Here is a 135,445-nt window from a genome sequence, read left to right as displayed (position 1 = left end):
GTATTACTGGCTTTCATATAAAGTGAATATACCACTTGATGCTGTTTTAATGCTGTTTACATATATAATAATCGCTTTTACTGCAAATTCAGATTTAAACATTTTTTGGCCTCTTAAAAATGACCTAAATATGGGGTATAAAAAATCTGTAATAGATTAGAAACAAATTTGGGCTATATATTGCACATCAGGGGGGGTGGGGGGTAAAGCATAGCATATGTTAAATAAGTAAACTAATCTTTGCCATATTTTTTTTTTATGTGTTTGTGCACATTGAATTTTAATGAGAAGAGAAATCACCAGTGCAACAGCACAAACATAAAAAAAATACACCAATGGTTAGTTTATGTATTTAATATATGCTATGCTTTACCCCCCACCCCCTGATGTACAAATATATAGCCCAAATTTGTTTCTAAGCTATTACAGATTTGTAATGACCCCACATATAGGTCATTTTTAAGAGGTCAAAAAGTGCTTAAATCTGAATTTGTGGTAGAAGCAATTATTATATTTATAAAGAGGATAAAAAGGGCATGGAGTGGTATATCCACTTTATTTGAAAGCCAGTAATACTGTTTGCACCAATTTTACTGGGAAAAGAAGCCAATAATTTTTAGTTTTTAACTAACCTATAATATAAAGTTACAAACCAACCTATAATTTTTAATTTTTTCAACTAGAAATTACAGGTTGGTTTAGAAACTAAGCTTGTTAGATTTGGTAATATTAGAATAACTCACCAATGTGATAGCTGCCTTCCTGAGAATCAACGTTTTTAACAACATAAAATTTTTCTTTTCATTCCTTATTAAGCTTGGCCTATGCAAGATAGGCCTAGAACACCAAAAACCCTTTAAATCCTAAGGAATATGCATAAGATTACTTACAGGTCACTGAAAAGCTAAGATTATTTCCACTAGGCCTATTAACAATTTCCTTTTCTTTAGACTAAACAATTTCATATTTCTAAATTTTTTGCCATTGAAGCGTTCGATTCGCAATTCTGGGTGCGTTTCTTTACTTGTCCGATTATTAATCTGATTAATCCAAGCGTTTCTTTAGACACATATGACGTCAGAGGTTAGTCGGATTATCCCCACAAACGCTCAAGATTACTTGTCCGTGGGCTGGCACTTTATAACCCCCAAATAAAAAGATTATTTGAGGATTGTGACGTCAATGCTATATATTTTTTTAAATGGATAAACATGTGAAATCGTTAAGTCTAGAGAAAAGACAAGGAAACTGTAAATATAGAAATAATCTTAGTTTTTCAGTGACCTGTAAGTAATATTATGCATATTCCTTAGTATCTAAAGGGTTTTTGGTGTTCTAGGCCTGTCTTGCATAGGCTAAGCTTCATAAGGAGTCAGAAGAAAAGTTTTTTTGTTATTAAAAGGTTGATTCTTAGGGAGGCAGCTATCACATTGGTGAGTTAGTCAAATGTTATTATATCAAACAGGCCTAGTTTGTAAACCATCCTATAATTTTTAGTTGAAGAAAATTTAGAATGATTAGGCCAATACCTATAGCCTTTTATATAGTCTATATTTGTTGAGATTGCTATTTAAACTGGATTTTTAAGATAAAGTAGGGGTAAAATTTTACTTTAGCTACTTTTGGCTATCTTTGAAAGAGGTTAGGCTAGGAAAATGAAACTTTCAGGGATGTGTCTACAGGCTAAAGTATGTCCCAGGAAGGTATTTTGAAGTACCTACTTCTACTTCTTTTCCCTCTAAAGGGTCCTGAAATTTTTGGGTGCCTTATTTTTTGGTTATCAGTTTCTTTTTCCCTGGCCTTAGTTCTTAAATATTCTGGCCTTAGACAACTCCTGTTGATTGAGCAGAACTTTAAGCCATAACACTGTTTTTTTTCTAATTCTAGAAATAATCTTTTATGCCACCTCATTATAGGTTAAATATATGGCTTATATTATTTATTCCCCATGAATTTTTGTTTTATTTGATTTCATTGATGTCAGTTGCTTTCTGTTAAAAATACATATATTTTTTTAAATCAAGCTTCTTCTTTTGTGAAAAAATTTGAACTGTTTCTTTTTATATATTGTATAAAATGTAAAGGAATACCTGGCCCTTCATTTCACAATTCAACTGAAAGTATTTGAGGCATCTTACATCAAAATTCATTTGACACATTTAATGGTTTTTTTTAGATGACATAGGTCACCATTAAGGTTTTGCATTTACTTTGCTAAAAATTGTCTTAAAAAGTGCCAAGTTTAGAGAGTTATGTTAATATTTTTCTTGCTGATGAGTATAATTGTTTTTAAAATTCCTTCTGTTTAAAGCATTTTAGAGAGATTCTGAGCCAACCATGGGTATATTGTTGTTACAAATGATTTTTCTCAAATGGTCTTGTGGAAAACAAGTAGAACATATAATTTCACTTTTTTATTATTTCAAGACCAGAATATCACAAAACTAAGCATTAATATTGCTGATTGTACCTTAAGTAAATACAATCCCTGATGGAGTTTTGTTGATACGTGTTTAAAAATTTATTTGTCTTAATGAAATACATATTGTTTGTGGGACAGCAATGAGCAACTATGACTTGAGTTGTTTTTTTTTTCAATATTTTCTTTTTTCCAAATAATTTTTGTTCTCTGGTGACATTTGTGTTCCTTCCTAAGTGGCTGGCACTCTAGGTTGAGAATCCTTTATCCAAAGGGCACAGGTTTAATTTCTGGCATTAGCAGTTTATTTGGTTTGGGATGAAGGTCAGTGATGTAACTCTGTAAGTTCAGCCAGAATTGGCCCAAACTTAACAGGTTACCTAGAGAAATCTGGGGTCAGTAAGCAGGAAGGACATGCAAAAGCATAGGATGACTGGCCCCTAGCTTCCTATTGCACTTCCTGTCTAAAGGATTACCTGGTCCTTTACTAGGCTTCTGAGTTAGCCATAGGAGCTTTCTTTTAAACCCATTAAATATAAGTACAAAGGAAGAAATGCCAGTAAGGTGGTCCTTCCTTTTCAATGAATTTTTGATGTACAGACAACAGTGTAGGTCATAAGAATTGGCTGGTGAATGTTTTGCAAGGTTTAAAAATTTAGGGCAATTGCTCAGGTTGAAAACTGAGCACAAAAGTAAAATTTTGTGAATGGTTTTTCTTTGTGAATGTTATATTTATGTCATGTCCAGAATTTTAAAGTTAATCTTCATTGTTTTGTTTTAATTTCCATGGCTCTAGGACTTTAGTGTATAAAAACCTACTTATGTCCATCCATTTTCTTTTAAACAGAGAGGAGTTCTATGTTTCCTAGCTTCAATAAATTTATATGCAATTTTGAGACCAGGGTTACAAAGTAGGTCAAAACTTGCAAGTGGAACTATGATATGACTAATTAATTTGTAAGATATGTATATCAATTTAAAGATTTAAAAAATTATGTAGAAAACAAACAAGACAAATAAATAAAACTATCCCTTTACAACCATTTAATTAAGTGTAACAAATGTAGATCATCCCTAAGATTGAAATGAACAAAGCTTCAATTATGAATCTGTTTTCTTTAAACAGACTGAAGGGGCAAACCTCCAAGCTATGACAAATTCAATCTCACTTTTGATCTCTTTCCTTTTCAATAGGAACTTTCTTTGTATTTTTTTCAACCAAGTAAAAACAGTAGGGACATGATCAGGTATAAGTGACCTTCCACTAAGCCTACATACCCAGGGGAAAAATGTGCAGCTACACTAATAATTGGTAATTTTTTTGTTGTTCATATGTTTGATTTACAAATAAAGTGAACATACTCCTTGATGCCTTTTTATGTTTTTTACATACATAATAAGTGCTTCAAGTACAAGTTTTTGAGCTCTTGAAAATGACCAAAGTATACTCAAATAGTTTTTGGGTATAAAAAAGCTTAAAACATTGGTCTCAAACTTACTGTTTCATTATTAATCCATTTTTACATGTTGTATAATCTATGAGCACTGATTTTCCACAATTAAGTTGGATTAATAAATTTTACAATATTATGCTGTATTGCTTCTTCTTTGATGCCAAATTTTCAATTAAGGTATGTGTTTTTGGTCATTTTTGACAAAATAATGTATGTTTTTCACTGCCAAAATTTGTTAGGTTAAGTAAGGTCAAAAAGTGCTTAAACTTGAACTAGCAAAATAAGCAATTATTATATTTGTAAAGAACATACAAAAAGGCATCAAGTGGTATATTCACTTTATTTGTAAATCAAAATATGAACAACAAGAAATTCACCCCTAACATGCCTAATTTGCAAATATATAGCCCAAATTATATATTTCCAATGTTTTCTGCCACCTTTTACTTGTTTTTCCAGTTCTTATTTTGCCACAGTTGCCTCAATTAACAGGTACTAGGGTTGAGGGATAGATTGGCAAAATCAATAGAAAATATGTAATTTCAGCTTCCATATTAGAAGGGTTGCGGCTAAAGTAGAGCAGGGCTGCATGTAGAAAGCTATAATTATTATGTAAATTACAAAGAATCATCTTTTTTTAACAGGTTTTCTTTTATAGGTCTACAGGTCCTGCTCTTGGCTTATACCACATCAAGCATTATATAACCAGAGAAGAATAAGTAGCAAAAAGCTATATATACATAAGCACATGTTATTTAACAATGACTTCTCTAGTGCTTAACTCTGACCCCTTAGTAATATTAACAAGAAATGAGGGTAAAACTGGTGCAAACAGTATTACTGGCTTTCATATAAAGTGAATGTACCACTTGATGCCTTTTTTATGCTCTTTACAAATATAATAATTGCTTCTACTGCAAATTCAGATTTAAGCACTTTTTCACCTCTTGACCTCTTCAAAATGACCTATAAATGGGGTCATTACAAATCTGTAATAGTTTAGAAACAAATTTGGGCTATATATTTGCACATCGGGGGTGGGGGTATAGCATAGCATATATTATATATGTTAACTAACCATTGCTGTTTTTTTTTAATGTGTTTATGCACATCAAATTTTAATGAGAAGAGAAATCACCAGTGCAACAGCACACACATAAAAAAAAATTCCAGCAATGGTTAGTTTACATATTTAATATATGCTATGATTTACCCCCACCCTCTGATGTGCAAATATATAGCCCAAATTTGTTTCTAAACTATTACAGATTTGTAATGATCCCATATATAGTTCATTTTTAAGAGGTCAAAAAGTGCTTAAATCTGAATTTGCAGTAAAAGCAATTATTATATTTGTAAACAGCATTAAAAAAGGCATCAAGTGGTATATTCACTCTATATGAAAGCCAGTAATACTGTTTGTACCAGTTTTACCCAATGGTAAAACTGGTACAAACATATATAGGTAACAGAAAAAGTGAAATTTAGTGTAAATGACAATGAGGAACTGGATACTGGCTCAAGGTGGCCAAAAACAGGGCTATATAATTGGAGTTTTTTAGTGAAAACACACTTCCCTGGCTAATTTAAGACTTTGAATTAATTAGCCTACCAAAATGTTCCTATCCTATGCAATTGAAATAGTTTTCCCTTCTCAGAGCATTAAGACAATTTATCACAATAAAAAATATCCAAAGCATCTTGAATGGAATGACTTAAAAAGGCAAATGACAACCACAATTTGAAATCTTACAATTAAACTTCTGGCCACACAAATTGTATTAGGCTAACCAGCTCTGAAATAATTGCTGAAGGTGTACTTGCCTGTAAAATTAGAAACAGGCCCGAAGTCCCAGCCTCTTCCTTGTCAGAACTTCACATAGCATTAAAGCAATAATTACACGTGACCAATGTTGTTATTCCCGCAATTAATCTTGCCGTTTTCAGTGACACGTGGCCAGACAAGTATTTGTTGCTATCTTTTAGGGGTTAAACCTCGATTAGTAAAAATCCCATTGGACAAGTAAAGAAACGCACCCTCTGTGTTGACTTTCTAGGTCAACTTTTTACTAAAGGCCTTTTTTCGCGTCAACCAAAGAGACTGTTTGAGCTCAACCACTCGGTGTGGTTGAGCTCAGCCGCTGTTTTTGCGTGAAACAGTGACAAACCAGGTTGTCATGAAAAGTGATTTTGCGTGAAACAATTGACTGGTTGAACTCTAATTTAACCAGAACTGTCATTGTTTTTAACCGTAGGGTTCTACCATTCATAATTGTTGGTTGACCTTTTCAGGCGTAGATTTCGAAAAGAAGGATTCGTAGGCTATAAATAAGTCTATATAAAATAAGGATTATAAGCTGACAAATAGAATTCTAGCCACGCAAAAGTAAGGTTTAATTTTGTTTTTTTCGTATTAGGGCTATTTGGATAAATGTTGGGTTATATCCTGCAATTTGATTCACATAGGCCTTAAGACAGGAAGTCAAGAGTTTGAATATGCTTTTGAAAACTTATGTAGATACTTGGAAATCTTTGTTTCATCCTTTTGATGCCCTAGGCTTGACCTTAGCTTGGTAATTTGGCTTCAGAGATAAAACCTTGATGAAGCAAGACCCTAGTGGTTATAAAGCATTGTTAATCCAATTACTATTCTTACTAGATGCTTCAAGATGTGTTGCATCTTTGTCAGAACTCTTTACATTTCAGCCTTACCCTATAGGGCCATGGATAAATTTTCAGGTCAAACTCTAATTTGGCTACTGTTTGCTATCTTAGAAATGGGTTAAGTCAGGAAAATAGAACTTCCAGTAATGAATCCAAAGCAAAAAATGTGTAAAATTCTAGTTTAGCTAATTTTCATTATCTTGGAAAGGGAATAGGTTACAAGAATGAAACTCAGTAATTAATCCAGGGTCAAAAACACTCTGGGAAGGTACTGCCAGGCTTCTATGTCAACCCTTTTCTGATTTCTAAGTCTTAGATAATTGCTTACTCAAAAGGTCTATACCTATACTATTGAAATTTTGACAAAACAAGATTTACCTTAATTTTTAATTATCAGTTTCTTTTACTCTGGCTTTAGCTCTTAAAATGCAATTCCTTTTATTTGAGTAGCATTTTAAGCCATATCAATATTTTTTTTTTCAAAATTTAGGAAATGTCTGCATATCTTTAAAACCTTATAAAGTGGATTGAGGAAAGCTGTGAAACACAAGTCTTAGAAGTATCTTATATCAAAATACACCTGATACAGTTTAATTTTTTAGAGATGACACAGAATAGCATTAAAGCTGAGTATTTGCTTTGCAAGAAATGTGTCCCTTCTGTTGTAAAGCATTTTGGATAGACACTAATCTAACCATGGGCGTATTGCTGTTACAAATGGTTTTGCTTAAAATGGTTTGGAAAACAAATAGCAAATGTAAATTTGCTTTTTTATCATTATTTAAGACTACAATATCACAAAGCTATGCAATCACATTGCTTGTTGTATCTTAAGTAAATACAATCCCTGATGGAGTTTTGTTGATACCTGTCTTAAAATTAATTTGTCTAAATAAAATATATTGTTTATGGGACAGTAGAGAAAATGGCAACAACCATGAATTGAGTTTTTTTCAATATTTCTTTTTTCAAATAATAGTTCTCTGATCACATTTGTGTTCCTTGCTAAGTTGTTGGCACTCTGGTTTGGGAATCCTTTGTCCAAGGGGTACAGGTTTAATTCCTGGCATTGCTAGTGTATTTGGTTTTTACCAGCTAAGTATTCACCATGCTAGTTTGCATCTTAAGTAAAGCAATCCCTACTGGAGCTTTGTCGACACCTGCCTTACAATAACTTGTCTAAGTAAAATACAATGTGTATTGAAGATTAGTGAAAATGGCTGTAAATCCATCTTGTTTTTTTTCAATATTATTTTTTTTTAATAGTTGTTCTACTCTGGTCGTAATAATGTTCTTGGCTAAGTGGAAAGCACTCTTAGTAAGAAATCCTTTGTCCATGGGGTACAGGTTTGATTCCTAGTATTGCCTGTTTATTTGTTTTAAATGGGGGTCAGTGATGTTAGACAGATCTAAACCAGCTCTAAATAGGCAAATGGAGAAATATGCAAAAGGTAAGCAGGGAGGGTGTACAAAAGCACAAGATTTCTGGCCCCCAGCCCTTAATTGCAATTCTTGGCCAAAGGGTCACAAAGTGGAAATTAGCACTGCCAGTTTAGACCTTGATGTGTCAGTGCTGCCATACTTACTTACTTGCATATTGGTGTTGAGTTTGCCCACATTTTATCTTCATTACTATCTAAAATCATTTAGACATTCAGCAAACTGTCTCAAAGCACAATTAGTATTGAATAGTTTTTGGGCCTTACTGACTTTCCCTTTATAGCAAAGGTTTATTGTTGTGTATAATGTAGATATTTTAAAGTAATCAATCATTAAGAATTCCCTTTTAGTTTTATCAAGTTTTTGAGTAATAAACCTTTTTAATTACCTTAAAATATTTATTCAGGTCCTTTACTATTGGCTGCCCTTTATATTACAATAATGATTGAAATATATTGTGGGAACTAAAAATTTGGATAATCCAACCTATTTTACCATCTTAAGGTTATTTACAAAGGTGTATGAAATATTTAAGTACTGACTTAGCTACAGAAAACTTCTAGATATAATACTTACTTTGACCAGTTTTACAGCTCTTACTTTGACCATATCTATGGAAGCACTAATGAGAGAGTGGGTCATTTGATACATTTGTAGGATTGAGTGAGATGAGAAATGAAGTGTAGGTTTGATGAGAGATGGCTGGTGAATGTGATGAGGGATGAATGTTTTGCAAGATTTTAAAATTTTGGACAATTTCTCATGTTGACAGTAGAGTGCAGAAGTAAAATTTTGTAATTTTTTTTTCTTTGTTTCTGTTATGTTAGACAATGTTGAATATTCTAAAGTGAAGTTTCTTTTTTGTTTGGAATTGTGATGGCCCTAGGGCTTTAGTGCAATACAAATTACTAATGTTTATTCACTTTCTTTAAACAAACACAAGGTCTATGTCTCCTAGCTTTAACAAAGTCAAATGTAATTTTAAGACCAGGGATTTCAAAGTAGGTCAAATGAACTTCTGGTAAAAATGAGCAATTTATGAAACATCTAGATTAAAAAAAAAGTCTTTTAGACAACAAAGAAGACAATTGAATAAAGAAAAGTACCTTATATCATAATTGTTGTGCACCCTTAAGATAGAAATGAACAAAGCTTCAATTAAGATTCTGTTTTGTTTAAACAGACAGAAGGGACAAAGCTCCAAGCTTTGACAAATACAATCTCACTTTGTGGCTCCTATCTTTTCAAAGGGGACTTTCTTTGGATGTTTTCTATCCAACTAAAACTGAAAAGGACAGCATGATATACAAGTGACCTTCCAATTACCCTACATAGCAAGAGAAAATCATTAAGTTAGGCTATGCTTTATCTCAATCCCCCTCCCAATGTGCAGAAATATGGCTCAAATTTCATATTTTCAACGCATTTAACCTCCTGTCACCTGTTTTTCTAGTTATTGTTTGTCACATTTGTTTAATTTACAGCTACATGGGATGAAGTTAGAGAGACAGATAGACAAAACAAATGGAAAATAGGAAATTTCAGCAATACATTTTTATATTGGGAGGATTGAGGGGTAAAGTAGAGCAAAGTTGAATGTAAAATGTGTTACCAGCTATTATTCTAAAAATTATGAAACATGAATTTTTTTTTATTATGTTTCTTTCTCTTCAGGTCCTTCTCTAGGGCTTTACCAAATCAAACATTCTATGCCCAGAAAAATTAGCAACAAGGTATAGTCTATATACAAAGGCTTATGTTATTTAACTATGAATATGGAATTTATATGGCAATCAGGAACTGGATACAGGCTAAAGCAAGTAAAAAAGAAAGAAAAAACTTCCCTAGTTAGCTCAGGAGACTTTTAATAGATTACTCTTCAGATAATTGCCTATGATACATAATTTAAATATGTGCCCCTGTACAGTAGGGCGTTAAAACAATCTATCACAATGTAGGATACAGTATATTTAGATATGATGCTGATTTACAAATTCCAGGATTCTTTGTTGTAGTTTTCATAATTTTGTTGATAAAGTTTTATATATTCATCATATTTTATTTTATGTCATTAACATTAGCCAAACTAAACTTCTCAATAGAACTTGAATGTGGTGGCTATAATGCACAAGTACTGCAAAAATCTTACAACACATTATGTGTTATGGTAACTGTTCAGTGAGAAAAAAACTATTTTCCTAGTTTAGCTTAATTTGTTATATTTTTGTGCTTATCAGAAATATTTTGTTAATTTTAGGCAGCTGTCCCCCCTCAAAAAATTCTTAAACATTTGCTGGTTTATACTTAACTAGTATTCTACTGAAAACAAAAATTAATATATATTTTGTATTGAAGAAATATAAAGCCCTTTGGATTTTTTTTTTATTAAGATTAAGCAGTTTGCTATTTTCTTTTGTTAGGCTAAGCCTGTGATAGTGCTTTATTGTGAAGAGTCAAAATTTGTAGGGATTGCAAAGGCTAGCCTGAACAATATGTTATTACAAATTATTAGGTTAAACTTCTGTTTGGTAAAATTCTAGTTTAGATAAATTTGTATTATCTTGAAAAAGGTTTAGGTTAGGAAAATGAAACTTTTAGGGATGGGTCTAGAGACTAAACTATATCATGGGAAAGTATTTTGGAGCATCTAACTCTACTCTTTCTCTCTCTTAAAAATGTTTGCCTTAAATTACCTTAAATCACATTGTCTAATGAAATAAGGATTAAATCCTGTAGAATTGCTGGTTAGTGATGATGACAGTTGGAAATCTCAATATTTGGTCCACACCCTTAAAAATGCTTGTGTTATAAAAGTGAAACCCTTGCAAAATAAATCTTCTACTTAAATGACAAGAAAAAAGCATTTTTGGTGTCATAACTTTGCTCAATTTCAATTTATGAAGTTTTCAAGATTTGGAAACTTTCAGGATAAACATTTCCCTATATTTAAATACAAAACACTGATATGGCTTAAAATTCTACTCAAATAACAAGAATTGCATTTTCAGAGCTAAAACCAGAGAAACAGAAACTGCTTGCTGAAAATTAAGGTAAGATGTTGTTTTACCAAAATTTTAATAGTTACAGACCAGTCCAGTATGCAAAATTCCCAGATTTAAAAACAGATGAGGGTTATCACATAAGCTTAGCAATAGCTTCTCAGAGTATGTTTTTAGCTATGGATTAATCACTGAAAGTTTCATTCACCTAACATAACCCCATTCAAAGATAGCAAAAAGTAGCTAAACTGGAATTTGACTGGAAATTTAATCTATAGCCTGGTAGGCTAGTAGAATTCCAAATCAAAACAAAAAGAAGTCAAACTAGAATTTTATCCTCTGTTTAGGGTAGCTCAACAAAGCTAAAGTCTTATCATTTAGGACTTTTTTATAGATAATTTTGCTTTTACAGTATGAATACAACATTTTCCAATATATTACCTGAACAATTTAACCAAAGATTCCACTAATTCAGACCCTTCCTATCTCTTCAAATATACCAGAGTATGATAGATCATTTTTCAATTCTCTCTGACCTCAAACTAATGTGAAATATGTCAAATCCGGAGGAAATTAAGCCAGTGCTAAATCATTTAATTATAATAGAATGACACTCTTAACCCAGTTCCAGTTCCAAAAATTGTAGGGAGGTATATGGACTAACAACAAGTCCTTTCACCTCTTTGACTTCTTCTTCAGAAAAACTAGCTACTGGAAGCGCTATTCTGCTCCAGTCTGCGAACAATGGATATATACGATTATGAACAATAATAAACTGTTATTGATTGTGGGAAGTGCGAGTACCTGAGCTACCTGTCCCCAGCAGTTTAAGGCACTAGGCCGGCCGGTACCAATACGGCTCTTCCTACTCATTCCCGCTCTCTTCTGCACAATCAAAAACTATGGATAAATTACGTCCCATTAAAAATTGACTTCTTCAAGCTTTAATCCTTATTAAACAATATTTCTCTTCTTTAAGGTATCAATTGCTGCCTTAAATATCTTACGATCAATTTCCCATGGCAGGTTAGAATCCAGGATAGCTGTATAAGTATTTGGAATCTTAGCCAAGGAGCAGAAACGCTTAAGAGCAACAGTCTCCTCACTCTGAGCCTGGCAATCAAATAAAATATGCTGGATTGTTTCCTCTGTTGAAAAGCAGATTCGGCATAAAGGGGAATGATGTAGCTTCCAATTAAATAACAAGCTATTTAGAAGTAGGGCACCTGATTTCAGTCGGTAATATAGCACTGTATTTAATCTAGTATGAAATGGAGATAACATTAATGTACTGTGATTAACTTTGGATCTTTGCCTGATAATATCTCGTGAATTGAGGTCAGAGGAAGGACTAGGAGATAACATGGAAGCCTTTGCTGCTAGAGAATCAGCCATATCATTATATTTTATACCTTTATGACTAGGAACATGTTGAAAATAAACTTCATTTTCCTTGATCTTAAGATTAAGAAGCTGTCTTCTAATATTATATAAATCTTTGTCATTAGCAATTCTATTAATATTTTGGATCAGTAGTAATGCTGATTTAGAGTCAGAGAGACAGAGTATATTTTCAGATTCAATGTTATAATTTATAAGAGCATCCAAGGCCAGGCGGATGGCACATAATTCAGCAGACAGGATAGAAGATCCCAATGGGAGAGGAGAATAAATATTCAAATTCAGGGATGGGATACATGCTCCTGCTCCAGCTCTTTCCCTCTAGACGGATCCATCAGTATATATTTTTCTATAGTTGGGGTAAGCCTTTGAGATGTGTTCAGCCAAAATAGTCTGGATCTCATAATTAGGAATCAAATCTTTACTAATAGAGATAAGTTCTACTTGACAGCTTGGAGGACTCATTTCCCATGGGGGGGGACTCATGGAAAAAGATTTCCATGAAGGGGGTGCAGGATTTCTTAGAATTTTTTTAAAGAACAATGAAAAAATAAGTATGAAAAGTTTCTTCAACTTAGAGAGAGAGAGAGGGAGAGAGAGAGAGAGATAGAGAGAGAGAGAGAGAGAGAGAGAGAGAGAGAGAGAGTGAGAGAGAGAGAAAGAGAGACAGAGAGAGAGAGATCGGTAAGACTTCTGCTTATTTGTCCCACCAAGTTTCATCCAGACCCCTCCAATCTAAGCATTTTCCATGATTTTAGGTTCCCCCACCCCAAACTTCCTCCCAATGTCACCAGATCCGTTCAGGATTTAAAATAAGAGCTTTGAGACACAATATCCTTCTAAATATCAAACTTCATTAAGATCTGATCACCCATTTGTAAGTTACAAATACATCTTTCTAATTTTTTCAAATTAATATAACATAATAACCTTACCCAATTGTAGAAACGAATCATAATTTTGAGTGAGAAGCCCCTTAAAAGTTCAAAGTCTTATCTGTATTACTCCTGTCAAAAGCCCTTTAAAGATAAGAGTTTCAAACAGTGGATGGGTTTAAATACCTTCATTCCAGTCTTAACTATACCATAAAAGGTGATAATTGTTTTTCAATGCAGGTGAAGTAATTATGAGTAATTTTGGAATATAGTAGCTTAAAAAACAGTGAAAAGTTGAATTTTTCTAAGGTAAGCAAGGATTTACACTTTTAATAGTAATATAGGATCAAATTTGACCAAAATATAAGCTGTAATGCACAAAAAACTGCGTTATATAGAGGAGGGGGAAGGGGTATAGTTAGGGATCTCAAAAAAACTTCCCGGGATATACTTTAGCCTGTAGACACATCCCTGAAAGTTTCAATTCTCTAGCCCAACAACTTTCCAAGATAGCAAAAAGTCAATGGATTAGAATTTTACCGATTAGCCTACTGAAATTTTTCTATCCTAGGCTCCCTAGAAGCTCTCCTGGAGTTATTAAAACAGGATAAAATTCCTTATTCTAACGTTAGACTAGGGAATGTTATAAAAAGTGATGTTGTAAAAGCTTCTATTATGTTGGAGCATGACCCCAAGTTTGCCTGTATTTTAGCGCTTGATGTTGAAGTTGAACGTGACGCTCAAGAATATGCAGATGCTGAGGGAGTCAGAATCTTTAAAGAAGATACTGTTTATCGCTTATTTGATTCTTTTAAAAAACACATACAGAATCATCAAAAGAAGAAGAGAGAAGAATTTAAAAATATTGCTGTTTTTCCGTGCATGTTGAGTATCCTCCCGCAACACATTTATCGTAAGAGTAATCCCATTATTGTGGGTGTCCGGGTTGATGCTGGTGTTGTCAAAATAGGCACTCCTCTGTGTGTCAAGTCAAAAGACAGCTTTATTCAAATAGGAATAGTAGCTGATATACAAAAAAATGAAAAAACTATTCCAATTGGAAAAAAAGGAGATGAAATATGTCTCAAAATTGAGAACGTGAGTGACGATGCACCTAAAATGATGGGTCATCATTTTGACGCAGATGACATTATTATGTCATCAATTAGTCGGCAATCCATTGATGCCTGTAAAGAACATTTTAGGTCGGAACTTAAAAATGAAGACTGGAAATTAATTATAAAATTAAAAAAAATATTCGGGATTCTCTGAACCTCATAATGCGTATTAAAATTCGTTTAGGAGATGACTTAACGAAGCTAACTTGCGGTTAATGAAGGAATTGAAAGAATTATTTCTCAACGATTCTCTGAACTTCCTGATGCCTATTCATCAGAGAAATTTAAGGTTGCATTTTTAGAGAGACGCTCACGTACTTTAGAAAGACAATTTGTTTACCACTTGTTTGAGGCTTTTACAAGATATAAAGAACAGCTAAAACAATAGGACGTGAGAAAATTCAAAATAGTTCGGTTTTTTCTTGCCTACGTCGTATTTTTCCGCAACGGTTTTTACAATTTAAACTTTTTGGATATAACTGATATCATTACGACAAATATCAGTATGCATAGAATATTTAGAGATGACCTAACAAAAGGAGAACTGTTAAAAGAACTGTTTAAGATTCTCTGAAACCCCCGATTTGTATTGAAATAGGTTTAAGATATTAACAAAGCCTGAATGGCGGTTAAGAATTAAAAGGATTGTTTGGGATTCTCTGAATTCTCTGAATATTTTGCCGTTGAATTGGGCAACTTTAGACCTGTTACTCTTAAAGTCGCAAGCTTTTTCAAGCAGGTAATACGTATTTTATGTTAGGCTCCTTGGAAAGTCCTTCGTTGTCGATTTTTTCCCAGTTTAACAAATATATCAGGGTTTTCCGTCTTGTTAACCCTGATAAGAGGCTAAAAATTATATTAGAAGGTTTTGTTAAGTATATAAGGCTCTCGAAAAAAGATTTGAGATTCATTTTCTCAGTCATAGCTTTTTAGTGTGTCTAGAGCTGCCTTTAGTATCTTCATCCCAGAAGGGTTGTAAAAAACTTTTTTAAATATCCAAAACTTGTAATGAATTGCATAAAAGCACCATGTCAGTTTAAATTGAAAATAACATCTTTTCCTAATTTTTAATTGGAAACAGAAATGAAAATTATGTCTATTCTTGGAAAAAATAGTCTTACTTCTTTTTTTTTCAGTTACTCTGCTCCTTTATTGTCGCGTTTGATTACGGTTTTTCACTTATTTATTATTTGGGAAGTTATCATTTTTCTGGCAAGGGACAAAGGTTTATAACTTCAAATTGCATCATATACAAGTTTTTATTTTATAGAAAATTATATAGATTCTTTATACAACTTTTATCCTTTTTTTGTTTTGGAAAGGGGGCTCAGCCGTCCAAGGTGGACTGGTAGAGCCGATTGCTGTCCCTTAGAGTCCTCCAAACTGAGTGCCAATATTCGTTTATAAAAACTATTTAGCGCTTTCGAGACCCGACGCTGTTATTTTGGAGTGAAGGAGATTTGAAATATTTGAAATGGTGTTTAATGTTTATGGGTGGCTCTGACGGTGCTCCCCTTGTTTTCTGAAACTTGTAGCTAATGCTCTAGGTTCCTCTAGACCTGACATTTTAAACGTGCGGAAGTTACCGATGGTAGTACTTCAATCCATTATCGAGCACAAAGACGCTGTAGAAAGATTTTTGAGCCAAAGCAATGCCTTGCAGGTGAGGTTACAAAAACACAAGAAAAGCCGGTTGTCCCAGAATTTGTTAACCCAAAGGTCTTGAAATCAATCGCTTTGCATCTGATTCTTAACCATTTTCGGGGAGTATTACAGGCTTCATAAGTTTCATTTCTAGATTCATTCGTCCTACTCAATTCTTTAAGAAAATTGTATAGATTCTTCATACAAGTTAAACCATTTTTTCGGGGGGAAGGGGGCTCAAACCCCAAGGTAGACTGGTTGAGCCGTTTGTTGTCCCCTCTTTTCTTTAAATTTCGTTAATAAATTGACAAGTTGAGATAATGTGACTGAAATGTCAAAAATTTTGTAGTGATTTTTTCTAAATGACTCTTGACCAAAAATAATTGAGGTTGCATTTATTATGTTTTTTTTTTCAGTGCAATACAAATAATTCACTTGATCACCATTGCTTTTATTTTTTCTTGCTTTGATAAAGCCTTGCTTCGAGATTCTGACGTAAGAATTTCAACTGTTTATTAAATTAAATATGTTGTCAAGGTGACTAGACAGCATTTTGAGAAAGGCTGTGAGCAATGTACGAGGCAAGTCCAGTGAGCAAGAACGAGCTTTTTCAAATCTTTCTAATGATTGTATTTTAAAAATTCATAGCCCTTTGGCCTTGTGGGTCACAAGGAGTGTAATTCTCAAATTGTTGTATAGTTAATTTTAAATCATTTATTTCTTTTGGTTTGGAAGAGGGGAGCTGGGTTATTGTTTTGAAACTTGATTTTACAGGTAGAAGCCCTGTTTATTTTTGGTACCAGTATAACCTGTAAATAATTATTTCTGTAGAAATCACATAGCAACTAAAGCATCGTTTCCATGCACTTTATTATCGATGATCGATTTCAAATTATTATCGATGAGAGGAGTTGATATCCCCCCCCCCATTCCATGTGCTCACGCAAATAGTGAGTGTATTTTTTTTTTCTTTCATTCTAGGAACCAGAAAAAATGAAAGACGAAGATCTCTTCAAATATCTCCCTGAGCTCAAGAAGTCAAATGGGGCTTGCAAACGGCTAAAATGTATTCCAGGTCAGCTGAAGCTAGATGTCTCTTCCTGTCCTACTGAACCAAAATACTGTTTGACATCTAAACTTGCAAAGATTGAGCCATACCCAGGTAAGCTACAAACGTTATAGTACTTAGTTTTTCAGTAACGTCTGAATTAATCGCGTTTAACATAAAAGTTGTCTTGGACTGCCTTCGAAATTTTAAATTTTAATTAAAAATTTTCTTTTAGTATTTCATTTTTTAGTTTAATGAAGAGATAGAGATTTGCTCGTCGCTAACACTTTTTGCTGGTTTAGATTTTCTTTTTTTTTCAATTTAGACCAAAAGTATGGATAGACACCTTGTAAGCGTCATTATGTATAATATATATATATATATATATATATATATATATATATATATATATATATATATATATATATATTGTTTTTTTACACCCAAAGCTAGGGTTTTTGCTTGTAGGTTTAGGAGATTTGAGTCCTATGCATGCCCGGAAAGGTTCGAATACTTCAAAAAAAAAAAAAAAAAAAAAAAAAAAAAAAAAAAAAAAAAAAAAAATCGGAGTCCTTATTGATCACCTTTAGTACAAGCTTTGCTGCAGAAATTATCGAAAATTATTTTTGGTTCAATAGTATTTGAAATCCTAAAAAACGGAATTTTGATGTATCAATAGATACATCAAAAGAATCGGTTTGTTATGTTGATTCCAAACATACAAGATTCAGTAAGTTTGGTGTTACCTATTAAAAGCCACTAGCTTGAGAAAATTTGCTGGATTTTAGAAAAAGGGGGAAAACACGCTCTAAAAGTCAAGGAATCATAGCGTCAGATTGAGTGTATCTGATAACCCTTTGTAGGAATTTCAAGCTCTCATCTGCAAAAATGCGGAATTTTGTATTTTTTTCCAGAAGAAAGATCACGAAAGCGTCTTCATTTTCCCCCCTCCGAACCTTATTTTTCCTTAAAGTTTTAAGATAGCCATTATGTTAAAAGCATAGTTCAAAAATCCAGTAACTATGCCTTTGAGGATTACTTGACTGCCACAGCCCGTGGGGAAAGGTCTGTCATAGAATTTGCCCGGTGTTTACGTATAGTATTTCTTGTTGGGAAGTATACTGATATTTCTTGGGGAGGAGGTGAAGTTTTCTGCCGGGGGGATTTTCCAAGTGGAGAACTTCTCATGGGGAGGAAAGTTTCCAGGGGTGATCTTTCCAGGGGAAATTCCTATAGGAATAGAATTTCCACCGGCGAAATTCTCTACTGGGGAGTTCTCCACGGGATAAATTCTCCAGAGGGAATTTTCTACGGGAGTAACGTTCTAGTAAGGGTAGGGCTGGTATTTGTGGGATAACTCTTCCATGGAATAAGGAGTTTCTGACATGATTTTAAAAACAATAAGCTGTTAAAATCCTTTTCAAATAAAAGTGCGCTTAGAAAAATTTTTCACCCGAAATAGTCTATAAGAAATTTTCTTGAGGTAATTTTCTGTTAGAATGGAATTGTTTGAGGGAAAATTTTCTTGTGTGTGTGTGGGGGGGGGGGAGGGGGATGTATTCTACATGGGAAGAACTGGGATGTATTTTACTTGGGAAGAATTTATATGGAATTATTTTCCATGGAGGAAGATTTCTCCAAGAAATTGCTTTGCATATGAAGGATTGTCTTCTCGTCAATACCTCGCTCTTTGCGTTAAGTTTTATTCTTTATCCCATTTCTTTAAGATTAATGTTTAATTAGATTAATAAGCTTTTTTAAAAGTTGAAAAAAAAAAACGCTTTAGCTTCGATAGGGAGGTATTGAGAAAGGGACAAGCCCCTTATATACGTAATAATTTCTGTTCGTTTTTGATTTTTTATGTTGTTCCTCACTTTCAGTTGGAAAACGTATCTTTTTTTTATTTAATGTACTTTCAGAACGAGGTAAAGCGATTTGCGAGGTAAAGCGATTTGCGATGAAAATCCCAGCATCAGATTCAGCATTTTAGAAAACTCTACTTTTGAGGTTTCAAGCCCTAATATGCAAAAATGTGGTTTTTTTTAAGAAAGTTCACGATTTTTTTTTTATATTTTTCCCCAGAGGTGATCGTATCGGACTATTAATTCTAGGAGATCGGGAGATGGCTCATTTGATAGAAAATCAAAAGTTCTACTGTCCTTTTTATGTAACCAAAAGTATTGGAGAGCAGAACTCCCTTCCCTCGCCTGTTTTCCCCCAAATGTCACCCCCCAAAGTTTGGAAAATCTAGCGTTGCTACAATGTTCCCCATGTAATTATTAGTACATTCTTGTCACATTGTAGAGATTAAATAAACAGGAAATTGAAGAGCAGCATAAAAAATCTAAAGTGACCATCTTCTTTTTTACGCTAAATTTTATTGTGCTTTATAAATATTCGCTCTTCCAACTCAACTGCCGTCGTGTCTAAGCATTTGTTCTTAAAGCAGTGGGACAAAAATCCCAACTTTAGTGTATAGAACGGGGGCTTAAATGGGGACAGCACCCCTCATAAACGAAACAATTTCTGTCCCTATCAAAATTTGAAAAAAAATATCTATTTTTTGTTAAATTTCTATTTGGTTTAATCATATGCTCAAAGTTGCCTTAAATGCGATGAAGGCTACCACCTTCTCAAAAATGTATTTTTATACAGAACTTTATCTTCCGCATAACAATACTTCAAGATCCTAAGCCCATTATCCGTATTCATTTTTCAAAATATAGTGTAATTGTTCAAAATAGACTACGCTTATTATAGACTACGTGTTGTCACGCTTATTTGGAAAAATAGAAAATTTTCACGCATGGAAACGATTACGTTAAATTGCTTAAAGAGTAAATAACTGTAATTGCAAAAATGTTTGTATAAATTTTTGACAAGGATTACAACAATTCAAAGACCTTTAAAACCAAAAGTTTGAAGCTTAGTAGAAATAGTTGTCATAAATCAGACTTGACTTAATTATCATATATCTTGGAAAAGGTTATAGTATGAAAAGACAATAAACTGCGTAAAGAGTGAAAAGCGTTTATTTGCAAAAACATTTTTAAGTATTTTAACGAGGGATTACAACGATTCAAAACCTTAAAAAAGGAAATGAAAAGTTTGAAGCTTAGTAGAAATTGTTGCTAATAATCGGACTTGCTAGAAATCCAGAGAACATCCTGAACAAAATAAATTTACAACGGGTTAAAATCATCAACCTGGACTATCAGACTTGACCCAGAAAATGAAAATTTACAATTGTAAAAAATGATGATTCGTTGGAAGAAAAGGAAGTTTTTCCCACCACCTGAACAATTAACAAATTTACATCCTGAACTGTCATTTAAAACTAGACCAATGAGGGTAGCCAAAGCAAAGGGGTTTGGCAAATTGCCCGAAGCAGTGAAAATTCCAAATGAAGAAAGAAAAATGGGGTTAGAAGATAAGCGATTGTGGAGTCAAAACTTACAAAAATTGAAATTGATAGTTATAATAATTGGTTTTGGGATTTTGGTATGGATAAGGTCATCAGTGCTTACCATGTCTTCGTTTAAAAAATAAAGTTTTTGCGATATGTACTTCATAATGACAAAAGACAAGCCGGGGCAAAAATCGAAATTCAACATTTTATAAAAGCTCCAAGCGATGAGATAGCTATAAATGATGACATTATAACTTATAAGAACGTTAGCCAAGAACCTGATACTGCATCAGCCTCTGTGAAAAAACAAAGGTTCGGCGTTATGTTTTTTATAATGACAAAAGACAAGCCTGGGCAAAAGTCGAAGTTCAACATTTTATAAAAGCTCCGAGCGATGAAATAGCTATAAATGATGACATTGTAGTTTATAAGGACGTTAGCCAAGAACCTGATGCTGCATCAGCCTCTGTTATAAAATAAAGGTTCGGCGTCATGTTTCTTATAATGACAAAAGGCATGATAAGGCAAAAACTAAAGGTCTAATAACAAAGGCTTGTTAAAAGGGAGTATATATAGTCGATGTTCTTTCTTTTTAAATCATGAGGAGTCAAATATAGGATTTGTATTCTTCTGGAACTCGTTTTGATTCTCACTGTTGCTTCTCTAATCGCAGGTTTCATTTACAATCCTTTGTATTCGTTGTGTTACTGGTTGTCAAATGGCTTCTTGCCGTTGATCTCGCCTGCACTTCATTTTTGGGCATTACCTCAGACTTCTTTATGCCTTTTACTTTAGGTGTTTGATTTTTTTCAAAATCACGTTCTCCAATGCCTGTGCCTTCCGAAATACTTAAAGTTTGCATAACCATGTTTTATTCTTTTGTTGAAGCAATAAGGAGGCAAATGGGCAATTTGAGTTGAATTAGGAAATTCTGCCATGAATATAATTTCTCTTTCCTGCCTAAAACTTTCCTTATTCAATCATTACTTTTTGAAATATCTAACCCCCGCATTAGCATGTTTATCTGTTTTTTTTACTAAAGTTTTCTAAAGTTTTTTACTGTTTTAAAAAGAAGAATTGAGAGAAAGAGTCAGACTTTAGCGTAAAGAGCTGGGCGTTGATGAGGAAGCAGCCTCTTTCATATACGAAGTAATTTCTGGTCGTTTTAAGTTTTAATGTCGCTCCTTACTTTCAGTTAAAAAAAACTTGTTTTTTTTTATTTAATATCTAGAAGTGTGTTTGCATTTGTCCAAACATCTGCAAAAATGAAACAAAATCACTATATTAAGCATAGATTATAGCAAAGAACTAATGAGAGTTGACTAACTGTATGGTTGGTTATGTTAATGTTATAAAGAAAAGTTTAATACGTGCACTCTTCAAAATTAAACAGGCTATTATATGAATCAATAAAACTCGAAATAAAACTCTTCCGATATCTTTCCGGTTTAGCGGGGATGAGAGTCCGTTTGGGGACTTTTTGGGATTTTATACGGGACGGTCTGTTGCGGGCGGGAAGGTAGAGTTCGGGTATGATGGAACGTAATCGAGAAACAGACAGGATCTTGGTGCCAAAATGAAGGCATGTGAGGTTCCTTCTTTTGGAAAGAGTTCCTTTTTTCGAAAATTCAGAGAATCCCAAACAATCCTTTTAATTCTTAACCGCCATTCAGGCTTTGTTAATATCTTAAACCTATTTCAATACAAATCGGGGGTTTCAGAGAATCTTAAACAGTTCTTTTAACAGTTCTCCTTTTGTTAGGTCATCTCTAAATATTCTATGCATACTGATATTTGTCGTAATGATATCAGTTATATCCAAAAAGTTTAAATTGTAAAAACCGTTGCGGAAAAATACGACGTAGGCAAGAAAAAACCGAACTATTTTGAATTTTCTCACGTCCTATTGTTTTAGCTGTTCTTTATATCTTGTAAAAGCCTCAAACAAGTGGTAAACAAATTGTCTTTCTAAAGTACGTGAGCGTCTCTCTAAAAATGCAACCTTAAATTTCTCTGATGAATAGGCATCAGGAAGTTCAGAGAATCGTTGAGAAATAATTCTTTCAATTCCTTCATTAACCGCAAGTTAGCTTCGTTAAGTCATCTCCTAAACGAATTTTAATACGCATTATGAGGTTCAGAGAATCCCGAATATTTTTTTTAATTTTATAATTAATTTCCAGTCTTCATTTTTAAGTTCCGACCTAAAATGTTCTTTACAGGCATCAATGGATTGCCGACTAATTGATGACATAATAATGTCATCTGCGTCAAAATGATGACCCATCATTTTAGGTGCATCGTCACTCACGTTCTCAATTTTGAGACATATTTCATCTCCTTTTTTTCCAATTGGAATAGTTTTTTCATTTTTTTGTATATCAGCTACTATTCCTATTTGAATAAAGCTGTCTTTTGACTTGACACACAGAGGAGTGCCTATTTTGACAACACCAGCATCAACCCGGACACCCACAATAATGGGATTACTCTTACGATAAATGTGTTGCGGGAGGATACTCAACATGCACGGAAAAACAGCAATATTTTTAAATTCTTCTCTCTTCTTCTTTTGATGATTCTGTATGTGTTTTTTAAAAGAATCAAATAAGCGATAAACAGTATCTTCTTTAAAGATTCTGACTCCCTCAGCATCTGCATATTCTTGAGCGTCACGTTCAACTTCAACATCAAGCGCTAAAATACAGGCAAACTTGGGGTCATGCTCCAACATAATAGAAGCTTTTACAACATCACTTTTTATAACATTCCCTAGTCTAACGTTAGAATAAGGAATTTTATCCTGTTTTAATAACTCCAGGAGAGCTTCTAGGGAGCCTAACAAAGATCCTTGGACATAAACTCCATGCTTCTCGCACTGAATACAGCCCAGTATCTCTTTTTCTTGCGATAAATCTTTTAAGATTTCAATTTCGTTTTGACAACGTGCCACTAAAAAACTTGAACCAGATATGGCAGATTTCAATCCTTTTGCAACGATTTTGACTCCTTGACAACCTTTGATATTTTTTGGCTCTGCATATTCAGTTTTGATTCGTAGTTCTCTATTTGGCTTTGGCAGAAGTAGGGCTCTAATTTGAGTTACAATAGGTCTACCTTTAGAACCAGGTAGAACAATTGTATCTCCAATTTTGAGAGAACCATTTTTCAAAATGACATCAATAGTTATGCCATGTCCAATAGTTTGTTTTACTTCTAACACTGTAGCCTCAAGTTCCTCCGAAAACGTTATTTTTTCAGGTTGGATTTCCTGATTATACTTTACTACAGTTGCTATTAAGTTGGCAATTCCATCACCAGTAATTGCACTGGTCGGTACGATCCATGAGTATTCCTTTGGATCGGAATACTCATAGTACATTTTTGTATTGAGGCCCTGCTCTGATAACTGCAATTTGGCACTACTTAACCGCTGTTCAAATTCAACTTTTGTATGGTCTTTCTGCATTTTTAGCAAATCCCAAAAGTCTTTTTGTGGATTTGACTGCCACTCAAATAGTCGATCGATTTTATTCAACGCAACTATGAATGGAGTACCTCTGTCTTGCAAGAGTTTTATTGATTCAACAGTTTGAGGTTCAACTCCATGCATAATGTCAACAACTAATATTGCAAGGTCACACAATGACGAGCCTCTCGACCTCATCAATCTGAAATGTTCATGTCCCGGCGTGTCCATAATAAGGAGCCCAGGTATCTTTATTTTAAAAGGCTGAGAACCTTTCGGAGGCCTGACAATTTTAGTTAGCTCACGCAGTACGTCAATAGGCACATTAGTTGCTCCAATCTGTTGGGTGATGCCGCCTGCCTCTGATTTTTGAACGTTAGTACAACGCAGCTTATCTAAAAGCTTTGTTTTGCCAGTATCTACATGGCCTAGAACACATATTACTGGTGCACGAAGATGGTCTAAACTTCTATTTTCGAGTCTCAATTTAATTTTTTCAATATCATTGGGTTCTTCTGGTTCACTGTCAGAGGAAAGGTCCTTTTGGGGAACTCTTTTAAGATGTGCACATCCCTCTTCACATCTGCCATTAATTTGAGGCTTTTCAACCTCTTTAACTAATACAGAGACAATTGGCTCTTCACATTCTCTGTCCAGAAGCTCCTCCCAGTTGTGTGCTATTTTTTCCATTAGTAAGGGCTCTGGAGTAGAGCCACTGACTTTTGCTTCTTCTGTCACCCCTTCTGGTTTAGCTTCAGCAAAAGGGGTAACTTCTACTTTTTCTTTTTTAGGCCTGACTCTTGTTCCAGGTCGAGCTTTTGTTTCAGACCTTGGAAATTGAAAACCATTTTCTTTCCATACTGCGATGCTGGCTGTTTGTCTTTCTTTTTTATTTTTTTGCTTTGCCGTTAGAATTAATCCTTTGGCTTTCCGTTCTAGGCGTTTTTTTTTTTCTCGTTCCTTTTTTTTAAATTTTTGAAATTCATTTTTTTCTTTTTCCTCTTGTTCTTTTTTTTCTATCTCTTTTTGTATTTTTAGTTTTTCTTCCTCTTTTTTTATGAATGCCTCCTCTTCTTCTTTTATTTTCCGAAGGGCATTTATAAGTTTGTTTGGCTTTTTGTGTTTATATGCTTCTCCACCTGTAATTTCTTTTACTGCACTTTTCTTCTTTTTCTTTTTCTTTGCTGCTGTAGTATCACCACCAGCTCCAGCCACTTCTTTGGCTCCCACTTCCACTTCAATTGTGTTGATTGGATCTTGAAAAACTACTTGATTTTCAGAAGTTTTAACGTCAAAAAAAATTTCAGTAGCCTTGGTGATTTCTTCAGTACTTTCCTTCTTTTTCTTTTTTCTTTTTTTTGCTGTTGTAGTATCTTCACCAGCTCCAGCCACTTTGTCATTGGTGATTTTTTTCTTTTCAGGTGATGCGCACACACAGCCTCCAGCTATCTTTTCTGTTGCAGCTAGATGTGAATTAGATCGCATCGCTGCATTAGATGGTTCACTTGAATCTTGAAAAACTACTTGATTTTCAGCGTCAAAAAGATTTTCACTAACCTTGGTGAATTCTTCAGCACGTGATATGCTTACATAGGTCTTAGTGCCTTTTTCAGTAAGAATGGCATCGTCAGATATAGAATCTGAAAGCCCAGTTCTAGATTCTGAATGCTCTCTAACAGCCCACACAATTGACACTGCAGCAAAGGATACTCCAACGGCTGATACTCCAACGGTGACCCATTTTATTAATGTCATTTTGACTTTTACATATTATAACTAATTACTACACCATGTGGGTTCTGACATATATAGTAAAGATGACGTCACACTTATGACACTTCTATGATGCTCAAACAATGACGTAATTTACAAGTATAAAAGGCTGCATTCATGTTGCAACCTCAATGCCGTCATATTAGAAATCCCACATAACATTACAATGACGTCAAGTAAAGAGAAAAGTGGAAAAAAATGTCCAATTTCATCTTTTTTATTTTACCAAGGTACTTTGTCGTGGGGTAAAATCACAATCCAAAGCTGATTCACGAATGGCAATTTAATATTTTAATTGATCTTAGCATTAAAGGTTATAGCAAAAACAAATGGACGGAAATTTCGAAAGATATTTCAAAAACCATAAAAAAAGGCGTTGGATTGACATGAAAATTCACCATTGGACTTGTCATTGTCGAAAACTTCAAGCTGAAAAATTACAGTAGCCTAATTGTTTTTAACTGTTTTTTATTTAATTTCTAATCGTTCTTCAAACAATCCCAGGAAATCCACGCCCTCAGTGAAAAATCTTTCCCATGGAAATTTCCTCCGATATAAAAATCTGCCATCAGGAATTGCTGCAAATTACTCCCTGAAAATTTCTTGCTTACGATTCAGCCTGAGAAATAATCTAATCCCTACTTAATATCTGATCCTGTTTAAGGTCATTGGGGAATTCCCCCTATGTGGAATATATTTTCTGGACCTAACCCATACCCCATACCCACCCTAACAGAAAGTTTCTCCCGTAGAAAATTGCAAGATGGAGAATATCTTCTGGTGACAATTCCTTCATGGAGAACTATTCCTGTGCGAAATCCCCACATAAAACCCCCCAGAGAATTCCAACTCCGCTGAAAATATACGCCGGACAGTTCCCCTTAAGCATGTAATATAGGGTCGGAAACGAAAAGATAAGACAAATATGGCAAATTTGAGAAAAAACTCTGGTTAATTCCCCCGTGTAAAATTCCCCCTGGAGTGTTCGCACTCTTAAACTTCCACTTCAACGGGAAATTTTCCCTGTAGAATATCCGTCCCCAGACCCCCCCCACACGAAAAATGTAGGTATACTTCCCTATAGGAAACATGGGCAACTTCAATAACTCGAAGCCCTTCTTCAGGTGGTTCTGGGGGTCATGTAATCTAAATCAAACAGTTCGTGGTAACGAACAGTTGTAAGGAGCGACCCAGCTCAATAGTAAATGAAACTCTAAACAAGACCTAAGAGCTCATATGGCACTAGTGACGAGGCCTGAAGAGCCAAGAGCTCATATGGTATGAGCTCTGGCAAATTTCAAAGAATCAATAGATTGCTTTAAAAGGAAAATCAGAGGCTTAAAGCCGGTCGGGACTTAAAATACGAGCTTCACGCTTGGAAGATTATTCGACTCTATTTTTGTTCATTTTCAGATTAATGGAGCTCTTTACTTTTCTTCGGAAAACTTATCTTGTGGAAGAAATTTTAAATTTATTTCTGTAGAAAAAGTTTCAAAGTTCTTTAAACTGAAAGTAAGAAGCGATATTAAAACTTAAAACGAACAGAAATTATTCCGTATAAGTCCGCATATATCGATTTCTCAACGCCTATCTCTCTACGCTTAAGTTTTACTCTTTCTCACAACTCTGCTTTTTTTTTAAATAAAAAACTTTAGCGTAAGCAGTGGGGCGTTGATGAGGGGATAGACCCTTTCATATACGGAATAATTTCTGTTCGTTTTTAGTTTTAATGTCGCTCCTTACTTTCAGTTAAAACAGTTTTTTTTTATTTAATTTTTTGAACATAATTGATTTGATATAAGTTTTAGTTTTGGCTCACCGTACATTAATAACTAAAACAAAATTTGCATATTAGTTTTACTTTTTTTTTTTAGCAAAATTATTTTCTCAAAAAAAATTTCGGACAATTTTGAGAAAAAAAGGGTGAGGGAGTGGAACTAATTGCTCTCCAAATTTTGTTGTAACTTAAAAAGGACAATAGAACTTTTAATTTTATTCACAAACGCTTTTATGAGTGAACTAGCGCGCCACAGCAACACCTAGTTGGTGGGGGCGCTTCGCGCCCCCCCCCCCCCCGTGCGCGTAAGTCGTTACGCGCCATTGTAGTTGTGTCCCTGTATCCCATCTGCAAATATAAATATATATATATATATATATATATATATATATATATATATATATATATATATATATATATATATATATATATATACATATATATCTCTTCTATATATATAAAAATAAGTTGTCTGTGGATCAGGTGCATATGACGTCTGAATTATTTCACACTAATACAAAAGAAGAAAAAAAAACTAAAAAAGCTAAAAAACTAAAAAAAACTAAAAAAAGGTAAAAAACTAAAAACTAAAAAAAAAACTGAAAAAACTAAAAAAAGGCAAAAACTACAAAAAAAACTAAAAACTAATAAAAAAAAACTAAAAAAGCTAAAAAACTGAAAAAACTAAAAAAACTAAAAAAAGGTAAAAAACTAAAAAAAAAACTAAAAACTAAAAAAGAAAAAAACTAAAAAAAAGGAAAAAACTGAAAAATAAAAGATAAAAAGGAAAAAACTGAAAAATAAAAGATAAAAAGAAAGCTAAAAAATATGAATAAAAATAAAAAAAAATAAAAAAGATAAAAACTACAAAAAAACTAAAAAGAAAAAACGAAAAAAAATAAAAAAGCTAAAAAAAGGCAAAAACCAATAAAAAAACTAAAAAGAAAAAAGTAAAAAAAACTAAAAAATTATTTCATCATATAATATGACGTCTGAATTATTTCATCATATACCAATTCGAAAACGAATGTATTCAAGCCGATGTAGCTGAGTTGATAAGGCGTTATGTTCCAGGTTCTAGGTTCAAGAGGTTCCAGGTTCGAACTTTGGCTTTAGCATTAATATAAAAGAAGCAAAAATCTAAAGAAGGTAAAAACTACAAAAAAAAAACTAAAAAGAAAAAAAAGAAAAAAATCTAAAAAAGCTTAAAAACTAAAAAAACTAAAAAAAAGGTAAAAAACTAAAAAAAAACTAAAAAAAGGAAAAACCATAAAATAAACTAAAAACTAATAAAAAAAACTGAAAAAAGCTAAAAAACTAAAAAGAACTAAAAAAGGTAAAAACTAAAATAACTAAAAAAGAAAAAAACTAAAAAAAGGAAAAAAACTGAAAAATAAAGGAGAAAAAGAAAACTAAAAAAATATGAATAAAAATAAAAAAAAATAAAAAGATAAAAACTTCAAAAAAAACTAAAAAGAAAAAAGAAAAAAACTAAAAAACCTAAAAAAAGGTAAAAACCAATAAAAAAAACTAAAAAGAAAAAAAGGGAAAAAATTAAAAATTTATTTCATCATATACCAATTCAAAAACGAATGTATACCGGGATGACGACCGGGACACAGGGAATATAAATGACGACCGGGACGCAGGGACACAACTACAACGTTGACGCCGGGGGCACAGGGGGGATATATAAATGACGACGGGGACACATGCAATGTTCGATTAGCAATCACCATCAACAAAGCTCAAGGGCAATCATTAGAATCATGAGGTATAATTCTGAATATGGATTGTTTTTCCCATGGACAATTATATGTTGCATGTTCAAGAGTCGGTATGCAATGGCACTCGACTTGCCGTAAAAAAAAACAATGGAAAACCTAATAGAGGCCACAATCCTGACAGGGCCTTTTGAGGGTGAGGCTGTTCTTATTCCTCGCATTCCCATGATTCCAACGGATCTGCCTTTTCAATTTAAAAGATTGCAATTCCCAATTCGATTAGCATTTGCAATCACCATTAACAAAGCTCAAGGTCAATCATTAAAAAAATTACCAATAATACTTTTAAGAAATATCAACCCACCAAAGCTTTGCAATGGCACGCGACTTGCCGTAAAAAAAAACAATGGAAAACCTAATAGAGGCCACAATCTTGACAGGGCCTTATGAGGGTGAGGCTGTTCTTATTCCTCGCATTCCCATGATTCCAACGGATCTGCTTTTTCAATTTAAAAGATTGCAACACAGACAATGGGACAGCGAAGACTGTTGTATATTCACAAGTTTTACGTAGTTAATTTGTATTGTATCTATCTATCTATCTATCTATATAAAAACGAGTTGTGTGTATGCATGTTTGTTTGTTTGTAAAAAGAGCGTTTGCATATGACGTCATTATTAGTACATACGGCTTTGTATATGGACAGACAATGGGAAAGCCAAGAATGTTGTATATTCGCAATTTTTACGTAGTTTGAAACACATATATAAATCTATCTATATTCACAGGTGGGACACAGGGACACAACTACAATGGCGCGTAACTAATATGGCGCGTAACGACTTACGCGCGCGGGGGGGCTTGGGGGGGCGCGAAGCGCCACCCCAACAGCTAGTATATATATATATATATATATATATATATATATATATATATATATATATATATATATATATATATATATGTTTTTAACTACATAAACTTGCGAATATACAATATTCTTCGCTGTCCCATTGTCTGTACATATAAATAGACTGTCAGGTTTACCGACTCTTGAACATGCAACATATAATTGTCCGTGGGAAAAAAATCTGTATTCAGATCTATACCTCATTATTCTAATGATTGCCCTTGACCTTTGTTGATGGTGATTGCTAATCAAACATTCCCTGTGTCCCCATCGTCATTTATATATCCCCCCTGTGCCCCCCGGCCTCCCCATTGTAGTTGTGTCCCTGTGTCCCAGTCGTCGTTTATATTCCCTTTGTCACGGTCGTTATTTGTGTCCCGGTGTCCCAGTCTGTAATATCTCTTTGAGTATCCCGGTCCTCATTTATATTCCCGGTCGTCATTTGTGTCCCAGTCTGTAATTTCGTCAGTCATATTCCCTGTGTCCCGGTGTCCCGGTCGTCATTTGTATCCCAGTGTCCCGATCTGTATATACGTTCGTTTTTGAATTGGTATATGATGAAATTTTTTTTTTCCTTTTTTTTCTTTTAGTTTTTTTTTGGGGTCTACCTTTTTTTAGTTTTTTTTCTTTTTTCTTTTTCTTTTTTTTGTAGTTTTTACCTTTTTTAGTTTATTTTTATTTTTATTTTTTATAGATTTCTTTTTCTCCTTTATTTTTCAGTTTTTTTTCCTTTTTTTAGTTTTTTTTCTTTTTCAGTTTTTAGTTTTCTTAGTTTTTTTAGTTTTTATATTAGTTTTTAGTTGTTTTTTTGTTTTGTTTTTCTTTTTTGTTTTTTTTGTAGTTTTTACCTTTTTTTAGTTTTTTTTTAGTTTTTTTTCTTTTTTAGTTTTTAGTTTTTTTACCTTTTTTTTAGTTTTTTTAGTTTTTTAGCTTTTTTGGTTTTTTTAGTATTTTCTTTTTAGTTTTTTTTTGTTGTTTTTACCTTTTTTAGTTTTTTTCTTCTTTTGTATTAATGCTAAAGCCAAGGTTCGAACCTGGAACCTCAAAACGTATGTTTCATAATAACCAATAATATACGTAAACAATGGGCAAGTTCATGACTTGCAGCCCTTCCCCAGAGGATAGTGTAGCCTTTCCCCAGATCCGATCACGAGTAGGTTATCGGATCTTAATGAAATTTGATATTTAGAAGGAATTTATGTCTCAGAGCTCTTATTTCAAATCCCGACCAGGTCTTTTGACATTGGCGTGGGGGGGGGAAATCTTGGAAAACACTTGGAGTGGAGGAATCGGGATGAAGCTTGGTGGATAGAATAAGCAAATGTCCTTGATACGTGATTGACGGAACCGTACTGAATTCGCTCTCTTTGGGGGAATTGGGGGGAGGGTTCCGTGATTTGGCGAGTTTGATGCTTCTGGACGTGTTAGGACGATGAAAATTGGTAGGCGTGACAGGGAGCTGTACAAATTGACTTGATAAAGTCGTTTTTCCAGATTCGACCATCTGGGGGGCTAAAGGGAGAGGAAAAATTAGAAAAAATTAGGTATTTATAACATACGAGTGGGTGATCGGATCTTAATGAATTTTGATATCTAGAAGGACATCGTGACTCAGAGCTTTATTTTAAATCCTGACCGGTATTAAACCTCTTATTTTCCTTTTAAATAAATCTATTGATTCATAGAATTTTTTTAGAGCTCATAGGATATGATCTCTTGGCTCTTAGCTCTTCTTGCCTCGTCACAAGTGCCATATAAGCTCTTAGCTCTGTTCAGAGCTAAGAGCTGAGAGCACAATTGATTGTTAGAAAACTTGTGCTCGACTGGCAATGGCTGACAAGCCAGCAAAAAATTAGTTGGAACTACTCCCGGATTTAACTAAAGAAAATGCTTATAAAATGCCTACTCACCAAGCCTTCCTGATATTATACAGACAAAGGCGGAAACACACTTTTTAAGGCGAAAATACAAAAACTTAAACAAAGTACGACACGAATATTTGAAGTATTTTTCCTTAGAACCAAAAGTAAAAGATCGACAAGCCCAATTCCAATAATTGGGGAACTTGCTTCTCGCTTATTCGGTTTGTCTACTGAAGAAGATTTAAATATACAAAGAGATGATGTTAAAGGATTAAATACAGCCAAGAATACCACACTACATGTACAAAAAATACAAGCAAGTATAGGAAACTATCAATAAGATAAAATTGAGGCCAAATCCAAGAAAATCTCAAGAACAGTAAACACAATGAATTATTTAAAAAATGAGGTCGACAGTAATCTCTGATTCTGGTTTAGCAACAGTCTCACTTGACATAATTTGAGTTTGCGTTATTTGAATTAACAGGAGGATCCCTTTCCTACAACTTAGTAGACCCCTCAGACCTAAAAAACATCCTTAACGAAATAAAAACCCATTTAACATTTGGTCTCCATTTGCCAGTAGAACCAGAAGTTGGTAACCTATTCTTACATTATACCAAACTAAAGGTACATATCACCGAAATTAATGAACAATTTTTTGCAGTAGTTACAATCCCATTAGTTAATCAACAGTCCATATATGATCTATACAAGATATCTACTTTTCCCATTAGCATAAAAGAGACCAACTCCTTCATGGGCATTATGCCAGAAGCAGAATATATGCTAATTGATCAAGACAGAAGAAAATATGCAATGATCATGTGACTCATATATTTTATAACAATGCTTTTATAATTGTGTACTATTATTACTATTTTGTGTTATAACAATATGATTCAGCCTGGAAATTTTTATTATAGAAATTGGCATACTCTGGCATTGGCCAACAGTGCGTCATGGTGAAAATTGAGAAACACCTATTATGAATTATCAACCACCAAAAATTGCCCAAATCACAAATCTGATTGAGCCTAGCAGCTATCACCCAAAGTAAGACTCCTTAAATAAGCTCCAGATACTGCCCTACAATCATCTTCACCCTTTTACCTGAACCATGTAGACCTGAGAAGACACAATATTCAGCTGAGAAGGTACACCCACCACACACTCCCGAAGACACCACAACGTATAGCCTGCACCAACTGGAAACCAGACTTTAGCAACGTCACAAACATAGATAAAGATTTGGAAGAAAACAACTTAATCCTAATTTTATAACTTGTGTATCAACTGCCAAGTAAGGTCTTAAGAATTACCTTAGCTCTTGCCTCATAAAACAATCAACCAATGCTTTAAGAACAATACAAATGCAGGAGAGAGCAGGAACGGAACAGAAGAGCCGTAGTACCAGCTGTACTATTGTACTTAAATTGCTGAGGGATAGGTGTCCCGGGTCCTGCACTTCCCATTTTGTTAGAAAGCATAAAATTAAAACAAACATCAACAATTGCTTAAGTCTAAAGCATTAAATAGGCTTTGATGTGAAAGACTGAAAAATAACATTATCCTTAGACATCAGCTCAATTAGTGAAATGGGCAAAGATACAAAAATTGTGAATAGGTGTGAATCTAACATTATAAAAATAAGTGATGAACAATACACAAAAATGCCAATATTAAATTGAAATTAAGTAAATGTGTCAGTGTGATCTTTATTATATAATTTTAATGTATTCGTATGCTTTAATGTTAGAATACCTGGGATCAATCAAAAATTAAATACAATAGATGAAAATTCAAATAAAAACAAAGAATTGAAATCAGGCATTCACGTGTAAACCTAGTTGATGTCAAGTGATGTATCAATGTAATTATAGGGTCAATACAAGGTGTAGGAATATATAAATCAAGATCTTCTTTAAATAATCATTTTAAGGTGAAGGAGTTAAAATAAAAATATTTAATTGACATTAAAGAAATTTGAGAAATATAAAATTTAAGGAACGGGAATGATCTGATTGACGAGGGCGTCAATCTACAGTAGGAAAGAGGATATGTGACATACAAACCAACAACCCCCCCCCCTACAAAACTCAGAACCAAATACCTCATTTGTTCCCTTTAGAAAGTTTTAAAATAAGAATCTTTTAAACGTCTAAAGGTTTTAAAATTAAAATTCTTCATTCCATAGGATTCATGCTTTTGGCACAAGTTTTACAGCAAGCAAAAAATAATACTTTATGAAGTATCAAATTAGATTTTTTTTTAATGTAACTTTTGAATAAGGCAATTAGAAACCAAATTTCTCTTACTGGTTTGGTGAAAAACTAGAGGTGAAAATCCTAGTTATAAAAGTAAATTTTTTGTGAGGAGGTTAGACAATATGTTGGGTAATGAAAAGAACAGTTGTATTGTGACATTTTTTAGGTCAATCTACCCAGTTCTCAATTTGGAAATCCAGATTGATTCTGGATATAAAAGCAGCACTGGAAGCCAGGTAATTATTAAGTATAGTTCTGTTGTTGATGTATAACACACAGCTAGCAACTATTGAAGTCACTTTTATCTGAAGTTGTATGTGCTATGAAAATAAAAATTATTGTCAAATAATTGTCTTTGTCTATGAGTCAAAGTATCTGGTACAGTTCCTCCTGTCTATTGGATTGTTCCCAAGGGAATCTGCACAACTCAGGAGACCTGAAGATCACAGTAATGATTCTGTCTCCAAGGTTATAGGGAGTTAATTATAGAGCTCTCTTAGTCTATATCCCTTAGCTACCCTGCACCCGTGTTAGATTTGAATGTCCCATACCTCAGGTTGATATTAAGCCAACAAGACCAAGAAAAGTTCCAGTTACCTTGTAGTAATAAAACTCCAACAATTCTCCTTTAAATAAACTCCCTGCAACGCCTTCTTCCAAAGAACCCCCCCTCCCCATAACAGGAAGGGCTACTCTTTGCTGCCGGACCAGCAAGAGTACTCAACCAATGAACTCTACAAGAAAACAAACAAGTTGAAGTCAAAATTTCAAAATGATCAAAAAAAGGCTACAACATATCTTTTTGTATAGTAAAATTTTTTGTACAAGAAAATTTAGGTATAAAAAAAATACATTTATTAAAACTCAATTTAACCAAGACATCTCAACATCACAATACCCAAGTGACAAACTATGAACTATTAGCTATCTTCAGTATCTTTCAGCGTATCAGGATTACTTTATTCACAGTTGCACTACTTCCCAGAGGTGTTTTTTTCATAATCAGATAGTATGTTGAAGATTAGGAAGATTGCTATCATGGTTAGACACTACTTAATTCCACCAGGGTATCAAGAAAGATATAATACTCCAATGAAAAATGTGTTAGCTTTAGCATGTTTTAGCATATAAAAGTTGCATATCTGTCCAGCAAGATTACTTGTCCAAGGTGGCTAAAAATGCCTTTAGATTATTTTTCTGCTTAGTTTGCTCATGTTCTTAATTCTCTCTTGTTCACTATTCATTTAATAGATTCATCCTCTCTGACAATGTGCATAATAACATGCTAATAGTTTTCAACCAATGACAAACTAATAGGTCTACATCTTTTGGTTAATTAAATGAATTAGTTGGTTAGTTTGTTATTATGATTATTAGAGTTTCAGTATATTGTAATGTATCATCTAAACTGATTAAATGGATAGAAAGAAATGCATAGAAGAAAAAATTGTGAGAAAAGCTTAAAATACATTTTCTAGGAAAGTTTGTGGCATTGAAAAGGATAGGATAGGAGCGAATGGAGATAACAAATTTTTAAGGTGATGATGGGTCATTGAGATTGGAGAGAAATAAGAAGTGAGAGTGAAAATAATTATTGTGTGAATTTGATTGTTTAGTTCAGAAAGATGGATAAAAGAAGACAAAAAAAAAGGGAAGAAATTAAAGAAAATATGGAGAATGACAGAAATTTATTGAAACTATTTTCTAACAAAAAAAAACTAATGTTAAACAAAAGTGAATATAAAAAGGTTGCTGCTTTAGAAGGAAACTTGCAGTGCGTGATCTCTCTGCCAAGTAGCACTCCCTTCTGAAGACAAGAAGTACTTGGAAAGTATTTTTCTAAGATTTCTGGATTGTCCTGAATCATTATTACTTGATGTACAACCTATCTCCTAGAATGAGACATTTCAAATAGAATCTGCAGGCTCTGCTACAGTATTTTAGGTAACAAGTAGAGTAATCATATTATTGTGAAGACAAAGTGCACATTCAATAATTGTCACCAAATTCTCAGGTTGCACAATTATTTCTGATCTAAACTGAACATTTGCACAAAAATACCAAGAGTGTTCTCAATTAACCTACAAACTCAGGAAACTATAATTATATATTTTTGGAGTTCAGTAGGGTTTTTACCAGGAGCAAGCCTCAATATATAGTCTTTGAGCAGAAAGGCTTTATACCTTAGGAAAAAATGAGGAAACAGAGTGTTGGTTCCAGGGAGTTTTTTGGGTGTAGGAAGCTGTATACCTCCACTATTAGGGTACTTCCCCAATTTAGACAAAGAGAAGACACCACCTTCACTCTCAGATCCATAGGCACCCACATCATAAAGCAAAAATTTGTAGTTTGCATCACATGTTTCAAGTAAAATAATGCTAAAATAGTCCTTATAGTTATAAAACTGTGAACCAGAATTGTAAGGGCATTGAAGTCCATGTACTTACCATCTATAGCACCTATGCAATCTGGCCTTTTCCATTGGGTAAATATCTGTGTTGCAGTAGCTTTTAAGTCTTCCTTAGACAGATCAGCTTTAAATTGGGAGAGAGAATGTCAAAAATGGCCTGTACAGTCTCTGTCAAAATTTCTGACACAGTAGAAATTCCAACTCTAAACTCATGGTGTTAAGTTGTCATGCTGCTTCCTGTAGCTAAATAGCTTTATTTCAGGGCTAGGCGAGCCTCAAGGGATATGGCTTGTCTATGATTTGTGTTTTTCTGTGTTATTTTTGTCTGCACTTTACTTAGCAAATCATAAAATAATCAAACAGTTCGTGGGAACGAACTGTAGTAAGGAGCGAACCGGTTCAATAGTAAATGAAACTCTAAAAAACGGAATTTTGATGCTAAAAGATACATCAAAAGAATTGAATTTTCATGCTGATTCTAAATATATAAGTTTCATCAAATTTAATCTTTGTCATCAAAAGTTACGAGCCTGAGAAAGTTTGCCTTATTTTGGAAAATAGGGGGAAAAACCCTTAAAAGTCAACGAATCTTAACGAAAATCACACCATCGCATTCAACGTATCAGAGAATCCTATAGCAAAAAAATCAAGCTCCTATCTATAAAAATGTGGAATTTCGTATTTTTTGCCAGAAGACAGATCACGGGTGCGTGTTTTTTTTTTCCAGGGGTCATCGTATCAACCAAATGGCCCTAGAATCTCGCAAGAGGGCTCATTCTAACGGAAATGAAAAGTTCTAGTGTCCTTTTTAAGCGACCAAAAAATTGGAGGGCACCTAGGCCCCCTCCCACGCTCATGTTTTCCCAAAGTCAACAGATCCAAATTTTGAGATAGTCATTTTGCTCCGCATAGTCGAAAACCATATTAACTATGTCTTTGGCATGACTCACTCCCCCAGAGTCCCTGGGGGAGGGGCTGCAAGTTACAAACTTTGTCCAGTGTTTACATACAGTAATTGTTATTGGGATGTGTAAAGACGTTTTCAGGGTATTTTTTTTTGGTTTGGGGTGGGGTTGAGGGGAGGGGGCTATGTGGGAGGATCTTCTCTTGGAGGAATGTGTCATGGGGGAGGAGAAATTCAATGAAAAGGGTGCGGGATTTTCTAGCATTACTAAAAAAAAACAATGAAAAAAAAACACGAAAAAGTTTTTCAGCTGAAAGTAAGGAGAAGCATTAAAACTTAAAACGAACAGAGATTATTACCCATATGAGGGGTTCTAAAAATACTTTAGCATAAAGAGCGAGGTATTTAGGAGGAGATAAATACCTTGCTCTTTATGCTAAAGTATTTTTAGTAATTTCAACTATTTATTCCATGGCCTTTCTGATTCAGTGGTCATTCTTAAAAAAATAGGACAAAACTTAAGATTTAGTGTAAAAGGCAAGGTATTAACGAGGGGACAAACCCCCTCATATACATAATAAAAAATATAAGACTATAAAAGTTTGTTACGTAAGTTAATTCTGAAGTCACGTATATTTTTTACTAATAAAAACGTTCGTTAAACATTAAAAGTTCTAGTTGCCTTTTTAAGTAACCAAAAAATTGGAGGGCAACTAGGCCTTCTTACCCACCCCTTATTTCTCAAAACTAGTTTTTTAAACTGGAAGTAAGGAGCGATATTAAAACTTAAAACAAACAGAAATTACTCCGTATATGAAATGAGTTGTCCCCTCCGCAATCCCTTGCTCTTTACGCTAAAGTTTGATTCTTTGCCACAATTCTACTTTTTCAAACAATTAAAAACTTTAGCGGAAAGAGCAAGGGATTGTGGAGGGGACAACCAATTTCATATACGGAGTAATTTCTTTTCGTTTTAAGTTTTAATATCGCTCATTACTTTCAGTTTAAAAAAATGGTTTTTTTTATTTAAATTCTAGAAAAGCGTGTATAGTTCATGAGTTTTTCATCATCGTCTGTCAGGAGAAGCTCATTGAGCAAGTTTAACTGCCCTAGTTTCACTCTTTTATTTTTTTTATAGCATCGGACGTACTCACTTCTTCCTTTGCTTTCGTTTTTTACCCCGTGTTCGATTACTTGTCCAATGGGATTTTTACTAATCGGGGTTTAACCCCTAAAAGATAGCAACAAATATTTGTCCGGCCACGTGTCACTTAAAACGGTCCCCGTGTTTGTTTACTTGTCCAATGGGATTTTTACTAATCGAGGTTTAACCCCTTTAAGATAGCAATAAATACTTGTCTGGCCACGTGTCACTTAAAATGGCAAGGAGTGTGTCCGAAAGCTCAAGTATGCAGAATAAATTTCGCATCCCTCTGTAATTCTTCGAAGAATTCTCAGTCTGGACTAGAATGTCATCTATAATTATCGCAGGGTTATGACGTCAAAAAACCCTACGAAAGATTCTACGAAATTGCAGCATTTATCTAAGGTTTTTCAGAAGAAACTAAAGAAAGATAGTGGCGATCCAAAGCATAAGAAAGACCAGAGTATAAGGAAGAAAGATCTGATTCCAGAGAGATTTCAAATTCCAGAAATGTGGGATAAAAAAAAAAACTTCCAATGAAATTAAATATTGTTAAATTGGAAAGACTTAAAGAATATATTTTGCAAGAAGAGGAAAGTGACCAATAATGGAGCCATCAGGGGCTCCAGTCAAAATCCCCTATGGCTACCAAAATATGCAAGGACTAACAACAGTGCCTGTGATTAACCAGTACGGGCAAATGTTTATACCAATCCAACCTTCTAATATCCCTAATAACATGTGCTTGCCTACTGTATCATCCTATGTACCAATGGTACCCACGCTAAATAGATAGAGCCCACTACTTGATCAGGAGTACCCACCCTTACAAAGAAGCAGAGAAGCATATAGTGAACAGGAAATAGACATGTTTGATTGTGTTAACCCTTATGTTGTAGAAGGTGTGAACACTGAAATGGACAACAAATTAGCTACAAAAAGAAGAGCTACAGATACTGGGTGTCAACAACCTCAATCGAAAAAGTATAATGTAGTTAATAAGGATGGACTCTCATCCCAGGTTCCAAAAGATGGAAAGAAAGGGATAAATATGGAGCCAAACCAGAGACAGTGGGTGTCAACAAAATTAAATATTAATAAAGAATTTGATATACCAGAACAAGAACTTTTCAAGATTGGAATGGTCATTGAAGTAAAGGAGGAAGAGGAATCAAAAAGATTCCCAGAAGATTTCAGACTTTCAAAATGCATGAAAGAATTATTAAAAGAAAACAAGTTTGAGTTTGAAGTTTTTGCACAAAGAAGGAAAATGGTTATTTTTGTAAAAAATGAGGTGGCAGCTGAGAAAATTTTGAAGCAAAGTCAAATGTGTGGTTTGGCAATAGAAGCCAAAAGAAGAGGTGAGACAGTAAGAGGGATAATCAAGGGAATATCCCTTGATGTTTCAGAGGATGATGTTTTAGATAGTTTAGATAGCCCAATTACAATAATTGGGGCCAAAAGGCAAAAAAGATTTAGCAGAGAGACTTGAAAAATGGAAGACAGTCTAGCAATATTGATAACATTTGAAAATAATTTCCTTCCTCCAGTGGTCTGGATGGGGGGGGGGAGGAGGCGGATTGTTCATGAATATAAGAGACAATTGCTACAATGTCATAAGTGCCAAAGATATGGACATGTAAAGAAATATTGCCCAGCAAAAGAAGAAATTTGCCTACGATGTGCTGGAAAGCATGCATCTGGACTGTGTCAAATGAAGAACAACAATCTACAAAATAAAACATCACTATACAAATGCATCAATTGTAATGGTAACCATCCATCAACTTCAATGCAATGTATTGTCAGGCAAAGGAATACTGAGATTCTAAAAGTTGCAGAAAGACGTCAAATGAGTTTTAGAAGAGCAGAAATAGTTTATAGGTCATATGCTGAAGTGACTAACAAACAAGCATATAAAGAACAAGCAAAAATCAACGTGCCTTTTAGGGATAATGAAAATAGTCAGATGCAGCAAAGAATAGTGAGTAATACTATAAATAAGATTGTTATTGGTCTAGTGTTGTCACCAGAAATTTTAAGCATAGAGAACCTGCCTATCAGAGAAAAAGTCGATAAACTCTGTAGTTTTATTGAAAGTTTGGGAATCATGCAAATGAAAAGCAGCCATATTTTGAATCAGTGCATAAATAAATGACTGTTAAATCAAACAACAATTATGTCTTGGAATGCAAGATCATTGGTTAAAGTGAATAAGGATCTAGTACTAGACTATTGCATTAAGAATAATATAGACGCTTTTTGCATTCAAGAGACTTATCTGAAACCATATATAAATCCATCATTAAGAGATTATAAAATAGTGAGATTAGATAGATGGAATAAAGAGAGAGGTGGAGTGATTATTGGAATTAATAAGGAAATCAATTATACCCCACTTTATTTGTCAATGCAGGAGGATTACCAAATGGAAGTTGTTGGATGTAAACTATATCTTAAAAATAGAGTAAAGCTGAATATATTCAATATTTATATACCAGACAGTAACCTACTCTTAAGTGATCGTGGTCTAGAAAAAATTACAGATACAGTGCCTGGAGGGGAGAAAGTATTGATTATAGGAGATTTAAATGCACACAACGGTCTTTGGTGTGGATATGGAAATGATAATAGAAATGGAAAAACAACCTATGAATTTTTAATGAAAAACTCAGATATCTGCCTGCTTACCCCAAAGGATTTACCAACTAGAATTAATAGCAGAACAGGAAGATCAGTGACCATAGGGTCAGCCTCATTAGCATCAAAAGTATCAATAACAAGTGATAAGGAATCTACCCTATATAGTGATCATTTTCCCATTTTGGTAGAGATTTCTCAAGATAATAGTATATACGAAAATTATGAAGAATCTAGTAAAGTTAATTTAAAGAAGATTAATTGGGAAGCTTTTAAGAATAAATTACAAGAGACAGACGTTCAGTCACGAGTGAACTGTTATGAAGATGTCAATGGGAAAATAGAAACATTTCAAAATTCACTCCTAGAAATAGCACAAGAACTGGCTCCAAAAAGTGAAAGAGCTCCTATTCACCGCGAACTGAGTGTTTGGTGGAACAATGAATGTACAATTGCAAAGAAACAGTTATTAGAAGCAAGAAGAAGGTACAGGCAGCTCCCAAACTTTGAAAACTTTCTAATGTGTCAAAGACGATATGCAGCCTTTAGGCGCCAAACATTGGAAGCAAAGAAACATTCGTATCGAGAATTTCTGGAGAAGTTAGATTTTAGACAACCTGCAAGTAGAGTTTTTCAACGGTGAAAAAACTGATTTCAGGGAATAAAGAAGATATCGTAACCCACCCTTGATCGTTAATGGAGAGGAGATAGTGGAAGAACAAGAGAAAGCGAATAAAGCATTAGATTTTGTAGAGTCAGTGATTGGAAGACCAGACGATTTTAATGATGAGGAACAACTTACATTTGCTAAGGTAATTAGACTCTCTAAAATAGAAAATGATATAGATTGTAATAGAAATTTTACAGTAGAGGAGATAAACAAAGTGATTCGAAAGTTACCATTAACAGCACCAGGGTTAGACATGATTTGCCCACAGTATATCAAACATTTAAGTGACAAATGGATAAAGACATTGTTAGAAATCATTAACAAGGCCTGGGAAGATGGAAAATTTCCGAAAAAATGGAAGGATGGGGTAGTGACTATGATTCCTAAACAAGGCAAAGATAATTCAAAAATTGAAAACTTAAGGATGATTACTCTACTACCTGTCTTAGGAAAAGTCTATGAAAGAATGGTTAAGGAGAGGCTTACATGGAAAGTGGAAAAAACTAACACTTTGAAAGATGTTTAATGTGGTTTTAGAAAGAATAGATCTATTACAGAAGTGTTACAAATGTTTGTAAATGACGCAGTATATTGTTTGGAAAATAAGAAAATCTGTTTAGTAGTTTTCTTCTGTGTGAGTAGTGCTTTTGATAGTATGGTTCATCGACATATATTAGAAGGAGTGATTGCAGCAAATGTTAGAGGAAGTTTACTACGATTTTCTTATGATTATCTACAAGAACGAGAAGTGACAGTAAAAGTGGGCAAAGCATACTCGGAAAGAAAGGTACTGAGAAAACGCGGTGTTCCACAAGGCTCCTCATTGGGGCCTGATTATTACAACATAGGTGAATTTGATATACCATTGGATACAGGAGAGGATAGAGCTGCAATTTTCGCTGATGATACTGGAATGTGGATAGTGTGTGATAGTATTGAGGAGGGGCAAAGGGTGGCCCAGGAGAAAATAAAATTAGTGGAAATGTGGGCCAAGGTAAATTGTGAGCAGTTTTCGGTCCATAAAACAAAAGCAATGATAATCACGCGAAGGAAAAAGTATTCGACTCCTCTCCTTTTTCTAAATGGGGAGCAAATTGAAATCGTGAATGAATTCAAATGGCTTGGAATTAAAATTGATAGAAATCTGACGTTTAAAACTCATATAAGACAGTTAAAGAGAGCATGTGCCAAAAGATTAAATATTATGAAAATGTTAAGTCCCCTCCAAAAATATAGTTAAATTGATCAAATTAAGTGACATAACTACAGTGTTTCAAGCAGAAGTAGTTGCAATAGCCAAAGCAGTGAGATACTTAATAGATTCTGCATCTGCAGGTGAAAATTATAGAATTTGCTCGGATTCAAAGAGTGGTTTGGAGGCAATAAAGAATATTTATGTAGAAAATAAAGTAGCTCCCGAAGTGATTTATTGCCATGAAGAATTACAGAAACTACTGGAAAAAGGAGTAACTATCGCATTGGATTGGGTACCTGGACATGCGAACATTAGTGGAAATGAAATGGCCGACACTGCAACAAAACAAGCATCCATAGAAGACGGGCAACCACTTGCAATTGTTACGCCCAGGATGGTTAATCAAATTGGAGAAGTGATAAAGAGCATGTGCCAAAAGATTAAATATTATGAAAATGTTAAGTGGAGCAAATTTTGGCCCAAAACCCGACTTTTTGATGGAATTTTATATAAAATACATAAGAGCAAAATTAGAATACGGAGGAATAATTTATATGGCAGTGTCAAAGTCGTTGTTAGAGCAGCTGGAAACTATTCAATACAACGCTTTAAGGACAGCTTTTGGAGCAAGAAAGACAACTCCACGGAGCTTTCTGGAATCAGAGTGGAATTGAAAAGCTAGGCAACAGGAGAGACATAGCAACATTAAAGGTTTTGCAGAAGACATGGATAGCTGACCAGTCAAGCCCAATTAAATCAAGAATGCTAAAAGAGGGAAGATTGTGGTGTTCATGGAAAAAACATTTCGGTATTGTGAGGGCAAAGGAGATAATGGAAGAGTTTCAAATGGATTGTCAGTTAACATCAATGTTGAGAGTGCCCAATATGTTCATAACCCCTCAGTGGGAATCCATTCCATACCAGTGCAATACTGAATTTGAAAAGTGGGATAATCTAGATTGTGATCAATCATTCAAGATGACAAAAGAGATGCAATATCTTGACACTGTAGATATCTTCACAGATGCATCCAAAGTGGACAATAAAGTGGGGGCTGCTTCCTTAATCCCCTCCAAAAATATAGTTAAATTGATCAAATTAAGTGACATAACTACAGTGTTTCAAGCAGAAGTAGTTGCAATAGCCAAAGCAGTGAGATACTTAATAGATTCTGCATCTGCAGGTGAAAATTATAGAATTTGCTCGGATTCAAAGTGGTTTGGAGGCAATAAAGAATATTTATGTAGAAAATAAAGTAGCTCCCGAAGTGATTTATTGCCATGAAGAATTACAGAAACTACTGGAAAAAGGAGTAACTATCGCATTGGATTGGGTACCTGGACATGCGAACATTAGTGGAAATGAAATGGCCGACACTGCAGCAAAACAAGCATCCATAGAAGACGGGCAACCACTTGCAATTGTTACGCCCAGGATGGTTAATCAAATTGGAGAAGTGATAAAGAAATTGAAAATAAGGACACTCGTGCGTTCTCAACAAATAAATTAATTATACAAAAGAAAGAAAGGCGATTTGAAGAGAAAATATATGGAGCGCTATGTAAATCTAAAGCCAGGGTGATATTTAGACTAAGGTCAGGTCATGCAGGAACTCAGGCATATAGAGCCCGTTTTTATAATGATGATCCGAGATGTACATTTTGTGGAAATGAGGAAACGGTAGAACATCTTTTATTCGATTTTGAAGGAACAGAAGACAGGAGGAAGGATATTAGACAATTTATTAGGGAAAACAGAATTCGACAGAATAGTGACATACTAAGCGGATCAGGCTTGAACAGTGATTGTGCTGATGGACTTAGGTTGATATGCAAGTTTCTAAAGGATATTAATCGGATAAATCTTATATGAACCAAGTGGTATAGTGATCATAGTATAAGAAGCCTCCTGAGTCCTTGCAGGACGAGAGGAGGAATCATCCACTTCAATTCAAAAACTTCCATTGTAAGTGGCTAAGAATATCTCAGATAAAAAAACAATCATTTGTAATCAGCAGCTTTTAGATTATTCTAGTAGGATCCATTATTATTCTGAGAAATTCTAGTAGGATCCAATTTGGTGATATTTTGCTATGTACATTTATTCCATCTTTCATTTAAATTTAATACTCCTTTCACTAACTTCAGCAAATCAACAAAAAATTCTACTTTTTGTTTATAGAACCCCCTCCTCTTTTCCTATTTGATCTAAGGTAAATGAAAAAAACTTTAAAAGCCTTAGTCTTTTTGACTTAGGGTCATAGTCTCAGAATCTCAATCAAACAGAGGGATGGATAAATAGATATTGCAATGTCTGTGTTATCTATAGCTAACACATTTGATCCCAGAAAAGATTTAACAAATCTTATCATTGACACATCAAATTTAGCATGCTGATGAACCTGATATTTGCCTTGTAGTGTCCTTTTTCAAATAATATTTATCAAAAATAAAAAAAGTCTTATTTTTGCTGTTTAAGATGTTTACGATTTTACAGAATGTTATATTTGAGTGTGGATGTGTGCTAGGATTAGCAATGCTTATGACAGCAAAGGTCCTTCCATTTGTGGCATCACAGAGTGTTGAATCCCTGACCCTGAACTCCTGAGTCAACTGTCATATTTGACATATGTGAAAAAATGTATTTAATTTTTTTTTGGCTCCTAAAGGTGTGATTGAAAATAGTCAGAGCTTTGGGGTGTGAATCCCCTTATTTATCCTGTTGGAAGGAGGCTAGTACTGGACTTGCAATTTTTATAGTTTCTTGTTAATCTTATAATCTCAATTTTTGCAATTTTCTTGTTTCTTTACCACTTCAATTGTATTCTATGAACCTTGTTCTTTTTCTTTGTAATATGCCTTTACTGTATTTGGGATATACCTGTAGACTTCTCTTTGATACTCTACAATAGCATCCTTATTTAGATCAGGTTGCATGTAGCTTTTTCTAAATGTTGTCAAGTCTCTTAAGTCACTTATACCTGATGCTTTCCCCACTGTTTTTAGTTGGTAAAAAAAAAGTCCAATGAAAGTTCTCATTGAAAAGAGCCCAAAAGTAAGATTGAATTGGTCAAAGCTTGAAGGTTTGCCCCTTCAGTCTGTTTAAAAAAAAACAGATTCATAATTGAAGCTTTGTTGATTTCAATCTTAAGAGTGACCTACATTTGTGACAATTCATTAAATTGTTATAAAGGGATACTTTTATTTATTTATTTGTCTTGTTTGAATTCTAAATGATTGTTTTTTAATCTTTAAATTGATTTGTACTTATGTTTAATAAGTTTAAAAGAAAGCTTATATGGCCAAGTCAGCAGGCCAGTAAAGGACCAGGTGTTCCTTTAGCCAGGAAGTACAATAGGAAGCTAGGGGCCAGCCATCCTATGCTTTTGCATGCCCTTCCTGCTCCACATTTCTTTAGGTAACCTTTTAAAGTTGGGCCAATTCTAGCCAAGCTGACAGAGTCACATCACTGATCCCTGTCCAAAACCAAATAAACTGGTAATGCCAGGAATTAAACCTGTGCCCTTTGGACAAGGATTCTCAAGCTAGAGAGCCAGCCACTTAGGAAAGAACACAAATGTGACCACAGAACAACAATTGTTTGAAAAAAGAAAATATTGAAAAAACTCAAGTCATAGTTGCTGCCCATAAACAATATGCATTTTATTTAGACAAAGTTAATTTATGACAGGTATCAACAAAACTCCATCAGGAATTGTATTTAATTAAGATACAATAAGCAATATGAAAGCTTAATTTTGTGATATTCTAGTCTTGAAATAATGCAAAATAAGAAAAATTATATTTCCTATTTGTTTTCCAAAAGCTCGTTTGAGACTGCAATATGCCCATGGTGCACTTATAAACTCTCTGAAATGCTTTTAACAGAAAAAATTGTTAAGACAATTGTTCTGATCACCAAGAAAAATATTAACATAACTCTCTAAACTTGGCACTTTTTAAGACTACTATTTAGCAATGCAAATGCAAAACATAAGAATTCAGCTAAAAGGTGGTGAAATATATGACAGATCTTAATGGTCTAAATAATCAATGCCTATAAAAACAACAACTTTCTATTCTGAATTATTTGTGTTTCTGATTCTTAGCAGCAGCTTGGCAAGGGATAATCTCAGTTCTATTAGCCTACTAGATATGGTCTAGATGGTTATGGAGACATTTACATTTTATTTCTCTAGAGGTATATTTAGTATATAAGTGGATATGCACTATGTTACAAATCTAATGATCACCCAATTTGCATGACCACTAGATTCCAAGGGCCAGAGAAAATTTGATCCTTGATTAGGTGGCTCAACTTCCCCTGCTCTTTTTAACAACTCACTTTCTGCTGCTAAAACTCTGTGTGTTGTGTTCTTCCAAAGTGGGGAAAAGGAAGCTAAACTTTTGAAAAGGCAGCCATTACCTTCCCAAGGTTGGTTAATAAAAGCCCTGTTCTGTTCTATATATATATATATATATATATATATATATATATATATATATATATATATATATATATATATATATATATATATATATATATATATATATATATATATATATATATATATATATATACATATATATATATATATATATATATATATATATATATATATATATATATATATATATATATATATATATATATATATATATATATATTTTTGAGGTTCGTTTTATCTTTTGTCTCTTAGGACCCCTCTAACGTCCCACCCACCACATTTTTGTGCATAAAAACATGTAGTATCGACTTCAAATCATGGTTGAAAAGTTAGGAACTGCTTAGGAAATGGTCCTAAATGATTAAACATTGACCATTAAAAATTTCAAAATTACATTATGAATGGGAATCAGTGTTTGCTCCCAACCCTGGAAACCCTTCCCTCCCCCCTGGAAAATTCCCCAAGGTGGAACATCGAGCAACCGCAGACAAAGTACAAAATAAGTACCTCAGAATTTCGATCAGATGTCCTAAGAGGTAACAAAAGGACCAGATATCAAAAACAGTTTTAGGTCAGGGGATGTTTGGTCTCCAACTACTTTCGAATATGAAAAAAAAGGACTAGAAATCTATATTTCTGATCGAATGAGCATAGTACAGAGTTTCTACGACCTTGAGAGGAGGCTGGGACCAGGAAGGGACAGCCACTCTCATATACGGAATAAATTCTGCTCATTTTGGAGTTTGATATTACTCTTTGCTTTCATAATAATAGCGTAAACCAGAAATATTCCCAGATATCAGGAGGGATTATATATCAATTTCCACAAGGGTTCTGCGAGGTAACACCTCCCTACTTTTTGCCCAAAAATTTTTCTGGGGTTTATTGTAATTCTTTATTTATCTGAAGTGATTCGCTTCATAATACAGTAAAGTATTATCAAGGAAGGGCGGTAGGTCTCTGCATAGGGGTTGGGGAGGGAGTAAGACGCCAAAAGGAGGACGTTTCAATGGCCTAATTTTCAAAGCCTCATCAAGGCTTCAGATGAAAATTAAATAAGCTTTTGGCAGTTGCTGCCTAATCCTTCTTGGTTCCCAAGCTCGTATAGTTTCAGCCTACGCCTCTAGCATTGGTGCTGAAGGGGATGGGGGTATTAATATTCTAGTAATGACCAAGTTCCTTTTTAGTGACAAGTAGTGACGAACTTCAAGATATGGATTTCAAGCCATTACGAAAAGAAGTGTTTTGGCCAATTTTGAGCCATAATTTCCGGAAACCGATATATTTTTTCTTTTTTAGTTGGAGTCCTTTGGGCTAACAACTTAACGATATAAGTTTCAAGCTGATATCTAAAAAACTTTTTTGGTCCTGTCAGTCCCCATTAGCGAACGAATCACGAAATAAGTTTTAAACTTATTTTTTGGGAGCTAATATCCACAAGCTAAATTAAGGTTTTCCTTAGCACAGGAACTTTCGGATGTAAATTTCAAGCCGTTCGGAGAAAATATTTTCCTGTCTGTCCTTTTTTGGGCCCCATTTTCGGCGAGTTAATACTATTTTCAAATTTTTGTGCAAAGTAGTCCGCTTAGTTGAAAAGTCAATGATGAGTTTTGAGTGGATGGGGAAAAAGAGTTTCTTGACCCTTTTTCGGAGACCTCGGCCATAACATAAATTTTATTTATACATTAGGACTTCCTAAAGTCGTTCAGCCGATTTTTGGGCTACTCCACCTTAAAAATTGAAGGTTGTTTTAGCCCAAGGAAAGATCCCTGAAAGTTTCATTATGATTGGAAGAAAAAATTTTCCCCCTTCTTGTGAGTGGTCGCACTCAAAACATATGTATTTGTGTTTATTTTAGGATCCTTGGACCCGAGACTTAAGGACATTGGTTTCGCGCTTTTGAAAAATACAGGTTTTTCGCTGTACCTTTGGAGAAAGAAATACTTAGTCGGTTTTTTTTGTGAATTGTGGTCTACTTGGCCAAAGAAATCAGTCAGTAAGACTTTACTTTTTTTTAAACTTTTTTTTTGGGAGCTCATATCCACAAGCTAAATTGAGGTTTTCCTTAGCACAGGAACTTTCGGATGTAAATTTCAAGCCGTTCGGAGAAAATATTTTCCTGCCTGCCCTTTTTTGGGCCCCATTTTCGGCGAGATAGTACTATTTTCAAATTTTTGTGCAAAGTAGTCCGCTTAGTTGAAAAGTCAATGATGAGTTTTGAGTGGATGGGGAAAAAGAGTTTCTTGACCCTGATCCAAGAATTATTTTGCAGGCTCTTGTCTGCATTGTTTCAAGCTGACTTCTGTGTTTCTCTGTGAGCGATGGGTGCCAGACAGGACAGTCGTGCATGGCTACGGTCATTACATAAGTTTTGTAGCACAAAAGAAGGAGTTGTTCTGTCATTCCAAACCTTCGAGATTTGCGAAGGATTTTAGAAGACCAGCTGCTTTTGCTGTGATCTGGTTGATGTGATCTCCGAGCGTAAGACCGTCACTTAATGTGATGCCGAGTATTTTGACTGATTTCTTTGTTTGGAGAGGTGCAGATTCGTCAATGCTATTCTTCTTCAGGAAGTTGACACGCAACACACAGCTTTTCTCGAGACTTAGCTGGGGCTTCACTTATACTTAGCTGGAACTTAAATCAGATACAGCAATATCTGACGACCATATATCAAAATATGGGGTCATTCTTGTCCCCTAACAATATCCAAAACACCCTAAGCAAAGTGGAAGATATTTCTGAACTCATCTTTTCTATTTTTCCAAACTCTTTGAACTGCAAAAAAAAAGAAAAAACCCTATGCCTTCTCTATTTTATCCTTAACATCTTCACTGCACCCACTGATCTTACAAATAATAAGATGAAATAATAAGGTAAGTGAAGATGAAACAAATCATGCAGAATATAATCAATGATAGTTACAGGAATGTCCTAATTACAGCAATAATAGTTGTATTTTCACAACCATGAATAGGGAAGAATCTAGGGGGATCTGGAGACTCACAGCCCACAATCCGCACTCAAGATCACACCTGTTGCAAAATTGCGTCCTCAATACTATAAAAACTTATTATTCTGCAGATTTTAATAGTCTAATACGATTTTTAACATAAAAATGGTTAAAACCACAAATTCACAAGAATAAAATGTACATTTTTGTAATTGTTGTAACTTTTATTACTTTTTTTCCTAGGTAGATTATTGACAATCCAAGATATATATATATATATATATATATATATATATATATATATACATATATATATATATATATATATATATATATATATATATATATATATATATATATATATATATATATATATATATATATATATATATATATATATACATATATATATATATATATATATATATATATATATATATATATATATATATATATATATATATATATATATATATATATATATTATATATATATATGTATATATGTATATATATATATATATATATATATATATATATATATATATATATATATATATATAATATATATATATATATATATATATATATATATATATATATATATATATATATATATATATATATATTATATATATATATATATATATATATATATATATATATATATATATATATATATATATATATATATATATATATATATATATATATATATATATATATATATATATATATATATATATATATATATATATATATATATATATATATATATATATAGGCTATAGCTTAATGTTTTTAAATCAAATGTATTTCTCATATTTTAAGACAGTAGGAGAATTCCTCCTTAGAAGCAGAAAAAGGGACATTCAGGACACAGCACACCTTTGCCAGATCTAAGAGGGTTCAACTGGCAGAAGCCTCTTTCCCTTCCACGTCCAAATTACAAAAGCTCTGTGTTCCTTACTTGTGTCCATCCCCCCACCCAAAAAAAAACAAAAAAAACATAGATACATACCAAAAATTTTAAAGGCAGCTTCTTCAACATTTGGTTCTGAAGGATAGTTAAGACTATAAAAAGATAGTTCAACCATCCTTTGTGAAACTGTTGGCAACAAATTCCTCTGATCCTGTAAAGTTCCTGATAAGTTCTTGCTCCCAGGTGTGGCATTAGAAGTACCTTGCTTGTTTGAAAGGTCTTTCAGCTTCTTCTTTAGCTAGAACAGAGGATAATTCTTTTGATCAGTTGGGTTAAGAAATCTTGCAATTCCTTGCCTTTGTTTTATTAACAATGAATATTCATTTTCATAAACCACACTGGCCTGCCATCACGCTTTACGTTGCTTTAAGTTGTAGTGACAAATCACACAACATGGCAAATTACTGGTATAACTACTAAAAAACAAAGCTTAGTAGTTTTCTGAATTATTTGAGGAGAATTTCAGCTTATAACGAAACGAAAAGGAAAACAAAATAGATAAAAGACAAAAACAACAATGTTAACATCAAAATGAAACAAACACCCAAATTAGAATTATAAAGCTAACAACGCTGAATAGAATGAAAGGTAAAAAAAAATAATCAGAGATAATAAACTCAAATAAAAAAAGGGGGTCTGCCACTCGCCCAAAATCTAATGACTAACAATGATCTCAATTAGTATCTAGACAAGCAACAAAGATTCTTTCAAATAAAACAAAATAAAATAACATCATTTTTATCTGAACAATCTTAATTTTTTTGTAAACTTTTTAATACCAAATTTATTGAAGAGATAGGGTACCCATTCCCAAATAAGGCTCCTCTAATGTGATCAAACTCTACATAACGAAAATGCACTGAACACATACGTATTGCTCTGTCAACTAACGAAGTCCCTGCCACTCGTTTCTGATCAGGAGAATGATTCCACATGTAATTTAAGTACTTTTAACTACGTGTAGGTTTTTGTAAACCTTGAACCCCATCCTGCAGGATTCCAGTGTACCAAGACATCTAGGAAAGGGAAGCAACTATTTATTTCTGATGCTTTAGTAAATTTAAGTTTCATATCAATGGATTTAACCAAACCAAAGAAGGATTCTAAGGAATCTTCCCAATGTTCTCAGATATATAAATATCATCTTTGGAAAGACCCCTTAATATTACCAAAACAAAACTTTGTGATACAGCCAGGTCCAATTGGGGTACCCCTCCATTCACCAACAGAAACTGATAAAATTATGGAAAATCTCGAAAAACACAGGAAGGCAGGGAGTTTCATCACCACGTTTTCTTGACTTCGAGTTTGATCACATCAGAGAAGTCTTATTTGAGAATGGGTACCCAATCTCTTCAACGAATTTGGTAATTGAAAAGGGTATTAAAAAAATTGCAAAAACAGATAAAGATAATTCAGATCAAAAGGATAAATTAATTTACCTTGGTCTTTCTTACATTCACTTGAAAGAATATTAGTTGCTTGTCTAGATTTTAATTGAGGGTTTTTAATTCTTCCAATTGTTTTTTTTACTTTTGTCATTTTATTGACTTTATTGTCATTTTTCTTGTCTAAATCGTTCCTATTTTTGCTCAGAAAATGGTAATGTGATTTTTTGAAACTTTCTATAATATCATAGGCAGCACAATAGCGCTGCCTAAGTAAAGAGCAATGTTAGCATAATGTCTTATTTATTTACTTTTTTTTGGTTTCTTCAGACCAGGGCACTTTGTTTAGATGGAGCTATGATAGAAAATTCGGAAGGAGCTCATTTGTTTGGAAATTAAAAGGCCTAGTACCATTTTTATAGTCAAAAGTGCTTGGAGGGCCACTAGCCCCCTCCCCTTGCTGTTCATTTCCCAAACACATCCAATCCACATTTTAAGATAGCCATTTTCTTCAGTGTAGTTAAAAGATGCTGAATTTATGTCATTGAGGATGATACCCCCCCCCACCACACAGCCCTCAGGACAAGGGTAGTAAGTGGTTTTCGTATAAAGGGTGGTTGTATAAACTTCAGAGGGGACCCCATTGGACTGGTAATCAGAACTTCTAGTGCCCTTTTTAAGAGCCAAATAATCAGAGGGTAGCTACATCAGAAGGGGCTCATTCAATTGGAAATTGTGATGTCTAGTGCCCTTTCTAATAGTGCAAAGTGATTGGAGGTCAACCAGTCTCCCCCTACTGCATCATTTCCCCAAATACATCTAATCCTAATTTTAAGATAGCCATTTTGTTCAGCATATTTGAAAGGTTCAGTAATTACTTCTTTGAAGATGACAGCTCCCCCATAGCCCTCAGGGCATGGGTTGTTTATCTGAACTTTAGAGGAAGCTCATTCGATTGGAACTTTGAAGTTCTAGTTCTCTTTTAAGAATCAATAGAGAAGGAGGGCAACTACCCCCCCCCCTCCATGACACCCTCTTTTCCTAAACACATCCAATCAAACTTGTGAGATAGTCATTTTGTTCAGTATAGTTCAAGGAGCATAAGTGAGTGGAGGGCAACCTGTCCCTCCCTCACAAGCAAATCATTCATCAAAACAAATCCAATCAAAATTTTAATAGAGCTATTTTATTCAGGTAGGTCCAGTAATTATGTCTTTGGGGTGTCAACCTCTCCAAAGTCCTCAATGCAGGGGTTGTAAGTTATTTTTTTTATTATTAATACCAAATATGGTAAGCTTTCAAGCTTGTTGCACTAAACATAATAAAAAGAAGTTATGACAATACTGACAACATAACATAATCATACAAATCTATGAAAATAACACCTACAGCAAACACTGACCCATAATAGTATAAATTATTTAAAAATGATCTACTGTGAAAATGTGTTTCTGCTAGTTTTTTTTTTTAATCTGTTTATGTCATCTATTTGCAGAGTCATCTGCAGAAACAGATCTCTTTAGCATATAGCTGTGTTGTAGTTTATAAGCATCATTTTGATTGGCGAATTTTGGCCCAGCTGTACAATGCAATGGCACTACCCCATTATCTGTATTTAAGTCCTTTTTGGAGGATTTTCCAAAAGGAAGATAAGAAAGATTTGTAGTCTACATATTATAAATATGTAAATTACCTCTTACAGCTTCCACCATGGACAAGTAACTGCATTGTAACAAGTCAGTATGGGATTATTGACCCTATATAACTCCCCAAATATAACTCTAATATTGTTACTCATGCTTGGGTAATTACTTTGAGACAATAGTTTTGTTTTTTGTAGTTAGATATCCATTTGTTCTTTATTTTTCTTGTGTTTGTGTATTCTTTTGTAATGTTTTTTTTTTTTGCTTTTTTATCCTATACTCCACCTGTTTCTTTTGAAGGGAAATAAATATATACATACATACATACATTAGTCATTAATCATGCGATATCCAATTGATTTTAAAGGTAGCCTGTCAAAAGACTATACACTGAGCTTATTAGTGTAAGGGGAGGGAATTGTACATAGTTATGCATTTGATCCTGAAAGGCTATGTAGCCTATACAATGAAAGGTTTTCAAACTGGATAATCTTCTGGTATATGCCAAGTGGATATAGTTTTTATTGCAAGGGATGAAATGGCAGGGCAAATATTAAGGGGCAAAAAGGAGCCTATAAGAGAAGCAGTACAGCCTATGACCCGCCCCTAATGTTTTCACCCAGTCAGATAAAAACCATGGTAAAATTCTAGTTTAGTGAATTCTTGCTATCTTGGAAAGGGGTTAAGTTAGGAAAATGAAACTTCTGGGAATGGGTCTACAGGCTAAAGTATATCCTGGGAAGGTATTTTACAGCGGCCACCTCTACTCCTTCTCCCTCTAGAGGGCCCTGAAATTCGCCTACATGACAGGTCTATACCTATTAAAATTTTGACAAAACAACATTTAACCTTAATTTTCAGTTACCATCTGCTTTTTCTCTGCCTTTAGTTCTGAAAATGCATTTTTTTTTTCAAAATTTAGGAAATGTATTTGCAAATCTTTAAAACCTTATAAATTGGGATTGAGCAAAGTTGTGAAGATGAAAACAATTTTGTTGTACTTCATTCAAGCAGAAGATCTATTTTGTAAGGTTTCACTTTTATAACGCACATATTTTTAAAGGTCATCACAGGTCAGGACCATCTAGAGGGAGAGGGGGTGGAGGTAGGTACTTGAAAATCTCTTCCCAGGACATACTTTAGCCTGTAAACCCATCCCTGAAAGTTTCATTTTCCTAGCCTAACCCCTTTCTGAGATAGCAAGAAGTCACTAAACTGTAATTTTACCAAAACCATAAGCTGGTAATATAGTGGTGCACAGCACAATTATTTTAAGGATTTGTTTTTCAATAGCCAAAAATTGAGCAAAGAAAAACGGGTTTAATTTGAACAAAGCAGTGACAAAAACAAAGTATAAAAACTAAACTTTAACTTAGAGAAAAAAAAAAAACTGAATATTTTGGCGTCACATCTGGGAGCCTTTCTCAATGGAAAAAAAAAATTACAACCAACAACTTAAAACATCTTTAAGACATCACAAACAAAAAAAAAACATGACAACTGAAAAAAAAATATAAACAATAAAACAAATAAGAACAACTCTCATTATAAAACAAAACTCCCAGCACTGATGGTAATAACTTTAGAAAAAAAACAAAGAAAATGTGTATAATGAAACCATGGGTTCCTTTCCTCTGCAACAATTGGTGCATAAATGAGAACCTATTAAAAATGAAAATTGTATTTAGGCCTGCATGAACAAAAAAAAAGAAGGTCACCCAACCCCACATCCAAAAAGAATCTTACAGATTAATGAAACAAAGTTATGAATTATAAATTGAATGGATTTTTTCATTTGCTAGTTTAGTTGCAGTCCATTGACTTCTCACAACATTGACCTTGCTTTAACTTTCATTTGCAAGGTTGTCACTTATTTGCGTGATTTAGTTGTTGTGGTTTTCTTTTTTTGTTTGTGATGTCTTAAAAAAGTCTTAAATTGTTGGTTGTATTTTTTTTTTCTGTTGAGAAAGGCTAATCGACATGGGGCCAAAATATTCAGATTCAGAGTATTTTTATTTTTTTATTAGAAGTGTAGTTTTATATTTTATTTTTGTTCACTGCTTTGTCAATATTAAACCTGTTTTATCTTTGCTCAATTTTTTTGTAAATGGAAAAGTAGTCTTATAAATTATTTATATTTTTCAATAGGACAAATGTACTGATAAAAATGTAGACCTGTGATGTAAAACCAATAAAAGTCAATCAGTCTTAGTCTGTAGAGAAGAAAAATAAAGTGATTTCAATAGTAATATCACTCAAAATTGATAAGCCAGCTGGTAGCCTGGTAGGCTATAAAATCAAATAGGCCTAGCATACAATAGGCCTATATTGGTTGAGCATACATAAATTAAGGAATCTAATAGTAATGCTTTTATTGGGGTGTTTCAATGGTAAATTTATAGCAAACCATATAACTGGCTTTTGTATAAAGTGAATATGCCACTTGTTGCCATTTTTTATTTTTTTTATTAATACCAAGTACAGTAAGCTTTGAAGCTTGTTGCACTAAACATAATAAGTAGAAATTATGACAATACTGACAACATAATACACACATACAAATCAATGAAAATAACAAATACAACAAACACTGACAAATAATACAATGAATTATTTAAAAATGATTTACTTTGAAAATTTGTTTCTGCTAGTTTTTATTTTGAATCTGTTTATGTCATCTGTTAGAAATGTTTTAGGTTGAAGGTCATTCCATGGCTTCCACATCCTGCTATAAAATGAATGCTGGCCTATTTTCCTTTTTGAAAGTAAGGGGTACAATTTATGTGGGTGATCAGGACCATCTTGGGTCCTGTTAGTGTCATTAAATGTGGAGAACTGTGATGTACTTCTCAATGCCTTTGATTATATGGAATGTATTAATAATGTCTGCCCTATCCCCTCAGAATTGAAGACTTGGCAATCCTAGCCTGTGCAGTCTATTTTCATATGGTAAATGTTTCAAATAAGGTACAAGCTTAGTTGCTCTTTACTGTATTTTTTCAACCCTTGCTCTGTCTTTTTTATTCAATGGTTACCATACTGACGAATTGTATTTGAGTATAGGTCAAACTGTTGATTTATAAATGGCAATGAATGAAAGGAGATTAAACTTATGGAAATTCCATCTAAGACATAATAGCTGATAGTTTGCCTTACAAGTTACTTCAGAGACATGCCTGTCAAACCTAAGACTAGAATCAAAATGAATACCAAGGTCACAGACATTTTCAACTGGTAAAATTGAATGTCCAGTAAGATAATATTGGTAACTTTGTTCTACTTTGCCAAAGTAATGGATGACCCTACACTCATTTTCGTTGACAAACATTGAGTTAACATTACACCAATTGTGCACTGCATCCAAACCTTTTTGAAGCAATGAAGCTTCATCTGAATTTGTCAAGGAGCAGTAAAGCTTTACATCATCTGCAAACATTTTAACTGTGGAATGGTGGACAACAAGAGGCAAGTCATTGATGAAAAGGCAGAAAAGTGCTGGACCAAGGCAACTACCTTGTGGAATGCCACTTAAAACCATCTCAGCAGAGGACAAATCATCACCTACAATCACTTTCTGCATCCTGCCTGTTAGATAATCACCAATCCAATTTAATGTTCTGGCACCAAGGTGATATACCTCACACTTTTGAAGTAAAAGCAGAATGTAAATTTTATTGAACAGCTTAGAAAAAATCTATGTAAATGCAATCAAATATTAGACCTTCATCTGCCATCCTATGGAAGTCAGAAATTACTTCCAAAAGCTGCATATTACATGACTGTTTTTTACAGAAACCGTGTTGAGATGGATGCCAAAACAGATTTAATTTGAAATAATTTTGTATTCTCTTGACAATTAGTTTTTCCATAATTCTGGAAAAAATTGAAGTGTTTGATATTGGTCTATAGTTTTTAAATTGTGTTTTTGTGCCACTTTTATACAGAGGTTTAATTATTGATTTTTTTTCATGCCAAAGGGCAAGTACCAGATGCCAGACACAGATTATACAAATATGTCAGTGGTTCAGTGAGTACTATTGCAAGCTCTCAGATCCTATAGTTTCAAAATTCATGAATGTCTTGTGATTTATTTGTGTCAAGATGTTTCAGGACCTCAAAAACTTGTTGATCATCAAAGTCAGAATCATCAAAATCTATTGTGAAATTGGTAGAAAAAACAAGATCAATAGGAGTTTCACTGTGAGGTTGTGTAAAAACAGATGAGAAAAGTTTATTAAAATGTTCAGCTTTTTCGTTATCATTGTCTATATTTGTTTGTGTTTCAGGGTCAGTGAATGAAGTTGAGGATGGGGACTGTGAAGTCTGATTTTTTCTTATATATTTCCAAAACCTTTTTGGGCAACTTTGAGCAGATACAATAATAGAAGATTCAAGTGCCTCACAATTTGACCAAAGAATCCTAGTTGCTCTATTTCCTGCTCTTATATATCTTATCCATGACTCAGTGCTTCTTATTTTAATATGCTCAGGCCACTGATAATTTTTTTTTGCTAATAGCTTGTAGAATTTCTCAAGGAAGACTTTGCCTATTTCTATAGAGCTGACTATAAACTATAGTCAGAATAAACTTTTCTTGACCTATTACCAAAGCTTCATGAATCAGCTCATATAACTAACACATGTATGACAGTTCATATAACTAACTTACCAATAAAGCAAACATACCACTTGATGCTTTTTTATGTTCTTTACAAATATAATAATCACTTCTCCCACAAATTCAAATTTAAGCACTTTTTAAGCTCTTAAAAATGACAAATTTTCAATTAAAGTACAAGTTATCCATTATTTCCAACAAAATAATACAGCATTTTCTCTGTGCTGTTTTTGACAAAATAATAGTATATTTTCTCAGTGAAATAAAGAAAATGCCACAACATTGGTAAAATTAATTCATCCAAATTAATATTGGAAATTCAGTGCTTGAAGATTAGGCCTATATAACATTAACAAAATGGATTTATAATGAAACAGTAAGTTTGAGATCAGTGTTTTAAAGTTTGAGACACATGTTTTTATCCTTTCTTATACCCCATATTTAGGTCATTTTTAAGAGCTTAAAAAGTGCTTAAATCTGAATTTGAGGTAGAAGCAATTATTATATTCATAAATCACATAAAAAAAGGCATCTAGTGGTATATTCACCTTATACAAAAGCCAGTTATATGGTTTGTTATAATTTTACCATTTCATTTTGGGTAACATGCCACCTCAAAGTTTTGGATCTTGTGATAGCCTAGCAATTTTTGAAAACTGATTTCTTCCCTGGACTGACCAATAAGAAACACTAGCCTATTTAACACAGACTAACTGCAAAACTATTTAAACAATTTTTATACAAACATTACCTCGGAAAGCTCGTTTGAGTGTATGCCTTGCTTGTTTATATTTCACTGCCAATAGTGCCAATGAATTTTATTGTCGAAATAACTAAAAGTATTTTTCTTAAAACAAATTTAAGATCATGTATTTACTTACTGTCAAATTTTGCTTTAAGTTTTTATTTTAATCATGAAGTTTCAGTAAATATTATACTTGTATCTTATTTATTTCTTCAGTTCTTTTACTTATACGTTGATTTCATTACTTTAAGGAGGCAAATTCTTTTTGATTCAAAATAATTCAGGAGGCAGAAATCTTGAAAATTTACTGTGACATCCCGTGTTCAAGAAAATGAGAATTTATTTGAGAAATTACGTAAATATTTGTATCTCATATTGGGTGCGTTTGTTTACTTGTCCAATGGGATTTTTACTAATCGAGGTTTAACCCCTGAAAGATAGCAACAAATACTTGTCTGGCCACGTGTCACTTAAAACGGCAATTGCGAATAATAACAACATTGGTCATGTGTAATTATTGTTTTAATGCTATGTGAAGTTCTGACAAGGAAGAGGCTGGGACTTTGGGCCTGTTTCTAATTTTACAGGCAAATACACCTTCAGCAATTATTTCAGAGCTGGGTAGCCTAATACAATTTGTGTGGCCAGAAGTTCAATTGTAAGATTTCAAATTGTGGTTGTCATTTGCCTTTTTAAGTCATTCCATTCAAGATGCTTTGGATATTTTTTATTGTGATAAATCGTCTTAATGCTCTGAAAAGGGAAAACAATTTCAATTGCATAGGATAGGAAAATTTTGGTAGGCTAATTAATTCAAAGTCCTAAATTAGCCAGGGAAGTGTTTTTTTTTTTTCACTAAAAAATCACCACGTTCTTTGAACTCCAATTATATAGCCCTGTTTTTGGCCCCCTTGATCCAGTATCCAGTTCCTGATTGTCATTTAGGCTAAATTTCACCTTTTCTGTTACCTATTTATGTTTGCACCAGTTTTACCATTGGGTAAAACTGGTACAAACAGTATTACTGGCTTTCATTTTAAAAAAAAACAGCAATGGTTAGTTTACGTATATAATATATGCTATGCTTTACCCCCACCCCCCTGATGTGCAAATATATAGCCCAAATTTGTTTCTAAACTATTACAGATTTGTAATGACTCCATTTATAGGTCATTTTTAAGAGGTCAAGAGGTGAAAAAGTGCTTAAATCTGAATTTGCACTAGAAGCAATTATTATATTTGTAAAGAGCATAAAAGAAGGCATCAAGTGGTATATTCACTTTATATGAAAGCCAGTAATACTGTTTGCACCAGTTTTACCCTTGTTTCTTGTTAAAATTACTAAGGGGCCATAGTTAAGCACTAGAGGAGTCATTGTTAAATAACATGTGCTTATGTATATGTAGCTTTTTGCTACTTATTCTTCTTTGGTTATATAATGCTTGATGTGGTATAAGCCAAGAGAAGGACCTGTAGACCTATAGAAGAAAACCTGTTAAAAAAAGCTGATTCTTTGTAATTTACATAATAATTATAGCTTTCTATATGCAGCCCTGCTCTACTTTAGCCCCAACCCTCCTAATATGGAAATCTATAGCTGAAATTATATATTTTCTATTGATTCTGCCAATCTATCCCTCAACCCTAGTACCTGTTAATTGAGGCAACTGTGGCAAAACAAGAACTGGAAAAACAAGTAAAAGGTGGCAGAAAACATTGGAACTATATAATTTGGGCTATATGTTTGCAAATTAGGCATGTTAGAGGTGAATTTCTTGTTGTTCATATTTTGATTTACAAATAAAGTGAATATACCACTTGATGCCTTTTTGTATGTTCTTTACAAATATAATAATTGCTTATTTTGCTTGTTCAAGCTTAAGTACTTTTTGACCTTACTTAACCTAACAAATTTTGGCAGTGAAAAACATACATTATTTTGTCAAAAATGACCAAAAACAAGTACCTTAATTGAAAATTTGGCATCAAAGAAGAAGAAATACAGCATAATATTGTAAAATTTATTAATCCAACTTAATTGTGGAAAATCAGTGCTCATAGATTATACAATATGTAAAAAATGGATTAATAATGAAACAGTAAGTTTGAGACCAATGTTTTAAGCTTTCTTATACCCAAAAACTATTTGAGTATACTTTGGTCATTTTCAAGAGCTCAAAAACTTGTACTTGAAGCACTTATTATGTTTGTAAAAAATATAAAAAGGCATCAAGGAGTATGTTCACTTTATTTGTAAATCAAACATATGAACAACAAAAAATTTACCAATTATTAGTATAGCTGCACAATTTTCCCCTGGGTATGTAGGCTTAGTGGAAGGTCACTTATACCTGATCATGTCCCTACTGTTTTTACTTGGTTCAAAAAAATCCAAAGAAAGTTCCTATTGAAAAGGAAAGAGATCAAAAGTGAGATTGAATTTGTCATAGCTTGGAGGTTTGTCCCTTCAGTCTGTTTAAAGAAAACAGATTCATAATTGAAGCTTTGTTCATTTCAATCTTAGGGATGATCTACATTTGTTACACTTAATTAAATGGTTGCAAAGGGATACTTTTACTTATTTGTCTTGTTTGTTTTCTACATAATTTTTTAAATCTTTAAATTGATATACATTTCTTAAAAATTAATTAGTCATATCATAGTTCCACTTGCAAGTTTTGACCTACTTTGTAACCCTGGTCTCAAAATTGCATATAAATTTATTGAAGCTAGGAAACATAGAACTCCTCTCTGTTTAAAAGAAAATGGATGGACATAGGTAGGTTTTAATACACTAAAGTCCTAGGGCCATGGAAATTAAAACAAAACAATGAAGATTAACTTTAAAATTCTGGACATGACATAAATATAACATTAACAAAGAAAAACCATTCACAAAATTTTACTTTTGTGCTCAGTTGCCAACCTGAGCAATTGCCCTAAATTTTTAAACCTTGCAAAACATTCACCAGCCAATTCTTATGACCTACACTGTTGTCTGTACATCAAAAATTCATTGAAAAGGAAGGACCACCTTACTGGCATTTCTTCCTTTGTACTTATATTTAATGGGTTTAAAAGAAAGCTCCTATGGCTAAGTCAGAAGCCTAGTAAAGGACCAGGTAATCCTTTAGACAGGAAGTGCAATAGGAAGCTAGGGGCCAGTCATCCTATGCTTTTGCATGTCCTTCCTGCTTACTGACCCCAGATTTCTCTAGGTAACCTGTTAAGTTTGGGCCAATTCTGGCTGAACTTACAGAGTTACATCACTGACCTTTGTCCAGAACCAAATAAACTGCTAATGCCAGAAATTAAACCTGTGCCCTTTGGATAAAGGATTCTCAACCTAGAGTGCCAGCCACTTAGGAAGGAACACAAATGTCACCAGAGAACAAAAATTATTTGGAAAAAAGAAAATATTGTAAAAAAAAACAACTCAAGTCATAGTTGCTCATTGCTGTCCCACAAACAATATGTATTTCATTAAGACAAATAAATTTTTAAACAGGTATCAACAAAACTCCATCAGGGATTGTATTTACTTAAGGTGCAATCAGCAATATTAATGCTTAGTTTTGTGATATTCTGGTCTTGAAATAATAAAAAAAGAGAAATTATATGTTCTACTTGTTTTCCACAAGCCCATTTGAGAAAAATCATTTATAACAACAATATACCCATGGTTGGCTCAGAATCTCTCTAAAATGCTTTAAACAGAAGGAATTTTAAAAACAATTATACTCATCAGCAAGAAAAATATTAACATAACTCTCTAAACTTGGCACTTTTTAAGACAATTTTTAGCAAAGCAAATGCAAAACTTTAATGGTGTCCTATGTCATCTAAAAAAAAATCATTAAAATGTGTCAAATGAATTTTGATGTAAGATGCCTCAAATACTTTCAGTTGAATCTGTAAAATGAAGGGCCAGGTATTCCTTTACATTTTATACAATATATAAAAAGAAAAACAGTTCAAATTTTTTCACAAAAGAAGAAGTTTGATGTAAAAAAATAAATGTATTTTTAACAGAAAGCAACTGACATCAATGAAATCAAATAAAACAAAAATTCATGGGGAATAAATAATATAAGCCATATATTTAACCTATAATGAGGTGGCATAAAAGATTATTTCTAGAATTAGAAAAAAACAGTGTTATGGCTTAAAGTTCTGCTCAATCAATAGGAGTTGTCTAAGGCCAGAATAATTAAGAACTAAGGCCAGAGAAAAAGAAACTGATAACCAAAAAATAAGGCACCCAAAAATTTCAGGACCCTTTAGAGGGAAAAGAAGTAGAAGTAGGTAGTTCAAAATACCTTCCTGGGACATATTTTAGCCTGTAGACACATCCCTGAAAGTTTCCTTTTCCTAGCCTAACCTCTTTCAAAGATAGCCAAAAGTAGCTAAAGTAAAATTTTACCCCTACTTTATCTTAAAAATCCAGTTTAAATAGCAATCTCAACAAATATAGACTATATAAAAGGCTATAGGTATTGGCCTAATCATTCCAAATTTTTTTCAACAAAAAATTATAGGATGGTTTAGAAACTAGGCCTGTTTGATATAATAACATTTGACTAACTCACCAATGTGATAGCTGCCTCCCTAAGAATCAACCTTTTTAATAACAAAAAAACTTTTCTTCTGACTCCTTATGAAGCTTAGCCTATGCAAGACAGGCCTAGAACACCAAAAACCCTTTAGATACTAAGGAATATGCATAATATTACTTACAGGTCACTGAAAAGCTAAGATTATTTCTATTATTTACAGTTTCCTTGTCTTTTCTCTAGACTTAACGATTTCACATGTTTATCCATTTAAAAAAATATATAGCATTGACGTCACAATCCTCAAATAATCTTTTTATTTGGGGGTTATAAAGCGCCAGCCCACGGACAAGTAATCCTGAGCGTATAAATATCGCTTTAAAACTCCAGAAATCTGTTGAATAGACGCATTGCACTTTTGGCATCAACATATTGCCTTCGTTGATAATTGAACTTGTTTGACCAGCTGATACACATCTGTCTTACTCATTCTTGAAGCAGTCATTTGTAAGGTTTGGTTTGATGATGGGAAATCCAAAAATTGAGAATACCGAGGTTGTCCATGGTAATCCACAAGAGCTGCCAAAAAAGGTATGTCCATTATTATTGCATAGCTATAGCATAGGAGTGTCAAAATATAAACACAATGAATTTATTATCAGAAAGACTGGTGGGGACAGCTGCCCCCCTCCCCCCTTAATCCAGGCCTAGAATTGCTGTTGATTGTGGTCCTTAATTATTTTATTTCTATTCTGAAGTTAGAATAAACTAAACGGCATGTCTAAATGCGTGTTTTTATTTTTATTAAAGCACGAAGATAATTTCTTAGACCTCACTGCTTTTATATTTACAAGAATTTAACGAAATTTAAGAGAGAAAAAATGGTTTGGTAAAATTCTAGTTAATTGACTTCTTGCTATCTCAGAAAGGGTTTAGGTTAGGAAAATGAAACTTTCAGGGATGAATCTACAGACTAAAGTATGTCCCGGGAAAGTATTTTGAAGCAACTACCTCCACTTCTTCTCCCTCTAGAGGGCCCTGACCTTTGATGAGCTTTAAAATGTGTGTGTTATGAAAGTGAGACCTTGCAAATTAGATCTTCTGCCTAATTAAAGTACATCAAAATTGTTTTCAGCTTTATAACTGCTCAATTCCATTTTATAAGATTTTAAAGATATGCAAATACATTTCCTAAATTTTGAAAAAAAAACAACATTAATGTGGCTCAAAATTCTACTCAAATAACAGGAATTGCATTTTTCAGAACTAAAGGCAGAGAAAAGGCAACTAGTAACTGAAAATTAAGGTAAAATGTTGTTTTGTCAAAATTTTAATAGGTATAGACCTGTCATGTAGGCAAATTTCAGGGCCCTCTAGAGGGAGAAGGGGTGGAGGTGGGTACTTTAAAATGCCTTCCCAGAACATACTTTAGGCTCTAGACCCATCCCTGAAAGTTTCATTTTCCTAACCTAAACCCTTTCCGAGATAGCGAGAAGTCAATTAACTAGAATTTTACCTAGTAAATGTAAATAAAATGTATTCTACCGAATATATCCAAAAATAATGAAACATCAAAAAAATCTTGTTTTGTATCTATCTATATATATAAAAATAAGTTGTCTGTGTGTGTGTGTGTGTGTCGAGTGACGTCATGTTTGTGTGTCGATTGACGTCATGTTTTTCGACTGACGTCATTATAAGGATTGAGCTGTATGCGTCATGAAGTTGTATGTCGACTGACGTCATGTTTGTCAACTGATGAAATTACATACTGGGACACCGGGACACAAATGACGACCGGGACACAGGGAATATAAATGACGACCGGAAACCTCAAAGATAAATTACAGACTGGGACACCCGGACACAAATCACGACCGGGACACAGGGAATATAAATGACGACCGGAACATAGGGACACAATTACAACGGGGACGCCGGGGGCACAGGCGGGATATATAAATGACGACTGGGACACAGTGATTGTTCGAATAGAAATTACAGACCGGGACACAAATGACAACCGGGACACCGGGACACAAAATGACGACCGGGACACAGGGAATATAAATGGCGACCGGGACACAGGGACACATCATTAGAATAATGAGGTATAGATCTGAATACGGATTGTTTTTCCCATGGACAATTATATGATGCATGTTCAAGAGTCAGTAAACCTGACAATCTATTTATATGCACAGACAATGGGACAGCGAAGAATGTTGTATATTCGCATGTTTTACGTAGTTAAAAACATATATATATATATATTTATATATATATATATATATATATATATATATATATATATATATATATATATATATATATATATATATATATATATATATATATATATATATATATATATATATCTCCATTCACAGGTGGGACACAGGGACACAACTACAATGGCGCGTAACTAATATGGCGCGTAACGACTTACGCGCGCGGAGGGGCTTGGGGGGCGCGAAGTGCCCCACCAACTAGGTGTTGGGGTGGCGCGAAGCGCCACCCCAACAGCTAGTACTATATAGAAATTGTGTGATTTTGTAAAATCGTATGTTTCATAAAATATACTTTGCATTTGATTTAAAATATAAACAAAAAAATATAAATAGGCCTACCGAAAAATAACATAAAGGACAATATTTTCAAATGTGTTCAAAGAATTAGGGCTGCCACTGAAAACTAGTTTTGTTCTTTTGTACTAAAAAACAAACAACAACAAAAACAATGAACAAGAGCTAAGAGCTCATAAGGCACTTGTGATGAGACCAGAAGAGCCAAAGGAAATTAAGAGGCTTAATGCTGGTCGAAATTTAAAATAAGAGCTCTGAGTCAAGAGGTTCTTCTATCAAAATTCAGTAAAATCCGATCACCTACTCGGTAAGTTAAAAAATACCTCATTTGTTCTAATTTTTTCTCTCCCTTCATGCCCCCAGATGGTCGAATCAGGGAAAACGACTTTATCAAGTCAATTTGTGCAACTCCCTGACACGCCTATTAATTTTCATCGTTCTAACACGCCCAGAAGCACCAAAGCACTGAACCCCACCCCCTAACTCCCCCAAAGAGAGCAGATCCAGTCTGGTTACGTCAATCACGTATCTATGGCATTTGCTTATTCTACCAACCAAGTTTCATCCCGATCTCTCTATTCTAAACGTTTTCTAAGAATTCCAGTTTTCCCCTCCAACTCTCCCCAATGTCAACAGATCTAGTCAGAATTTAAAATAACAGCTCTGAGACATGTGTTCCTTCTAAATATCAAATTTCATTAAGATTAAGTGAAAGATAGACTACCTCAATTTTCTAATTTTTCCAAATTAACACCCCCCAGCTCCCCAAAAGAGAACGACTCTGTTCCAATTATGTCAATCACATATCTGTAACTTGTGCTTATTCTTCCCATTAATTTTCATCCCGATCTCTCCACTCTAAGTGTTTTCCAAGATTTCCGGTTTCCAAGATTTCTGTTTCCCCCCTCCAACCCCTATGTCCCCGGTTCTGATTCGAATTGAAAATGGAGCATCTGAGACATAAGATCCTTCTATATATCAATTTTCATTAAGATTCAATCACCCATTCGTAAGATGAAGATACCTCAATTTTCACGTTTTCCAAGAATTCTGGTTTCCCTCTTCAACTCCACCCAATGTCACCAGATCTAGTTGGGAATTAAAATGAAAGCTCTAAAGCACAAGGTCCTTCTAAATATCAAATTTCATTAAGATCTGATCACCTGTTCATAAGTTACAAATACCTCATTTTTTCTAATTTTTTGAATTACTCCCCCCCCCCAACTCCACCAAAGAGAGCTGATCCGGTCTGGTTATGTAAGTCACGTATCCTGTACTTATGCTTATTCTTTCCATCAAGTTTCATCCTGATCTCTCCACTTTAAGCGTTTTCCAAGGTTTCCGGTCCCCCCCAACTCCTCCCCCCAATGATACTGGATCCGGATTAAAAATAAGAGATCTGAGTTACGAGATCCTTCTAAATATGATATTTCATTAATATCTGGTCACTCCTTCGTATGTTAAAAATACCCCAGTTTTTCTAATTTTCAGAATTAACCCTCCCCCCAACTCCCCTTAAAGAGAGCAGATCCGTTCCGGTTATGTCAATCACATATCTAGGACTTGTGCTTATTATTCCCACCAAGTTTCATTCCGATCCGTCCACTCTAAGCGTTTTCCAAGATTTTTAGGTCCCCCCCCCAGCTCCCCCCAATGTCACTGGATCTGGTCGGGATTTAAAATGAGAGCTCTAAAGCACAAGATACTTTTAAATATTAAGTTTCATTAAGATCTGATCACCGGTTCGTAAGTTACAAATACCTCATTTTTTCTAAGTTTTCCGAATTACTCCCCCCCCCCCAACTCCACCAAAGAGAGCGGATCCAGTCCAGTTATGCCAGTCACGTATATTGGACTTGTGCTTATTTTTCCCACCAAGTTTCATCCCGTTCTCTCCGCTTTAAGCGTTTTTCAAGATTTCCAACCCCCCTCCTGACTCCCCCACAATGACACTGGATCTGGTCGGAATTTAAAATAAGAGATCTGAGTTACCAGATCCTTCTAAATATGAAATTTCATTAATATCTTATCACTCCTTCGTAAGTTAAAAATACCCCAATTTTTCTAATTTTCAGAATTAACCCTCCCCTCAACTCCCCCAAAGAGAGCGGATCCGTTCCGGTTATGTCAATCACGTATCTAGGACTTGTGCTTATTTTTCCCACCAAGTTTCCTCCCGATCCCTCCACTCTAAGCGTTTTCCAAGATTTGAGGTATCCCTCCCCCAACTCCCCCCAATGTCACCGGATCAAGTCGGAATTTAAAATAAGAGCTCTGAGACATGATATCCTTCCAAACATCAAATTTCATTAAGATTCGATCACCCGTTCGTAAGTTAAAAATACCTCACTTTTTCGAATTTTTCTGATTCAATTCGGTCTTCATATTTTTTTTGTTCTAGGTGCTTGCATTTGTAAGTGAGATAGCTCAATTGTGTCAACCAGATAAGATATGGCTCTGTGATGGAAGCGAAGATGAAAATAAGGATTTTACAAGGCTTATGCTAGAAGAAAACTTGGTCATTAATTTGCCAAAATATGAGAACTGGTAAGTTATTATTGCTCTCTGTTGGTACTTTTGAACTGGTTACATTCTAATTAAGCAAATTATAATTGGTTTTAACGTATTTCTAAATCAGAAAGTGGATGATTTCAAAATTGTAAGATGGGTTACTGGTAAGGATTGTGGACTGTTCCTATGCCACAGTACCTCTAAACACAATAATAATTTTGCCAAAAAGTATTATTGACAGTAGATGACTTACAATAACACTAAGCTAGCTATCCGAAAAAAAATGAATAGCAAAAATGCCTTGCGGACACTTAGCCAGTTTATGCTAACTCAGATTGGTTAAAAACTCAATTTGATTCCCACATTTCATTCAAGAATGAAATGTGAAATGAATTCAAATATGAAATGAATGAAATCAAATGTGAAATGTGAAATGAATTCAAATATGAATTCAAATGTGAATGAAATGTGAAATTGAAATGAAATGTGAAATGAATTCAAGAATGAAATGTAAAATGAATTCAAGGGTGGCACATGGTTGCTGCAGCATTTTTAGGCTTCTATACTACAGAACTAAATATTTTCTCAAAGGCAACACTCCTCAAATTTTATTCCTTAATGCAAAACGTTGCCATTTCTACCCTATGGCTTATCAGGATATTTTTTAAGCTTTAAGGGCCAATTAATCCTGGAAAATAAGTTTATTATATTTTAGGTCTAGGAAACATTATAGAATTGTGAAATTGTTATATTTTAAACCAGTTTATTTACTTTATATTATGGCTAACTCACTGAAAATATTTTAATTCATTATTTCATGCTGCTACTCTTGAGTCTTGCAAAATCTTAAAAGCTTAAGGTAGTAAGGATAGGGAAAATAAAATCTTATTGTTTGAATTTGTTAAGTGGAAACTTAATACAGCCATGTATATTCTAAAAGACCAGGAAAAGTTGAGAACTTAATTCTTGATATAAAAGGTCCCCGTCTGTAGCCTAATTAGTAGTTGTTGGAAGTAGGTTGCCAGATTTAAAAAAAAAATGTAAAAAACGAATGAAAAATCTACCAAAACAGCTAAAAACGAGTACCAAGTACCTTAAACAGGTGTAACTTTCTTTTGAAAGTGTTTTGTCTTTGGGAATGAACAATTTTTCAGTGTTCTCATTTCTACGGACGTAAACCGCTGTTAATTTCGGCTAACTTATTTTGCTCATTTATTTTAATGGCTCAACGTGGCAGTACTGACAAAATGTGGACTTCATTTCAATTTTTTTTTGTTCTTTTTAATAATAAGAAGTGAATTATCGAAATTGATATCTCTAGAAAATTATTTTTTTTTCCATCATATAAGTCTATTAAACAAGTTTTTCATAGTCCTTCCATCATACAAATGAAGATATGGAACCAATCTGAACTGCTTGGAAAGAAGCTCGCCCCGTCTTTATTTCTTCGTTTTGAAATCAGAATTATATTAAGGGTGTAGGCTATGGGTAGAGAAACATAACCTCCATCCCCCTACCCCCTTGGCAGAATATTCTGAACTCATTTTCTTATGTAAAAATAAAAAAGAAAACTGGCTAATTAGTCATTCTTGGCTCATCAGTCACTGTACATTTCGCTACGCTGGAATGAAACTATCCTATCTCCAAATGGGCGTTGAATCAAACTCCTACGTCCAAAACAGCTACTTTTCAGGAGAGCTATTTAAAGTTTTTAAGATTATTTTTCCAGAACTTCAAAAAGAGGTTATAGGGCAACAACCGAACTATAGAGTTTCTTTCGTTTTGTCTATGTATTAGTGAAGATATTTTTGACCTACTTATGGTAGTCATACTATCTACATCAGAACAAAACAATCCTTAGTCCCATTTTCGGACATAGGATAGTTACAGTTCTGGGAAGTCCTGCTGAAGGAAGGCACAGTTCATCCTATCTCCGTATTATATCAAATATTTCACCATTTAAAATTTTATAAAATTTAGTAAATAAAATTTTTATTTACTCAAGTTTTGAAGTCTAAGTTCTTACAGAGCAATACGAAAGTAATAATTGTAACATGATAATGCCATAATGGAAACATGAGCGAAATAAATTTTCGCTTTAAGTACGCACCTAATAATTTTATGTTAAAAGAAAAATTGCTTATTATAATGACATTAATAATAAAAAGTTACCATGCATTTTAATTTTTCCTTTTATATTTTTGGATAGTCTCCAGAACTAGCTTAGTGGTTTCTAGTGGTCCTAAAAAATTTAGGCTGTGATCTTATTCGCCGAAAATTCGCGAAAATAGAATTCCACGGATAAGAATTATTATTTGGTTTAATCTTGAATAGCTATAATACTTTAAAATTTCTATAGACTTAGCAAATTTTAATGATTCCTTGGAACTGGAATTTTATTTTAGTTCATGAGATTCACAAACATAGTTTTCAACCAACGATTTTGTATGTTTGTTGTTTTTACTTGCAATAAATGAGCAAAAAAAAGTTGATAGCGGGACCAGATTTTCTGGTTACCAAAATCCTTAAGAACAAAATTACATTTAACAATATTGATGAGCAATATTCTAAGAAAATGCCTTACATATCACCCAGTGTTTCTACATCTCTAATTTATTCAAGGTTTTCCAGAATTTTCCAAAAGAAAATTAAGTTCTTCCAAACATCTCCGAAAATTAACGTTCTTTAATGCACAATTGTTTGCACAAACATACGTCGTTAATATTTGTACACGCTAATTTTCCTGGAGATTATGGAGAGCTCAATTTTTTTTTCGGGAAAAAAGTGAGACCCTGCAAAATTTGGGGATAGTGGAATAACTGATATCCTATCAAGAATTTATTAATATAGCGTATTGGCCCGCACAAACCCCCAAGATGTTGCGAGAATGGAATCCAAAACGTATATTTGCACCGAAGAAAAAAGAGAAGCTATTCCTGAGCCTAAGCCTGGAGTGAAAGGGACGCTTGGAAATTGGATGTCACTGAAGCAGCTTGATGAAGAGATCAAATCTCGATTCCCAGGTTGCATGAAAGGTATCACTTATAAGCACTACAGTTTATTAAATAAAATTTCCGGCTACTATTAAGCCTCATATCTATATTAATATCTATATTAAGCCCCATATCTATCATATCTATCTATATTAATCATATCTATATTAAGCCTCATAACTATAGTCGTAAATTCCCTTTTATTTTACTGCTTTTTTTAAATCACTTATAAGCACTACAGTTTATTAAATAAAATTTCCGGCTACTATTAAGCCTCATTCAGACCGACACTGTCTGTTTGACAGCGTTAAGTATATTTGGGAATTTTTGGAGCGTCTCTCTAACCTTAAAGTTAAGTAAAATATTCAAGTTAAGTTGACAAAATATGGGGCTTGAAATTACAAAATATGACTTCTTGGCCGGCAGAGATAAAAGGATCAACTTTGTTTTTCTTTTCAAGGGGCAAGAGAAGCATCGAGCACAGTTTTACGATTGTAATGGATAACTAAAAGTATTAATTTTCTTTTGTATCCAATTAGATTTTGTTTTATTGAGTGCAAATGTCATTTAACAGTTGTTGTAGTCCTTAAAAATCGTATATGGGGAAGGAGCAGCCCCCCTCATATGAAATAATTTCTCTTCGCTTTAAGGTTTAATATTGCTCCTTAATTTCAGTTGAAAAAACTTATTTTCTAATTTAATTTCTTACCGCTTTTTCAAAGAAAGGAAATCCCCCTTTCCTCCCCCTGAGTAAAATTTCCGCTGAAAAACTGCCCTCTGGACGAAAATTTCTCCCCTTGGGAAATCCCCACCCCTGCAAAAAGCTGCCCGTAGCCCCCCCCAAAAAAAGGTCAGTATATTTCCCATAACAATAGTCCAGGACTTTTAGCTCAAAAAAGGGTCGAACCCGGACAAAATTGCAATATAAACGAAAATGGTACCAAAATGATCAGAAAAAAATTCTGTACAACATACTAAAAGTCCCCATAAATCCGAGTGGGGCGAGTACCCGAAAAACAGGGGAAAAGGGGGAAATGCGGGGGAAAAATGGGAAAAATGCCGAACATGACCAGAAAATAGTTTAAAGTGAGTTTTCTAGGGTTTTCACATACGCTGATTACGAAATTGACATCTAAAATTCAGTATAGAAAAAGAGTACTACGGAAAACGGGGGAACAGGGGAAAGAGGGGAGAAAAGAGAAGAATACAGGGTAGGGGTAGAAAGCGGTTTGGAAGATATTTTCTGGGGTATTCCTGTCTGGTGATTATGAAATTGAGATATAAAATGATATACAAAAATCGATTAACATAAAACGGGGAAATGGGGGGGAGGGAGGGGAAAAAGGAAAATATACAGGGTAGGGGTAGAAAGCATGTGGAAATGTGTTTTCTAGGGTTTTTCTATCTGCTGATTATAAAATTGACATCTAAAACGAAGTTCGAGAACAAATACTGGAAATCTATTGAGGTTCGGCTACCCCATAGGTTCGGAAAAGGCAAAAAAAAAATTCGAGAAAGAAATACGGAAAAATACTGAAATTACATTATTCCGTATTCCTCGCCGTTATCGACAAGCGCGTGGGTTCGTCAACATAATCCTGTTCTAATTCGACATCCAGTAAGAGAAGCAAGGTAGACTAGTCACCGCGGAGTTCCAGTGCCGACGACAAAACCTATCCTGACGGAATGACATCTAGCGGATCCAATAGTCCCCAGTCTGCGTGGATGCTTACACATGTGACATGGTAGCAGGATAAATCAAGGTACGACGAGATTTTTTTTTAAGTCAAGCATAATTTTGCGTATCGGCAACTCTTCTTTCAGTACTAAGCCAAGTTTAATTCATTATTTTCCCTGGGTGCCCGAATTAATGGTTATTAGTTGCGTCTTCGATGGATACAGTGCTGGTCCAACCACGAAAGATGCTACGCACAACCGACGGTGTAAGGGAAGCCAGCATCAAGTGATCGATTTCAGTTTAGGGATGAAGCTCCAGAAAAAGAAGGAAGAGTTTTTGAGCAACTCTCAGAACAAACAGCGAATTATAAGCTACATCGGGGAAAAACTCAGAGCCAAAGGATTTGAAGTCGTCCATGCGAAGGACGATGCTGACTATCTAATCGTGAAGACTGCCGTAACGAAAGCAGAAAACTCTGAAACAATAGTTCTTGGCAACGACACTGACCTTCTGATTCTACTCTTGTATCATCTCCCGCCTAATGCAAAAACACTTTACTTCGAATCGTCAACGAACGCAAAAGAAGCGATAACACGATTCTGGTGCCTCAACGAAGTGCAAAAAAAAATGGTAGAAGTATCCAGGTTGCTTCTGGTAGGGCACGCACTCTTGGGATGTGACACGACCTCACGAGTTTTCGGACTTGGAAAGCAAGCTGTGCTACCTCTTTTGAAGAAGAGCGAAGTGTTCAGAAAAAAATGCAAAGTGTTTCTGGATGAATCATCGTCCAAAGATGAAATTGTGAAAGCGGGTGAATATCTTCTTCTCAGCTTGTATAAAGCACGACCAAACGAAGATCTCACTAAGCTGCGACATCGAATTTTCTTGGAAAAAGTTTCTTCGTCTAATACTACGGCGTTTGTTAAGCCTGAAAGGCTTCCGCCAACCGAAGCTGCAGCTTCATTCCACTCCCAGCGAGTGCGCCTCCAGGTATCCCGTTGGAAAGGGGAACCAGCTGACCTCGACCCGGCTGACTGGGGTTGGGTCCTCAGAGACCATAAATACTCACCTGTGATGACCCATTTGTTGCCCGCACCTCAGACTCTTTTGAGTGTCGTGAGATGCAACTGTAAGACAGGCTGCGAGAACTCGCGATGCAGCTGCAAGAAAAATGGATTATCGTGTACGTTCGCGTGCGGAGAATGTCAGGGTATCAACTGTTTGAACAGGGACAACGAGATTGTCGAAGACGAGGAGCTCGACTAGTGATATCAATGCTGTGTTTTTCAAGTCAACTATACTGCCTTCGAAAGTGCAAATTTTACATATAATAGCCATTTTATATATTACTGCCAAGCGGTTGTTTTCTTTATGTTTAGTAATTCAAATGGTTGTAAGAAATGTCTGTGATTCAATAAAGTACAAGTTTGATACATAAGCGAGTTATTTTGTCCATAGGCCTACTTATTAGCCATTAGCAGCTGGCTCAGGAGTCAGGCCTCCCTTCCCCTTTTCCGTTGTTTCCTCCAGTTTTGTTCGGTTTTCATGGTTCTCGTTTTCTTTCCTTCATTTTGGGGGTCAGTTTCGTGATCAGCAGATAGAAAAACCCCAGAAAACACATTTCCACATGCTTTCTACCCCTACCCTGTATATTTCCCTTTTCCCCCCCCCCCATTTCCCCGTTTTATGTTAATCGATTTTTTTATATCATTTTATTTCTCAATTTCGTAGTCACCAGATAGGAATACCTCAGAAAATATCTTTCAAACCGCATTCTACCCCTACCCTGTATTCTTCTCTTTTCTCCCCTCTTTCCCCTGTTCCCCCGTTTTCCGTAGTACTCTTTTTCTATACTGAATTTTAGATGTCAATTTCGTAATCAGCGTATGTGAAAACCCCAGAAAAGTCACTTTAAACTATTTTCTGGGCATGTTCGGCATTTTTCCCATTTTCCCCCGCATTTCCCCCTTTTCCCCTGTTTTTCGGGTACTCGCCCCACTCGGATTTATGGGGACTTTTAGTATGTTGTACAGAATTTTTTTCTGATCATTTTGGTACCATTTTCGTTTATATTGCAATTTTGTCCGGGTCAAACCCTAAAAGTCCTGGACTACAAATAATTTTTGTGAACAATAGGGAAAATACAAAGCTTACAGCCCTATTTTCAGGGACTATGGGGATAAGTTGTCTTTGGGAGAAAAAGGCGTGGGAGAGGGACTAAATACCTTCCAATCTTTTTGGTCACTTGAAAAGGATACTAGAACTTTGATTTCTGTTTGAATGAGCCCTTTCCTGACTTTCTGGACCATTGGTTTGATACGATCACCTCTGGGAAAAAAATAAAAAATAAACATGCATCTGTGATCTCTCTTTTGGCAAAAAAATGCAAAATTCCATGTTTTTGTACCAGATCCTCAAAATTGCATATCTTCATTGTCTGAAAAACCGCTTGGGGTTTGAAGTTAAAACTTTAAGGTACTGCTAAGGAAAGGAAGGTGAATGGGCCAAGGGTACTCCAATTTTGTTTTGGGGGAGCGTAAAAGGTGAAAAGAGCTATATCTTGCTGGATAGTCTATTTAGATCAAATGATGCTACATGCATCCAGGCTATCAAAATACTTTATCTGTAAATTTTTGAAAAAGCTCGGGACATCGAGTTGAAACTTTGAAAGAGAACAAGGGCTCGAGAATACATGGTAATATTAATCAACTGTCATTGTGTGCATCTAGGTTATCAAAATACCGTTTTGCTATATCTTGGGAAAAGCTTCAGGTTTGGAGTTGAAATTTTTAGGTTACACTTGTGAAGAAAAGAGTAGGGGCTGGGAGATATCCAATTTTTTGGTGTTAGGAGGCAGCTAAAAATATTATGTATCCGAATCGCCTAAATATTTTTTTGCTCTTTAATCCCCAATAAGAATTGTAACTTATCCAAATTTAAGTAGTGATATACTTATGCAAAAAAAAAACTTTACAGATATACCTAACTTTAACCATGAATAAAACCATGTTATTTAAAATGGAAAAATAAATAATTTGAAAGAAAGCTTCCATAAAAAAGATTTTCAAAGAAAATACTGAGTCATACTAAAACCTAAGACGAGCATAAATAAAGTCCTAATTTAAACTTAAAACGAACAAAGATTACTATCAATGAATAAATAAGACTCAAAACGAACAGAAATAAAAACAATAATCACATCAAACATAAAGATAATATACTCCTATAGATGTTAGATAGCCATACACAAAACAAGTGAAAAAAAATATATATACAGCAACAAACATAGACTGAAAAGACATTAAACAAATTATTTAAGAAAACATCACGATACCTCATACCTACCCGGATGAACTTTCCAATAATGTTTATAGTTAAGTAACACCTACTTCTCAAAATTTCCGAAATCTAATCTCTCCCCCCAACCTCTTTAACAAATATTTCCAAGCGCGATTCCCTCAACTCCCTACAATCCCCTAAAAAATGTTGCAAAGACTCATCCATCTCTCCACACATAGGGCAACTGTAAGGACCATCCCTCAATCTATTTCTCCCTAAATATTTCCTACATTCTCCAAGAGGCATAAAAAATATGTGCCTCTTGCATAAAAAATATATTATTTTATAATGTAAAAATATATTATAGAGTACAAATTAGGATTAATTAGTTAATTCTGAGTGGGTCTGAAATATACTCCCCTGCTAGAAAAAGAAGCGCACGCTGAAGTTTAAGAAACGTCCTGAATGCAAGTTTCACGAATGGTTCTAAATTACTCACCAAATAAGGCATATCTTGAATGCCGAGCTTGGTAAGACAACTGCAACTAATATCTAACCCAACACCACGTCACCTCAAGTCAACAGAGCTGTGCATACCCGCTTCATAAGAATTCCTCTGTTCCCTCCCATAAACTTTCTACTTATTTTAAGCTTTCTTGTGACCTTTTCCTGCTCCATTCGAGGACGTTTTTTGTTTGGCCAGAGCTAGATTGCTAAAACATGTAATTTTGGTAATTTGGTAAAACATGTAATTTGGTAATTTTGGTAATCCTATCATTTTTGTCCGTGAAGCCTGGACCTTACCACAAACTTCCAAATTATGTAAAACTTCTCATCAGAAAGAATTTTTTATGGCTTGTTGCGTTAACCCTCACTATTTTATTCATTGTCTTTTCAGTTTCGGGTTACGTGCGAGTTTGGCATAAAACTTGAAATGTTTCAGAATCATATTAAGATTATTTTGAAATTATTTAATCATTCTAGTTACAAAGTTACCAACTTCAATATGACATATCAAAAGATCTTAATTGATATGACATTTTGGAGATTGAGAGGGCGTTGAATTTTCGTTCTGGGGTTGAAAAGGCCTATGAGCTGTCAAGCCTGCATTTATCCAACCTTACGACTCCTTCGCTAGGCGTTGCTCCGTTTCTGCAAGACTGTGGCTCCATTTTCCTCAGACATTATAGAAATTCTCGTTGGGAACCGGGACTAATCCATCGAATTTGGGTTGAGTGCAAAAACCTGAACTGGAAAATTGGGTGCGAGGACTTCACCCTTGAACGATTTATTTGATTTTTTTGTGCACACGTGCATATTACGAAGTGAAATTTAAGAATCGTGAAATCTACAGAAATCCCAACCAAGGAAAATAAACTAGCAAGTAATTATTTTAGTTTTAGTTGTTTAAATATTTATTACCTCTTTTTTTGAACAAAGAGGGAAAATTTTTAAAAACCAGCATTTGATTATCTCCTTAATGAGCTCCTCAGTACTACAGAAAATAAAAATCAAACCAATATGAATGAACATATGTGAAAAAATGAAGTGACTAGATTTAATTTAGGTGCGGGTCTGCATTCATGCTCACCACATAATTTCCCTTTGAGAAAAAATTGGTAAAACTATGGAATTGAAATATCAATGCAAAGGGCCAAATTTCCTAATAAAATGTCATCAGGTTAGGGCATTATTCAAATAAAACTTATTTTTACCCTGAAGTATAGTCGTAAATTCCCTTTTATTTTACTGCTTTTTTTAAATTTACCTCAGGTAAGAATTTTTTTTTCTAAATACCATGGGGATGTATTTCTAGGTCGAACCCTTTATCTTTTACCATTTTCAATGGGACCAATAGGATCACCAATCAGTCACGTCGGAATTCAGGCATCTGACTCAGTTTACGTTGCAGCATCAATGAGAATCATGACTAGAATGGGGAAAAATGTATACAAAGTTCTAGGTGATAAGGATTTTGTCAAATGTATACACAGGTAATGTATTTTCACCATTTTTAAAGATGGATAAAGGTCCCAAATCCAGTAGACCAGGTCAAAATTCTCATTTCTTCTGATTTTACTCGAAATTCAAATTCAGAATTCAAGGTCAGTGATTATGAGGTTGAGACTAATGATGCAATATGATCTATTAACAACACAGGGTTTGCGTAGTTTTCACGGTTTTGTGAAAACTTTGTAACAAACATCTTCATTTTTCCACACTATTTTTAGTATCATTGATTATAAGAAGAGGTTATTTATTAAAGCAGTGTAGTATCTATCATTTCGCTACACATTAACAGCAAACTTTAGTTGGACCCTCACTCTCCCCCTTGAAATAACTTGGTCCATTTAATAATAAAATCAGTTAGCAATTTATCTGTCAAGGATCCACAAAACTTTGCTCTTCTAGCCCTGTCTTATGTGGCTCTGTCTTCCCTCTTGTCCTTTCAAGCATATGCCCTTTACTCTGTTCAATACAAGTCTTGCACTGCAACTGTGATTCAAGGGTCATAGTTGCTGCAACACTTCGCAGAGCTTTGAAATCAGAAGTCTATAGTAATAAAGTTGTACGCAGAAACCTATAACTGTATTCTCTAGCTTTATTTTTGACGGTTTACAAGAAATTCATAATTTGTAACATTGGCAAAATATGCCCCTTTTTTTCAAAACAGAGGCTATTTCCCTATCTCAATCCAACCAGAAAAACGTTTTCCAGGCTCAAAGAGACTTGGAGGTTACCTATTGTATTTACAAAATATACTACTACTATGTAGTCCTATTACTGTATTATACCACCTATTACTATATATAATTTATGTTCTCTGACCTCTGTTCGCCTTTAAAATTAAGGTTACCTTGTATTTTATTATATTTTGTGTACCACCCACTATTTTTTCCGAAAATTTCATTTGCGTATTTTTTCACACCTTTCTACCCTAGGGTCGGCATAATTCCTTGTGGACTCTGTCTCCCCCCCCCCTACACTTAATCGAACGGTCCGCATGTTCCGGGGTTGGAATATCAATTCATAGCAATTGATAATTTCATTTTTTTTTTGCCGTTTTGGCTCACATTTATACAAATTTGTTAACCAAAAGAATGATAATCAAATTCTAAATTTGTTTCTTTTCCAATTTGAGAGTTTCATTTTCTCTCTCGAACATTTCCTGAAAGTTTCAGCACGATAATTTCTGCTGTTCGTGAGATATTAAAGATTGGACAGTATTTTTTTTATTCCTTTTGATCCTGGGTGAGTGGAAGTATTCAAGCCAGATAACTCCGTTTGATCTCGTGCTCTCAGATTTTCTGAAAAGATATAAAGTTCAGGCTCGAAATTTTGCACCACAAAAAAACAGTTTATTTAAAAAAATATTGTGCCAAAACTTTTTTTTACTAGTTTAAACTCTCACCCAGCAGAGCTAATCAGACGGACTTAGATTTTTCATTCGTATTAATGGCTTAAATTTCCACAAAGGGTCAAATCAGACTTTAAAAAGGCCGGGTTATTGTGGCATACACTTAAGGAATGTTGTTACTGCACTCCATAAAACGTACCTTCTTTGCACCTAATTTTTTTAGCGTTGGCGTGCCTCTGCCTGCACAAAAACCAATAATCAACAACTGGCCCTGTGATCCTGAAAAGACTATGGTTGCTCATAAGACCAAGACCAATGAGATATGGTCATATGGCAGTGGCTACGGAGGAAATTCTCTTCTTGGGAAAAAATGTTTCTCACTTCGTATTGGCTCTGCTATTGCCAGAAGAGAAGGATGGCTTGCTGAGCACATGCTTGTGAGTATATAGATTTAATGAACTATAAACTGCTTTAATAATTCAAAGACAAAATTATCTATATGGAGTTTTGTAATCAAAGAAAGTTTTTTTGGTAGTTCACAATTTGTATAGCACCTTTCATTAGTAGATATAGGGTTCTATGGATATGAGAGTAAGGGATTCTTAAACAGATTTGGTTCATTATGGAGCTGCAATAGTATATGGAGCTTTCATGAATTTGTACGGGGAGAATGTATGGTTTTCCTATAGACTGGGAAAACGCGGACATCTTTATGTCAATTTGTCGAGCTGCTTAGTGTATTCACCATGCATTGATTAGTCTTAAGTCGAATGGTTTGCAAAGTAAGATAAATACTTAAACTTTAGTGTTGATAAATTATAGCAGGATATTTTAATGTTTTTGTCTGTTTAAGATCCCAGGATGGGCGGAGGTCGACACGGTAGCTTCGAGCTCGTAACCCTAAAAATTTCTAGATTTCCAATAATTTTCAATGTATTGGATAAAACTAGCTTACTTTTTACCTTTTGACCTACTGTTTTTTACCTATTTTTTAGCCTGTTTTCCTGCTCAAGAAAGGTCTTTCTCTGAACTCTTGGCTGTTTGAGACAATACATGAACATTGTTGGTTAAACTCGTAAAATTTGTTCGATACGTTTGTGATACCTCTTATGCTTGCTTAGAATTATCTATTTCAGGGTTTATAAATTGGGGTTTCTCCCGACCCTTTGATCACGTAGAGGAGCCATAAAACCTACACAGGAAAGAGGAAACTAGGTGAACTATGAAGAATCGATATGAAGGCCATCGAAAACTTCGCTTCCCGTTACCAAAAGTGTGTATGTCCTATATATGATGAAAGCGTATCCGTCCTATATCTACTACCACTCATGGTGATGGTGCGCTATTAAATTACAACTCACTTACCTACATTCCCTATAGTGTTTGGCATCCAGCTTGAATAATTAGCTTAAAATGACATCTGAGTTAACTGTTTTTATCGCACTTGGTATTAACCAAGTAACATATAGCAATCGCAAATTCTGTCGGTCTGTCTTTCGGTCCCGGTTTTGCTACTTTAGGCACTTCCAGGTAGGCTAGGACGGTGAAATTTGGCAGGAGTATCAGGGATCGGACCAGATTAAATTAGAAATAGTCGTTTTCCCGATTTGACCATCTGGGAGGAGTGGGGGGCCGGTTAATGCGGAAAAAATTAAGTATTTTTAACTTACAAACAGTTGATTAGATCTTAATGAAATTTGATGTTTGGAAGGATATCGTGTCTCAAAGCTCTTATGTTTAATCCCGACCAGATATGGTGACATTGGGGGGAGGAGTATGGAGGGGGAAACCTAAAATCTTGGAAAACACTTAGAGTGGAGGGATCGGGATGAAACTTGACAGGAAAAATAAGCACAAGTCCTAGATACATGATTGACATAACCGGAATGGATCTGCTCTCTTTGGGGTAGTTGGGGGGAAGAGTTATTTCTGAAAAATTAGAAAAAATGAGTCTTATTTCATGTCTCTGGTGACATTTGGGGGAGTTTGGGGTGGGGAACCTAAAATCATGGAAAACGCTTAGAGTGGAGGGATCGGGATGAAACTTGGTGGGAAAAATAAACAGAAGTCTTAGATACGTGATTGACATAATTGGAACGGATCCGCTCTATTTGGGGGATGGGGGGGTTAATTCTGAAAAATTAAGAAAATGACGTATTTTTAACTTACGAAGAAGTGATCGGATCTTCATGAAACTTCTTATTTAGAAGGACCTCGTAACTCAGATCTCTTATTTTAAATCTCAACTGGATCCAGCGTCATTGGGGAGGGGGGGGGGACCGGAAATCTTATAAAATATTTAAAGCGGAGGGATCAGGATGAAACTGGATGGGAAGAATAAAAACAAGTCTAAGATACGTGACTGACATTACTGGACCAGATCCGCTCTCTTTGGTGGAATGGGGGGGGGGTAATTCGGAAAAATGAGGCATTTTTAACTTACGAACGGGTGATCAGATCTTAATGAAATTTGATATTTAGAAGGATCTTGTGCTTTAAAGCTCGTATTTTAAATTCCGACCAGATCCTGTGGCATTGAGGGGAGTTGGAGGGGGAAACCGGAATTCTTGGAAAACGTGAAAATTGGGATATTTTTACCTTACGAATAGGTGATCGGATCTTAATGAAACTTTATATATAGAAGGATCTTATGGTTCAGGTGCTCCATTTTCGACTCGAATTGGATCTGGGGACATAGGGGGTTGGAGGAGGGAAACAGAAATCTTGGAAAACGCTTAGAGTGGAGAGATCGGGATGAAACTTGATGGGAAGAATAAACACAAGTTATAGATACGAAATTGACATAATTGGAACAGATCCGTTCTGCTTGGGGGAGCTGGGGGTTGTTAATTTGGAAAAATTAGAAAAATTGAGGTATTTTTAACTTAAGAACGGGTTACCGAATCTTAATGAAATTTGATGTTTAGAAGGAACTCATATCTCAGAGCTCTTTTTTCAAATCCCGACCAGATCTGATGACATTGGGGAGAGTTGGAGAGGGAAACCGGAAATATTGGAAAACGCTTATAAATGTCTTAGATACGTGATTGACATAACCGGACTGGATCCGTTCTCTTTCGTGGAGTTAGGGGTTGGGGTTCAGTGCTTTGGTGAGTTTGGTGCTTCTGGACGTGGTAAGACGATGAAAATTGGTAGGCATGTCAGGGAGCTGCACAAATTGACTTGATAAAGTCGTTTTCCCCGATTCAACCATCTGAGGGGCTGAAGGGAGGGCAAAAATTAGAAAAATTGAGGTATTTTTAACTTACGAATTGGGTGATCGGATCTTAATGAGTTTTGATATTTAGAAGGACCTCGTGACTCAGAGCTCTTATTTTAAATCCCGACCGGCATTAACCCTCTGATTTTCCTTTTAAGGCAATCTGTTGATTCTTAGAATTTTGCAAGAGCTCATACCATATGAGCTCTTGGCTCTTCCGACCACGTCACAAGTGCCATATGAGCTCTTAGCTCTTGTTTTCATATGAATGAATGGTATACAAATAGCAGAAAATAACAGAAAAGAATATTTTAAATCCCGACCGACATTAAGCCTCTGATTTTCCTTTTAAGGCAATCTAATGATTCTTAGAATTTTGCTAGAGCTCATACCATATGAGCTCTTGGCTCTTGGTTCTTCCGACCACGTCACAAGTGCCATATGAGCTCTTAGCTCCTGTTTTCATATGAATGAATGGTATACAAATAACAGAAAAGCAAGTTCAATGGAAAATAAAAAGAAGATTTTTGGTGTGTGTGGGGGGGGGGAGATAATCCCAAATCTGGCATTTCAATTTTTAAAATACTAAATAGTACCTTTATAGAACCAAACGGCTTATTTTGTTTAGTATTTACTGTCATTTTCACTTGATTTGGGAAAATTGGCTTCAACTTTGCCCCTCTAACAGGATTTTGACGAAATTACTGTTCTGCTGTTAAATTTCAATAGAAATGTTAAGTTGTCCCTGAAATCCCTGTAAATTGCTCCTTTTTTGCGACTGAAAATTTCCTGAAATGGTAAACTGTTCCGCGTAGTTCCTTAGTTTCCATATTAATGCAACAGCTATAGTTGTAATTTATTTTGGGGAAGATCAACTGTACATAATAGACAGTCTGGAGTTACCAACTCCCGAGAATAATCCTCGTTCATAAGCAGTTACTTTACGAGGGATCACTTAATGGAGCTGACAACTCCTGTCCTATAGTAAAAAAAAAGTTTCTGGAATATTTTGCCTACTTACATTGAAGAAAATCTTATAAGCTTTATATCTGCGTACGATCAAATTTCGAAAAAAGGCATCTTTTTTTCAAATAAAGGCAAAGAGTACGTTAAACCCGAAAAGGTGCACGAAAAAGCTATAGGAATTATCATGTATAGGAGCTGGGAATACTCCTTCCTCAGCCTACTGCTCATTAAGACAAAGTGTGATTAATGCTTTGCTGAATGTTTTTAAGCTATTCCATGAGCTTTATTTACTGATTTCCTTTCAAAGATGAAGATTTTATTGTTTAATATAAATTGAAATAGACAAGACTTCTCATTCACGAAGAATAGTGGTAAAATGAAAATTGAACTTTTTATCGTATTGATGTTTGTTAGAGAATTCATTCATGAATCACTGTTATATTGAGCGTCTTGTGTTCATTCTAAACTTCAGCGACGGTGTTTGCTTTCTTTTGGATATTGTTTTTTGTATTTTAGTTGCTGTTTTATTCAGTATTATATTCAGGGTTGTTCCAATTATAGGAAGGTTTGTAGCCCCCTTCGGCCATCTTCCCTTTATAATAAAGATTAAACTTAGCGAAACAAAACTAGAAGAATAACGATTAGGTGTATTTGCTTTCTGCCATGAATTAAGATCTTCTTAGCAAGAGTTGGCCCCTTAACCATCATTACATCCCCTCCCTCCCCTGCTCCTTATGTTTAAGTTGAAATTTTTATCTTCTTTTTTGATTTTATAAAAACTACTGTTGTCTATTTGAAACTACTGTCTCCAAAACAAGTAGGAAGCTGAAATATTTTCTAGGAAGCTGAAATATTTTCAACACATACGTTGAACGCTTAGTCTCCAAAGGGAGGAAGATTATGGGCTAATTTGCATTTCCATATTGATCTAAAAGACCTTTTACAAAAAATGGAAGACTTATGCATAAAAATATGATTTTGAGGTTCAGCTCCTCCCCCCCCCGTAAACAAAAAGACCAACTGTACTTCTTCTAATAGACGAAGCTAAACTTGCAATATTGTGTAACTATTTGTATTACTATGTGCATGATTTTTAATAAATGTTCATTTTGAATGGTATGTATGTGTGTGTGTGTGTAAGACGAATGCAGAACCATGTGCCAGTATGGCTTCTCAAACGAGAAAGCTAGAGAGCCTTGTGATGTTACTAAGCCGATTGGTTATCCTGTAATTTTCGACTTAAAGTATAAATTATTGGAATGTGGCACAAACTGGAGTAAATCGGCATTTTTCGGTGGCACCTTACTTTTATCAAACAGTTCGTGGTAACGAACTGTAGTAAGGAGCGACCCGGCTCAATAGTAACCCAAACTCTAAAAAATTGAATTTTGATATCAATAGCTACATCAAAAGAATCGCATTCTTTGAACCCATCAAAAGTTACGAGCCTGAGAAAATTTACCTTATTTAAGAAAATAGGGGGAAACCCCCCCCTAAAAGTCGTAGAATCTTAACGAAAATAACACCATCAGATTCAGCGTATCAGAGAACCCCACTGTAGAAGTTTCAAGCTCCTATGTACAAAAATGTGGAATTTTGTATTTTTTGCCAGAAGACAAATCACGGGTGCGTGTTAATTTGTTTGTTTTTTTTTTTTTTTTGTTTTTTTTTTCTTTTTCCCAGGGGTCATCGTATCGACCAAGTAGTCCTAGAATGGCGCAAGAGGGCTCATTCTAACGGAAATGAAAAGTTCTAGTGCCCTTTTTAAGTGACCAAAAAAATTGGAGGGCCACTAAAAATTTCAAAATTGTTGAAATTTCGAATTTTTTTATTTTGTTGATAGGAGCTCGATTTTTCATTTTAGACTTTTCAGGCATGTTGAATTGGACGTTGCAGTTTTCATTGTTAAGTTTTAGGATTTTACACCGTTTCTGTTTTTGGTAGTGGCTTCATATTGATTATGCATTTTTATATATTTTCCAGATTGTGGGAATTACAAACCCCCAAGGTGTCAAGAAATATATAGTTGGTGCTTTCCCAAGTCAATGCGGGAAGACAAATTTAGCTATGCTGACCTCGCCTATTCCTGGATATAAGATTGAGTGTGTTGGCGACGATATAGCCTGGATGAGGTTCGATGAAAACGGGGTATTACGAGCTATAAATCCAGAATTTGGTTTTTTTGGTGTTTGTCCAGGTTAGATGAATATATATACCTAACAATGTATAAGTGTACTTTATGTGCAGAATGATAATTTAGCCTACTGGCAAATAATCAGCAACTACTGATGGAGAAATACTGTGCATAATGAATAATTACAGATAATCCACTCGTGCTATATTGTAGCCTATATAATGTTAAGGTGATGTGGTGTAGTTATGGTTATGATTTTTTAAAGGGGATTTTGTATTCTTCCACCAAAATGTAGCTTATCTTTGTAAGGTTGCAAACTACTTAAAACTGTGATAGCTGTGAAGTGTGAAAACTGTGATATACGTAAAACTGTGATGAATTTGGCTCTCGCCAAAAATACCATAAATGTCAGTGCTTATGTCCGTGATGCCATTTTACAACAGTAATGACTAACAGGTGTCGTTATTATAATATACTGGACCTGGTTTGTCTTATAATGCTCACCAGACTTCATATCTGAGGAGGGATGATATTTGTTGAAAGGGCCACAGCCTTGAAAAAAATATGAAAAAAACGAATGATGTGTAAAATATTGAAAATTATAGGAAAAATTACAAAAATTTTAAGTCTTGAAGGATAGGCACTGGTTTCAAGCTATTATGATTACCTGACACAGATCAATTGACTGTAAAAGTAGCATCCCCCAAGGCTATCTATTGATTCCAATCTACCACCTCCTCATAAGAACATCACAAATTATACGTTTCACCTTTATTAAAAATAAACGAAGAATGATTATAATGTAAATTCTAAAATGAGGTTTTGCGTAATTACATCAATCATACTATAAAGCTATTTATGCTTGCATGCAGAGGGTTTTTCAGAAAAAAATTTGAACTAAATATGTCAAAACAATCCATCAGACTAGAAAAATTTTTCCTATATATTGATTGATCTCAGTTATTTTGCTCAGTTCCGATCATATCAGTTCCTTTACAAAACTCAGGCAACACACAAGGTCTAAGTATGTTTGCTATATAATAAATATTGAGAACGATACAGCATTTTCACTACTTGAAGCTCAGGTGAGCACAGGGGACCAATTCATGAAAACGCAGGATGAGAGGGAGGGGTCAAATATGATTTTCAGTCTTTTACCAAGGGGCAACAAATTTAGAATCTAGGCGATTATTTGGCTTTTTCTCGATTTTTTTTATATGAATGTACCAAAAAAAAAAAAATCAAAATATGTAGGGGGGATCTATTACTATCTGTAAAGATAGTAGCATGGTAGATCAGGGGGCTAATGTCAAGGTGTTGGATGATGGTTGGATGCTAAGATGATTTCCAGTTGTTTTTTTTTTTTTTTTTGGCTAAGATACCAAAAAAAAAATTCTGAATCTAGGCAAAGATTTTGTTTTGTTTGTCAATTTTTTTTAATGAGTATGCAAAAAAAAAGGCTTTTTCAAAACCTGGGAAGGGTGATCTATCACTATCTGGAAAGATATTAGCATAGTAGATCAGGGTGCTATTGTCAACACGTATACACCAAATAATTAGGGAACCTCTAGTTTTTAATTTGGTCAACGACGAGCAAATACCCAAGAACTTTATCCGGAGAAAGAGGAAACGAAGAGCCAGAAAAAACGAAGCAATATATTCAGAGTCCACAAGAAAAACTGTAACATACTAAACTAAACTAGTACTACCGCTACTATCAACAATTCGTCGATTCACCGGGGCGGTTTAGGTCAAAACAGTTGCGTACGTTCCCCCTCCATACCAATCTTTTAAAAGTTCCTTTTCTAGCTTTTCGTTTGGTCATAAATGGATAGGAAAAAATGCGATTTTCAACCAGCTATTATTCTTCGTTTTCAAAAATTTACCCTACCGTCGTTCACTAGGGCCTTAGAAGGCGAGATCGAACGATATTTTTCCACAGATGAATATTTGATATTCGGTATCTAAAATATCCTTGGGCAATTTTTTTAGAAAACAAAAAATAGTACAGACGAATATGTGACATTCGGTACCTAGAAATATCCTTGGACAATTTTTCTTAGAAACCAAAAACAATTTTCGGTATTTAATATTCGGTACCTAGAAATATCCTTGGACAATTTTTTGTAGAAAAAATCTATTATATTTTACTAGATTTTTAGGCAAATATATTCATGAAACAGTATCGTTTTACTAGAAAGGTGGGCAACGCCTGGTTCTGTTGCAAGTACAAGTAAAAAACATTTGCTGTACTATAAGAGTTTTTTGAATGGAAGCCTATCGACATCTATTTGCGTTCAAGTTTAAAGGTACAAGCGTTCAGTAGATTAGAATTAGGATTTAATAGTGGCAAGCTTTACAGTCATTACAAGAACCTTCAAGGTTTAGCGTTAAATATCTGTTTTTTGCACTGCATATCCTGTATCAGAGGGCAACAGTGTTCACTGCTAGATTTCAAGTGACACTTCCTACAAAGAGGGACATCTTTATAAAATTAGTTTTATTGTTTTGTTCTTTCCAGTTTTTATTTAGGTGTACCTTTGGGTATTTATAGGAACGAATCACCATACCAACCCCGTGGCTATGGATATGATATTCAAAAATACGATTTTCACAAATGTAGCAAAAACCAGTGACGGTGGTGTTTTCTGGGAGGGTCTTGAAAAGGAGTTGAAAACACACGTATCCATCACCTCATGGACGGGAGAGAAACACTGGACAAGGGATTCAGGTTAGTTTTATCTCCTTCTTTTCTTACTTTTCTCCGTTGTATTGTTTGCCACAAAACATATAACGGAAAAAAAAATATAATGAAATTCAAGATAACTTGCTTAAACCCCATTTGTATGAACATTTCACTAATAATAAAATTCAGCTTATGCTATTTTTGGAGTCAATGGAACGTAAACCTGTTTATAGTGGCTGCTTAGCTTGTAGCAGAAGTTCTGGAGATTTGAGCTCAGTATTGTGTTGCATTTGCAATACGGGGCCCAGGGTTCGATCACCACCGCAGCAAGGTTGGCTACAAGCTTGCTGCTTGGCCCTGTAAAAACACCCAGCAACTGAAACGTCGATTAGACGCCCTATGCGCCAGCAATGGCTCTGGAGGATCTTTATCCTGGTCCTATTGTATTGTATCGAATTAACAACGCCTCTTGACTACTGAGATCCTTGTGTCACCCCTTCAATGTGCTGCTACAGATGAGTTCACACTTCGGGTGCTGTATTACCAAACTGAAATCAAACTCAATTAGCCACCACCGGATGTTTTGACTTTACCTCAGACTGGCTGTTCGGAAGATTCTGATTGGCAAAAATCTTCTGAATCATATGATAAGGCTACGAAGTTTGTTTGTTTGAAATTAGAATTAACACTGAAATCTGCTTACTGTCGTTCGCTTATATTAGATTTCTGGACATGCTGAATCTTATTACTAAAAATATCTTACTGTAGATGGAACACTTATTGAATAAAAGTGTGGTTTTCAAGTGACTAACTCCCTAAAAAAGATTATGAACATCCTAGTTGGCTGTGTGTCCCTAATTTTCAAACCAGCAGATTTATTGTGTTGGCATCACTATAAAAATCCTTATTTTATAATAAACAACGTCTTGTTGGGATAATGTATCCTAGTCTAATGGATTTTAACCTTATTCATGACCGTGCCCCAAAATTGTAAGCACATTTTTAACAAACAATTATTTGTTAAATACAGTTTATCAGTGAATTTATAAATTGTAAGTGCAATGGTGCCTAAGTAAACAGTTCGTGGTAACGAACTGTAAGTAAGGAGCGACCTGGCTCAGTTAAACCGAAAATCTAAAAAACAGAATTTTGTTACCAGTGGATACATCAAAAGAATCAGTTTTTTATGCTGATTCCAGCATAAAAAACCCATTCAAAATTACGAGCTTAAGAAAATTTGCCTTATTTTTGAAGAAAAGGAAAAAACACCCCTTAAAAGTCATAGAATCTTAATGAAGATCACACCATCAGATTCAGAGTATCAGAGGACCCTACTGTAGAGTTTTGAAACTCTTATATGCAAAAATGTGGAATTTTGTATTTTTTGCTAGAAGAAAGATCACGGATGCGTGCTCATTTGTTTGTTTTTTTCCCAGGGGTGATCGTGTCGACGCAGTGGTTCTAGAATATCGCAAGAGGCTCATTCGAACGAAAATTTAAAATTTCTGATACCCTTTTAAAGTGATAAAAACGGAGGGTAACTGGGCCCCCTCCCACGCTTAATTTTTTCCCAAAGTCACCCGATCAAAATTTTGAGATAGCCATTTTGTTCAGCATGTCGATAAATCTAATAGCTATGTCTTTGAGGATGACCTAATCCCCCACAGTCCTCGGGGGAAGGGCTGCAAGTTATGAACTTTGCCCGCTTTTTACATATAGTATTCTTATTGGGAAGCATACAGACGTTTTTATGGGGTTTTTCTGATAGTGGGGGGGGGGTCAGGTGGAGGAAGTTGTTTTAGGATCTTTTTATGGAGGAAGCTTTCATGGGGGGAGGAACACTGCTATGAAGGCGGCGTCGGATTTCTCAGCATCATTTAAATAACGATCAGATTTTAAATAATAAAACAAGATTTTTCAACCGAAAGTAAGGAGTCATATTAAAACTTAAAAGGAACATAAATTATTATGTATATTTTGGGGTTCGTCCCCTTGTCAGAATCCCCTAATATACGCAATAATTTCTGCTTGTTTTAAGTTATACTGTTGCTCCTTGCTTTGATTTGTAGGTTTTTATCTAATTTCTATATAAAAGAATTTATTTAAATACCTTTTGTTTTGTCTTTCTATTGGGATACTTGTTTTTTTTTTGTGCCATCAGAGATTTGATGCGAGGATTAATGCTGCTTGCGACTGGTATAAAACAGGTCGTAGTTGTTTTCGTGCATCAGTAAAAAAAAGAAAAACAATTTTTTGATGGTTTAAAAATGATAACGTTTTTGATTTTTTTTTTTGCGTAAAGGATCTAAAAACTAGTTGTTCCTAGCACTATATGTTATAATTTTATAGAAATACCATGAAATTTGTTTTCAAGAAATATTAATTGATCAGTGATCCATGCTTTGATCTCAGGATAAGTTAACGCTTGAGGTTTAAGTCTTCATAAAATTTTAAATTGTCCTGATGGACCTGATAAGGCTATGAGTAGAGGATTATTTTTAAAAGATCTAAGGCCATACTAATACCTTTCACCGCTAAAATACCGTTTAAATTAAAACAGTTTTAAAGAATTATAATAAAATCAGGCAAATCATTGAAATTTTTAATGTCATCTTCTATTACCAAAGAAATATTTTTTCCAATCTTTTCTCTATGATATATTTTTTCTTGAACTTTGTCTTTCCAATTGAATAACTTAAAAAGATCCATAGAAATACAGAGAGAAAAAACCTCCTTTATTCGTTTATAAGTTGTATTTAAAATGTTTCATTATTAGACAACTTAGCCGAGAATTGAACAAAGAAAAAAGAGAAACTTTACCCAATTTAATTTCAGGGAAGAAAAATAGATCGAAACTATTTCGCCTGTATAAACAACAAGTCATTCTCACAGCAAAAGAGAAAGAATGGTATTTAAAAACAATAACTGAAAATCCAAACAGTGCGAGCGAAAAAGGAATTCATGGAGATTAAAACCCAAAAACAATAAATAACTAAAATAATTTCCAAAACTCAAGCTGAATAAAGATAAAATTCTAACGTAAAACTAAATTACTCCTTACCAAAAAGTAACAGATTTATGTTAAGTAAGACATAAAAACATCCTTGTAGGTAAACCTGCTGCCCATCCAAACGCAAGATTTTGTACTCCTCTCGTCAATTGTCCAATCCTGGATCCCCATTGGAACAGTCCTGAAGGGGTGCCTATTTCTGCAATTCTTTTTGGTGGAAGACGTCCAGAAGGTATACCTTTAATTTATGAGACACGATCGTGGAAGCATGGAGTCTATGCCGGTGCTTCTGTTTCATCTGAAGCTACTTCTGCTGCAGAATACAAGGTGCACTGTTTTTTTTTTTTTTTTTTATTATTATTCTTGTTTGTTGCCTCGCATTGAGTATCGAATGACTTACTATAAAAAATGAATGCTACCCGTGAAGGAAGCTCAGATTCGTCTGTGGAAAAAAAAATGGCATATAGCATTAGTCAGTATAATCAAAATCAACTATAAGATTACCCAAATAAAAATGTTACTTGCATTTTTAATCTCCTTCTTCCTTTTACTTTCATTAGGCCTAATATTAGGTAAAAGAAGGGCGCTCTAGACTTATACCTACACATTTTCAAAAGCTATCCATTGTTCTGCATTCTGACAGAACAACCCTAACTATATATCTGAAGGAATAGCCTATTCTGATGGAATAACCCTAACCATTCCATAATATTCAATATTAATAAAAAAAAATAGCATAAAATGAAGTTAATTCAGGAAAGTTTACTGGATCCGAATAAAAGTTGACCTTGAATTGAGATTATAATTTTCTATATATCAAAATTAAGCTTCTTTTTAAATATTTTAGTCATACAGACTATTGCTACACATGTAGCACCAGTAATTCTGGCTCCAATTGAACGTTTGTTAGAACAAAAAAGATAAACATATAAGTTTACATATTTCTTAGCAGACAATTGCAATGTTAATTTGTTTCTCTCAGATTTTATGGCACTTGGTATTAACCAAGTGACATATAGCAATCGCAAATTCTGTCGGTCTGTCTTTCCCGGTTTTGCTACTTTAGGCACTTCCAAGTAAGCTAGGACGATAAGATTTGGCAGGCGCATCAGGGACCAGACCAGATTAAGTTACAAATAGTCGTTTTCACGATTTGACCATCTGGGGGGGGGGGGGAGTGGGGGTCAGCTAATTTGGAAAAAATAGAAAAAATGAAGATTGACCACATGGTCAAAAAGGTAATCGCTGGCAAACTCAAAATGGCAAACACAAATCCCATCCGATCCACAAGAAAACTTCTTTTTTAGCTTAGGTATAATCTCTTTAATCAAATTATCTCTAACGATTACCTGCTTGGATCTAGCTCGACTGTCCAAAAAAACTTTTTCATTTCTTCATTAAACTTTTTAGCCTGTGGATTGTCAGGGGCTTTAAACTGGTCAGAAAGATGAGCCATCCACTCATGTATTTCTAAGGCACTAATATCATTAAATTGATCGGGGAGGGACCTCCAAAGACAATGTGGATTGTCAACGATTTTTGCCGCCAGTTCAGCTTTGATATTAGCAACATGATCTCGGAGCGCTTTACAAAACTTATTTTTCATATGAATACTGATAGCATTTACAGCAGCAACTGTAGGCCTATCACACTCTTGCCGAAGATGGAACCATACTTTAGCCTGGGAACAAGCACTAACTAAAATTGGATCTCGAGACCAACCATATTTTTTTTTTCGCTCGACATTTGTGAACAGGTACAGCTGTCTGATCAGCACATCTAATAGCATGAATAATCTGTTCACAATATGGATAAAGCTGTAAACGAAGCTCAAGCTCGTCCATAACTACAGAAAAAGATTGAAAGAGATGATAAGGAACTATTATTTTAGTCAAAATATCATCCCAAACTTTCCGGAAAAGTCCTAGGTCGGTAAGATCCTATGATTTCCTGACGGACCCCTTAGAATGTAAGGGGCTCCTTGCAGAACTGGCTAGTGGAATACTCACATTAATAGGAAAGTGATTACTACACAAAAAATACTTCAAATACTGAAACTCCATGCACAGGCTCGCCGGAGAACAGAGCATGATCGATGTTTGAAGTTGTTTTAGCTACGGATATGCAAGTAAACTGTTGGTTTTTCGGGAGCATATGAAACACTTTAGGCAACATCGTCTTTACGATTTGAGCTCGGAGCAACGATCACTTGATAAATCACAGTTGACATTGCCAATGATGAGGCAAAGTGGGAATAACTGGAGCAATTGTTTTACATATTTAGCCAACTTGCGACATGCGTCATTAAATCTCATTTCTGAGGCCTGATCACCATTATTAGTGAGTAAATAAACGTTCACAACAGCGAAACCATTGCAACTAACGGCAAAAAAGCGATCTTCCGAATGCAAACATTCAAATTTATACTTGCTCAAGACTGCCTGCTATATGCTAGGTTGGCCCTTTGATTTTTGAAGAGAAGCAGGGTATATCTAAGTAGAATTAGCGCGAGATAATTATAGCATGTTTTTGCGATCCGGTAGTAAAAACTGTTCCTGTATGCACACTACGTCATATTTTCAACCATTTTTTCAAGCAAAGCAAGTTTATTCAGGACATCCATTTATGTTCCAAGATAATACCGATACAGAACTGTGGCTAGTGGCCATTTCTATGAATTTGCTTGAATTCTATTAGCTTTCGGTTTTTGGAACAGCTGAAAGAGTAACAGTTGTGCTTTCTAGATTGGCATGATACACAGTATGGCTTATTAGTGCAAGGGGATTGTTTGGTATGTCTGTAACGAGTTTGCGCACTGTGCCCAGATATCTGGGGAACTTCATAATCTTTTGGCAATTGACCATCGCCGTTGTGGAAATTATAGCATCTGCGGGGTAGATGCCGATATTTTTCCACATGGAGAATCTCGTATCCAGGTTTAGGGGTATTCTTTTTTTCTAATCACTAGATCATTTCGAGATGCGAATGATAATTTAAACGTTAATTAAAGCCAACAACATTCGGCCTTGATGCAGTAAGGAATCAAGGCTTGAAATCCATCATGAAACTCGAGTGGTACCTGCTTAAGATGCCCATAAACTGTTTAGCTTTGTTTTCTACAACTACACTATCGTCGTAAGTTTTAAACGAATCTGCAATTCTCTCATGCGTTCTAACATTGTTTACAAGAACTTTAAACTCTAATTTGTGGCGACGAACTTCAATATTATATCTTGATTGATACGTGCTACATACTGAATCAATAACTAATTTAAGAGCTCCACAAGATTTAGGGGGATTTTTCACCACTATAGAATATAATAGAGGGGTTGCGCCAGAATTTTCTATTGAAATCAGAGATAGCCTTACACAATGACCCCTGTTTGAATTCAGTTAGAGTTTTTTCCATCTTTCTACGAATTTGGTTCACCGTAGAGATGAAGCTTCAGTACCCGCCGGGACTTCTGAAGGGTCCCAAATCATAATCCTGGGAAGTGCCTTTTTCCTTTGAGCATTTATGAAATATTTTTGCAATATACATGATGTTATCCTCATCATTAAGGTACTTTATGCATCTATCATTACAGTGAAAGTAAGCTCCCTACTTTGATGATAAGCTTTTTAAAAAGCCTCGTCATAAACGGTACGCTTTCAGAAAAAAGTATTTTGTAGCTAAAGTAATTTGTATTTTAAATACATATTTTGTAACTAAATACAAATCACTTCCCTGGCAATGTATTTCCAATTATTAATTAATTTCTTGCTGGCATGAATAATTTGCATTTGTAATTAACTAAATTTTGAAAGTATATCCCACAACAATACATGTTGCACTTAAAACATTGGGCGTCATGAATAGAGAATAAAGAAGTTTTAAGAAGCAACTTTGCATAGTGAGACAGTTACTCAGAGACATGTCGTCATTACTTTAGCACCGCAATCTACGATGTGGTTGGACGATTTAGACCAAACACTGCTGCAACACTTATATTTTTTAAGTAACGTAACCTTGTTTAGCCTTTTTTCCTCTTTGGGCTTGTGGAAGTTACATTGGTGAGTCAGGGCAAACAAATGGATACAAGCAATGAAAATGCTAACTTTGTAATGTCTTTTTTCAATCGGCAAACATAAAATAAAATACTTAGATTGATTCCCAGGGATTTTTAATTATATATTCTTCTGTAGTTTTCCTTGTCGCACAGATGCATGTCTGTTTACCAACGATAAGCTTCTTTTTTCATCATTTAGCCTTTCAGGGAGGACACTCAATGAGATGTTTACTCATTGACTTATATCTTACTTCTTTATAATGATTTAATGATAATGTAAAATGGTAAATAGTTTGAATTTAGGTAGAAGGTAAAGTCATTTGTATATTTACAATCTAATTTATTTTGTTTCTCCATGTACAGGTTGCAAATAAAAAATCTTGTAAATTTACAAATGACTCTACCTACTAGCTAAATCCAAACTATTTACTATTTTAAACAATCTTGAAGTTTCAAATGAGTAAAATCAGTTAAATTGAAGGTTAAAGATAATTGTCTGCATTAACTGTCAATTTTATGGGAACTGCTTGTGTCTTTAGGAATGTCTGCGTTTTTCTATGGTGTGTGAAACTGGGAAGCTGTTTCTGGAGTTTTTTTTTATAGCTACAAATCGATTGACTGTCTCAGAATTTTCACTCAATAGATATTGTGGCTCGCTTCGGGCCACAATCTGTTTTGCTTCTTAACAAGGGTACAAGATCATTCATTTTTGTTCAAGTTAGCTTTCTTCTTATATTATAGGATCAACCATGGTACAAAAAAAAAATGCGTTTTGCAGATAGGGTTTTATCCCTCTGTAATTGTACGGTCCTCTGATATACGGAATTGTAAGAGATAATCAAACAGTTCGTGGTAACGAACTGTAGTAAGGAGGACCTGGCTCAATAGTAACCGAAACTCTAAAAAACGGAATTTTGATACCAATAGTTACATAAAGAGTTGTATTTTTATGCTGATTTTAAATATATAAGTTTGATCAGGTTTAGTTTTACCCTACAAAAGTTACGAGCCTGCGAAATTTTGCCTTATTTTAGAAAATAGGGAAAAACACCCCCTTAAAGTCATAGAAACAAAAATCACCCCACCAGATTCAGCGCATCATAGAACACTACTGTAGAAGTTTCAAGCTCCTATCTACAAAAGTGTGGAATTTTGTATTTTTGTGCCAGACGAAAGATCACGGATGCGTGTTTATTTGTTGTTTTTTTCCAGGGGTTATAGTATTGACCCAGTGGTCCTAAAATATCGCAAGAGGGCTCATTTTAATGGAAAGTAAAAGTTCTAGTGCTCTTTTTAAGTGATCGAGAATTCGAGGGCACTTAGGCCCCCTCCCACGCTCATTTTTTCGCAAAGTCACCGGATCAAAATTTCGAGATAGTCATTGCGTTCAGCATAGTAAAAAAACCTAATAAATATGTCTTTGGGGACGACTTAATCCCCCACAGTCCCCGGGAGAAGGGGCTGCAAGTTACAAACTTTGACCATTGTTTACATATAGTATTGGTTATTGGGAAGTGTACAGACTTTCAGGGGGATTTTTTCACTTTGGGGGGGGGGGGTGCAGGTTGTGGGGAGGGGGCTACGTGGGACTATCTTTCCATGGATAAATTTATCATGAGGGAAGAGAATTTCTATGAAGGGGCGCAGTGACTATTATTTTAAAAAAAACAATGAGAAAATAAATAAAAAAGGTTTTTTCAACAGGAAGTAAAGAGCAGCATTAAAACTTAAAACGAACAGATATTATTACATATATAAGGGCATTTGTCTCCTCCTCAATGCCTTGCTCTTTACGCTAAAGTATTTTTAGTAATTTCAAGTATTTGTTCTACGGCCTTTGTGATTCACGGGTCATTCTTAAAGAATTGGGACAACATTCAAGCTTTAATGTAAAGAGCGATGTCTTGACCAGGGGGCGAACCCCCTCATATATGTAATAAAAATATACAAATATAGAAGTTCATTCCGTTAGTTAATCCGTAAGTTACTTATATTTATTACTAATAAAAACGTTCGTAAAAAAAAATAAAAAGTTCCAGTTGCATTTTAAGTAACCAAAAGCTTGAGGGCAACTAGGCCTCCTCTCCTTCCTCTTTTTTTTATCAAAATCGTCCGATCAAAACTCTGAGAAAACCATTTGACAAAAAAAAAAAATATATATATGCAAGTTTCATTTTAATTGTTCATGTGCGGTGAGCCAAAATCAAAACATACATTAATTCAAAGAAGTTCAGAAATTAAATTTTAAAAAACAAGTTTTTTTCAACTGAAAGTAAGGAACGATATTAAAACTTAAAACTAACAGAAGTTATTCCGTATATGAAGGGGGCTGTCCCCTCCTCAACGCCCTGCTCTTTACGCTAAAGTGTTTTATTGTTTTAAAAAGTAGAACTGTGACAGAGTCAAACTTTAGCGCAAAGTAGCGTAAGAGCGTAAAGGACGTTGAGGAGAGCACAGCCCCTTTCCTTTACGGAATAATTTCTGTTCGTTTTAAGTTGTAATGTCGTTCCTCACTTTCAGTTGAATTTTATTTAATTTTATCAAGATCACTCCAATGACCGGAATATTTCCCCCCTTTTCTTTATGAAATTTGGCAAATTCTCTCAGGCTAATAGATTTTTATTGGTGATTTAATCTGGCACATTTGGAATCACCATGAAAAATCTACGATCTTGATACTGTTGTTTCAAAATTCGGTTTTCAAAGTTTTGGTTACTACTATCTCGATGGCTCTTTACATATAGTTTCGTACAATGAAATTGTCTGATTTCGGCAGCTCCAATATGATTTAAAAATAGAAAATACAAGATAGGATAGTCTTAGCTGTCTTCATTAAGGTCTTACCCAATTTTTTCGCTCAATTTTTTTTTTTTTGTTGTATTTTTTTTCTTTCTTATTCTCCACCCATTGTCCAACTAACGGTTCAGTTAATTCACATTAACTGAGCTTTAAGGCTTCTAGTTACTTTGTCAAGCTTTCATTTAGATTGAGTAGGATATTCTCTTGTGTTGATTGTTATATTATTTACTATCTTGTTATGGTCAATATTTACGCCTGTTAAATATAGCCTAGACTTTTCTTGTTTATTTTAACAGTACTGCCTTAGTTTTTTCTTTATTGTTTGATAATTAACAGCAATGTAGGTATACAACCCCATTTAACTGCATCATTTGGTGGTAATTAATGTTTATCTTTACTATAAATTTTGGTCTTGGTATTCGCATTTTAAATTATAAAATAAACCAATATTTTTATCGCTTTAAAAACTTGTTCGACTTCTGACTTAGTAATGTCTATGCACACAGTTCATGAAAATCTACTAGATATTCAGGAAGTAGTTCTTAGAAAAAATATTTTTCAGGGACATAAGGTCATGCATGATCCATTCTCCGCACGCCCTTTCTTGAGTTATAATGCGGGAAAATACATAGAACATTGGCTTCAAATGGAGAAGGATTACAGGAAAATGCCAAAAATATTCCACGTGAACTGGTTCAGAAAAAATAAAGAGGTACGTAATGACCAAATAAGACCATCAATGGGTTCTGGGAGCTTATAATTAAACAAATTCCCAAGCAGCATCTAATATTCAGATACCAGGTGAGGTCCTTCAATGGTCCAGGTAATTCAATGACCTAAAAATTTCTCATTTTTGTCTTCGTTTTTGCCTCTGCTTTTTTTTTAACCTTCTAGACTTCCATTTCTAATGTTTGAAAAATAAACTATTCCCCAGTAACCTGAAAAATTTACTGATATACACTTATATCAAAACTTTTTGAGTCTGAATAATGAAAGTGACTGTGAGTAATAAGTCAAATTATGCCACGAAATTTGATCATAAATTTATTCTTATATAAATCTCCAAAGACACGTCAAATACCTTAAAAACTCCTCAGACATCGCTAGACACCTCAAAAAATTGTCAGAAGGGAGCAAACGTTGGGCGGAAATTTGTTTTAGTTTCTCGTCGTTTTAGGTTTAATTCATTCATTCGTAGTAATTAGTGTTTCCCATAATGGGCTATTTTTAGCCCATTATGCCAAAATAGCCCATTAAACAGAAGAAAAGCTGAGAATAAGCAACAACCAAGGGTCAATCAAAGACAAATCTAGTATCAAACAGTTCGTGGTAACGAACTGTAGTAAGGAGAGACCCGGCTCAATAGTAAATGAAGCTCTAAAAAATGGGTAACTGTACCCTACTGTAGAAGTTTCAAGCTCCTATCTACAAAAATGTGGAATTTCGCATTTTTTGCCAGAAGACAGATCATGGATGCGTGTTTATTTGTTGTTTTTTGTTGTTGTTTTTTTTTCTAGGGGTGATCGTATCGACTCAGTGGTCCTAGAATGTCGCAAGAGAGCTCATTATAATGGAAATTAAAAGTTCTAGTGCCCTGTTTAAGTGACCAATAAAATTGGAGGGCACCTAGGCCCCCTCCCACACTCATTTTCCCCCAAAGTCACCGGATCAAAATTCCAAGATAGCCATTCTATTCACCATAGTCAAAAAACTTAATAACTATGTCTTTGGAGACGACTTACTCCCCCACAGTCCCCGTGGGAGGGGCTGCAAGTTACAAACTTTGACCTGTGTTTACATATAGTAATGGTATTGGGAAGTGTACAGACGTTTTCAAGGGGATTTTTTTTGGTTTGGGGATGGGGAGAGAAGTTGAGGGGGTTGAGTGGGAGGATCTTTCCATGGGGGATGAGAATTTCAATTAAAGGGGCGCAGGATGTTCTAGCATTATTTAAAAAAAAAATAATGAAAAAATAAATATGAAAAGTTTTTTCAACTGAAAGTAAGGAGCAGCATTAAAACTTAAAACGAACAGAAATATAAAGTATTTTTAGTAATTTCAACTATTTATTCTACGGCCTTTGTGATTCAGGGGTCATTCTTAATGAACTGGGACGAAATTTAAGCTTTAGTATAAAGAGGGAGGTATTGACGAGGGGGGAACCCCCTCATATATACAATAAAAATATAAGAATATAGAAGTTCGTTATGTAAGTTACGTATATTTTTTACGAAAGAAAACGTTCGTAAAAATTAAAAGTTCTAGTTGCCTTTTTAAGTAATCAAAAAATTGGAGGGCAACTAGGCCTCCTCCCTGGCTCTTCTTTTCTCAAAATCTTCCAATTAAAACTATGAAAAAGCCATTTAGGCAACAAAAATTAATATGCAAATTTCGTTTTAATTATTTATGTGCGGAGAGCCAAGATCAAAACATGCATTATTTCAAAAACATCCAGAAATTAAATAAAAAAAACAAGTTTTTTTTTAACTGAAAGTAAGGAGCGACATTAAAATTTAAAACGAACAGAAATTACTCCGTATATGAAAGAGGCTTTTCCTCCTCAATGCCCCGCTCTTTACGCCAAAGTTTTTTACTGTTTCAAAAAGTAGAGTTAAGAGAAAGAGTCAAACTTTAGCGTAAAGAGCGGAGCGTTGAGGAGGAAAAGCCCCCTTCATATACGGAGTTATTTCTGTTCGTTTTAAGTTTTAATGTCGCCCTCTACTTTCAGTTAAAAAAAACTTGTTTTTTTATTTTTAGATTTTTAAGAGCCACATAAGGAGCTGAAAGGATGAATCTACAAAACAGGGTGATGAAGCTCAGGCGAAAATTTATAAAAGACTATTTTATTTCAAGGTATATTCCCTTGAAAAGGATGCTGTCAAAACAGTTGAAGAAAATTCAGGTGTGTCTACTCACCAGCCCCACTCTTGCTCTTGATTTAGAATATTCCCTCTAATCTACTTTTCAGCTAGTGTCACTTGGGACCAAATACAAACGTTTATTTTTAAATAGAAAGAAAGATTTGTTCGCAAATCAACACAGTATCTAGGGGGATTGCAGGGGTATTTTGAATTGGTGTATGCTGTCAAAATTGGGTAGAAGCTTTCATAAGCAAAGCACCCTGTCTGTAAATCTAAACCCGAAAAGTGAAGAGACCTGGAGTGCATATGAATAATGTGGAAACATTATTCATTTATTTAGTGCGGTCACAAGCTGAGGAATAAATCTGGTTCTCTTGGTTCATAAGGTCCTATTTTGCAGTTATTGCAATTTTGCTATTTTGGCTGGATTGAAATGCAACACGAAGATTCTTTTAATAAAACGGTAAACTAAATATTAAAGGGTGTCTACAGGATGTATTATAATTGATATGAATAACAGTTGGGTTCTAGGCGTTTACTCCCCCCTTCCGTGGAAAATACCCCCGGAAAATGCTTCCGGGAGCCCCCCCCCCCCCTGCGGAAAATAAGATTTTCCAAATTCGAGAATTTTATTTGAGTTTATTTATTTATTTATTTTCTTTATTTCCCTCAAAAAATGAGGTGTACGCTACAATATAATATAAAGAAACGACAAATGATAACACTTACAATCAAAACCTATCAAATATTGATCAAACACTTAAAAAGAGAGGAAAAAAAAGATACAAAAACACTTGCTAAATAGTTTAGCCTAAAAATCATCAAGAGCCAGAACTGTTACTAAAAAACGGAAATAAATTGTGGCCTAAAAGGTTAATTTTTGTATTATCTTCAAATGTTTTATTGTTTTCTTTATACAGACTACAGGATTCTTCACTTTAAGCTTTAAAAGAATCTCAGTGTTACTAAAAGAAAGGGGGAAACCAAGTAAAAATTTACAATAAGAAACTTTAATGGGCGAAAGGTCAGAAGGTCTGAAATTACGGAAGAGGAGGGACGGGAACAATACGTGAGGCAGAGCAACAGCGCTATACATACGACCAAGGACGTCCCGACGGTAAAGACCCCGAAAACGAATTAAAAGACCAAATGCCTTGCGTAGTTTCATCTGAACATGCTGAACCAGGACTGGTTTAAAATCTCTTTTCGGAGTAGCATTAGGTAATCCCAAATAAGTGACTATTGGCGACGACTGAAAAGTAACACCCTTGCCGCAATCGAGAGTCGCCCTGACATTATCCTCTAAACAATTTACAGCAAAAATTGACATTTTTCAAAACCAATAGAAAGGCCCAAACCTTTTAAACAATTAATTAAAATATTAAAATTAAAAACAAGACTAGACTTGGACCGGCATAGAAGGATAATGTCATCAGCATATGCAATGTAAGACAGATTTCGAGATAATGAAACAAAAGAGCAGGAAAGAGAATTAAGGGCAGAAGCTAAACATGAATTGAATATATAAGAAGAAATAATTCCTCCTTGTCTAATTCCTCTACCCACTTGAATTAATTTGGACTGAGATGAAGACGAACTCGGACAAATACGGATCTTTGATCCAGAATACCAAGAGCGATGGACTCGAATGACAGCTAGGGGCAATCCAGCATGGATTAAAGTGAGCAGTGCAGACGCATGAGAAATGTTATCAAAGGCCCCTTTGATATCAATGAAGAGGGCGTATAGCGGTTGACCAGAGATTCTTGTTTCATCAATAACTTTGCTGAAAGATGCATGGGCGTGGTCAAATCCTAAACATCTCTTGAAACCAACTTGATTAGAACCAGCGTCGAGAATTTCAAGAAGACCCTTCAAACACAACTCAAACACTTTCCCAATCATAGAACCTCTAGTAATTGACCTCCGGGAACTACAAGATGACAAGTCTTTTTTCCCGCTCTTAGGAATAGGCGTAACTATGCCAATATAGAATGACGCTGGTACTAAACCAGTAATAAGTAAAAGGTTGAAAAATGCCAGTAGATTAATAAGAAAAGAAGAAGGAGCAAGTTTAAGGTGATTAGCAAATACGCCATCATGATCCTTAGCCGACTGTGCCTTTAACGTTTTGATTGCTCTACGTAACATATCCTCAGAAATCCTGTAATCAGTTGACAAATTCTTCAACCTTTCATCTAATTGCAACACAACACTGTTAGAATCGTGCAAAATCGACAACTTAGAAAAATAATTTTCCCACTCTTTTAGCGATTGTGTGGAATTAGTATTAGGCATGTTAGTCCGCCTATTGCCTCGGAGAACATTCCAAGGGAGATTCTGGTCCTTGTCGTTATCAATGTCCGAAGAAGCTTCTCCTATGACCAGGTTATTATGACGACAGAGCTCTGCCTGGAATTCGGCCTTTCTCTTTTTCATTAGCAAAAAAGCTGGATGCGAGTCTCTAGGCTTACCAAGCGCCCGAAATTGCCAATACGCTTGTTTAGCCGCCTTATTAGAATTTATCAAAAAAGGATTGAGGCTCCAGAAAGGTTTCTGCACACCCAATCTTATTCTATTAGTAGGAAAAAACTGCCGCAGCACCATACTTTAAGCAATGAATTAATTCAAAATAAAGACAAGTAATAGTCAAAGAGGGATCACTGTCCATTGAATCCAAACTATCAGGAATAAAAACTTTACCAATTAAAGTCCCAACTCTTTCTTGGTAAAGCGGTTTAAAATTTGGATTCCAATCAACCAGATCAAAAAATTTAGGAAGCTTACTACCAGAAAAACGAACTGGGGAAGGACGAGAAGCCAAAGGGGTAAAAGGAACTGAAGCGCATGCGGTCAGTAACGGGTCTTCGATTATAATAACCACAGGCAAAGGATCACTTGGGTTAGAAGAAAAAACATGATCAATATTAGTTGTACTACCACTCCAATGAATATAAGTAAAATCCTGGGACTTCGGTGAAACAGAAAAATTAGGAAGATAAGATGATAAAATTGTACCCCTTTCATTTGCTATGTTTGGATCACAGTTAAAATCACCTAAAATATAAGTACGCAAATTTGACTGTAAACTAGAGACAAAACGACTAAGATTAAAACAGCATTGAGTAAACGCATCAAAAGAAATATCATCATGGTAATCATTCGGAAAATACCAACTAATTAAAACTACGTTTGAAAAACTACAAGCTAAAAAATTTGTATCAAATGCTAGAATAGTTGTATTAAGAGACTTGGGTAAAATAGTAGCTAAACCACCGGAGGGACGCCCACCAGCCGGTGTAGCGCAAACAGCAAAAATATCATGCTGAGTAGACAAACTAGAAAGCAGATTCAAGGAATGACCAAGGAGGTGGTGTTCCTGAAGACATAATAACGATGATTTTTCATTCAAAAAACTATGATGTACAGGTAATTTCCCTAACACACCATTTGAATTAAAGGACGTAAGACGAAGCGATACATTCACTTACAAACTTCTTTAAAATCGGACACCTAAAGCTGTAAACTGGATGATCGCACACATCTGAGCCACAACTGGCGCATTTAACTGGCGCTTGACATGGGGAGTCTTTAGTCGAAATGTGACTACCGCTACATCGGGCACATTTGAAACATTCGGATTTATATTGATTTTGAACATGGTTAAAACTTTGACATTTAAAACAACGCCTAGGCTGAATACGATCACGTTCCACTCGGAAAAGCTCATAACCGAATTTGATGCCATGTATGATGTAAAAATTCAGGTTTTCTTCTGTTTGAAAAATAACTCTTACAGTTTGCGATTTTCCTAGCCGATTAAACTCGATTATACCCGGAAATTCCAATGCGTAGGCACTAACATCAAAATCAATGTCCACACTCCTGATAATTCCAAAAAATCGCCGAGGCTTAGAAGTTATTATGCTTTCAGGAAAATTAACCTTTAAATCACAACTGAGCTTCGATGCATCTTGACATGGTACCGATACCATAACACTATCCTTAGTCGCTTTAACATAAAGAATATTTGCACACCCTGTCTTATCAGATTCTTTCTTGCGGCAGACAGGATCCTTCAGTAGGAGAGCGGGTGGGTTTTTTATCACTATGGTCTCTAATGGGACAGTCTTTAGTAGGAGAGAGGGCCATTCATGGTGGGGCACAGTGGGGGGGGGGGATTGAGATCAAGATCATTGCCAGGCGTTATTTTTTTTTCTCTAAACTAGATTCGATACGCTCAATAGAAGACAGTGTTTTTTCAATCTTTCGGGAATAGTCATAAACAAGTTTATCAAGCCAGACGCTGATGTCAGGCTTTAATACTGTACATTCATTAAAGCTCCGTGGGACGATTACAGGCCACAAGAACTGTTTCGAATCAAGTTCTATGATAACACACATTATGTCAGAGGCAGTAGTCTTTTCAACTGTTCTTCCTCTCCTTTCTTGCAATCTACCAGTTTTACGACACAGACATGCGAGCAGCGTTTTTGCTACATTCAACTCCTCTAAACGATAGAATCCTGCCATTGCGTTAGATATTTCATCAACACTATTCCTGCTTTCAACGAATAAAGAGCGAAGAATAATATCGAACTAACTACGACATACGAAATTCCTGTCTCTGACACAAAAGTCTTATCAAAATCACATGCATTGATAGGCTGGCTTGTGACGTTAGATATATTGTCACTTGAAATTATTTCAGTGGAATGGTTATTTGGTCTTGAAACAGACTGGACTGACAGGTCCACGCCTCGACTGCATGAATTTTCAGCTACAAAATTGGTATTAGCAGGAATGGATTTTTGACTGCTGATTATCGGGGATATACAGGTATTATTATTAGAGATGCAAGACTCATGAACTTCATCGTTATTTGAACAGATTAAGCAAATCCAATTCGGTTTTTTTTACGCTCAATTGGGGAATGCCTGTACACTGTGGAACATCTCGAGATATTTTGTGCATTGCAGGGTGATTCCCTTGCCACAAGATCGACCACAACCAGGACAAATAAATATTGACATTTCTCACTCCTTAGGTCTGGGGTTAAATAAGCAAGGCCAAACAAATAAAATCGCCTTTAGCGCTCCATTAAGCTTATAATGCAATAAAATCCTTCAGGTTAAATTTGTAGCACAGTACGTCTATGCGGTGCGGTACTCAGATCTTCAAAGGCAATGGGTTGTGTGACTATTCCCCGTTAACAGATTATAGTCGAGCGAAAAATGAATTTATTCAATTCAGATCAAATACACTAATCCGCTCATATAGTTATATAAATTTAGTCATACTAAAGTAGACCGATTTTACTCACAGTTCATCAATATCCAATTCAAACCAAATCCTTTTACTTTGAACTCTGAATCAATATAATCCGGTTATTTGAGATGTTCTCACTTTGAAAGCTAGTTCGGTACTGAACTAGTTTCGTTGAGAAGATCTAAGGCGAGTGAAAACGAGGAATTTATACACCATAAGTATCTTTAAAACTCGGAACAAAAAAAAATCGTACATCCATTTTTGTTGAAATGACCCCTATATGAACTTTTGCAATTTTTGGCAGCAGCAGGCAACAAATTAAAAAAAAGAACAAAATGTAGGCAAAAATCATAAAACTGAGTTAAAAATATATGGCACCATAAATTTTAAGAAGGTTTAGCTTTCCTTTGAAAGCATTTGAGAACAACTTCTTCTTTTGGGAACCAACACATTATTATTGTTAAGTTTTTACGGACGAAAATGTTGTCAAATTCTGCGAGTTAGTTTTTCTTATCTTCAAAGTGTAGAGGTACCACAAATCACCATTAACAAATCATTTAAAAGGGGCCCAAAATTTACTAAATAAGTGGGACCCAAAATAAATAAAAATTACAATAGATAACCTAGTCAAACTGAAAACTTACAAAAATTAAAAGGATTGGGCTCACAACCCCGGGTCTTTTCAAGACCAGAATATAATATGCACTTTGTTAAAAAAATACAGCAAATAATCATGGATTGTCAGTTCCGTATACATATTCTTATATTTAGTCCTTAAACTCTTACTACTTGTTTATTTAGTGAAAACATTAAGGTAAAGTGCAAATTATGTTCTGATATTGAGGCATGAGGGTTTTCAGCCCTACACATGTTGAATTTTGCTTGTTTTGAGTGTAAATTGGTTATTTATTGTAATTTCTGTTCTTCATGGGTTTAATTTATTTTTGAAGGTGATTCGTGGTAGGTTCACGCTTAGAAAATTATTTGAATTTATTTCTACTTATTTCTGGCTTAAAGGAGCTCTATAATTTTCTTTAAAAAACTTGTCTTGTCGAAAAAAGTTTTTTAAATTAAAAAGAATCCAATTTTCCCCAGACAATTCCATTCTAGCTGAAAATTCCACCCAGAAAATTTCTTTGGATGGACTCGGTTGAGAAAACTTCTTAGCGGACTTTTATTTGAAAATGACTTAAAATTATTGTTTAAAAGCTAAAAAATAGTGCCTGTAATCCCCTCCTCCGTTGAAGTTTTCTAGTAAAAGCAACCCCTCCACCCATCCCTAGTAGAAATTTGTCCCCCACAGAAACTTCCCTCTGGAAAATATGTCCCATGAAAAATCCCCCCACCCAAAGAAAGACACTACACAATTCCAACCCAGAAAACAAGAGCTAAGAGCTCATATGGCACTTGTGACGAGGTAAGAAGAGCTAAGAGCCAAGAGCTCATATGGTATGAGCTCTAACAAAATTCTAAGAATCAATAGATTGATTTAAAAGAAAAATCAGAGGCTTAATGCCGGTCAGGATTTAAAATAAGAGCTCTGAGTCACGATGTCCTTCTAAATATCAAAATTCATTAAGATCTGATCACCCACTCGTAAGTTATAAATACCTAATTTTTTCTAATTTTTCCTCTCCCTTTAGCCCCTAAGATGGTCGAATCTGGGAAAACGACTTTATCAAGTCAATTTTTGCAGCTCCCTGACACGCCTACCAAATTGCATCGTCCTAGCACGTTCAGAAGCACCAAACTCGCCAAATCACTGAACCCCTCCCCCCAACTCCCCCAAAGAGATTGAATCCGGTACGATTACGTCAATCACGTATCAAGGACATTTGCTTATTCTATCCACCAAGCTTCATCCCGATTCCTCCACTCCAAGTGTTTTCCAAGATTTCCCCTCCAACTCCCCCAATGTCAAAAGATCTGGTCGGGATTTGAAATAAGAGCTCTGAGACATGAATTCCTTCTAAATATCAAATTTAATTAAGATCCAATCACCTATTCGTAAGATAAAAATACCCCAATTTTCACGTTTTCCAAGAATTCCGGTTTCCCCCTCCAACTCTCCCCAATGTCACAGGATCTGATTAGAGCTTTAAAGCATACAAGATCCTTCTAAATATCAAATTTCATTAAGATCTGGTCACCCTTTCGTAAGTTACAAATACCTCATTTTTCAAAACTACCCCCCCCCCTTCCAACTCCACCAAAGAGAGAAGATCCGGTCCGGTTATGTCAGTCACGTATCTTAGACAGGTTTTTATTCTTCCCATCCAGTTTCATCCTGATCTCTCCGCTTTAAGTATTTTCTAAGATTTCCGTTCCCCCCCACCAATTGCCCCCGCAATGACGCTGGATCCGGTTGAGATTTAAAATAAGAGATCTGAGTTACGAGGTCCTTCTAAATATGAAGTTTCACGAAGATCCGATTTCTCCTTCGTAAGTTAAATATACGTCATTTTTTTAATTTTTCAGAATTAACCCCTCCCCCCCAATAGAGCAGATCCGTTCCAATTATGTAAATCACGTGTCTAAGACTTTTACTTATTTTCCCGGCCAAGTTTTATCCTGATCCCTCCAATCTAAGCGTTTTCCATGATTTTAGGTTCCCCCACCCCAAACTCCCCCAATGTCACCAGATCCGGTCGGGATTTAAAATAAGAGCTTTGAGACACGATATCGTTCTAAACATCAAATTTCATTGAGATTCGATCACCCGTTCGTAAGTTGAAAATACCTCATTTTTTCTAATTTTTTAGAATTCACCCCCCCCCAACTACCCCAAAGAAAGCGGATCCGTTCCGTTTATGTCAAACATGTATCTAGGACTTGTGCTTATTTTTCCCACCAAGTTTAATCCTGATCCCTCCACTCAAGTGTTTTCCAAGATTTTAGGTTTCTCCCTCCCAACCCCCAACCCCCCAATGTCACCAGATCCGGTCGGGATTTAAAATAACAGCTTTGAGACACGATATCCTTCCAAACATCAAGTTTCATTAAGATTTGATCAACCGTTCGTAAGTTAAAAATACTTCATTTTTTCTATTTTTTCCGAATTAACGGGCCCCCACTCTCCCACAGATGGTCAAATCGGGAAAATTCTGGTCCTGTCCCTGATATTCCTGCCAAATTTCATCGTTCTAGCTTACCTGGAAGTGCCTAAAGTAGCAAAACCGGGACCGACAGACCGACAGAATTTGCGATTGCTATATGTCACTTGGTTAATACCAAGTGCCATAAAAACCTCTCCTGGACAGTTCCTCTTAACCTCTTCACATCTAAAATTGAGTTGGTAAAACAAATAAAAATAGTTTCGTATAGGAATTGTAGTAAATTCTGTACAGTGTAAAATCTCCCTTGGAAAGTTCAGCCCCCATAAACTTCCCTCACCACCAAGAATTCTCCCAGTGGAAAATCCCCATAGCTGTAAAATTCACTCACCCCTCTCGGAAAAGTGTCTGTATACTTGCCAATAGCAAATGCTATATGTAAACAATGGACAAACTTCTTAACTTACAGGTCTTTCTCCAACAGTCGTGAGGGGTCATGTTTATCCCATCAATAACTATCTATTTGCACATTCAGAAAAAATCATATTGCAATATTTTTGTTAAACGTTTATTGTAAAAAAAAAGCCATTGCTGTACTAGAAATCTGAATATTTTAATCTTGTCCAAAATTTCAGTTACAATCCAGCATCTTAATTCTTAAGCAGAAAAATCTACTTTATAAGTACTCCTAATACTAACAAATACTATAGCTAAGTCATACGAAATGGAACTGTAATTAATGAAAAAAACTTCTAAAAAAACCTTACATATCGCATAAAGGGGATTATGAAAAAAGTTTTTACAACCTCCCTCCGCGGGAAATACCTCCCAGTGCTTATACCCCAGAAAATTCCCCTCCCTACACTGAAAATACCCCCCTAGAAAATACTCCCTGTGGAAAATACCCCCCCTCTGAAAAAGTATCCTCGGAGGAAATACCCCAGCAAAAAATAAGCCTTTCCAAATTTGAGAATTTTATTTGAGTTTAGTTTTTCTTATATTCCGTAGGGGGGAGGTATTTGTATATTATACGCCACTCACTCAAGTTTACGCTGTGCAAAGCTCGAGAACAAACCGGTTTCTTCGTTAGTTTCTTTCAGCTTAGCGTGAGACAAGACAAAGAAAAGCGATATAATAGATTGGAAATATATGATTTGGGCTATATATTTACACATAAGGGGGGAAGGTAAACTATTTGGAGAGTTTTAAGTGAGAAAACAATTTTTACTTCATAAAAAGCAGAATAATTGTACCTGACACATTTTACATACAGACTCACAATATTTTATCCAACCCCCAAATATGCGAATTTATAGCCCAAATTTATTTCTAAAGTAACGAAGAAAATAACGAAGAAACTGGTTTATTCTCGAGTTTTACCCATCGTAAATTCGAGTGAGTGGCGTGTAATACACAAGTCCCTGGAATTTTTCATACAAAGAGAGACGGATTTTCTGGTATTATTTAACAAGAGCTAAGAGCTCATATAGCTCTTGTGACGAGCCATGAAGAGCTAAGAGCCGCGAGATCATATGGTATGAGCTCTAACAAAATTCTATGAATCAATAGATTGATTCAAAAGGAAAATAAGAGGCTTAATGTCGGTCAGGATTTAAAATAAGAACTCTGAGTCATGATGTCCTTTTAAATATCAAAATTCATTAAGATCCGATCACCCATTCGTATGTTATAAATACCTAATTTTTCCTCTCCCTTTAGCCCCCCAGAAGGTCAAATCTGGGAAAACGACTTTATCAAGTCAATTTTCGCCGCTCCCTTACACGCCTACCAATTTTCATCGTCCTAGCACGTCCAGAAGCACCATACTCGCCAAATCACTGAACCCCACCCCCCAACTCCCCCAAAGAGAGCGAATCCAGTACGGTTCCGTCAATCACGTATCAAGGACATTTACTTATTCTATCCACCAACTTTCATTCCGATTCCTCCACTCAAAGTGTTTTCCAAGATTTCCCCCTCCAACTCCCCCCAATGTCAAAAGATCTAGTCGGGATTTGAAATTAGAGCTCTGAGACATGAATTCCTTCTAAATATCAAATTTCATTAAGATCCGATCACCTATTCGTAAGATAAAAATACCCCAATTTTCGCGTTTTCCAAGAATTCTGGTTTCCCCCTTCAATCCCCCCAATGTCACAGGATCTGGTCGGAATTTAAAATTAGAGCTTTAAAGCATAAGATCCTTCTAAATATCAAATTTCATTAAGATCTGGTCACCCTTTCATAAGTTACAAATAGCTCAATTTTCGAAATTACCCCCCCCCCCAACTCCATCAAAGAGAGCAGATCCTGTCCGGTTATGTCAGTCACGTATCTTAGACAGGTTTTTATTCTTCCCGTCCAGTTTCATCCTGATCTCACCGCTTTAAGTATTTTTAAAGATATCCGGTACCCCCCAATTACGCCGGATCCGGTTGAGATTTAAAATAAGAAGTCTGAGTTAAGAGGTCCTTTTAAATATGAAATTTCATTAAGATCCGATCACTTCTTCGTAAGTTTCATCCCGATCCCTCCAATCTAAGCGTTTTCCATCATTTTAGTTTCCCCCTCCCCAAACTCCCCCCAATGTCACTATAATCGGTCGGGACTTAAAATAAGAGCTTTGAGACACGATATCCTTCTAAATATCAAATTTCATTGAGATCCGATCACCCGTTCGTAAGCTAAAAATACCTCATTTTTTCTAATTTTTCAGAAATAACCTCCCCCAAACTACCCCAAAGGGAACGGATCCCTTCCGGTTATGTCAATCATGTATCTAGGACTTGTGTTTATTTTTCCCACCAAGTTTCATCCCGATCCCTCCACTCTAAGTGTTTTCCAAGTTTTAGGTTTCCCCCTCCCACCTCTCCCCCCCAATGTCACCAGATCTGGTTGGGATTTAAAATATGTGCTCTGAGACACGATATCCTTCTAAATATCAAATTTCATTGAGATCCGATCACCCGTTCGTAAGTTAAAAATACCTCATTTTTTCTAATTTTTCAGAATTACCCCCCCCCCCCCCCAACTACCCCAAAGAGAGCGGATCCGTTCCGATTATGTCAATCATGTATCTAGGACTTATGCTTATTTTTACCACCAAGTTTCATTCATCCCGATCCCTTCACTCTTAAGTATTTTCCAGGTTTTAGGTTTCCCCCTCCCAACCCTCCCCCTTAATGTCGCCAGATCTGGTCGGGATTTAAAATAAGAGCTCTGAGACACTATATCCTTCTAAATATCAAATTTCATTGAGATCTGATCCCCCGTTCTTAAGTTAAAAATACCTCGTTTTTTTAGTTTTTCAGAATTAACCCCCCCCCCCCCAACTACCCCAAAGAGAGCAGATCCGGTCCTGTTATGTCAGTCACGTATCTTAAGACAGGTTTTTATTCTTCCCATCCAGTTTCATCCTGATCTCACCGCTTTAAGTATTTTCTAAGATTTCCGGTTCCCCCAAACTGCCCCCCCCCCAAATACGCTGGATCTGGTTGAGATTTAAAACAAGAGATCTGAGTTACGAGGTCCTTCTAAATATGAAATTTCTTGAAGATCCGATCACTCCTTCGTAAGTTAAAAATACGTCATTTTTTCTAATTTTTCAGAATTACTCCCCCCCCCCCCAATAGATCGGATCCGTTCCAATTATGTAAATCACGTATCTAAGACATCTGCTTATTTTTCCCTCCAAGTTTCATCCCGATTCCTCCAATCTAAGCGTTTTCCATCATTTTAGGCTCCCCCACCCCAAACTTCCCCCAATGTCAACAGATCCGGTCGGGACTTAAAATAAGAGCTTTGAGACAAGATATCCTTCTAAATATAAAATTTCATTGAGATCCGATCACCCGTTCGTAAGTTAAAAATACCTGATTTTTTTAGTTTTTCACAATTAACCCCCCCCCCCCCAACTACCCCAAAGAGAGCAGATCCGGTTAGGTCGGTCACGTATCTAAGACTTGTGCTTATTTTTCCCACCAAGTTTCATCCCGATCCCTCCACTATAAGTGTTTTCCTAGTTTTAGGTTTCTCCTCTCAGCTCCCCCCTCCAATGTCACCAGATCTGGTCATGATTTAAAATAAGAGCTCTGAGACACAATATCCTTCTAAATATTAAATTTCATTGAAATTCGATCACCCGTTCGTAAGTTAAAAATACCTCATTTTTCCTGATTTTTCAGAATTAACCCCCCCCCCCAACTACCCCAAAGAGAGCGTGTCCTTTCTGGTTATGTCAATCATGTATCTTGGATTTGTGTTTATTTTTCCCACCAAGTTTCATCCCGATCCCTCCACTCGAAAACGCATTTTCAGCACCCGTGTTTTGCTTGGAAATGTACCCGAATTTGGAACTCAGCCACACTGACCTCTAAGATTAATTCTAACATCGAAGATCACAATCAACAAGGCTAAGTGATTAAACTGAAAGTGGAAAATTCAACCAGACTACAGGTTGGCGTTACTCAGCGAGAACCTTTCTTTTTTAAGTAAACAATATGTCGACGAAAGTAACCTTCATTAGCACGCTAAGGGTTACACCCAGAATCTCGGTTTTCCTTCAGCAGAATTCTTTCAGATCAAATATATTTACAAAAAGGAAAAACATAACAAGAGAAAAAATATTACAACACTCAAGGTAAAAGGGGAATCGCCGAGGTTTCATCTTTGCAAAATCACCAACAAGCTGGTTGTGGTCCAATTTTTTACTACATCCTTCTCTGCAAACATCAAAAGGAGGTGACTGAGATAATCGTCTCCTGTTGTATACAGCAGGTAGTTTTTCACTATTTCTAAGCGAGAAAACAAGCGCTCATTGCTTGCTGTTGTCACAGGAAGTGTGGCAGCAATACAAAGTACTTTAATTACTTCTGAGTAAGCCACTGGTAATGCCCGAAGATGATCGACAATGTCTAGGAAGTTTTCCGGTTTTTTCTTTTCATTGAGCAAAAAACGCTTGGTAATACCAGCTTGAGATTCGAGAAGAATGTCGTCGATATCCGGCTCGCCGTAAAGAGCAGAGAAACGTTTGAGCAGCTCTGTGTCGGTAAACTTGGTTGAGCTTGGATCCAAGGCTTCGAGTGTGCTAAGCGCTGGCAAGTTATCTGTGAACCTTCTGTCAAATTCGGCTAATATACGGTCGAAAGTCTCGGAGTGCTCTCGCTTCATTTCATCCGCCAAGTTAATAGTCCGATTTCCAGATTGGATGAAGTTCTTTCCTAGCGTCAAAGTTGTCACAAATTGTTTCAGATGCTTGGTGATCTTTTGAGTTCTAATGCTAATGACTATTAATACCTTTATATTTACCTAACTAAAAAGTTAATAGGCTTAATGATGTAAAGTCTTCTACTTCTCTCTGTGCTCTCGTCTTTAGAGTCTTATTTAAGCGTTGGCCTACAATCTGGGGTTGGCCCAGTAGAGAATGTCAAGCGTCTCTAACTTTCATAAGGCTTATGTTTCGAGCATAAAAATGTTTATTTAAACATATGACACTGTAAATGTACATAAGACGAGGACAGAAACCGAATAGGAACTGACCCGAGTAATCTAAAGCGGTGGCTTATATTCACTAAAACAAGGAAATGAACATCGAAACATTTGACAGGAACTGACCTATTTTAATCTGTCAACTTAGAGGAATTACTGTAAAAATTCAGAATTTATGATATTAATATAATCATCTAGGAAATGGGCATTTGACAGAACTCGAGAATTTTATTATGTATCTAACCTACATTCAAAGTTTACAATGATGAGTAGAAAATAGCGTAATTACCCCAAGGGTCGTCAGGTAATTACGCTCTTTGGTTAATAGGCGTGCAGTAATTTCAAATCAGTTGGACAGAATGGATTATGTTGGACATAATGGATTAGTATGGCCGGCAAAGGGCGCTTTGTGGTGGAAGCTTGGGCCCCCCTGGAAAATCTGGGGTGGACATTTGCCCATCCCTGACCCCCCAAATGGAGCTTCTGATTACCCCCCCCCCCCAACTACCCCAAAGAGAGCGGACCCGTTCCGGTTATGTCAATCATATATCTAGGACTTGTGCTTATTTTTCCCACCAAGTTCCATCCCGATCCCTCCACTCTAAGTGTTTTCCAAGATTTTAGGTTTCCCCCTCCCACCCCCACCACCAATATCACCAGATCCGGTCGAGATTTTAAATAACAGCTCTGAGACACGATATCCTTCCAAACATCAAATTTCATTAAGATATGATCAACCGTTCGTAAGTTAAAAATACTTCAAATTTTCCATTTTTTCCAAATTAACGGGCCCCTCAATCCCCCCCAGATGGACAAATCGGGAAAAAGACTATTTCTAATTTAATCTGGTCTTGTCCCTGATACGCCTGCCAAATTTCATCGCCCTTGCTTACCCGGAAGTGCCTAAAGTAGCAAAACTGGGACCGACAGACCGACAAAATTTGCGATTTCTTTATGTCACTTGGTTAATACCAAGTGCCATAAAAACAACCGGAAATTAAATAAAATAAAAAACAAGTTTTTCACCTGAAAGTAAAGAGCAACATCAAAACTTAAAACCAACAAAAATTATTGCGTATATAGAGGAGTTGTCCTTTACACAAAATCTTGCTCTTTACGCTGAAGTTTTGACTTTTGTCCTGATACTTATAACAAGTTCTGAAAAACGATGGCCGTTTAATTATAAGAATATTATTTGTTTCAAAATTCTATAAAAAAGCGAGCCCTTCATAATTTCTGTTCGTTTTAAGGTTTGATGTTGCTCCTTACTTTCAGTTGAAAAAATCTTGTTATTTATTAATTTGATTTCTGATCTTTTTGAAATAATATCGGGAAATCCGACTGTTTCTCCATGAAACAGTGCTTGTTTATACGCCACTCACTCAAGTTTACGATGTACAGAACTCGAGAACAAACCGGTTTCTTCGTTACTTTAGAAACAAATTTGGGCTATATATTTGTAAATTAAGGGGGGGGGGAGTAAAGTATAGCGAGTCTGAAACGAACAAAGAAACCATTGAGTTAGCGGTGTATAATACACAAGAACCGAAATTCCTTCCCCCTACAGAAAAAAAACTCAAATAAAATTCTCGAATTTAGAATGCCTTATTTTCTAAGAGTGGTATTTATTGGAGGGGGGTGGGTAAACGCCAAGAACCAAAAAACACGGAATAGTTTTCACCGTTTGAAAATTTATTTGTCTTTTTATTTCATTTGAAAAAATACATTTCTTAATTATTTTTTTTAATAGTGTCACGAATTCAAACTATATGGATTAGTTCGCTCCCGATCATTAACATTCTATGCAAGTAGAGAGGTTGAAAGACCTTATTCTAATTCTGGGGTGTATATGATTAGTGCCGTGGCGTTTTACAAACGGAAAGAAAATAAGCACGAATAAAAATTTATCTGTCATCAGAAACATATATTTAAAAAGTGTTCTGAAACGTGTTATAGAATATCTCATAAAAAAATACAAAAGATAAACTTATTAGTCGTTATCTCGGGCTCCGTTTTAAGTTCTTAAACGGAGTTCCGTTTAAGTTCCGCATCATCTTAAGACTTTATTTGTGGTTGTCTTACATTTTGATTAATAAAAAAAAAATCATCAAAAGAAGTTTTTGAAAGAAAAGTAAAGAGGTATAATAAACCTGAAAAGAGATGAAATAAGGTCAAATAACTTTCGAAACTTAAATCACCCCAAATCACCATCAATAAATAAATGAAACCCAGAAATTACAAAGATAACCGAGTTGACATCAAAATAATCAGGTACTAAAATGAGTGGGCTGACGACGCCCATGTCTTCTAAAGACCAGAACACATTTGCACTTTGAGCTACTCAGCCGGCAAGCTCTTCAAATGGAAGCTTAATAGCAATAGATACATCGAGAGAACGGGCTTTTTAGTTGATTCAATCAAAAAAACTAATTTTTTAACTGCAAGTAAGGAGCGACATTAAGACTTAAAATGAACAGGAATTACTCCGTATATGAAAGGGATTTTCCCCTCCGCAACGCCTTTCTCTTTACGCTAAAGTTTGGATCTGTCACGACACTAACTTTTTAAAATTAATAAAAAAAACTTTAGCGTAAAGAGCCAGGCGTTGCGGAGGGGAAAACCCCTTTCATATACGGAGTAATCTCTGTTCGTTTTAAGTTTTACTGTCGCTCCTTACTTGCAATCAAAAAAGTTTGTTTATTTATTTAATTTCTGAAACTTTTTGAATTAATACATGTTTTGATTTTGGCTCACCGCACATGAATAATTAAAATGAAATTTGTATATTAATTTTTTTTGGCTAAATAACTTTTTAATAGTTTTGATCGAGCTATTTTAATAAAAAAAGGGTAGGGTTGGAGGCCTAGTTGCCCTCCAATTTTTGGATACTTAAAAAAGCAGCTAGATTTGTTTATTTTTGTACGAACGTTTTTGTTAGTAACAAACACATGTACCTTATGAATCAACTTACGTAACGAACTTCTATATTTGTGCATTTCTATTAAGCATATGAGGGGGTTTGCCCCCTCGTCAATACCTCGCTCTTTACACTAAAGCTTGAATTTTATCCCAAATCTTTAATAATGACCCCTGAATCACAAAGCCCGTAGAATAAATAGTTGAAATCACTAAAAATACTTTAACGTAAAGAGCAAGTTATTGTGGAGAAGACGAACACCCTTATAAACGTAATATTTTATGTTCGTTTTAAGTTTTAATGCTACTCATTACTTCCAGGAGAAAAAATTCTTTTATTTAGTTTCTCATTTTTTTTAATGCTAAAAAATCCTGCGCCCCATTGAAATTCTCTTCCCTCATGATAAATTCCTCAATGGAAAAATCCTCCCACGTAACCCACTCCCACCCCAACGCGAAAAGGTCCACCTGAAACTGTCAGTACACTTCATAATAACCATTACTATATATAAACAATGGTCAAAGATTGTAATTTACAGCCCCTCCCTTGGGGATTGTGGGGGATTAATTCGTCCCCAAAGACATGTTTATTAGGCTTTCAAATAAACTGACTAGATTGGCTATCTCAAAATTTTTATTCGGCGATTTTTGGGGGAAATGTGCGTGGGAGGAGGCCTAGGTGCCCTCCAAATTTTTGGTCACTTAAAAAGAGCACAAGAACTTTTAATTTCCGTTAGAATCAACCCTCTCGCAACATCCTAGGACCACTGGGTCGATACAATCACTCATGGAAAAAAAAAATAATAAAGACACATCCATGATCTGGCTTCTGGCAAAAAATATAAAATTCCACATTTTTGTAGATAGGAGTTTGAAACTTCTAAAATACGGTTCTTTGATACGCTGAATCTGATGGTGTGATTTTCGTTAAGATTTTATGACTTTTAGGGGGGTTTTCTCCCTATTTTCTAAAATAAGGCAAATTTTCTCAGGCTCTTAACTTTTGATGGGTATAAATAAACATAATGAAACTTCTACATTTAAAATTAGCATTAAAATTGACTCTTTCGATGTAACTATTGGTATCAAAATTCCATTTTTTCGAGTTTCGATTACTATTAAGCCGGGTAACTCCTTACTACAGTTCGTTACCACGAACTGTTTGATTCCAATTATATAAAGTTCATTAAAGTTTCATGTTGCCCATCAAAAGGTATGACCTTTAGAAAATTTGTCTGATTTTCAAAAAAGGGACCCACCAGAAGAAAGAGCGATCCAAGCAAAATTAACACCATCAAATTGAGCCTGTCAGTGAACTCTACTGTGAAGGTTTCGAGCTCGTATTTACAAAAATGAGGAATTTTGTATTTTTTGGCAGAAGAAAGACCACGGATGCAGGTTTATATATTTTTTTTTATTTGTTTGTTTTATTGTCGTTTTTTTCCAGGGTTGATCGGTCTTATAAGATCAGAAAGGAGCTCTTTCGAACGAAAAAAAATTCTAGTGCTCTGTTTTAGTGACAAAAAAATTTGGTGGGCATCTGGTTCCCTCTCAAGTCCTTTTTTCCCTAAGAAAATCCTATCAAAATTTTAAGATAGCCATCTAATACAGCATATTTCAAAGTTCTACTCTGATTTTTGAACAAACGGATATCTCAAAACTCAAAACAACAAAACAACATTGAAAATCAAAGCGAACAGAAATTATTTCGTATATAAGAGGTTGCCCCCTTCTCAATATCTTGCTCTTTACGCTAAGACTGCTGACACTTTTGAAAAATTCTACTCTAATTAAACGAACCCTGTGTTTCAATAAGCTTTCTTAAAAAACTGGGACAAACAGTCAAACTTTAGCGTAAATAGTAAGGTATTGAGGAGCGTGCAAGCCTTCGTATACGGAATAGTTCTTGTTTGTTTTGAGTTTTAATGTTGCTCCTACTTCCAGTAAAAGAAAAAAACTTGATTTTTTATTTAGTTTCTGTTCGTTTTTCAAATAATACAGATAATTCTGGCTCACCCTCCATGAAATATAATCCCCCGCCTCACTGAAAAATCGTTCGTGAAAATTTCATCAAACGTAAAGTACAACCCCTCCCCTTGTCAAGTTCCCTCCAGACAGTTCCATCCTCGCTAAAAATAACAATAATCTTTTAAAATTGTCTACATAATTTTTATTAGGCTCTTTTACTTACCAGGTTATTCATAATTTTATTAAAATTTTCTCTTAATTTCATGCTCATCTAAATTGTCATTTTTATTTTTAGCGTTGACCCTCGACAGACAGTCGGATAGAGATCGGGCGATAATCGACTGAACAATTATAACGCAGTTAAGCATAGGCAATGGCACGAACTTGAAACCTGTGTATCGCATTAAGAATTTTCACCGAGATATTACACTCACCACTCTGGATGTGGGTGTTTTCAATAGATATCACGCACCAAGTGCATGATAACATAGGTTCTTCGGGAGTACCTCATCATTCATTCTGATATTTTTCGAGTGATGTACCTCATACATTTGTGGGTTTCCTCATTAAAATTTTTCAAACCAGAGGGACAAATTCAAATTTATACCCTTTTCCAGTTACAATTTGGAACACAAGGTTTTAGTAATACTCTGTTTTGATAACCTGGAAAAATATAGTCTTTTGATTTACCTTGCTACTTAACCGTGAATAGACTTCAAATTCCTTAGGAACTTATAGTACACATTGACTGGAGACAAAGCACATTAAGGCCCATCCCCCAGCAAGTATTAGTAATTCTCCTACAATACCAATCCCCCGAGCAGTTTCCGATATATTACACACATGGTATTTTGATAACTTGGATGAACATACTGTCCTGATTTAGCTCCACCATCTTGCAACAAGTCACATTTCAGCACCCATTTACGCGGATGTAAATATCGTCAGAATCCTTATTAGGGTCTCTTCTATTGATAGAAACAAAATATATTTGAAGTACTTTCTCTCGGTCTACTTTCATTATTTCTCTTTATTAGTCTTGGTTATTAAGGTGATTTCTTTTTTGGTTGTTGTTGTTGATGTATCTGGTCTTTAGAAGGCTTAGGGGGTGCTGGCCCTATTCCTGTTTGTGGTAGTTTATATTCGTTTTATGTTTCATTCGATTATTCATTGTAATTTCTGTTCGGTTTGGGTCTCATTTATCTATTGATAGTGATTTCTGCTCATTTTAAGTTCAAATTGCTGTTTGAAATTATTTTGCTTGTCTTTTGTTTAGCTTAACTGTTTATTTTTCTCCGAAAAACTTTTTTGACTATTTAAAAACTCTGAAGTTTTTAGGGCAGAATAACAAGTTTGTCAGTGTTGCCGCGTTGAACTGTGTAAATGACTAAGTAAAACTAATTGATTAGACTTGACAGCACTTTTCGTCCGCAAAGTTTATCTATTAAAAATATATTAATTCAAAAAGAAAACTATGCATTGAAAGGGATGATATTTTTCTTCTTTAAGACGTTTCATGTCATATGTTTTTAGCTTGCTGTTTGCCCAATTTTCAATTCCACTTTTTTTTATTAAAATTTGGTGCCGACTGCACAACTGAACCAGTCCAGAAGCTGCACAACTGAACTTGGAAGTGTTTCTCAATGTAATTCGAATTCATCAATTTCCCTAATATTTTAAGATATACATAGTTGTTTTGAGTTACCACTTAACCAATTCAAAAAATCAGACTTAATTTTTGCTCTTCTTGGTAATGTGAAATTTTCGTTTTCACCTCAGTGTGAAATTTAAAAAGTTGACTATAGACCATTCTACATAACAGTATAAAATAGTGCAAAGGTTTTGACAAACCCGCCTCTTCAAGCATCACATGACTGTCACTTGACTATTTTTTGCCACAGAAAAGTATCGATTGTATTCCACTTTTCATGAATTTTTTTTGTAGGGTCACTATTTATGGCCAGGTTTTGGCGAAAATATACGGGTCCTTGATTGGATAATGAGAAGGTGTGATAACGAACCAATTGCTGTTGAATCTCCCATTGGATTGTTGCCAAAAGAGGGGAGCATCAATCTAGAGGGTTTACCAGATCCTATCAATTGGGAAGAGCTGTTTGAATTACCAGAAGATTTTTGGAAGCGAGAGGTACGGACAAATCCGTTTTGCTTTTTGACTTTTGGCTCAAAGAGAATATTGGTATTATTTCAAAGTTTACAAATATGGTTTTCAAACAAGAGTATTTTAGAAGATATTTTTCGTTTTCTATTTTATCATTATCACATCTTCTTTTTGTTTAAATTCATAAGCCTTGCATGACCTTGCATGATTTTCAATTCAAAGTTGTGTTTCTCAAATCAGAGGATACCAGTTAAACAGAGTTTAGAGAAGCGTTGCCATTTTCAATCAGTCGTTTTTTGTTACTATCGCTGTAGGCTACAAAAGAAACAGAAGTGTGTGCATCAAAAACATTTCATTTGTGGCTATATAGAAAGAATGATTTTTTGTTCATCTTAAAAAAGATTCCACGGAGAAATGTAATGGGAGACAAAAAAAAACAAGAGAAAATTAACAAAAGTTTTATAAAACTTTGAAATTGTTTGGTAAAATAGATCTTTTCAAAACTTACCTCTTCTTTTATCATTTGGTTAATATTCCTGGCATTTACCCTTTTTAAATTTAGGTCCCTATATGCCCAAGTTTTCTTTATCGTCTTGCGAAGCTTTGATTTGCAATAAAATAGCCAATAAGATGAAGTGTCTTACCCTGACATGGGCACCAGCTTAACTTTTATGATTAAATATATTTTACCTAAACAATTTTATCAGTAGATCACTATTACTATTTCTCTTATCTGCACTATATCGGCCTAAGGTAGGACTCTATAACACGTAATATATAGTAATCTGTAAATTGAACTCTAATAAAAAATAACAAATTTCAATCTGAGAGCTGAATGTTTTTTTCCTCCACTAATATGTAAAAATTGATCTAATCTGCAGCAGTCGGCTCTAAAGGGGTAAATGTCACTACTTGAAACGTATTTAAGATCATACTTAAATATTTGCCATGATAGCTTAAAATGAGAAAAAAAATCAGAAGGAAAACAGAGGCTTTGTAGAGGCTTAACGGCCTGCCATCAAATTTGCGAATATATTTATTTATTTATTTATTTAACACTTTCATCGAAGACCTAACTTAATTCAAAAATTATTCAGAAGTGGTTATCAACTAGCCAAAATATTTTTGCAAGGAGTCAGAAATTTTTTTTGACTGGCTAATTATTTTGCTGACATTATTTTGGCAAATAATGGATTCAAACTTTAAAGCCCGTAAAACAATAGAAAAATCGATCATAGGCACGTTAAATTACAGTAAAATCGGCGAAATGGCAGAAAACTTGTGACACAGCTTACCGTCGTTTTGCAGTCTGAATTTCTTCCTTGAAGTGGCTGAACTCAATGGAAGGGACGGACCCCCTTACCCTTATATGGATTCTCTGTTCTTACCGTTCCATGCTACTCATTTTCTATTTATTTGCTGTACTATAAAGTTGCCAAGCCTGAAATTCATAATGTAGTCTTCTAACTAAACAAAAAAAAGGGAAAAAAACTGAAAAATAAATTTATCAGCTTAAACCACATTTTGTGTATTTTTGTAGGCTAGTACGCCCCCTACCCTCCACCAAATCTTTACACCAAACTTCTACTTACATTTTTAAGAATTCGTTTAAAGTACAAAAAAAGAACAATAAAACAAAGGACTTGTGTAATGTTAACCTATTGACTTCCTAGACTTCCTTGTGTGTTATTAACCAACTCAAATTCAAGTATTTGAATCAAAAGCTGAACTGATAAAAATAGCATTCTAACGCACCTGCTTAAGATATATTTTATTACTGTTTTCACTTTTAATTGTATTCCTTTCAATTAGATAGGAAAATTAATTGCTTGAGCAAAAATTCTATTTACAGCAATTTTAGAGGGCATTGTATGGCCCTAAAAAGATCAAACAGCTCTTTTCTTTAGACAAGATTCAAACTTACATATGAAAGTTCCTTAGAAAAGGAAACAAACGTACAATGAAAACCGAGCACGGCCCTCTAAAAAAGGGCGAAGCCCTTTTTTCGATTAGCTTGAAATCTATCCTAATAATACACATGTTTTACTTTATTGGGAAATTTGATGACAGTAATTTACCTGATTTTAACTGTCAACCCATTCTTTTCATCATTTTATTTATGGAATGATTAGTATTTTCAAGCTGGAATTAAATGTACTTTTTCGTTCTATTGATAAATTAAATAAGTCTTTGCTTTCAGATGAATGACATTGAAACTTACTTCAATCAGCAGATTGGAGACGATCTACCACCAGCTATACGGGAAGAAATTGAGAACCAGAAAAAGAGATTGGGCATTTCTAAGTGAAGAAATGGTCGTTAAACTCTTGGTTCAAATTTGGCTTCTACTTTTCTCTTTTTTATCTACGTAATTTCTACTATGTTTTAGATACTGCAATTAAAGATGCTTAAAAGTTGTTCAACCATTAGATGTTCATTAACTTACGAAAGATTTACTTATTGCAATCAAACAAAAAAGCAACTTTTTCACAATGAAAGTAAGGAGCAGCATTAAAACTTGAAACGAGCAGAAATTATTCTGTACATGAGAGGGACTGCCCATTTTAGTCCATCCCTCTTTACATTAAAGTCTGACTGTCAAAATTCTTTAAAACAACAACTGAAACACAAGGGCCGTTGAATCAGAATTAGAAGTTAAAGCACTAAAAAGCTTTAACGCAATGATTTTTCCTTATATGATAGGGTCCCATTAGTCCTGTACCTTACGGTTATAAGTTTTAAGCTTATCAAGACATGAGTTTTTGGGCCTTTTTTTATGCTCATGTTGTTTTTTTTTAGAGAAGGGAGTCTTGCTCCAAGTTGAACCTTACTTTTAGTTTTTTTTTTAATTCATTTCTGATCGTTTTTCAAATAATTCTTTGGAATCTCCTTCGGTCGAAGATTTTTATCAAAAAATACTGCCGTGGAAAATTCTTGACTTAACTTACTTGACTTACTTTACTTTGACTTACTTATGTCTCCTTCCAGGCGCTGCTCAGCGTAGAGAGTAAGGTCTGCCTCCTCCATCCGCTTCGGTCCATGGCGAGTATTTGCTCTCCGCCCTGCCTGATGTTTGCCATCGTCAGGAACTCGGACAGGCGGTCAGACATACGTTTCTTCCGTCGGCCACGAGGTCGCTTCCAACCGGCTTTGATAGGGTCGAAGTTATAGATCGTCTTTGCGGGTAGATGTGTTGCTAGGTGATGCCCAGGTGCTATGAGGCTTAAAGAATTGTTCTATGATTTATCCTACATTACAAGGAGTAGCTCGTATGCAAAAATTATAAGGCTGGTTCCTTTTTATGGACGGTTGTTGAAATTTGGGCCAGCGTGCTAATTCAGTTTTACTTAAACATATTAGAAAACCAAGTAAAAATTTACAGTATTAAAAATAGCAAACAGGAATTGATGACAAATCGCAGATTTTAAAATCAAAAAAAGAAGGGCAGGAATGAGATCATATGGGAGGGGAAGCTCGTTAAAAAGAGAAACTAAAATATCATGACAATAGATACCACAAAGCCATATTATTGAGCCAAATAATTTTTTAGTGTTTTGAATATTTAAAATTAGCAGTGACTTTGAATCTCGAGCTGAAGCACAATAAAGTAACCCCAAATCAAGAACAGCATCAGAAATCAAAAAATGAAGCACTCCTGTCGCAAATTAGTTAAGCTCGGTTATTTACATTGATGGGAAAATTTTGACATTTTTAAAACAAATAGAAAGGCCTCTGTCTTTAAGCCTATCGTAAAGGGTATCAATATTTGCTGGCAGTTAGCTAGTGAAATAAATAGAATCAAATTATTTTCACTGAAAGATGCATATTAAACAATGAACGGGTACTATAATTGGAAGGAAATGTATGTATACTTAGCTTGTACTTAGTGCCAGTTTAAAACAATAAGATAGACTTTGCCAAATTTTATGCTTTGGGACAAACTATAAAATCAACTATTAACAAAATTGATTAAATGCCAGGAAATAGGGAATAAGTTAGTTTTAAGAGTACACCATATTTTGAATTCGTCATTAAGAAGCACATTATAACTTATTATTGCTTTCGTACTTTAAACAAAACATTTTTCTTAAAATTGGTTGTTGTGAGCAGCTATTATCTGTCACAATCAGTTTATGGCGGAGAAATGCATTCAAAACGTTGCTTCCGCAATACTAGGTGCTGAACACGGTGAATGGTTGCTGCAACTTTTCAAGTTGTCCTAGTAAAGTAAATATAGTTTGAATCCTAGCTATGTTATTTTCCTATATTACCTCATCAGCAGTTTATTTGGAATGTGAGCAATTAAACAGGCCCATGTACATTATCCGTCACATTCAAAAGTCACAAGTCCCACTTTTACGGAGAATCAATGATAGCATCCTTGTGTGATTTTATTATTATATATCTTCTAAAAAATAAACAGTTAAATTGTAATATTTGTGAGCTTAAAAAAGAGCATTCTGATCTTTCCAAATATCAAAGTGCATGCGCTTCTCTAATATTTATTTGAAACTGATTTAATGGGTTAAAAGAAGGAACATAATACTAGCCTCAGGATAAATACCTTTTGCACCTGTGTAAACATATTCTTATTTAATTATTCTTTTCGTTTTTTTATATTATGCAGGCTTAAAATGAATTTTCAACTTTTTCGTCCCAAGGAGAAGAGGGAATATGGTGTAAATATCATCCTACACTATTTTAGACCAAGCCACTAGCCAAAAAGGAGTAGAAGTTAATTGACTCTGCTAAGTTAGAAATTCAGGAAGTCCCAGTGGCGTAAGATCGAAAATCTTTTGCTTTCTTTTGAAGTTGTTGGTTAACTTGATTGCAAAAAAGCAGTTTGTAGTTTGTCTAGAGTGTTTTTTGAGTAAAGATGAGCCAATTAACAAAATAAGAAATTTGGTACGTGTCGAGAAAAATGGCAAAAAACACAATAGTTCTGTGGAAAGAGAAGCATGGATCCATCATGTATTTAATGATTTTCGGGCTTGATTTTGCTATGGCATTGTTGCAGGAATAAAAGTTGCTAAATTTAAACCAGCACCATGCAAAGTCCCGGCGGACCTTTTTGTCGTATTTGTTACGATGGTTAGTAAAGAGAATACTGCATACGTTTTCTCACTGTAAATAAAAACTGTTTTTATCTAAAACTATGCAGCTGACATGGGCTTGCCTAGTATGAACTATGGACTAAACATGGCTATTCCCTTAATAACCTAATTACTCAGACAGTGACCAATCTTGAAAAAATATTTTGATTACAAATATGGTAAAATTCTAGCTTAGCTACTTCTTGCTATTTGGAAAGGGATTAGTTTAGGAAGATGAAACTTTCAGGAATGGGTCTACAGATAAAGTATGTCATGAGAAAGTATTTTAAAGTAGGCTACCTACCTCTGCCTCTTCTCCCTCTAGATGCTAATACCTTTTGGTGACCTCCAAAGACTTTGTAATTTAAAATAGATCTTTGGTAAAATTCTGGTTAATTGACTTCTTGCTATCTTGGAAAGGGTTTAGGTTAGGAAAATGAAACTTTCAGGGATGAGTCTACAGGCTAAAATATGTCCCGGGAAGGTATTTTAAAGTACCCACTTCTGCTTCTTCTCCCTCTAGAGGGCACTGAACTTTGCCTGCATGACATGTCTATACCTATTGAAATTTTGACAAAACAACATTTTACCTTAATTTTCAGTTACTTGTTGCTTTTTCTCTGCCTCTAGCTCTGAAAATGCAATTCCTGTTATTTGAGCAGAATTTTGAGCCATATTAATGATTTTTTTTCAAAATTTAGGAAATGTATTTGCATATCTTTAAAACCTTATAAAATGGTATTGAGCAAAGTTATGAAGCTGAAAACAATTTTATTGTACTTCAATTAAGCAGAAGATCTATTTTGCAAGGTTTCATCAAGGTTTCGTCAAGGCCCTCAAGAGCAAGAAGGAGTGGAGGTAGTTGCTTCAAAATACCTTCCTGGGACATACTTTAGCCTGTAGATTTATCCCTAAAAGTTTCATTCTCCTAACCTAAACCCTTTTTGAGATAGCAAGAAGTCAATTAACTAGAATTTTACCTAGATCTTTTCATAAATAATATGCAAGAAAATTATTTTCAAATTAAAAATTTTGCTCAATCCCAATTTAGCCTATGAGGTTTCAATTATCTACAAACACATTTTCTAAATTTAGAAAAAACCATTAATATGGCTTAAAATTTTACTTAAATAACAGGAATTACATTTTCAGAACTAAAAACAGGGAACCTGAACTGATAACTATTTAACAGAACCTATTTGCTTTTTAAAGTCAAGACAGTTCTAAAATAAGCTTAAAAATGATAAAGAAGCAGGCATTGACAGTTTGTAGATTTTCAACTCTTTAGGGTAATCCTTGAGGATTGGGTACCATTTGAAAAAAAGGTAAACAGTTCTAAAGTCCACTTTAAACAATCATGGGCACTAACTTATATAATTTCTAAATCCAAATTACTTGCCTTTATCCCTCTCCTCTGGTTGACAAATATACAGCCAATTTTATATATTACCATTGTATTTTATAATAGCACTACTCTTTGCTTTTGCTTTTTCTATTGTGCCATTTACCTTAGGCTGGTGAATTTAGAATCCGAAATATTAACTTAGCAGTGAAGATTGAATATAATGACTGGTTTTCTTAGTAGTTCTACTAGACAGGTGAGAAGGTTGAAAAAGTATTATATGCTAATAGATAATAGAACACTAGTTGTCATTTTATGAATAAAAAGTCCAGGGTATCAGTCATGGTAATCATGTCCCTGCAGAACTGATAGATAGAGATAGCAGTGATTAAGACAAATTTTCTTTACAGGAACAAATAGACAGGATCCCTGTTAGAAATATGATGTGTTTATTAGGGGATTATGATGACCAGGCTGGTTGATAGGATAAATGATATCCTAGCCAAGGTAAATTTGGTTTAGAAAAAGAAAATAATAATGGCTATTGACTGCTGCAATTTTGTAGGTATTACAACATAATTATAATCAATGCAGTATTTGGTCATAGAATGGCCCATAAGTTAGCATGGTATTCACATGATGGTATGATAGCTAACCTTATTGATTGTGTTATTGTAAACTGAAGACTGGCAGGATTGATAGAAGATATTGGGGTACATAAAAGTGCTTTTATTGATGCTAAAAGTAAAGGTAACCATTTAATAGTGTCTAGGGTTAATGCAATGTTGAAATTTAGGAAGGGTAACAACATTTTTGGAAGCTATGACAAATTCTCAAGGATGAAAATTTTGGGCTTGTACAAGAAATATTTGAGTGATAGATTGTGTGAAAATAAAAGAAATGTAAGGGAAGTCGAGAAAACATTAAAATACCAACTAATGAGGTGTGAAGTGGAGACCACAGATAAAATTATTGAAGATCCAGAAGACAGAGTCAGACTGCTTAATAGTAAAATATTATATTGGCATGTTAAAAAATTCAGAGGTAACAGTCAATCCAGACTTTATTTTTCAGTTGAAGATAGAAACAGGACAACAATTAGTGATAAGGAAAGAGTTAAAGAGAGACAGTCAGAACAATTTGAAAATGTACAAAACCTTGATCAAGTTACAGGAACAGACATAGAAAGGAAGAAAAAAGTTTGTGACACTAAGGAAGTAATTAAAATTTTATTTCTTGAGGTTGAATTAGTGACAGTGCTAAAAGGATTAACAAATAATAAGACCCAGATTTTGATGGTTTGGTAAATGAATTTTAAATAAGATGATTATGAAGTTAGTGATAAATTACTGAAAATTATGTATATACTTTTTGAATAAGTAACTGGCAATTTTAGAACAATTTCAACTAAACTTCTCTATGAGAAAGGTGACCAGAGTAAATATGGCAATTATTGAGGCATTAGGTTGGTTGCTGTAGGAAGCAAAGTACAGGTTATGATGATACGTTTTAGACTTAGAGATGCAGTGGTTAAAGTTTTGAGAGAGAAACAGTGTTGTCTTATTGAGAGGATAGATTGATTAAATTTTAACAGACTAATTTTAGATACATTTAAATTAGATTAATAATTAAGAAGTGCCTGAGCTTTCCAACCCCTTTAGTCCTTAGTTTTGTATATTATGATCAAGCATTTGATTCAGCCAATAGAAGAGCTTTAACAAAGCTCTTATCCTTGTAGGGTCTACCAAGTAAATTCTTTAAAGTGAGTAGTGCTATGTAAAGGAATAATATTGCTCTGGTTAAGTTAGGAAATTAGGATAGTAGCTGGTCTTGTATTAAATCAGGAGTTAAGTGGGGTTTTCATTCTGTCTACATTTGGGAGCAGGTGTCTATCCTCCTGGAAAATAACCATGCTGCCGGCTGGTCTCCAATCACTTTCAACTTATAAAAAAAGACTAGAACTCTCAATATGAGCACCCTCCAAAGCTACTGCGACCATGAGATGGAGGTGAGGGCGAGAGAGGGGCAGTCCCCCTTCTATATGAAATAAATTTTGCTCATTTTGGGGTTTAATGTTACTCTTTACTTTCATAATGACAGTGTAGATCAGAAATATTCCCAGAAATTTAGAGGGATTAAGTATCAATTTCGTATTTTGCTGTGTTTTTAAAGCTTTTTTGTACCTTACTCCCCCCCCAAACGGAGAGTTAGTATGTTTTCAGGGCATTATCCAGGATTTTTTGTTTGGGGGGGAAACACTTTTTTGAGGAAGGGGGGGGGGTACAAAAAAGCTTCAAATAACACTTAAAAAATCGTTTATACTCATTTTTGTAACGTTTTTTGCGAGTTGGACAAATGTTTTTTTTTTGGGGGGGGTCAAATCCCCTAAGCCCCCCCCCCCCCCGATACGGCCTCGGATGTTTTGGCACTATGGTGCACCTTTTTAGGTACGTCTCTGTTTTTTAGTTATACTTAAAAGGGTTTTAAGGAAGATACTTTAAAGGGTGCATTTAATGCCAAAACATCCCAACTATCATTGAGCCTTCCAATAAATACAAAATTAGTTCCAAGGTAGAGATAAGAAAAGAGTGGAGGTAGAAGTTGACAAATAATCCCCTTGGCTTTATCCAGGACTTTTTTTGATGATGCTACTGAGGGTATTTAGTGTGTTAGAGTATGTACAAATTTCCTCTCCATTTAGAAAGTACACTGACACCAAACTAAATTTGAAATCTGACATTTGAATTTCTCATGTCAGTTCCTTGGCCAAAAATAGTAAAACTTCTGTCTATAAATCTTCAGATAATTCAAATAAGATAAAAATTAGATGTAAGATGTCATTATCTCATTGTATCAAAAAAGTAGAATGTCAAAAATGTGGCTACTACTAATGAAGGAGGTTAAGTGTCACATCTAATAAGGAATTCAGGAAAACAGGCCATAAATAATGACATAGATCTAAGTTCAACAAGTGTTACTGACCTCATTCTATCTCAAATCATGCCAATTATAATAGTAATCATAAACATTAAATTACATATATTCAAAGTCAATTTGATATAATAGACTGTGATAAGCATAACAGACTATTAAACAGTAATGAACCTTTTGCTCAAGTATTCACATGTGTTAACATTATTTTGACAGGGACTTGCAAATTAGGAGATGACTGTAACTTTGAGGGTGAAGCAAAATTCATTAAAAAAATTATTTTATAAATCGTTATGATAAGAATGATTCCAAATGTTCAAATTTAGCAGTTCTGTATTTGGTGCTAAATGCTGTCGTAATTATGCTACTATGATATCTAGTTTTGACAAGTGTAATCAAACATATGTCAAGGCCTACACGTTTTTTTTTCTTCTTTTTTTTGCTACAACTGTGATAAAAGTGTTCTTTTTCATATTTAAGGTGTTTTGTAGAGGCTGCATTGTAGTGCTTTCTAAGTGTGGAGTCACAAGTCTTCAATACATAATTTTATTTATTTCCCCCCTCCATCCATTTTGTGTGGAAATCTGTAGAAAATTTGGAGGGGGTCATTCAGTTGAAAATTTCTTTGAAAATAAAAAATACTGTTTTTCAATGAGAATTCAAAAAAATGAAATATAGGAAGGGGCGATAAAATATTGGAAGGGGAGCAAGTACTCCTCCCCTAATTGATGCCAGTGTGAAAGTTATAGTATCCTTTGAGAGTCAAAAGTGATTGGAAAATAACCAGTTCCATCCTGTGCCCTTTTTTACTACCCAGATTCCTGTAACTCCCTAAGACATCAGATAAAAATTTTCAAATAGTGATTTTGATTGAAATGATTGGAAGCTGTAGTAAATACGCTTCCTGGGATGACATTACCACCGAAGCTCCTGGGGCAAGGGCCAACTTGTGTCTCGGACGTCCTCATGGGTCAAATTGGAGCCATCTCTCTCACGCGTTCATGGATCATTTTACTGTATGGTGCTTGGTCGTCACCTTGTTTGAAAAAGCGTAGGAGGTCACCTACCAAGTTGTCTTGCTATCTCTCCCTAAATCTTTTGGTTGGTGGCTACCTTGGAACCATCTTTCAAAGGTAACTTTTTCCATTTGTTGTATATGACCCAACCACCTGAATTGTTGTAATTGTTGTTTCTGAAGAATTGTAGTGACTCGCTTCAGTTGTCTTTGAAGGCCTTCGTTGGAGATTCTGACTAGATGTGTTACACCAACAATAAAATGGGGACATTTTGCCTCGAAGACTAAAATCCTGTGTTCGTCCTCGACTTTTGGTGTCCATGTTTTGCAGGTGTACATGGTATCAGGGATGATAGCAAATCAAAGAATCGGAGGTTCGATTGCATTGATAGATGCTTATTTCTAAAGAGCAGGAGCATCCTCTTAAGGCTCGCACTTCCCAGGGCCAGTCTTCGTTTGATGCCGTCGGAACAGTTGTCATCTCATAATTGTAGACTCCGTAGGTACATGAACATGGTTACCAATAACACTTCTTCGCCACCTACTGAGACATGAATGGTGGATTTGATTTGATTTTACTTGATTTATTGACAAAAATAAAAACCTATGCATACACTTATTCCCTTACTGCCAACGTGCCAGATGCTATGAACGGCCATTATGAGGATTTGAGAAATCAACCATTTGATAAAAATATCACAAAAAAATTTGACAAAAATATCCTTTTTCTAATATCATCAATCAGAAAAACTAAACAGACAATAAACAAACAAAAACTAAACAAGAAAAAATGTAAGTATTTTTTTCATCTACTCAATAAGATATTTTAGAACGAGAGTATTTTTTCAGAATGAGATTAGCAAAATCAATTCTTCTGTATATTTGGGCAATGTAGGAGTATTCCACAGATGACAGGAAATAAATCACTTCACTAGATTATCAGATATACCTTATTCACAAAACATTAAACAGAAAAAACTAAACAAACAACTTTTACTTACTCAATAAGATATTAAAAAAAAAATTCGGGGTGAAGTTAGCGAAAGTGATTCCTTTATATAGTTGGGCAACATGTTCCACACATCTACACCAACATGTGGTAATAACAGTGCACCTCTATCGCTGTGGCGCATTTCTAATATGAACAAATTATTTTTAGATGAGGTTGTTAGGTATGAATGATATTCTGAAGCCGTTTGAAACATATTAACCTGTCTTAGTCCAAGTGGTGCTAAAGAATCAATACACGAGTAAATCAAACTTCCAGCATGGAGCATAGATATTTTAGAAACATTCGGAACTTTTGCTGGGCGCAATGAATCACTTTTAGAGTATTTATATGAAAATAGAGTTTTTACTGCCCGATTTTATATTACTTGGATTTTATGTGCATAAATGTCCCCCCCCCATGATATTTCCATGTAATCATTTCATCAATAATCATTCCTAGATAATTGAAATTGGTTACCCTTTCAATTTTTACATTTCCAAATGAAAGTATCTTATTTGTTTCAAAATGTTTTATATTTGAAAATACCAAACATTTTGTCTTCGAAATATTTAATGATTCATTCGCAA

At 34.8% G+C, this 135,445-nt stretch overlaps 3 protein-coding genes and 1 long non-coding RNA gene across 4 annotated transcripts in view; 2 read left to right on the top strand and 2 right to left on the bottom strand.

The window, feature by feature from the left end:
* Window positions 1-20,131: 20,131 nt before the first annotated feature.
* On the bottom strand, window positions 20,132-25,695 carry LOC136032554 (eukaryotic translation initiation factor 5B-like). The gene is made up of 3 exons (XM_065712823.1): window positions 25,006-25,695; window positions 22,692-24,900; window positions 20,132-20,148 (listed from the first exon to the last, which is right to left on the bottom strand). Exons 1-3 carry the CDS (start codon window positions 25,693-25,695, stop codon window positions 20,132-20,134), a joined length of 2,916 nt encoding a protein of 971 aa, XP_065568895.1.
* A 10,230-nt stretch (window positions 25,696-35,925) lies between these two features.
* LOC136032837 (uncharacterized) lies at window positions 35,926-64,843 on the bottom strand. The gene is made up of 3 exons (XR_010618791.1): window positions 64,730-64,843; window positions 51,638-51,836; window positions 35,926-36,146 (listed from the first exon to the last, which is right to left on the bottom strand). It is a non-coding gene; the product is annotated as an uncharacterized LOC136032837 (long non-coding RNA).
* A 72-nt stretch (window positions 64,844-64,915) lies between these two features.
* LOC136032836 (phosphoenolpyruvate carboxykinase [GTP]-like) lies at window positions 64,916-125,909 on the top strand. The gene is made up of 11 exons (XM_065713246.1): window positions 64,916-65,136; window positions 69,532-69,677; window positions 72,492-72,676; window positions 79,408-79,585; window positions 81,173-81,386; window positions 87,119-87,332; window positions 89,824-90,000; window positions 93,066-93,292; window positions 100,376-100,525; window positions 123,313-123,513; window positions 125,687-125,909. The coding sequence occupies exons 1-11, from the start codon at window positions 65,068-65,070 to the stop codon at window positions 125,792-125,794; spliced, it is 1,869 nt and encodes a 622-aa protein (XP_065569318.1). The 5' UTR covers window positions 64,916-65,067; the 3' UTR covers window positions 125,795-125,909.
* Window positions 125,910-128,514: 2,605 nt separating this feature from the next.
* LOC136032838 (E3 ubiquitin-protein ligase MARCHF3-like) overlaps window positions 128,515-135,445 on the top strand; it is a 31,789-nt gene continuing 24,858 nt past the window's right edge. Inside the window, exon 1 of the mRNA XM_065713247.1 lies at window positions 128,515-128,577. Within this exon, the coding sequence (XP_065569319.1) occupies window positions 128,535-128,577 (43 nt within the window). The 5' untranslated portion in view covers window positions 128,515-128,534. The remainder of the gene's footprint in view (window positions 128,578-135,445) is intronic.

This window comes from Artemia franciscana, chromosome 11 (genome assembly GCF_032884065.1).
Source record: "Artemia franciscana chromosome 11, ASM3288406v1, whole genome shotgun sequence".
NCBI lineage: Eukaryota > Metazoa > Arthropoda > Branchiopoda > Anostraca > Artemiidae > Artemia > Artemia franciscana.
This window is presented reverse-complemented; position numbering and strand designations above follow the sequence as displayed.

Bases quoted from the DNA above. Each gene is read 5' to 3' on its own strand.
- LOC136032554 (XM_065712823.1), bottom strand. From the start codon at position 25,695: ATGACATTAATAAAATGGGTCACCGTTGGAGTATCAGCCGTTGGAGTA. The intron at 24,901-25,005 runs GCATTCATAAAA...TTTAAAAAAAAG, and splicing joins AAATAAAAGAAGAAGAGGAG to GAACGAGAAAAAAAAAAACG.
- LOC136032836 (XM_065713246.1), top strand. From the start codon at position 65,068: ATGATGGGAAATCCAAAAATTGAGAATACCGAGGTTGTCCATGGTAAT. The intron at 65,137-69,531 runs GTATGTCCATTA...TTTTTGTTCTAG, and splicing joins CACAAGAGCTGCCAAAAAAG to GTGCTTGCATTTGTAAGTGA. The intron at 79,586-81,172 runs GTAATGTATTTT...TAATTTTTTTAG, and splicing joins TTTGTCAAATGTATACACAG to CGTTGGCGTGCCTCTGCCTG.